At 44.6% G+C, this 138,278-nt stretch overlaps 9 protein-coding genes across 30 annotated transcripts in view; 5 read left to right on the top strand and 4 right to left on the bottom strand.

Moving 5' to 3' along the window:
• Positions 1 to 11,696, bottom strand: part of DGKA (diacylglycerol kinase alpha) — an 18,981-nt gene extending 7,285 nt beyond the window's left edge. The window contains exons 1-17 of one of the 4 annotated variants that reach the window (XM_081060522.1): positions 11,562 to 11,696; positions 5,927 to 6,074; positions 5,418 to 5,491; positions 4,954 to 5,086; positions 4,628 to 4,702; positions 4,120 to 4,169; positions 3,682 to 3,756; positions 3,376 to 3,495; positions 3,150 to 3,264; positions 2,544 to 2,632; positions 2,300 to 2,419; positions 1,993 to 2,091; positions 1,723 to 1,803; positions 1,412 to 1,485; positions 1,177 to 1,251; positions 697 to 782; positions 517 to 606 (exon numbers count right to left, since the gene is read on the bottom strand). In XM_081060522.1, coding sequence (XP_080916648.1) covers positions 517 to 606; positions 697 to 782; positions 1,177 to 1,251; positions 1,412 to 1,485; positions 1,723 to 1,803; positions 1,993 to 2,091; positions 2,300 to 2,419; positions 2,544 to 2,632; positions 3,150 to 3,264; positions 3,376 to 3,495; positions 3,682 to 3,756; positions 4,120 to 4,169; positions 4,628 to 4,702; positions 4,954 to 5,086; positions 5,418 to 5,491; positions 5,927 to 5,990 — 1,420 coding nt within the window. In that variant the 5' untranslated portion in view covers positions 5,991 to 6,074; positions 11,562 to 11,696. Of the gene's footprint in view, positions 1 to 516; positions 607 to 696; positions 783 to 1,176; positions 1,252 to 1,411; positions 1,486 to 1,722; positions 1,804 to 1,992; positions 2,092 to 2,299; positions 2,420 to 2,543; positions 2,633 to 3,149; positions 3,265 to 3,375; positions 3,496 to 3,681; positions 3,757 to 4,119; positions 4,170 to 4,627; positions 4,703 to 4,953; positions 5,087 to 5,417; positions 5,492 to 5,926; positions 6,075 to 10,761; positions 11,005 to 11,561 lie in introns of those variants that run through there. The other 3 variants (XM_081060521.1, XM_081060523.1, XM_081060524.1) reach the window with 3 other exon arrangements.
• A 2,059-nt stretch (positions 11,697 to 13,755) lies between these two features.
• On the top strand, positions 13,756 to 31,987 carry PYM1 (PYM homolog 1, exon junction complex associated factor). 7 transcript variants are annotated; one of them, XM_081060548.1, is made up of 5 exons: positions 14,023 to 14,189; positions 18,047 to 18,171; positions 19,020 to 19,410; positions 30,350 to 30,443; positions 30,825 to 31,962. In XM_081060548.1, exons 3-5 carry the CDS (start codon positions 19,380 to 19,382, stop codon positions 31,306 to 31,308), a joined length of 609 nt encoding a protein of 202 aa, XP_080916674.1. In that variant the 5' UTR covers positions 14,023 to 14,189; positions 18,047 to 18,171; positions 19,020 to 19,379; the 3' UTR covers positions 31,309 to 31,962. The 7 variants fall into 7 exon arrangements, with proteins under 7 accessions (XP_080916671.1, XP_080916673.1, XP_080916674.1 ...); XM_081060551.1 differs by having other exon boundaries at positions 14,032 to 14,189; positions 19,120 to 19,410; XM_081060549.1 differs by lacking the exon at positions 14,023 to 14,189 and adding an exon at positions 14,793 to 14,844 and having other exon boundaries at positions 19,120 to 19,410.
• An 18,055-nt stretch (positions 31,988 to 50,042) lies between these two features.
• MMP19 (matrix metallopeptidase 19) lies at positions 50,043 to 55,741 on the top strand. The gene is made up of 9 exons (XM_081060534.1): positions 50,043 to 50,271; positions 50,550 to 50,635; positions 51,513 to 51,643; positions 51,868 to 52,083; positions 52,573 to 52,818; positions 53,242 to 53,367; positions 53,961 to 54,125; positions 54,288 to 54,415; positions 54,591 to 55,741. The coding sequence occupies exons 1-9, from the start codon at positions 50,182 to 50,184 to the stop codon at positions 55,035 to 55,037; spliced, it is 1,635 nt and encodes a 544-aa protein (XP_080916660.1). The 5' UTR covers positions 50,043 to 50,181; the 3' UTR covers positions 55,038 to 55,741.
• A 1-nt stretch (position 55,742) lies between these two features.
• Positions 55,743 to 60,234, bottom strand: LOC308502602 (transmembrane protein 198-like). 2 transcript variants are annotated; one of them, XM_081060540.1, is made up of 5 exons: positions 60,055 to 60,234; positions 58,743 to 59,002; positions 57,580 to 58,161; positions 56,978 to 57,135; positions 55,743 to 56,859 (listed from the first exon to the last, which is right to left on the bottom strand). In XM_081060540.1, exons 2-5 carry the CDS (start codon positions 58,915 to 58,917, stop codon positions 56,722 to 56,724), a joined length of 1,053 nt encoding a protein of 350 aa, XP_080916666.1. In that variant the 5' UTR covers positions 58,918 to 59,002; positions 60,055 to 60,234; the 3' UTR covers positions 55,743 to 56,721. The 2 variants fall into 2 exon arrangements, with proteins under 2 accessions (XP_080916666.1, XP_080916667.1); XM_081060541.1 differs by lacking the exon at positions 60,055 to 60,234 and having other exon boundaries at positions 58,789 to 58,819.
• Positions 60,235 to 60,525: 291 nt separating this feature from the next.
• Positions 60,526 to 67,840, top strand: DNAJC14 (DnaJ heat shock protein family (Hsp40) member C14). 2 transcript variants are annotated; one of them, XM_081060552.1, is made up of 8 exons: positions 60,526 to 60,564; positions 61,114 to 61,626; positions 62,059 to 63,524; positions 65,518 to 65,624; positions 65,832 to 65,951; positions 66,294 to 66,454; positions 66,535 to 66,637; positions 66,868 to 67,840. In XM_081060552.1, the coding sequence occupies exons 3-8, from the start codon at positions 62,115 to 62,117 to the stop codon at positions 67,076 to 67,078; spliced, it is 2,112 nt and encodes a 703-aa protein (XP_080916678.1). In that variant the 5' UTR covers positions 60,526 to 60,564; positions 61,114 to 61,626; positions 62,059 to 62,114; the 3' UTR covers positions 67,079 to 67,840. The 2 variants fall into 2 exon arrangements, with proteins under 2 accessions (XP_080916678.1, XP_080916679.1); XM_081060553.1 differs by having other exon boundaries at positions 60,559 to 60,667.
• Positions 64,042 to 70,576, bottom strand: ORMDL2 (ORMDL sphingolipid biosynthesis regulator 2). Of its 4 annotated transcripts, XR_013994052.1 has the most exons (6): positions 70,479 to 70,576; positions 69,408 to 69,582; positions 69,091 to 69,242; positions 68,425 to 68,530; positions 66,896 to 67,123; positions 64,042 to 65,599 (listed from the first exon to the last, which is right to left on the bottom strand). XR_013994052.1 is itself a non-coding variant. In XM_081060576.1 (4 exons), exons 2-4 carry the CDS (start codon positions 69,579 to 69,581, stop codon positions 68,395 to 68,397), a joined length of 462 nt encoding a protein of 153 aa, XP_080916702.1. In that variant the 5' UTR covers position 69,582; positions 70,479 to 70,576; the 3' UTR covers positions 67,142 to 68,394. The 4 variants fall into 4 exon arrangements, 1 of the variants encoding a protein (XP_080916702.1); XR_013994054.1 differs by lacking the exon at positions 70,479 to 70,576 and having other exon boundaries at positions 66,896 to 68,051; positions 68,142 to 68,530; positions 69,408 to 70,022; XR_013994053.1 differs by lacking the exons at positions 64,042 to 65,599; positions 66,896 to 67,123 and adding an exon at positions 67,142 to 68,051 and having other exon boundaries at positions 68,142 to 68,530.
• A 278-nt stretch (positions 70,577 to 70,854) lies between these two features.
• Positions 70,855 to 119,474, top strand: SARNP (SAP domain containing ribonucleoprotein). 5 transcript variants are annotated; one of them, XR_013994050.1, is made up of 12 exons: positions 70,874 to 70,927; positions 80,206 to 80,305; positions 81,992 to 82,038; positions 82,268 to 82,335; positions 86,549 to 86,600; positions 87,442 to 87,515; positions 87,983 to 88,011; positions 90,287 to 90,312; positions 92,130 to 92,198; positions 110,351 to 110,440; positions 112,860 to 113,032; positions 117,182 to 119,474. XR_013994050.1 is itself a non-coding variant. In XM_081060566.1 (11 exons), the coding sequence occupies exons 1-11, from the start codon at positions 70,892 to 70,894 to the stop codon at positions 112,899 to 112,901; spliced, it is 633 nt and encodes a 210-aa protein (XP_080916692.1). In that variant the 5' UTR covers positions 70,855 to 70,891; the 3' UTR covers positions 112,902 to 115,996. The 5 variants fall into 5 exon arrangements, 3 of the variants coding, with proteins under 3 accessions (XP_080916692.1, XP_080916694.1, XP_080916693.1); XM_081060566.1 differs by lacking the exon at positions 117,182 to 119,474 and having other exon boundaries at positions 70,855 to 70,927; positions 112,860 to 115,996; XR_013994051.1 differs by lacking the exon at positions 81,992 to 82,038 and having other exon boundaries at positions 70,870 to 70,927; positions 117,182 to 118,752.
• GDF11 (growth differentiation factor 11) lies at positions 119,455 to 126,869 on the bottom strand. Its single transcript, XM_081060536.1, has 3 exons — positions 126,293 to 126,869; positions 120,957 to 121,354; positions 119,455 to 120,467 (listed from the first exon to the last, which is right to left on the bottom strand). Exons 1-3 carry the CDS (start codon positions 126,735 to 126,737, stop codon positions 120,087 to 120,089), a joined length of 1,224 nt encoding a protein of 407 aa, XP_080916662.1. The 5' UTR covers positions 126,738 to 126,869; the 3' UTR covers positions 119,455 to 120,086.
• Positions 126,870 to 135,851: 8,982 nt separating this feature from the next.
• Positions 135,852 to 138,278, top strand: part of CD63 (CD63 molecule) — a 3,525-nt gene continuing 1,098 nt past the window's right edge. Inside the window, exons 1-4 of one of the 4 annotated variants that reach the window (XM_081060204.1) lie at positions 135,852 to 136,110; positions 136,920 to 136,996; positions 137,816 to 137,992; positions 138,174 to 138,248. In XM_081060204.1, coding sequence (XP_080916330.1) covers positions 136,931 to 136,996; positions 137,816 to 137,992; positions 138,174 to 138,248 — 318 coding nt within the window. In that variant the 5' untranslated portion in view covers positions 135,852 to 136,110; positions 136,920 to 136,930. Of the gene's footprint in view, positions 136,142 to 136,271; positions 136,540 to 136,919; positions 136,997 to 137,815; positions 137,993 to 138,173; positions 138,249 to 138,278 lie in introns of those variants that run through there. The other 3 variants (XM_081060205.1, XM_081060202.1, XM_081060203.1) reach the window with 3 other exon arrangements.

The raw sequence follows: 138,278 nt of genomic DNA, 5'->3' as shown, positions 1-138,278 counted from the left end.
CATCCCTTGAACTCTTTCTCTTTGAAGGGAGCAAGAGACTAGAAATGCGAGTGCTGTCAGGAGAGTGTTGCAATAGATGGGAAGAAATGATCATGAATGAATGAATGCCCTTTGATTAGCTGGTTGAATGAATAAATCTCAGCAAGCTCACTGCTAGTGCCATCACTCAGCATCTGGCTTAGCTCTTATACAACCTTCCTCAATCCCACATTGTCTTTCCCCTAACCCCCATATTCCTTGATGCTCTGAGCCCTAGGAGTCGGTGGGGAGAAATAGGATATTTTTGGATTTACAGGAATAGGACTGCCATCCTTGACCCTTCTAGGTTCAGACTGTGGTCCTTGTTTCTTTCAAAGCTCTCTTCCTTTGGGACAATCCACTTTGGCACCCACACACCTGGGCCTCTACATCCTCAACCCTCTTTGTACACCAGATGCCTAGATGCCTTCTAGGGGTGCCTTTCCCTTCCAACCTAACTCTACCCATCTCCCAGGAAAACAATTTCTAATCACTTACCTCCTCCCCATCTTAAGCAACGAGCTAGATCATTTCCAGTGCCCAGGGGCAACACAGCGACAGGAGGTACAACAGGTAAGTTGGCTTTGTCTGGGGAGGTAGGTGAAGGGATGGATGGAGGGAATTAGCTCTGGAAGCCCACTGCCCAGTCCCCTGCCCAGAGCCTTTCCCTGCACTGACCAATAGTCTCTAGGATCCATCCTACTGTGCCATCTCCGCCACACACCAAAATCCGGCAATCAGGAACTTCTCTGAAAAATCTAAGCCTGAGACAAAAGGTGAGAGAGAAGATGAGGAAAGATAGCAAGACCAAGGCTACCAAACCCCTGGACAGGCAGATTACTTCTTTTCTGCACATATGATCTCCTTCCCCTTTGTCAAAAGACTTGTTTCCACTAAGGGCAGAGAAAAATTATAATGAGGAAAGTTATAGCCATTCCTCAGTGGTTAGGGAGAAACTGGTATCTCCATCCTTTGAGAATGGAACAAAGATGAAGCAGAGACCACAGAGGTGGGGATACCTAGTGACCCTAGTAAAAGCAACATTCTGAATTCTGGTTTCTTGGGATCCCCTAGCCCTCTGCTCCCAACATGCATTCTTTCCTGCTCTCTCCCAACACACACAAACACTGTGTGATACAACACCCAACTGAAACTCACCCTGGCTCAGGACCATCCTTTAGGAGGTTGAACACTTGTCGAGGGTTTAGTAGATACTGAAATTTCCAAAGCACCCTGTGGGAGGGAAAAAGGAAAGCTCATGGCGGTGGATGGAGATTCTGTACCCCACCCTCTTGATGTCCTCCTCAAGGTATGTTCTCTACATACACACAGATTCTCAACCTCTGTTGGTCCTCCCCCTCCATCTTAGAAGACCCAGTATAGCTCTTCTCACCTCTCCCCCTGCTTTCCACCACTCTTAGGGTTGACAAAGACCAAAAGTGGGTGGGTGTTAGCAACAGGATCAATCTGCATGGGGAAAGAAAACAAGGATAAGGAACGTAAGGTTTTGTTAGAGTGAAGATGGCCCTAGAGCCACATGGAAGGCTGTCATTACCCCCAAGATACTTTCCCCCTCCCCTACCAGGGTGGGGCTTCTGGAGAACAGGCACCCTTCCCCAAGTTTCCCACTTCATTCTCCGGAAGGGGGCTCCAGCAAAGAAAAACAAGCTCCCACCACGAAACCCAAGCCTCTCAGCCCTGTACCCGCAGAGCCTCAAAGGTGCTCAAATTTAAATCATCCACGATCTTCTGGCTTATTTTGCTTTTATGCTCCTGTCCAGAGGCCTAGGAAGGAAGAGAAGCAGAGGAAAGAAAGCTGGATTGTGTGTGAATCCCTAAACAGATGAGAGTCTGACTTGAGCACTAAAAGTATTCAAGACATAAATGCTATGTCTAAATGGCATTGTATGTATGTATGTTTTTAAATCGAGGAAGCACTTCTGTCCCCTCCCAGCTGCTGCCCACGGGTCTCACCAGGACGCTGGGATAGATGGAAGACGGGGGCAGGATGTGGTCCCGGAGCAGCCCACAGTCACACTCGTGGCCCATGGCTTGCAGGCAGTCATCGTGGATCTGAAAGACAAGGTGGGCATGGAGAAATCATGAAGGGAACCCGTCACCTCTCAACTTGGGGGTCTGGTACCGGAGAACCCTTGGGAGCACGGGCAACTGTGACTGTATGGCACATGCCATCGGGGAGGCAGCCGACTGGCAGGAGGAGAGAGGGCCGCTTAAGGAGAGGCCCCAAGGCAGAGGCTGGAGGCGTAGCTCCCGAACTCACCTCTAGGTGGCACCACACACAATGCAGCCCGACGAGGCCGTGGTATATCCGGATCTTCTTCTGACAGCGGTCGCAGCGCCCAGACACACAGCCTCCTCGTACCCACACATGTGATTGGACCTTGGGGAGAAAGGCAATCCCTTGTCTGAGAGGGTCTGAGCAAGGGCTGGAGAAAGGATGAGGGCAGCAATGCGCCAAGGGCCAGGGCCAGGGCCAGGGTATGGGTGGGCACGGGATCACTCACACCAATGTCCTTCCGAGACTTGGCATAGGTGCTGACTTCGCAGGGCAGGGCCTTCATAGCACACAGGTCATGAACGGTGTACTTACAGACTGGGCGAGAGGGAAGGTCAGAGCCTTAGCTGCAGCCCCTCCCCCTATTTCCTCCTCACTCACTGAAACAAGACTTATAACCCTTTGCGGTGAGGGTGTGGTACAGAATAGAAATTTAGGGTGGGGGCTTACCTCCAAGACCTATGCCCTTTCCTCACTCTTCCCCCAAAAGAGCAATTGCTACCACATGCCTATCCCCACTCCATCCATGTGCCAATAACCAGCTGGATAATGTAAAGGAGGTCCAGATATAAAAATAACAATAACATTGCTAATTTTTATTGCAGGCTTAAAGTAGGTACATGCACCGGGTGAAGCACTTTTCTTGCATCAACTTATTTCCTGCTCACAATCACCTCATTTTCAGCTGAGGAAACTAAGCTTTAACTAAGTCACATAACTAGTCAGTGGTAGAGCCCAGAATTCAAACCCAGGTCTTGCTAAGTTCAGAGCGCCATGCTCCCGCAGAGAGCTGGGCTGCCCCTCTGCTCCCATACTACCAGGCCCCATCACTCACGGTTACAGCGCAGCCCCTGTTTGCCAAGACCAATGCTCGACTCGCACAGGTTGCAGTAGACTGGTCGGGGGAACCTCTTGGGTCTCCACATGTGCTGCCCATTGTCCTTCAGGGTCTGGGAGGCACAGCAGATGCTAGGGAGTGTCTGAGCCCTTAGAGGGCCAACCTCTGGCAAACACAACCCCAGGCAGTTGCCTTACCCCTCCTCAAAGTCTTTCCTACTCACCATCTCCAGACCCAGCAGCACTAGCAGTGGCACGGTAGTGGCCCCAGCCCGGAGCCACTCAGCTAGGGAGACAGAGCCACTGCCATCATAGTCAATCTCTTTCATCATCTCCTGAAGAATCTGAGCAGAGAATAGGGTGGGGGGAACTTTTGGTGTGAGTCTGACACCTTTCCATGGCCCTCTAGGACACCCAGTCCAGCCATCCTAGCCAAGGGAACCGGGTTGCCTTTCAGAGATGGGGTAAAGTATATGCAGGACTCACCAAGGAGAGGTGTAAGAAGGGACAGGAAGGAAGAACTGCCTTACCGGCCTCAGCTCGGACACATCCCAATCCAGGTATTCAGCCACTCGCATCATCTGTATGATGATTTTGTCCACTTCCTGGGGGCCAAGAGGTAAGAGCCAAAGGCATATCCCACTTCTCTACCACTAACCAAACCATTCTCTAGAAATCAGGGTTCCTGGGTTCCACCCCCAAACCCACCTATCATTCTCAGGTGACTCTGCCAATTAAATGAGTGTCTATGTGTGTTCATATGTTTGCAAGGCAGCCCCCAATTCATGCCTCCAGCCTCCTCTTTTAGGAGTCAAGAGCTTTGAACCTACTCCCAAATTTAGTCCTAGAGGATTCAACTTCTCCCTTTAGCTTCCTCTGCTTCTTAAGATCCTAGAAGAGTTGGGACAGAGGAGCACAGACAAATGGACACAAACTCCCTTGCCCAGCATACAGGTCCCCCAACTCACTGAGCTGTCCAGGATCCCATTTCTGTCCATGTCGTACAGCTTGAAGGTGACTGTGGGGTGTTTTAGGGGGGCCAGGATCAGTTTGTGAGGATACCCAAAGAATTCATAACAGAATACAGGGGAAACAAAGAGATGGGGAGAAACCTTTTGGATGAAGAGCCCAAAGCTTGGGGCTGGGATTGAAAAGAAGACAAAAAGGGAGGGGAAACAGGCCTGGATTCCACCCTTAGTGAATGTGATAGGGGAGACAGTACACACCTTCCATAACCCCCAAACACCCCAGGCCAGCCACATGAAAATGTACAAGACATGGGAACTGGGGTTACTATGGTGCATGGCATTAGGTATAAGGAGTCTGGGGGAACAGAGGAAATGGGCCCATTCTCAAACACCACCTTTGTCTGACCCTGTCAGTGCTTAGGAATACTGAAAAAATGAGGGAAGGCTGGGGAACACCCTCTCTCCCTTCACTTTTCCTCCCCTCTCCCAATCCAGAATGACAACTCACATTCTAGTTTGTCTTCTGGTCGGCCACCCTCCAGAAGGGAAAAGTAGCAGGAGACATCACTGAGACATACCATATCTGGTTGCGAAAAGTACAGCAGATCTGAGGTTTGGGTGCCCGCCACTCTAGCTCTTCTCTTTTCTTTTGTTTGTTTCAACTCTTCTCTTTAATTTTCCTTCTTCTAGCTCCCAGACCAGCTTGGCCAACTTCCACCTCTTGCCCCCAACCCTGCCCTTAATATATGACTCAATTCAACTTTCACCCCAAAACACACACTAATTTGACTTCTCTTCTGGAGGCCCAGCCCAGTCCCATCTACATGACCATACCTTTTTTCACAGTCTCTTCTAAGGAGTAACTAGTCTGGAAGGATTGAAATAGTGCCAGGCTTAGGTGACTGGGAACATCATCCACTTCCAGATATATTTTCAGGAATTGCTGGAATCCCTCATACCCAATGGCCTATGATGAGAGCAAGCATTACCCTGGGGAATCTGCAGGATGGAAGTCGGGGAATGAAGAATTGGGAGTAGTGGGGACAGAGACAATAAATACAGATCTGAGAAGCATCCAAGACAGGAGTGTGGTTTCTTGGGCTGAGTCCTGAATTAATAGAATATCTTGCTTTGTCTGAAAGCAATAGCTGCCGTAACAATGGATGCTGGGGTATCTCAAGGAAGGAGAGCAAGGGGTGGGCCCAGAACAATCTTTGGAAGCTAGGGATCCCAATGGAGTAGCAAAAACAAAGATGGGAGGAATTGGTCAAGGAGAGGATTTCCTAGCTGCCACTCACATCTCCTTGGAGATAATCAGCCATTTCACCATCCTCAAAGAGCTTTAGGACATCACTGACCTTCTTGGTGGAGTCTAAGGTGTAAAGAGAGTGAAAGAAGAGCATTAGCCTGGTTCAGCTCTCCCTGCCCTCTGCCAGAGTCCCACCCAGACATCTAACAGGAAAAAAAGATTCAAGTGAGATGAAAAAAGAACAAATTTCAAAATACACAGACATACAGAGAGAAAAACATTTCAGATCCTCCAAAGTGGTACCCCTCTTTACTTCCTTCTCTGAAACTTGGAGCAGGCAGTCAAGGTTCAGAGAAGGTGAATGGAGAGCTGAGACCCCAGGCATTTCCCCATCTCCTTCTCCTCCCTTTCCTAATCATAAGCATATCGTAGGAGCTGACTGGCTCAAATCCACTGGGGAAACTGGGGGATGGGGGTCGCGGAGGCTGAATTAGAAGGAAGAAGAGGAATACTCTGGGGTAAGGTCTCCAGAACTGAAGGACTGAAAGGAAGACTCACATTCCATGTATTTTTGCAGCTGAGCAAAATCATTGGGGCTTATTAGGCCCCTCTCCTTGGCCATCTTTCTGTTTTTCTTAAGGATGGCCACAAAGGCAGCTGGGTAGTAGTACTTTTGGTACCTGGGCCTCCTCTTCCAAGGGTAGGTCTGGAGGAAGATGACAAGAGCATGTGGCTGAAAGAGCCAACAGAGTTTCTTTGGTTCTGTCTACTCCGTTAATTGTCCATTCCCACTTATTTCTGTCATTTTCTTGTCTCAGAATCTCTCCTTCAGTCTCTTCCTTTCCCTGTTTTCCTCTCCATTTGTCTCTATCTCTCCGGGACAGTGCCTGTCCTCTGCCTGTTTCTCTGACTCATCTCTTTCTCTCTTCATTTCTGGATCTTTCTCAAGCTCTTTGATTTCTCCCCGCCCCCATCTGTCTTAATTCATCTCCGACCACCCTCACCTTCCTGTCCCCAACCCCATTTTCCCAGTGTGTATGTCTCCGTGAGCTTGTCTCTCGCTTGCTTCTACCGATTCTCCCGCTACCCCCAGTCTCTGCAGTCTCTCCCATCACGGATCCCGCAATCCCGACCCTCCAGGTGGTTCTCACTGCATTGCCGACACACCTCCCGGGCCACGACCCCATCTTGCTCCGCCTCCAGCCTCGGTCCTCAGCGGGGCTCTGTCACCTACTTCCCCAGCCACCCACGTCCCGCAACGACCTCTAGCGCTTCTGACGCGCGACACAGAACCAGCTCTGGCCGGGACCCCAGCCCGGGTCCCGCCTCGCTTGTGTCCCGCGGAGCTGGCTCGGGAAGGGCGGGGACCGAGGAGCGCGAGATTAGGAGGAGGTAAGGGAAGACAGCATCTGCCTGACTTCCCAGTTCCAGGAGGGTTGAGCTGAGGGGGTGAGTCTCGGATTCTGGGGTCTTCCTTCTACCCTGCTAGGTTAGCCAGCAGTATTTGAGGAGCACCACCTTTCAGCTATGAGACCCAGAGACCCAGGAGGAGCCATCACGTGCATCATGTTGACCACTGGCCTGGGGACCAAGTAGCAGAGGGCAACTTGCCTTGAGGATTCAACAACAGCTATAACAATATCTCACGTTACTACAGTAAAGCACCGTTTTGGAGTTAAACCAAACTAGGGTTAGTCATATCTGGGTTCCATTTTTAGCTCTGATACCACTGTGTGACTTGGGCAAATTACATTTGTAAAATGGGCAGAATGATACCTATCTTTCACAGCTGTGGGGAGTAAGTCAAATAATGTATTGAAAGTACCTGTGGTGTTTCCCCGAAAATGAAACCCAGCCGGACAATCAGCTCTCATATGTCTTTTGGAGCAAAAATTAATATAAGACCCAGTATTATGTTATATTACATTATATTATCTTAATTATATCATATTACATAAGACCCAGTCTTATAGTAAAAAAGACCAGGTCTTATATTAATTTTTGCTCCAAAAGTCACATTAGAGCTGATTGTCCGACTAGGTCTTGTTTTTGGGGAAACACGGTAGTATAATGCCTGGCATATAGAAGGCCTACAAAAAATGATAGTTATTATTGTATTATCAATTAAAATCGAATCCTATGAGACAGAAAATTATTGGCATAGTCATTCTGGAGATGAAGAAACTGGAGCTCAAAGAGGCTGGGACTTCCCAAGGCAGGAGACAAATGGAGGAGCCAAAGCTCAAACCCAAGAACGGCATGGCAGAGCCCCTGGTTGTCTCTCTGTCCTCCTCTTGTTCCACTCTCCCCTTTACACACTGCCCTTTAGTCTCACAGCCCTCCTTTCTGTTCTGTTCCGAAGCACACTAAGTCCTTTCCTGCTCAGGGCCATCAGACTTACTGCTGTCTGCCAGGAGTACCCTTCCCCACTCTTGGCAGAGCTGACTTCTTGCCTAAGCTGAGAAGTCAGCTCCTCAAAGAGACCGTCCCTGATCATTCCCTTGTAAAGTAGCCCCCTTTTTTGCACAACACCCTCCTTTGTTTCCTTCATACAACTTATCACAAGTGGAAATTATCTTGCTAATTTATTTTCTTCCTTGTTTACTGTTTGTCTTCTACCAAAATGTAAGTTCCACAAGGGCAGGAATTTGTCAGTCTTCTTCACTACTGTCTCCCCAATACCTAAAACAGTGCCCAGCATGTTATAAGTGCTCCATGTTGGTTGTACAAATAGTTGTGCAAAGTTACGGAGTCACGTTTTGGAAATATTAACACAAATATGGTTAAATGAGATGCCAAAGTGTCCATCTTGCTACTAAGGATGAGGAAGTTTGGGCACATACAGTAGGTGTTAAACACGTTTGTTAAATGAATGAGTGACGCTACAAAGCACTTATATTGTACTCCATCCAAGACTGTGACCTTCTTCCTCCTCTCTGCCCACTTGCTTAGGGCTTGTTGGGTCAAGCTCAAGCAAGCAGTCAGGACCTACAAGAATTTCCTTTCTGACAGCGCAAGAATCTTCTCTGTAGCCTCTGTCCTTGAGCCATCTCTGCTGCCTACCTCTATGTAGCACACCATTCCTTTTCTGGGGACTCTGGAAACACTCAGAAAAGGGTTCTGGGACATTGACATTCTGGAGAAAGGACTCCACCCATCCGGCCCTTTTCAATGACTATAATCTCTAGTGACAATAGATGTAGTGAATACATAATAGTCTTATGGCTAATGGGGCCTGTATGGCTTAATTAGCTGCTCTGATTACTCCTGGGGATTCTTAGATAGCTCCAAGATTCTAGGAAATGGAATCTGAGAGAAAGTAACAGGGAGAGAGAAAACAAGGGATGGCAGGACAGAATACTTCTCTCTTGTCTCTGTTTTCAAAATGACCCTTCCTATCCCCCAGGTCTGAAATGTAGTATAAAGGTTAAGAGAATGGACTTTTAAATTAGGTAGGCATGTTAGAATCCTAGCTAATTGAATGAGTTATTTCATCTTCCTGAACCTGTTTTCTCATTGGTAAAATGGGTACCTAGAGAAATCAGTCACAATGTGGGGATTAAATAATACATGCAACATGCTTAGCAACTGCATGGCACAGAACTCTATAAATGTCAGTTGTTGTTGTTATCATTATACAAGGGTGGTACCTAAAGAAAACACATCTGGAGATCAGGAAAAACGATGTCTTTGACCCAGGAATAAATTCTAGGAACTCTGAGCATGAGTGAAGCCCCATTGTACACCTTCCCCCCATCATATCTCAGGCACAGACATGTAGTATCAGGATCCTGCACTTTGCCTGTGGGTGAGGAGGTGGCTAGAAAGTAGGTTATCAGCATGTAAGGACAGCCCAGGGCTAAGACCTTGGACATAAGGCTCCTGGGATTTTTTTCAGTTGTCCTCCTTACTTCTCTCGAAAGTTTAGCTGCCCCTGTTGTTGAAATGCAGCTAACTGCAAGATCCTGGGACCTTTAAGACTTGGAACAAGTCCAGTTTTGTCCTCCCTGCTCCATCCCAACCCTGAGGCTATAACCTGGGCTAGTCCAGACGACTGCCAGGGCTGGGAGGGTGGGGTTTGCTGCCTGCCAGCCAGCTATTTGTGACTCACCCTTCCCTTCCCTCCTCTGGTTTCCCTGCCAGCCCCTTCCAACTTGGGGTGAGAAACTTAGAAGTTGACTTGGAGACAGAATCCTAGAACATCCTCAGACCTGGGAGGCACCAACTCTCATATTTTACAGAGGAGAAAAACTGAGGCCCAGAGAGAGCACAACTCTCTCAGGGTCATGCCCAGAATCTACGTATCCTGTCCTTAGTCCACTCCATTGAATCTTAGTGTCTCTGGTTTTCTAGATCTTATTTTAAACATCAAATACTACAATTGCTGGTAACCAAGCGATAAATATGATTTTCAAAGCCAGTGCTAAAATTTAGTTTTCTTTTTCACTTCAACATTCGTTGCTCACGTTCCAAGTCCCCCATGTTTACTGTTAGTCAAGAATCAGCTATGCCCCCAGAACATTCGGGCTGACCCAGCAAGGAACCCCAAGGGGCAGGCACTCCTTCTTGGGCTCACGTTTGATTACCTGGACTTCCGAATCCCTTAACAACACCAGCGCCTGAATCCTCCTCTCCTTTTCTGGGACCCAGGGAGGGTCTGTTCGTCCCTGCCCATCCCTGCTACTAGTTCAGTTAGTGGCCCCTGAGAGGGAGTCATTTGGCTTGAAGCCTCAAAATTCGTTAAGCCTCCACAAACCTCACAGATGGTAGTGTTGCCTGATTAAGGGGATGGTGTTTGTGTGTGTGGTGGGGGTGTCATTGTGTAATACAGGAGGAAGTTCCCATGTTGGCACAGTTGGGGCATGTGGGCTCGCTCATTCGCTGTGAAGCTGAGGAGATGCCCAGTAATATTTGCATTTCTTCTTCAGTAAAGCTCATTTCCCCCATTTAAAGGTGAAAAGCGTATTCAGACCCAGGCAGTTTCAGAAACTTTTCGGTGACAGGTGTGGAAAGGAGAGTGGTGGGAAGTTGGGGACCAGGAGGCCAAACAAGAACCCTTCTCCACTGCTGCAGCGCTGTGGAGGTTCCAAAACGGACTTTCCTTGGACTCGGGTCACTGGGAGCCTAGCTGCACCATCCCTCCGAGAGAGCGGGAGGGATGGAGGGGAAGGTTTGCGGGGAACGCTGCCTACCGGGTTCTGGCCCAGTCCTCCCGCTGCCCCCGCGTCCTGGCGCAAACCCTGCTAGGTATCTACCCTCTCCAGCTGTCACGCTTCCTCCTTCTCCGCCCAGCAGCCCTACCCCAGCCCGCGGGGAGTCCCCTCCTGCGACCCCCGCCCCTCCTGCTCGTGTGGGTAGGGCTGGCGGCCGCCGGGGGCTCGCGGGGTCTCTACCTTGCCTGCCGAGGGCGCGCGATCCGAGCTGAAGCACGACGCGTGAGCTGAAGCCCGAGCAGGGCTGGAGGGGACGGGCCAGGCAGACGCCGCCGCCGCCGGGCCGCCCCGCTCCTGACGACACAGCTGCCCGCCCCTCACCCCCGCCCGCCCGCCGGCGCCAGGCACCCCCAACTCTGGGAACTGCCAGTCTGGAGAAGCCTCAGTTTCTATTTCACCAAACCTCATCCTCCACCCCCTCCCACGACTACTCCAGGGCTCTGGTCTGTGCCACTTTCTCCACATCCTGAGCTTCTCATTTTCTTCCCGCCCCAGGACCAGCTCTGTTTCTATTCTCTCTTCATTCCAATCACTCACAGCTTCTTCCTTCATTCCGACACTGGAGTCCAAGACAGGAGGCAGGGCTGTTGATGGGATAGCTTGGCCGCTGCCCACCCAGCCAAGGTCTCATCCTCTCCTAATTGCTGCCATCTGGGGACTTACCTTTCCAATTGCTTTCCATCCACCATTGACTTTTAAATTCATACTCAGGAGATTTCACAGCGGCAAGGCCAGAGTTCCAGACTCCACATCCTGAGACCTGAACAGCCCCCCCCCCCCATGTGCTCCACACTGTTTGACACTACTTGTGAGAATCTGCCCACTTCCAGGTTCTTCACCTCAAGAAAATGTCTCAGACTTGTTTTCCCAAGTCTAAGGACATCTTCTTCTCTCAAGACTGAGATCTTTCCCTTAATTCCTGGGGTGGAGGTTTAGGTACAAAGAACACCCTTTCTTTATGCCCAACCGTCCCATTTTACCTGCTGGCCTTGGCGGGTGGTGTAGCAGGCCCTGGCCAAAAGAGAAGGTGAAGGAAGATCCTTCCAGCTTCTCCAGTCTGGAATCTGTTTCGGAGTTAAGGCTCTGGTGGCAGCATGGATGGTGGTGAAGTTTGGTAGAGCAAGGTAGAGAGACAGAGGCCTAGGGACTTACTGGTAGGAACTGGGGACCCAGGCATCCTGCTCCCTGGCCCCGCCCCAACCCTGTCTAACCCCTTCCTACCCTTCATTGAAGTAGGGCAAGTAACAAAGTCTAGAGTTCCTGGAATCTTCCCTTTTACACCTGGTGGTGGAAGAAAGGGGGAGGGGAGAGCTCTGACAGGAAGGATATATGTGTGTGTGTGTTGTATACGTGGTGTGTGCACACACACAAATACACACACAGCCTTTGGTGGAGGAGAAGGAATGAATTCATGAGGACCTCTAGTGGAAACAGAGTTTAAGCAGTTCTTGATTGTTTCAAGACAAGCTTGTTAGAAGAGACTCCTCCATTTTTATCAGAAATACAGCTGCTGAGTAAATAGGGTTTGAGGGTATTGTTGCGTCTGAACTGGAGATCTGAGGCATGGGTTGGAGAAGGTCTGTCTCTCTGCTCCTGTGTCCCCTCCAACCGTAAAAAGACAAGGGCACTGCCACTCCCCATCCTTCATCTCCCCGTCCTATATGACCTCCTTAGTCATAAGGAATCATAAAAACTTTTGAAGTTCTATTTTACACCAGGTCCTGTACTTAGTTCTGCAGGACAGCCAAAGACATAGTCTAGTTTAGGGGCTGCACCAAAGAGTGGCTTGGGGTGTGTGTGTGTGTGTGTGTGTGTGTGTGTGTAGTGTCTCCCCACTCTAGGCCATCCTAAACAAACATACAATATAAGTTAAGAACAAGACCCCTAGCACCTCTTCCAATCCCAACCTCTCATCTAGCAATCCTGGAATGATACTAATTCTTAAGGCATCAAGCTTTCCTAGCAATTAACACTCACAGTGACACCACCCTATATGTATGATCTGTGTTTTTCATTCCATCATCCTCAGATATGTTCCAACATGAAGTTAAAGAGGTTCCTTTTAAGACATTTTTGAAACTTCAAAGTGGGACATGAGGTGATCTCTGTAATAAGGAATAAGACAGAATCAGTCATATTCTTTGTGTCTTCTTTAGGATCTGTGCTCTCCATCACACACCAAGTGAGTTGTTGTTGGGGGTGGGGGGAAGAAAGGCCAAGAAACACCTCAGAAAGAGGCGTCTAATGCCTACAGTTCCAGGTGCTCATTTCTTTAATCAACCACATCATAAAAAATCAGAAAGAAAGAAACCACAACGAACAAAGGGAAAGGAAAAAACAACAGCCTTCTTCTCCCCAGCCTCTTCTTTCCCCTCTTCCTCCTCAGGTGGGGGTCACATCCGGGCCCAGGGCTGGGTCCCAGGCAGATCTGCCAGGCAGGCAATTGAGTTTCACTTCCTGTCAACCCCCCCCCCCCAGCTGAGGCAGGATGTCTGGGGGCGCAGTGGAGGGCCTAGTGTTGGGTAGTGAACAAGGGCCACTTTAGGATGCTCCCTTGCAGAAAGGTCCATAGAGCAGCCCACTAGTACTAATGCTCCTCAGGTAGAACAGTCAAGACCGATTGTATCACTCTAGTTTTCAGGGGTTTCATCCCACACTCTCACTTCTAATCCTTGGTAACAGGGCTAAGGACAAGATGCTAGCCAGACCTGGCAGGGATGTAGCACAACTGATGAGAACAGGGGTTAAGGATGGCAGTGTTAGAACACTTACAATAACTGTGTATTGAATGCAATCAGTTGTTTTTTTTTTAGTCTTTTGAGACATTCTGAGTTGGGCCTCTGGTGGAAGTCAGGGAAGAGGAGCATAGGAAAGCAAGCCGTGACCCCAGAAAACTTCTGAAGCTTAATTTTAAAGTCCCTAGTCAGCCACTGCTCTCAATTTTTGTTTTTTAAACTGGGGCACGCAGCCTCCTGTTGGAGATAGTCACTAATACTCACTTTCATCTTCCTCCCTGGTTTCAGAGGTACAGTTGGGAATTAACCTAAACCAATGAAAGGGATTTGGGGAAGGTAAACGGGTTGATAAGGAAAAAGCAACATGGGTGGGGAAGGGCAGAGGTGACACCTGAGGAAAGGAACCTGCAGCTGGCCCCTCCCAGGCTGCAGGGGAAACGAGTTCAGCAGGATTTAGCCCTGAAGGAACAACAGCCATTGAGAAGAACCGGGGAGGGAGCACCTTCGGGTTGGTCTAACGAATGAGGAGGCGCAGGGCAGGGCAGGGCAGGGCAGTAAAGGGAGTGACAATGTGGGCCCGGATTATTGGCGAGCGCCCCGCTTCGGATCCCCATCGCCCCGAGACTTGGACGAGGTTAATTAGAATACTAACTGGGTCCGCCCATAAGCCTTCACGCTGCCCTCTGACCCTGGGGCCCAGCCCGGAGAGGCTCCTGGGGCCGAAGGCCAGAGCAAACTTAAGCAGTCGTCACTTCGCCGCCCGAATCCCCGGGGCCGCCCCAGGGGCAGGGCCAGGCCCAGGCTTCCTGCCCAGCCCGACCCACCACCTCCGCGGCATGGAAGCTGTCGGCACCCCTGAGACTGCGGGGACAGGTGACAAACCGGCAGCGCCCTCCGCCTTCTCTCGCGGCTCTCAGTCCGGAGGGTTGAGCTGGGCGGCCGAGGGCAGTCCGCACGCGGTTTCGACCTGCCCACCTTCTAAAGGAGTAGTGAGGATCTTTTATTAGCCCCCAACAACACTAGTGCGCCCCAGTGCGATCCCGGAGTTTGCCCGCGCTGCTCCATGCCCTCAAGCCGTTTTAGGACCTGAGTGCGGGCCAGAGCCTGAATATTCTTCCTTTTCTCATCTATCAGCCCCCCTTTCCGGTGCAGGTGGGCCTTGCCCCCTTTTCCCTCGCAGGTCCTGGTCGGATGAAGAGTGCATGTGAGGAGAGGGGCTGTGCTTAGGAACTTCTCTCGGCGCCCGGAGGACTGCTTTACACGCAGCAGACGCTCAATAATGGTATCAGTGGCAGTAAAAGAGCCCATGGCTTTTATTTTACTAACGTCTTCAGCTACTCTTCCTCCCTTCCTTCTTCTCCACCTCCGGTCATGAAATGGTGTACTCTCCCTTTAAGACTAAAATGGTGGCTTGCTACGATCAGAACTCCACTTCCGGTGGGGAGGGGGCGGGACCCCAGCCCGCTCACGCCGGAAGTGGTTTGCGTTTTCAAGATGGCGACTCCCTATGTAACTGACGAGACCGGCGGTGAGTGCTGGAGGCGCGGAGCCGCTTCTCTCCGGGCTCTCGGGGCAGGGGTTCGGACTTGGAAAGGGGTCTGTGCCCCTCCCATCCCGGGGCCCCTCCTTTGCCCCGCCCTCCGAACCGCCTTTCCCATTCATTCTCTCCTACGGGGTGTCACCTGCGCCCCCTTCTGGTTTCGAGTTTAGGGGTCTCTGCTTCCGGTCACCCAAACCCTGGGGTCCTTCAATGCTGGTCCCTGCTCCAGGACCCTTTCGGGCTCTTAGCTTTTCTCCAGCAGTTGAAGCTTCAGTATTTCTTTTGGGTTCTCCAGTCTTGGGGGCTCCTACACTCTCAGTTCCCTCCAATTCCTGCCCTTCCCCTCCCCCCATCTCAGGTATACCTGCTTTCTGTCCTACCACAGCAACGTTTTAATTCTTTTACTCGAAACTATATCTGTAGAAGGTCTCATTGCTACATAGTGGTTTTTCCACTTTCTCCCTCATCTTTATTGTTGGGTCACTGAGATACAGAGGTGTGAAGGGAAGAGGCACCTAATGCAACTTTCAGCTGAGTTCTCTCCTTGATGGCCCCACCCTTCTCTACTTTCTTTGGTGATGGTGATAGAAGTTGAGGGATCTAAGGTGCAAGAAGGCAAACCAGCAAAGGTGTCTAGTGGCCTCAAGTCCTTTGATAAGTTGATAGAACCTACTGTTCCTTATCGCTAGTGAAGAATTTCCAGCCTGGCTGATTGAGATGCTGAAGTGTCTGATGTGTATGTGAGGTTTATGTGTTGAAAACTGAAAAAGCAGGGTTTTCATTGTCGTTTTGTCCTATCTGAATTTCCTCCTTTTTAGAAAAATGTGCATAGTGCTATCTATCCATTGGCGATCAAATAGGGTGGCATATGTGAAGGCAACTTATAAAATGCTGTGCAAGGCAAGGTGTTACTCTTAAGTGTGTTTTTCCAGGACCCATCAGCTCCAAGTCAAGTAGTTGTTTCAATCTAGTTGTGGAGGGCGCAGCTCACAGTGGCCCATGTGGTGATCGAACCTGCAACTTTGTTGTTAAGAGCACCATGCTTTAACCAACTGAGCTAAGTGGCCACCCCCACTTTTTTCTTGTTTGCAGCCCTCATTGTGTGTATATAGTCTTCTCTGGAAGTGACACTATGTCTGTACTGTGGTACATACAGTCTGTTTTAAAATATGCCATTTATGCTTCTTGCTTTGTGTCTTTTCATGTTCCTTAACATCCCAAACCACTTCTCTTATGATATCTAATGACAACCCAGGTCTCTGTTTCCTTTCTCCAACCTCATATTTCAAAGTGGTACAACCTCTCCTCTCTACTCAGTAGGTCCTTCTTCAACTAGCTCCTTTTAATGTGTGCTTTGAAAATTTTACTTAATTTCCAGTACACTTCTCTTTACTCTTACCTGTTTCCTTAATTTGATATAATGAAAATCCAGATGTCACATCCCATCCTACCCTCCCAACAAGGGGTGTCTTCTGTTTTCCGTGACCCATGTGGAAGAGGAGAAGGAATCACACTGCTTTTTTGCTTTCCCTTACTCTTTCCAGATCATTGATCTACCACTATCACTCTAATACTTAACGGACGGTATTGCCATACAATTACAACATTTTCTCTAATACCCTAGGGCCATCTACTGCCCACAAGGACCCAGACCTATCACATCATTGTTTTTTTTTTTTTTTAAATAGTTTCAGGTGTACAAAACAATGTAATAGACATTTCACCCCTCACAAAGTGATAAACCCTCTCTCCCAATGTATTGCCCCTCTGACATTGTATATATCTATTACAATTCCATTGACTCTATTCCCTATGCTGTACTCCATACCCATGACTATATATATATTAAATTATGGTTGACATACAATATTATTCAGTTTCAGCTTCAGGTGTACAGTGCAGTAATCAGGCATCACATATTTTTTTCTCCACTCTGTTTCTGGCTCTCATTTCAGTATCTCCAGCACAGCACCTTTGGGACACTCTGATCTTAAAGTTCTTCAGCATGAGACTATTGACCTTCCTTTGTATTTTCAAACCAGCCACACATCACAGTCAGTATAACTTGGATCTCATCTATGACACTGCTTCCCCTCTGTGTACTTCTCATCACTTATTTTAGCTTCCTTCCCAGTCACCCTTTTCACTACCTCACACCCACAGAATCAGCATTTTGCCCTCCTTACGGTTCTCTGATTCTTACCCTTTTCCACTTCATTCAGTCTACCAGAACCTTCATGACTACCCTTGATGTTGCCCTGGTAGACGTCTGTGACCAGCTAGTTTGATACCATCCTCATTGTTTTCTTTATTCGTTTTGATCTTCTATACTAAGCAAGCACTTTTGTCATCGTGAATCATACCCATCAATTGTTTTCTGGGCTTCTGCTTCTAGGCCACAGCATATGACTAGAGAACAGGCACAGAAGCTAGCAGGGTCTCTATAACTTAATGTTTGCCAAGATCATAGCTTCTTTCCAATTCTTTTTTTCGTGGTTTGCTTACATTCTGCCATGGCTATTTCTCCAACCTTTCCCCGAGCTCTCTGTGACCCTTTTAATTCTACCTCTTGTGGCAGATGACCTCACTTTCTATTTAATTGAAAAATCAAGGCCCTTCATTTCTGTTACTTTCCTGTCCACCACTTAATTTCTTGAATATCAGAACTATGCATACTATTTCCATTTCCTCACTGCTTATTGGTTCTTTAACTTTTTACAGTTTTTATTTCTACCACCAGCCTCTCTCCTGAGTTGCCAATTCCTTTTTCTAATCGTGTGGTGAATAGACTTCATTCTTGGATATACAATCCCACCTCAAATACAGTCTGACCAAAATCAGTATCAGTTTTTCCTTCCTTATTTCCTTCCAGTTGTTGAAGGCAACAATTATTCTAGCCAATCCAAGACCAACGTTTTTGCATCGTTTCTCTCCCTCTTTCTCTTTCTTCTTAAAATTTTAAATAGACTTTATTTTTAAGAACATTTTTAGATTTATATTAACAGAAAATTTGAAAAGATGGTAAAATTCCCATATACCTTATACTCAGTTTTCCCTATTATTAACCTCTTACATTAGTATGGTATTGTTATTGCAATTAATGAACCAATATTGATACATTATGAGCAACTAAAATCTGTACATTATTCAAATTTCCTTAGTTTTTACCTAATTTTTTTTTCTGTTCCAGGATCCCATCCAGGACACCACATTACATTTAGTTGTCATGTCTCCTTAAGCTCCTATTGGCTGTGACAGTTTCTCAGACTTTCCTTGTTTTTGATGACCTTGACAGTTTTGAGGAGTACTGGTCAGGTATTTTGTAGGATGCCCCTCTATTGGAATTTGTCTGGTGTTTTTCTCATGATTAGACTGGGGTTATGTTTTTGGGGAATCGACCATAAAGGTAACGTGGCATGTTCATTATGTCATGTCAGGGGTAAATAATATCACGATGATTTTTTACTGTTGATGCTGACCATGATCACCTGGCTGAGGTGGTGTTTATAAGGTTTTTCTACTGTAAGTTGCTCTTTTCCCCTCTCTTTTCATACTGTACTCTTTAGAAGAAAGTCACTATTCATAGCCCATATTTTTTTTCCTTTTTAAAAAAAGTAAAAACATTTTTCAGTTACAGTTGACATTAAATATATTAGTTTCAGGTGTACAGCATAGTGGTTAGACATTTATATAACTTACAAAGTGATCCCCATAAGTCTTGTACCCACCTGACACCATATGCGCATATAGTTATTACAATATTATTGGCTATATTCCTTAAGCTGTACTTTACCTCTCAGTGACTCTTTTGTAACTGCCAATTTGTACTTCTCAATCCATTTACCTTTTTCACCTTGCCCTGCAAGCCCCCTTCTATGTGGCAACCATCAGTTTGCTCTCCATCTGAGTTTGTTTGTTTTGTTTATTTTGTTCTTTAGATTCCACATATAAGTGAAATCATATGGTATTTGTCTTTCTCTGTCTGATTTCACTTCGCATTTCACTTAGCATAATATCCTCTAGGTCCATCCATGTTGTCACAAATGGTGTCACAAATGGTAAGATTTTATTTTTTATGGCTGAGTAATATTTATTGTATACATGTACCAAATATTCTTTTTTTTTCTTTCAATTTTTCCTTTTTTCTTTCAATTGGGGAACAGTGTGCTTCTCCAGGACCCATCAGCTCTAAGTCGTTATCCTTCAATGCAGTTGTGGAGGGCGCAGCTCAGCTCCAAGTCCAGTTGCTGTTTTCAATCTTAGTTGCAGGGGGCGCAGCCCACCATCCCATGCGGGAATTGAACCGAAGTTGTTGAGAGCCTGTGCTCTAGCCAACTGAGCCATCTGGCCGCCCCTCCGGAAGCTCAGCGTTCTTTAATCTAGTAATGGAGGGCGCAGCTCGCTGGCCTATGTGGGAATCCAACCGGCAACCCTGCTGTTCAGAGCTCGCGCTCTAACCAACTGAGCCATCCGACTGGCCCCCAAATATTCTTTATCCATTCGTCTTTTGATTGGAGCATTCAATGCATTTACATTTAAAGCAATTATTGATAGGTATGTAGTTATTTTATTGTTTTCTGATTTGTTTCTGTAGTTCTTTGTTGTTTTCTTACTCTTTTGCTCTCTTATACGTTGGTGACTTTCTGTAGTGTTGTGTTCGGATTCCTTTATCTTTATTTCTTATATATCTCTTGTCAATTTTTGGTTCGTGGTTACCAATGTGCTTCATATATACCAAGCTATGTTTATAGAAGTCTATTTTAAGTTGGTTGTTTAAAGTCAAACACATTCTAAAATCACTTACCATTTTTACTTACCACCTCCAGGTTTATGTTTTTGTCATTGTTTTTTTACTTTTTACTTTTTTATTTATTTGTGTGTGTTTGTGTGTATCCCTTAATTTAATGTTGCAATTACACGTGATCTTCCTATTTTTGCCTTTTAACCTTTGTACTACTAGCTTTAGTGTTGGTTGACTCTCTGCTTTTATTATGTGTTTGCCTTTGTCAGTGAGAATTTTTCTTTGTGATATTTTCTTATTAATATTTTTTATTTTTTTCTTAAAGAAGTCCCTTTAACATTTCTTGTAATACTGGTTTGGTGGTGATGAATGCCTTCATGTTTTTCTTGTCTGGGATCATAGCGCACACTTTAAGAGTGGAAAGTTATGCTCCCTTCCTTAAGGAGGGAATATTTTTATACATTATTTGGAATTTTTCTGCACAGGAGATTTGTCTTTTCTCTCCCGTGTATTTATTCAATCGTTTATTTATATCAGGATAGACTTTGGGTTATAATCCAATAATATTTCTTTTATTCCTCACATGTTCCCACTTTGGACATTGGGAGCTCTTTCAGTTGGCCCTGTCTCCCTCTGGCATGCCCCATCAGTGTAGGTTTGTGCTGTTGTTTTTTTTGGCTCTTTACTTTCTGGCACTAGAAGATGCTCCAAGTTCATTGTATATTTCTACCCCATTCCTAGAACCAGTCATTTCTCCAAGGAGCCGTTGTTCCTTTTCTTGGGGAATAATATACGAAACCAAAATCAGAGCACTAAGTGAATTTGCTGCTATTGGGGTGTTGTTTTTCATCATTTACTCCTCTCTCGCTTCCCATCCCACACACAGAGCAGTTATCAAAATACCATTCTTTTATTTCTACTACCATTACCCTTATCCCAGCTTCAATACTTGTTAGGTGTATGACCTTGGGATTTTTTTTTTTAACTTATTTAAGTGTGTTTTTCCAGGACCCATCAGCTCTAAGTCAAGTAGTTGTTTCAGTCTAGTTGTGGAGGGCGCAGCTCACAGTGGCCCATGTGGGGATCGAACCGGCAACCTTGTTATTAAGAGCACCATGCTTTAACCAACTGAGCTAACCGGCTGCCAAGGCCTTGGGAATTTCAAGCCTTGGGACTCTAAGCCTTGGTTTTCTCATCAGTGAAATAGGAATAATAAACTCCTAAACATAGGATTGCTCTGATAATTAAAATTTAAATGAGATCATTTACATATCCGGCACATAGTGCCAACAAATGGTTCTGTAAGTACTCCTGTTGTGTAAGGATTATTATATGGATTCGAAGAGATTATATCTGCAAAGCATCAGGCATAATACTTGAGTCATTCTAAGTACCTGATAAAATTCTAGTTTCATTTATTCTGCAAATATTGCTGTGACCTCCTATGGAATTATCTTAGCTCCAGTCTCTATTCCAGTTCATTTGGCACTGTTATTAGATTATTGCCCCTTAAATGCAAATTTAGTTACATAATTTTTGTTCAATATAATTCATCCACCCTGAGTCCGCTGTTAAGTTTGGCATATATCCTCTGATCTTTATTTTTTCTGTTAATTTCTAAAACATTTTTAAATCAGATAGTACATACATTTTTATATCTTGTTATTTAACTTTATGACATAAATACTTTTTTTTTTTCTGTTAGAAACTCTTTGTAAACATCTTTTAAAGTATTGGCAGAGTGTTTTAGTGTTCGGGCACATACCCTCTTTTACCTTTCTTCGTTGTTGGACTTTTAGATTGTTTCCAGAATTTTTATGATAAGAACTCTATGGATGTTTTTGTGCATAAATCTTTGCCTGCATTTAGGGTTATTTTCTTAGGATAGATTTCCCAAAAGTAGAATTATTGGTTTGAATGGTACAAACATTTATTTATTATAAAATTAATTCATGTTGATTATAGAAAACTTGGAAAATATTTTCAAAAGTAGCATAAAATGTAAGGCACCCATGTTTGGTAATTCCAGAACCCAAAGATAACTACAGTTACATTTCCTTTTGGTTTTTCTCTCTATACACACATATAACATATCTATATTTAACACAGTTGGGAGCATACTGAATGACTGTATTACCCCAAATCCTCAGAACACTCACTAGTTCCGTGAGATGTGCTACAACGCAACTGAAATAAAAATATGGTTCCTGGGGTCAAATACATCTGGGAAACCCTGTAAACCATATTCCTGTCTTGGATTTTCACACGAATAAGATGAACTCAAGTCTTGCCGATAAAAACAAAGTATTTTTCGTGTTTAACCTAGAATTTCCCAAATTTATTTAACAGTTTTTTAGGTAACCCTTGTTAATGTCTTATGGAAGTAGTGTTTTATATAACAAAAGCATTGGGAAAGGCTGAAAAATGATAGGACTCTCTTATATTCTCTTGCTATGTTAGCCAAATTGCTTTCTAAAGGATTTTACCACCTACAACATATGAATATCCTGGTTTCTTCACTTCTTTGGCTGCACTGATATTCTCATCTTTAAAACTTCTACTGCTTTGACAGATGGAAATATTTTAGTGTTTTAATTTATACATATTTTTATTATTAGTGAGATTGAACTTTTTTTTCTCATTTATAACACAATATACAATAGTGGTATAAAAAGTACTTTAGAACCCACAGCCTAGGTTTGAATATGCTGCTTTTTACTGCCTTTTTAACTTTGGGCAAGTTATTAAATTTCTCATCATCTTTAAAACTGGAATAATCCTGCATAGAGTTGTGAAAATGAAGTAATATATATGAGCACTTTCTTTGGCATGAAGCAGGCACTCAGTAAAGGGTAGCTGCTACTATCTTTTCAGAATTGACTATAAAATTTCCATATGGACCATTCACTTGTACACTCAAGATACTACTCACTAGTATGAGCACAAACCACTTTTCAATATAATATCATCAGATACTACGTTTCTGCCTATACCCTCCAGTGAAACTGGACAATATAGTATAAGACAGGTGCAACAGTAGTGTGCAGCGTGTCAATTTTGGCATCAGAACTGAGTTCAGATTGCAGGTACATGCTGCCTTTGTGATCTTGGACGTGCCTTTAACCTCTTGAAGACTTTCCTCAGCTGTAGATGATAATATCTACCCATTTTCTAGAATCAATAAGATAATGTATGTAAAGTTCTTGTACCTACTTATTAACGTAGCTACTTATTAATAAATGTTCTTTCCTAATAGTTCTTACTAACATACTGTAAGTTTTCCACTGCTATGGTTTTGTTTGTTGTTATTCCTCTTAGAGTGCCCTTTCCCTTCTTTTCGCTTCCTGCAGAAATATCAGCCACTCATTTGTTGTTGTTATTGTGACTACTACTACCTGGTCTTTAAGGTCAAGAGTTTCACGATTTCCTGTCACATTCCCTCATCAAACATTTATTCTCTTGAAATCTCTTACCAGTATGTATTAGTTTCTCCTCGGCTACTTAAGACATTTATATTTTTGCCTTATCCTTTATTTGCCTAACTTGCCCATCCTTACTTAGACTGTAAAAGCCTTAAAAGTAGGGACCATTTTATTTATCTTGACAAACCCTGTAGCACTTTGTATAGTACTTTTATCGTAGGAAGCTTTCAATAGTTTATTGCATTTAAATAATTTGTAGTCTGGCTTCTAACCACTCTATTTTTCTGAGGCAATATTCTTGGATATAACTAGAGATTTCCAAATTGCCAAAATCTCCTTTTCCTTAATCTCTCTGCAGTATTTAATATTATTAATTGCCTGCCTTTACTTAAAACTCTTTGGTCTCCATGGCATAGCACTGTCCTGGTTCTTCTTTCCTAGAATCATTTTCTTTTGTTGCTGGCACCTTTTCTTCCTTGATGAAAATGAACATGACCATTTTTCTAGGTCATTCCTCTAAATTGGATCTTTTTATATTTTCCGTTATAAACCACATCTAGATCTTATTATTGTTGGCCTTGAGAGCATCCTCAGGCTCAGATCTGTGACTCAGATCTCCTTTCTTACATGAAGTAGGTCCCAGGGATTCAACACAACTGTAACAGTCATTTCCACCTATAACCCCTTGGAGTTCTTCGAAGCTGTGCTGTGTTGTCTGTTCACTGTCTTTCTGCCACCTCTGAAAACAAGGCCTTTTCTTCCTACCTCTTCCCCTCCCCTCCCCCCCCTCCCCTCCCCCTCCCCTCCCCCTCCCCTTCCCCCCCTCCCCTCCCCCTCCCCTTCCCCCTCCCCCTCCCCTCCCCCTCCCCTTCCCCCTCCCCCTCCCCCTCCCCCCTCCCCCTCCCCCTCCCCCTCCCCCCTCCCCCTCCCCCTCCCCCTCCCCCCTCCCCCTCCCCTATCCCTGCCCCGTTTCCCCTACTCCCTTCCCTACTCCCCTTCCCCCACCTCCCTTCTACCCTCTTCTTTCCCCCTTTCTCCCCCTTTCCCCCATTCTTCCCCCCCCACACTCCAGTTCAAGCCTTTGTTTCTCAGTCTAGTTGGGTTAGGACACAGCTCCCTGGCCGGTGCTGGTATTATGAGCCTTGCGCTCCCCCTCTCTGAGGCAGTCAGTCACTGGTTGGCCACTCCCAGCAGCTCTTGCTGGCTACCAGCCACTCACAATGGCTGCCGGCCACTCACAATGGCTGCCGGCCACTCACAATGGCTGCCGGCCACTCACGGCAGCACATGACCTCTGGCTGCTCATGGCAACCTGGCTCTAGAGAGAGCCGTTGTTCACAGTCTTAGCTGTAGAGGGTGCAGCTCACTGGCCCATGTGGGAATTGAACCAGCGACCTCAGCGTTGGGAGCACAGCGGTCCAACCACCTGAGCCACCAGGTCGGCCCCCTGGGCCCTTTCAATTTATGGAAACAGATCGAAGATTACAAAACAGCATAAAACAGCATATGTGGGGAAATAACAAAGCTTGCAAAATTGTTATAGTGGCAGTCTCTAATCTTTAGTTTCTGACTCTTTCAAAGATGTTACCTGAAAATTCTGATATTCTACCCTTGGTTTTTATTTCTAGCGTAGGAATCACTACACCTCTTCTCTTTGACTTCACCTTTTGATACCATCAAGGCCAGAGAATGGAACCAAGATAATGTAAAATAGGTGCTCCTTTGTGATAGTGGGCTATTTGTATCTCTGAGGGCTTCTAATTAGGATGGTCATTCAGGAAGCTTCTGCCTTGTGTTTTCTCACATTCATCTTTACTAGTCTTAAGGCTTTGACTATAATCTCTGAAGTTTACTTAAGTATGTTTCTTAGCATTGTCCCTTTCTCCTTAATTCCATGTAAAACACTATCTGTCTAGAACTGAATTAGTTATTTTCACAGAGTTTTCTTCTCCTTTGCACTTTCTCTATATCGGTGGTATTTATTCTCCAAATTTTCCACATTAAAAAGTGATGTTGTAATTTGTTTGTGTTCTGATTTATTACCTTTCTTCCTCATTAGAATGCGTGCTACAAGAAGGCTAGACCCGTGATTGCCTTATTCATTGTTGTATCCCTAGGTCCTGTTACAGTGCAAGTGCTAAATAAACATTTGAAATCCATGTGTGAATAAATGTTATTACCATATGCCCTACCTACCTACCCATAGATATATTGTGAAAAATAAAGAAAATACACGTGAAAAGCACCAGCTTAAATCCACTGTAGCACTGTTTCAATTATTTCCTCTTTAATTCAAATCTTGGCAGTCTTCAGATCCTATTGATGTACTCTTTCTGACAAATTTTTCTTTCATTACCCATACATTACCCATCTAACTCAAGTCTTCTCATATTGTGGCTATTGCTTTCATTTCTCTCTACCTTTAGTTTATGTTACACATTTTCAGGTAAATCTTAAAGCATTGCTTTGAGAAGAGCATCTGTACTCCCTTATTGGCCTTCACTGTTCTCCCACAGTCTGAAGCTGGAGTCCAAGCTCAAGACGAGGTTGGATACCTTTCATCTTCTGACTAATTTACCTCTAGTCTCTTTTCCCATTACGTATGTTTTTTGCCCAAAATATTCTGGATTCTTGCTTAAGTTTATTCATTAATTTGAATTAATTACAATCTTCTGTGGACCAAGGCCTTTGCTTCAAATATCAAAGTCTCTGCTCTCAAGCAAGCAGTTATGTTAAATATTAAGCATGATAAAAGCCAAAACAGGTGCTGTGAGTGCACAAAGGGCAACTTCTAACCTAGGATGGGGTGGGTATGTCAAGGAGGATTTCAATGAGTAGTTTATACTTGAACTTTTTTTATTTTTTAAAAATCTTTTAGGTATTTTAAGTGTGTTTTTCCAGGACCCATCAGCTCCAAGTCAAGTAGTTTCAATCTAATTGTGGAGGGCGCAGCTCCCAGTGGCCCATGTGGGGATTGAACCGGCAACCTTGTTAAGAGCACCACGCTCTAACCAACTGAGTTAACCAGCTGCCCTATGCTTGAACTTGACCTTTAAAGACCAATAGGAATTAATATATGAATCAAGGAAAGTCTATTCCAGGCCAAAGGAAACAAAAGCAAAAAGGCATAGAGAATAGGTACTTTTGGGTGAGATGTGTGAATATCTGGAGCAGAGTGAGTGACTCACTGGAGCAGAGTGAGTGACTAAGTGCTAAGAGGCTGGAAACTAGCACCATCTGGGTCAAAGCAGCCTTTTGTGTGATTCCATTTTCCATGTACATAGTCTGAGGACAACAGGAATCCAGGAAGAACTTTTAAGTAGGGGCATGACTAGTCCACTTTGTCCCTTTGATTATGTTGTCCCATATGCCTGAAAGACTCCCTTTCTCCTCTTTCCTCATAACCACGACCCATGCCTCCACCTGTGTAAATCCTGCTCATCTTCCAAAGGTCACAACAGGTGCTGTGTCTTCCATAAAAGCCTTTTAAATCACCTGGTCAAAAGCAATTTTACTCTCCTTTGTGTACCCCTTCTCCAAGCCATTTACATTTGAAACCTAAAATGAGATATTTTTAAAACCCACAGTATCACAACAACAATGGGAATTTTAAAAAAGTAATATCTAATCACCCCAACATAACTTTTCATATTGCATATTGTTTTCTCAACTTACAAATATGTATAGCATATATAATTGAAATAATGGTATATACATAAAATTTTATGTTTTACATTGTGTCAAATTACGGTCTTTAAATTTTTTTTATCTTTTTTATTATTGAGGGAAAGGGAAGAGGACTTTATTGGGGAACAGTGTGTACTTCCAGGACTTTTATCCAAGTCAAGTTGTCCTTTCAGTCTTAGTTATGGAGGGCGCAGCTCAGCTCCAGGTCCAGTTACTAGTTGCAGGGGGCGCAGCCCACCATCCCTTGGGGGAGTCGAACCGGCAACCTTGTGGTTGAGAGGATGCGCTCCAACCAACCGAGCCATCTGGGAGCTCAGCGGCACCTCAGCTCAAGGTGCCCTGTTCAATCTTAGTTGCAGGGGGCAGGGCCCACCATCCCTTTCGGGACTGGAGTTGAACCGGCAACCTTGTGGTTGAGCCCACTGGCCCATGTGGGAATTGAACCGGCAGCCTTCGAAGTTAGGAACATGGAACTCTAACTGCCTGAGTCACCGGGCCGGCCCTAAAAATTTTTTATCATTTTTAATGGATGTGTTATAAACCATTCCTGTATAACGATGTGAAATTTGGTTTTTTTTAGCTGTTTATAGATAATGCTATGATTTTCATGTGATTGTCTCCCTTTTTTCTATTTTTGTTTTTTTCCTGTTGGAACTATTTCCTTATGTTAAATTTTCAAGATTGGGATTTCTAAAAGTATTGTGAATTATCTTTGACTTTGACTTTAATACTTTACCTTTACCCCTCCCCCAATCAATGAATTACCAAATGTTGATTCTTTGACAGTGTACCTGGCATCAGTCTCTTCCTTTCCATTCTCACTGTTACAGCCAATTCTGTCCCTCATGCCAGGATTATTGCAATCTGTTTTTCCTCACTGATATCCCCAGTCTCCAGTGTTTTCCCTTTCCAATTTTCCTTCTCTTTATGCCAGGTTAATTGACCTAAAGCACTGCTTTGGATAAAAGATTCATTCGTTTGACAGATATTTATTGAATGCATATCTTGTGCCAGATAACTGACATTTCAAGGTATGAACAGCCTCCCCTCATTTACTTTAACACCAGCCCTCTGACTCAGCCAGACTGATCTATTCACCGCCTCCGGAACATGCCATCTACATTCCTATGTCTGAAATTTTGTTTTAGAATGAGCTTCTGTTGAGAATCCATTCTGCTTCCCTTTTCTCATTTATTTTAGTTTGTATCTTCAAAGCCTAGCTCTAGTCTCAGTCCTCCCTCCTTGAAGCCTCTTGTCTCTAAACTAGTAGCTGAGCAAACAATATCTTCATTCTCTTTTGTTCACCAGATAAACTCCAAATTTTTTGACCTGGTTTTGAATGCTTTCTAAGATCTGGCCCCATTTTTTATTTCCAAGCTGGCTTCCTATTATTCCTTAACACTTTAACTGTCTGATTTGCCTGGACTCCTCTAACTTTCTGTTCTTTAAATACCCGATGCCCATTCCCACACCCATGCCTTTCTTTGCTCATGTTTGTTCTTTCTCCCATCTCTAGATCTCAATCTTACCCATTTTATTTAACACAATTTTTTTAGTTTTAATTAATGATATTTGCATTTTGAACCAAAAACCCAACTCATGTAACTAATCCATGTGGAGACCCATATACTTAAAAAAGTAATACAAGATCTATACTATATAGATGGGTATGTAAATTGTTAATGATTTCTACCACCTCTTCTAGGTTCTCTCTCTTAAGGTAACAGCATTAAAATCTTGGTACCTTGGTATATGTCCTTCCACACCTTTCTCCTTGCCCCAAACACTGACTCTGTGGCCCTTTTACGTGCTGCTCCTTGCCCTAACAAGAATGGGAGCATACTCTACACCAGTGACCTCAACATATTGTCTAGGACCCTTGGGAGTTCCTTAAGACCCTTTTAGGAGCTCTGCAAGCATAACCATTTTTATAATATATAAGATGTTATTTGCCTTTTTGCTGGGTTGACACTTGCACTGATACAGAAAAGCAGAAGTGGGTAAAACTGCCGGTCCCTTAGCACTCATGAAGGTGGTGGCACCAACTGTACTAGCCATTGTATTCTTCACTGCCACATGCATACAGTAGTAAATAATGCCAGTTTCAATTAACATTCTTGATGATGTAATAAAAATTGTTACTTTTATTAAACCCTGGCCCTTGAATACGTTTTTATTTTTTCCTAGTTTTATTGATATATAATTGATATATAACATTGTGTAAGCTTAAGGTGTACAATGTGATGATTTGATACATATACATGTGTATATACAAGTATATGCACACACATACGTGTGCAAGTGCATATATATATATATATATATACAGTGAAACGTTTACCACCATAAAGTTGGTTAACATCCTTCACCTCACATGGTTACCATTTTGTTGCTATGGGGAGAACATTAAAGCTCTACTCAGCAAATTTCAAATATGCAATACAGTTTTCTTAACTATAATCACCATGCTGTACCTTAGATCCCTGGAACTTATTCATCCTGTGTCTGGAAGTTACACATATTTTTAATGTTCTCGGTGGACTAAATGGAAAGTAAGCATGACATACTCTGTTGCACACTGAAGACGGTGTCTCAAGGAAAAGCAATGGTGTAGTTGTCCGAGTTGCAAGCTAAATAAGCTTTCTTTTCATAGAACACCATTTTTACTTGAAAAAAACCACTGATAACTTGGTAATTCAGACTTGGGTATCTGATAGGCATTTTCCTGAAAATGAAGGAAGTGAGCCTGTCATTTGAGGGAAAACAACTTGACAGCGTTTGTTGCAAATGATAAAATTCAAGCCTTCAAGTGAACATTAGAATTTGGAAAACTTGTATCTGCCACTAGGAGCTTAACAGCTTCCTAATACAGACTTCTCTGATGAGATTAACAAATACGATTTTTTATATTGCATAGTTAAATGTAATATGGCAAAATAAGAGTGTAAGGGGAGAATCCTGAAATAAAAACAAAGATCACTACCCATTGTCTTGCAACTTGCTTTTTCACTTAGTATGTCCCAAACACCATTCAAGGTCAGTGAATTTATACCTAAATTCATTTCGTAACAGCATGGTGTTCTCACGTGTGAATGATAACACATCTATTCAATCATTCATCTGTTGATGGCCATTCAAGTTGCTTTTATCATTTTGCTAATTTAAATAATGCAGCAACAAACATTCTTTATATATATCCCTATGTACCGATGTTTTTATATCTATAGTATAGATTCCTAAAAGTTGACTTGTTTTTCATGATCCATCTTATTAAAACTTTCCCTTACAACATCTCTGGTCATTTTCCTTGTTTCCTTGCCCCTTTTTAAAGCCTCTTATTCATTTACTGTCTTTTGATGTCCCCATGCTATTGTCTTTTAAAAATTCTTCCTCTGTGTCTGTCTTGTCTTGCCAACCAGATTATAAAAATAGAAATTCCCTGAGGGCAGGGATGGTGTATTATACAGTGAATAGGCACTCAGTAAATAATGAGAGGGGTGGAGGGTTGATATGAGAAAATGCCTTAATGGCAGCATTTTGTGGCCAGAAGGGTGCTGAGGGAAATTGTGCATTCATGCATTCTTTCATCTTAGGAACTATTTGATAATTAGAGTAACTCTCCAACTTAATTCTCTCATTTCAGGCAAGTACATCGCCTCAACACAGCGACCTGACGGGACCTGGCGCAAGCAGAGGAGGGTGAAAGAAGGCTATGTGCCCCAGGAGGAGGTCCCAGTGTGCGTGGTTAGGCTGAGAAGGGGGTGTTGAGTAGGGTCCCTACAGAAAGAACATGTATGCCTATGAGTTCATGGAAGAATCTCCTGATCCCCAAATTCCAGAAATGGAAGGAGGGGACAACTGTCTGAGAAAGGAGAGGAGGAGGTTGGGGTTCAGGGATGAGTGACGATTAGAAGTGATAAGTCCGGTTCCTATGGCCAAATAGCATTCAGAGCTCTGAGACCTAGGGACCCTCCTACAATCTGCAAAGCAGGGAAAAGATGGAGCGGTTCCAGAGGGGAGGAAGGAAGCAGAGAAGTGAAAAGGGTGGAGTGAATTGGAAGGTTAAGAAAAGGGCTGGAAAAGTCAGTGATTCTTTAAAACTTGACATCTCCTTGCAGGTATGAGAACAAGTATGTGAAGTTTTTCAAGAGTAAACCAGAACTGCCCCCAGGGCTGAGCCCCGAGGCCACTGCACCTGTCACCTCAACAAGGTCTGAAGGTGGTGAACCAGGCCTCTCTAAGACAGCCAAACGCAATCTGAAGCGGAAGGAGAAAAGGCGGCAGCAGCAAGAGAAAGGGGAGGCAGAGGCCTTGAGCCGGACTCTCGATAAGGTGTCCCTGGGAGAGACAGCCCAACTCCCCAGTGCTCCACAGGGTTCCCGGGCAGCCCCTCCAGCTGCCTCTGACCAGCCTGACTCAGTTGCCAGCACTGAGAAGGCCAAGAAGATAAAGAACCTAAAGAAGAAGCTTCGGCAGGTAGAAGAGCTGCAGCAACGAATCCAGGCTGGGGAAATCAGCCAGCCCAGCAAAGAGCAGCTGGAGAAGCTAGCAAGGAGGAGGGCGCTGCAGGAGGAGCTAGAGGACTTGGAGCTAGGCCTGTGAGGCCTTTGGGGATTAGGGATGGACTGCAGAACAAACCATGGGCCTCTCGGGTTGCGGGGAAAGTGGGCAGCAGCAGTCAGGAGGGGTACCCCCCATACTGGCTCACATCCACCTCTCATGGCCCAACTCGGCCCTCCAGAACTTAGCCTCTCCCTCATTCCTTCCCTTTTCATCCGAACTCCTATTTTTTGGACTTTTCCCCCTCCCATTCCCAGTGTTCAAAAATCTCAGTAACTACCCTAGGTTCCTTTGCTGCTGATTTGGGTGTCTTGTTCAAAAGAAAATTGGGTGGGTGGGAATCTTGGAGAACTGAGGTTGAGGGTAGGGGGCGTATGCCCAAGTCTTGGAGTCTTGGTTCCTGTTCAGTGTTTATGGGTTATTCCCCTCTCCCATTCTTGACCTTTTTTTAAGAACAGAATAAACAAGTAGACAAGTTGTCTAGCTTTGCCTCTTTCTTTTCAGCTGCTAGTAGGTATTTTGTTTTATCTCACCTAGTAGGTGTTTGGCCCAGAAAGACAAGTTTTGGGAGTAATACTCTTTAATTTTTAAAAGTTTCAAGTGTATGACAATTTTAAGTTACAAGTGTATGACCAAACTAACAACACTGATTTCTGTATGTTTGCTCAGACTTCAGAGAACAGAAATTAGTGTTACAATAAAATGAAACAGAACAAATTTCATTTGATATGTTTCATGTGTTATCATCGTGCTGCATAGCAGTGAGCCCTTTAATGCCCTGTTTCTTTCTGAAGATAATAGACCTGTTTCACTGGGGCAGCTCATCCGAAACTTTACCTTATCAGATGCCACTCCAAGATGGCATTGTGCGTCAACTAATGATACAGGAAGAGGAATTTACAGCCAAATAGAGCTGTCACTTAATTTTTTCATATCCTCTTGATCTCCACACCCTCAACTATCACAATCTTTGTTTTTAGCCAGCCTCTAGTGTAGAAATCAATGGATGGGGAAGTCAGCTGTAATGAACTGTCTCAGGAGTTCAGAGTTCTTAACCTGATTCAGTCCCACACAATCTGGCCTTTTTTCTTGCCATTCCTCAGCTCTGGTCAAACTCTGCTCCAACTATACTGAACTATTTTCAGTTCATCAAATGAGCCATTCTCTGAGTCTGTCATTTGCCATAGCTGGTTCCTTTGCCTAGATTCTCTTCCTGACCCCCTCTCCCTAATCAACTCTTTCTTAATCTTTGACTCTCAGATTTAAGGTTATCCTCTCTGGAAAGACTTCCGTTACCCTCTAATACTAATTTAGATGCCTCTCTTTATTTTTTAATTTAAAAAATTTTTTATTTTTCAATTACAGTTCACATACAATATATTAGTTTCAGGTGTACAACATAGTGATTAGACATTTATATAATTTATGATAAGTCTAGTACCCATCTGACACCATACATAGTTTTTACAATATTATTGACTATATTCCCCGTGACTTGTTAACAACCAATTCTTAATCCCTTCCATTTTTTCACCCCCCAACGCCCTCCCATCTGGCAACCATCAAAATGTTCTGGTGCCTCTCTTCCTTATCACGGCTCACTTAACGTTTGTAGTGGCATGTATTACGTTATGTCGTCATGCTTGTTTACTTGTTAGCCCTTCTCCCCTTCATTAGATCATGCGTGCCTCGAGCCCTAGATCATGCGGGACTGTGTTTATCATCATTTTGTCCAGTGCCCAACATAGTAAATTCTCAAATACTTCACTAATTGAATGAGGCCATGAGCCACAAGGAGAAACAGAAGAGGAGGGATAATTTGTGCCTTGCACAAATGAGCAGTTAATGAGGACTTGATTGGGCACCTCAGGGTGAGACCAAAAGCCCTAGTTCCCTTGTGTAGGACCCGTACGCAATTACAAAGATTTTATACGTAAGATTTAATTGGCTTATACGTAGGTGTTTGATGCTCTCTAAGTTCAGAGATTTTAGAGGAATCTATACTTAAAGACCACTATTAAGGAGACATTATTTGCTTTGCAAAAGAATTTACCTCAGTAAGCCTTTAAATTTCCTGGGTCTTTAGTGGTTTGATTAAAGTTTATTTTGATATTTGTTGGGCTCTGTCAGTCATTGTGCTAGTTTGGAGCAATGCAATTATGAATACATTGTAGAACCTTCATTTAAGGAAGCTATGAAGTCATGCAAATCACGAATTAAGTACTAGGTAGATTTAATTAAGTTCTATGTAGAAGCATCAGCAATGTGTTGAGGGAGAGTTAAGAAAGAAACAATTTATTCTGACTGGAGGGATGGAGAGGCTTAATGGTGAGGTTGGATTTTGAAGAAGGTGGTGACTTACATTTAAGAAAGGCAGGGAGGGGAGAGCAAGTATGTCAAAGGCTTGGCAGCGTGAAAGGTTTTTGGTGAATTTGCTTTCAGTTTTGCAGGGTTACATTTCCTTACATAAAATCAATGAATAGGATGAAAATTTGCACATAAGGTAGGGTTTCTAAATGTGGGTCATGAAATCAATTTAGAAAGTGGTGACCAGTGTAGTTTCTTAAATAGAAAATAGCAGAGACTGATGCTTGATAAGGGTAAATATGTTTCAGAATAATTTTGTTTTAAAATGTGCATGTATGTATGTAGTGGGCTAGAATGTAAGAAATATTCTTTACCTGAAGAAAAATAAATTTGAAAGCCAATAAAATCAAAACTGAGGGGCTAAGGCTTCACACACTCTCCTTCTGGTCTCTATTTTTGGGATCGGTGGGGTAGAAGGATATTAATTTAGTTATTTCCCCAATGAATCCTTGTGGCTTATGGCAAAGTAAATTAGCCCCTGGCTTTCTTTTTATTCCTGAGGTGTATTACTATTTATTTGGCACGTCTTTTCTCCTCGCAGATGATTCCCTTCTAATGTGTAAATAGTAAAGATTCTTGTGATCCACGAGTGCTTATTCTGGGACTGGCCAATTACCTTCAAGGGCTCACAGCCCATGTGTTAGTTTCTTATTCTCCACTAGATGGTACTGTGAGGGGTCAATATTTGCAAGTTACCTTGACTGTCAACTCCAGCTTGTTTTGAGATTAGCAGATAGGTTTACTCAGCTAGAAAATCTTTTCAAGCTCCCATCAACCATCAAAATGTTCTGGTGCCTCTCTTCCTTATCACGGCACACTTAACGTTTAACATTCCAAGAGAAGGTATCTAGAGCTCCCTCTTCTTCCTAACTATAACCTAGTCCTACAAACGGAGGAGGCTAGAGAATGTGGGAAAGAGAGGCTACAATTTTTGGTCAGTATTGCCATCTCTCAAAAGAGATCAGGAATGCTTTGTGTTCTCTGTTGGAGAGCAAAGAAGATACTGAACTGCAATAAAAGTGATGGAGGTTATACCCCAAAATGAATAACTGACTGGGTTATAGAATTGGGTGAGAGGAAGAGAGAGGAAATATTAAAGGATCTTTTCCTTGGGAAAGCAACAAGTCACGGAATTTGACTAAATTCAGCAAACATTTTTTTCAAGAGCCTTCTATAGGCCAGGAGAATGCAAAGTTGAATACATTTTGGTACCTCCTTTCTAGAACCTCAAGAAAAATAAATAGGTAAACACTCAACAATAATAAAGTGTGATAAATTCTCTATTAGGGGCATACACAGGGTGCTATGGAAGCAGAAAAGGGATCCCAAAGTCAGCTGTGGGAGTGGGGGCAGAGATGTGGTGATTAGGGAAGTTTTCCAGAGGAGATGACCCCTAGGCCGAGACTGGGCCTGAAAGGATGAATAGGAGCCTTCCAACATCCTAGAAACGTACAAGGTTCTGCTGTATTCAAGTCTCCCCGGTGACTTCATTTACTCCTGTGATTTCAATAATTACCTCTCTGCTAATAACTTCCAATCTTTCTCTAGCCCAGTCATCTCTAAGACCTACCCATCCAGTATCTCCCATTTGAATCTGGTGCTTCAAATTCAATTTGTCTAAAACCAAACACCTTTGAAAGAGGCCTGAGGCTATTTATTTCTATGGTAACAATATAATTTTTATCATTATTATCCAGGTGGATGTCTTAGTCACTTCTGGTCTGAACTACTGCAAAAGCACACTAACTGGTCTCCAAGTTAGTTAGATAGTTTCCCAGCACCCACTTTCCTAGTCTGTCCTATATACTTGGATCTTCAACAAGATTTTTAAAAGGAATTTACCTCCCTTAAACCCAATGTTGATGGTATCATTTCATTAAATAACAACTTTAGTGTTTTCCTTTGGTCTACTCAATGGAGACCAAGCTCCTTTGTGAGGACTTTTATATAAGAGACCCACAAAGAGCTCCCTAGCCCCTTCCACTATGCGAGGATACAAGACATCTGCAACCTGGAAGAGGGCCCTCATCTGACCATGCTGGCACACTGATCTCAGACTTCCAGTCTCCAGAATTTTGAGCAAAAAATTTCTGTTGTTTATAAGCTACCTATTCTGTGGCATTTTGTTATAGCAGTCCAAATGGACTGAGACAGCCCTCTATGTTTTATTCCTAAATTACTCTCCTACCTTAAACTCTGTGATTCCCTTAAATGCCTTTTATAGCCAAACTCACTTAATATTTATGTCCTGAATATAAATTACGCTTTTCTACCTCAGTATCTAAGTTTACACTATTCTTCTTATCTTTTTTGTCAAAATGCTATCTATTTTAGGAAGGGAAAGTTTTCCTGAGCATAATATTAGTCTACCTTGAAATAATATGATATGGGCCGGCCTGGTGGCTCAGGTGGTTGGAGCACCGTGCTCCTAACGCCAAGGTCATTGGTTCGATTCCCACATGAGCCACTGAGCTGCACCCTCTACAGCTAAGATTGTGAACAACAGCTCTGCCTGGAGCTGGGCTGCCGTGAGCAGCTGGAGGTCAGCGTAGGCTGCTGTGTACTGCCATGGGATACTGTGAGAGGCTGTGAGCCACTGTGAGCAGACTACTGGTGACCAACTGCCTCAGCCGGGAGAAACGCAAGACTCATAACACCAGCATGGGCCAGGGAGCTGTGTCCTATACAACTAGACTGAGAAACAATGGCTTGAACTGGAGTGGGGGAGGGGGAGACAGAAGACGGGGGTGGGGAAATGGGGCGGGTAGGGGGGGTGGGGGTGTGGGGGAAGGTGCGAGGGGAATATATGACTTCAAATGCAACATTTAATTTGCCAAGTCCATACAATGGTGAATTTTAATTTTTTTATAGTTGCTAGTTCTTTCTTCATCGTATTTGTGGTTTTCTTTAAATATTTGAACTTACAATAGGTGTTTTAAAATCCTTATCTACTAATTCCATAATTTCTGTCATTTCTGGGTCTGTTTTTATTTAATTTTCTCCAGACTATAGATCACATTTTCCTTTTTAATTAAATTAATTAATTAATTTATTTGGTGATTGGAGGGAGCATGTCCAGTAATTCTTTATTAGATGCTAGACATTGTAATTGTTATATTGTTGAATTTCTGGATTTTACTGTCTTCCTTTAAAGAATATTGGGCTTTATCCTGGAAGGCAGCTAATTTACTTGAATATCAGATTGATACATTTGAGGCATGTTTTAAGTTTTATTAGGGTAGGTCCAAAGTAGCTTTACTATTAGGCTAGTAGGAGCCCTACTCCTAAGGCATGGCTTTTTGGTGTTCTCTACTGAATGCTCTGAGGATCCAACAAGATTTCTCTAGCCCAACCGGTTGAATCTCTAACTTTTCCATCCACGTGTAAAATCCAGTAATTGTTCACTTTATAATTCTCCAGCAATTGTTCTTTACCTGGTAGTTGATTTGGGGCTAGTTTCATGGAATCTCGCCTCTCACTTCTAGGCATGAGCCTATTATTCAGCAAAAGGCTCATAGGACTAATATGCATATTTGTGGAGCTCTTTCTTTGCATAGTTCCCTTATCCCCAGTATTCTCTCCCACAAAATCCAGCCTCCTCAGCCTCCCCCATATCTAACCTCTGTCCCCTCACCTCAGCAAAACTGATGTATTCTGCTTATATTTCCCGTTCCTGTGCTATAGTCTGGAAAGTATCTCTGGGCAGACAGTTGGGATAATTGAAAGGCTCATATAATTTATTTATTTTTCCTTTTTTTCTCAGGGATCGCAATTCTGCGCTGCCTTTGTCCAATATCTGAAAACAGTTATTTCATGTATTTTTGTACAGTTTCTATTTTTTTAATGGTGGGAGGGCTAATCTGATACCAGTTACATTGTTATAGTCAGAAATAAGCAGACATTTCAATTTTCACTGGATATAGAATTCTAGGTTGACATTTTTTCTTTTAGTATATCAAAGATGTCATTCTATTTTCTTCTGTCTTTCTTTGTTATCTTTGTTTCTCTATATGCAATGTGTATTTATCAGAATTTAAAAGTAAAACAACACTTTTACTATTATGTTGTTTAAAAAAGAGCTCAGTGTTGGTAAGTATCAGGGAAATGAGCACACATATTTCTGGTGGTGCAAATTGTCAAAGTCTTCCCGTAGAGACAATTTGTTAAAAATATTAGAGGCCTATAGCCAAAAAGGTGGAAAACCCCAATTTTCCATTAGCAGATGAATGAATAAAGAAAATATGGTATATACATATAATGGAATATTATTCAACCATAAATGGAATGAAATTCTGATACAAGCCACAACATGGATTATTAGCCTTGAAAACATTATACAGGTGAAAGAAGCCAGACATAAAGGGACAAATATTGTATGATTCCACTTTAATGAGATACCTAAAATAGGCAAATTCATAAAGATAATAAGTAGAACAGAGGTTACCAAGAGCTGGGAGAGGCAGAATGGGGAGTTATTGCTTTATGGGTACAGAATTTTAATTTGAGATGATGAAAAAATCTGGAAATAGATAGTGGTGATAATTATACAATATTGTAAATGCACTTAATGCCACTTCATTTTATACCTAAAAATGTTTAAAATGATACATTTCACACTATATATATTTTTATCACAATTTTAAAATTTTTATTGAGAAGCCTAAAAAGGTGCATCCAATGATACATCCAATAAGTGGTTAATATCCAAAAAATATAAAGAGCTCATACAACTTAACAGCAATAAAATAATCTGATTAAAAAATGGGCAGAGAACCTGAACAGACGTTTCTCCAAAAAAGACAATACAAATGACCAATGGACATATGAAAAGATGCTAAATGTCACTAATCATCAGAGAAATGCAAATTAAAACCACAATAAGCTATTACGTCACACCTGTCAGCATTTCTATCATCAATAAATCAATAAACAACAGTGTTGGCGAAAATGTAGAGAAAAAGGAATGAACCCTCATGCACTCTTGGTGAGATTGCAAATTAGTGCAGCCAATATGGAAAACAGTATGGAGGTTCCTAAAAAACTTAAAAATAGAGCAACCATATGACCCAGCAATCCCACTTCTGGGAATTTATCTGAAGAAATCCAAAATGCTAATGTGAAAATATATATGCATCATTTACAATAGCCAAGATATTGAAGTAACGTACGTGTCTGTCAACAGATGATTGGATAAAAAGGTATGATACGTGTATATATATATATATATACACACACACACACAATGGAATATTACTTGGCCATACAAAAGAATGATATCTTACCTTTTTTCCCCCTTTCTTCCACCTCTTCCCCCCACCTCCAGTTCAAGCTGTTGTTTCTCAGTCTAGTGTAGAACACAGCTCCCTGGCCCATGCTAGTGTTATGAGCCTTGTGCTCTCCCTAACTGAGGCAGTCTGTCACCAGTCGTCTGTCCATTGGCTGCTCATGGTAGCAGCCTAACGGCATCCCACGGCCACTCATGGAGGAACACAGTAGCCCAAGGCGGCACTCGTCAACCTCCGGCTGCTCAGGGCAGCCCAGCTCCAGGGAGAGCCGTTGTTCACAATCTTGGCTATAGAGGGTGCAGCTCACTGGCCCATGTAGGAATCCAGCCAGCGACCTCAGTGTTAGGAGCACAGCACTCCAAACACCTAAGCCACTGAGCTGGGCAGGCCCCAAAATCTTACCATTTGTGACATGGATGGATCTAGAGGGTAGATAATTGCTGAGTGAAATAAATCAGACAGATAAAGATAAATACCATATGATTTCACTTATATGTGGAATCTTAAAAAAAAATGAACAAACAAAACAGAAACAAACTCTTAGATTCCGAAAACAAACTGATGGGAGAGGGGTTGGGAGACGAGGTGAAATAGGTGAGGGATTAAGAAGTACAAATTGGCGGTTACAACATAGTCATGGGGATGTTAAGTACAGCATAGGGAATATAGTCAATAATATTTTAATAACTATGTATGGTTCCAGGTAGGTACTAGACTTACTGAGGGATCACTTTGTAAGGTATACACATGTCTAACCACTATGCTGCACACCTGAAACTAATATAATATTGAATGTTAACTATAATTGAAAAATTAAAAGAAAAAAGGAATTGTAAGGGAAAAGCAATATATGTAAAGATTCAGTCACAAAGATGTTTTGTTAAGAGTATTTTTATAAAAATAAAATAAGAAAAAACGCAATGAACACAAAGAATAAAATTTTAAAGAATTCATTGATGAAATGGAAATCCGTGGATGAAATGGATACTATGCTGTATGATAGACTGCCAGATAGGCATTAAAAAAAAGAACTATGTTGTAGAAGAATAACTATGTGGAATGACTAAAAGGAAATGCTCCAAAATGTTAGCAGTGGTTATATCTAGGTAGTAAAATTATAGATAATTTTTCTTTTCTTTCATACAATTTTTATATTCTAAATGTATTATAATAAATATGCATTATTTTTAATAAACCAAAAGAAAAGCACAATAAAGATTATTTTTAAATGCTTTAGTCATCCTTCATACCTCAGCTGAAAAGTTACTTCACCTGTGAACTGTTTTCAGAATCTTCCAGCTGAAAGTAGTTCTTTCTGTCTCCAAATTCTATAGCCCCTTATATGTCTCATCATGGTACTTATTACACAGTCCCTGTGTATCAAAGTTATTTATGAAACTGACTTACCTCTTCTGCTGCACATATGTGAGCTACCTTTAGGCACTACCTAAATCTGTGATATTGCCTGTTTCAGCACTACTTGATAAACAATCTGTATCACTGAGGCTGGCACACTCAGGCAAGGTCAAGTCAGACCCAGGTGCCAAACCTGGTCTAGAGGAAGGGTTGGCTTCCTCTTGAGTTCATGTATTTCTAAGGTTAGTGATACTTGGAAGGATTGCATAAACCAGGATTTTGAAACAAAAGAATTTTTTGGGAAGAACAACACTATGTAAATAACATATATTTATCAAGCAATTAACATAGACACAGGACATTAATTACAAGTATGGTTTTGTTTTAATGAAAATCCCTCTGCCTAGAGTTCTGCTCCTGGGACAAGGGTCTCGAGGTCTGGGTGGTTCTTACTAAATGCTATTCCTTTTTTTTTTTTTTTTTAAGATTTTTCTATTGGGGAAGGGGAAGAGGACTTTATTGGGGAACAGTGTGTACTTCCAGGACTTTTATCCAAGTCAAGTTGTTGTCCTTTCAGTCTTAGTTGTGGAGGGCACAGCTCAGCTCCACATCCAGTTGCTGTTGCTAGTTGCAGGGGGCGCAGCCCACCATCCCTTGTGGGAATCGAACCGGCAACCTTGTGGTTGAGAGGATGCGCTCCAACCAACTGAGCCATCCGATGGGTAGCTCAGCTGCTGCTCAGATCAAGGTGTCTTGTTCAATCTTAGTTGCAGGGGGCGGGGCCCACCATCCTTTTTGGGACTTGAGGAATTGAACTGGCAACCTTGTGGTTGAGAGCCCGCTGGCCCATGAGGAAATCAAACCGGCAGCCTTCGGAGTTAGAAGCATGGAGCTCTAACCGCCCAGCCACCAGGCCGGCCCGGCTAAATTCTGAATTTCCCTGAATGTAAACTCTGTAAACTCTTAAGTCCTATGCTAATGTTATTATTAACGAGGTTTTGAAATAGAGAACTGATCATAAGATCATGGAATAACTAGGAGAGACCAGATATATACCTCCCAAGAGACCTCTACAAGGTATTTATTTTCTTGGTTTGCTTGCCATGGCCAGGATCTTGCAAATATCCCTACAGGTACATATATCTGGTTTTGTCAACACAGAGAGTAGATCCTGGGGCCAGACTCATATCAGTCAACCTCACGGCTGATAAATAAATCAGAGTATATAAACTAGAATGTCAGCTTACCAATTTATACATACTATACCTGCCATGAAGGACAGAATAATTGCGTCAGCAAACCAGCACTCTAACTTTCCACAAATATTACTCCTAATTTGGTTCACCAAATTATGTCCAGGAGGTTGCCTGGTGAGCACAAGTGTTTCCATGACTGCTGTAACAAAGTATCACCAACATCACTGCTTAAAACAACAGAAATGTATTCCTTGTTCTGAACTCCAGAAGTCCAAAATCACTGGATCAAAATCAAGGTGTCAGCAAAGGTGCACCCCCTTCAGAGGCTCTAAGGGAGAATCTATTTCTGGCCTTTTCTGGTAGTTGCCAGCATTCCTTAGCATTCCTTAGCTTGTGACAGTATCACTCTGTATCACTCTGATCTCTGCCTCCATCTTCACATTGTATTCTCTGTGGGTGTGAAACTCACTTTCCCTCTGCTTTATAAGGATACATGTGATTGCATTTAGGGTCCACCCAGATAATCCAAAACAATCTTCTCATCTCAGAATCCTTAATTTAATCATATCTGCAAAGATTCCTCCCATGCTTTTTTTTTTTTTTTTGCCATATAAGGTAATATTTATAGGTTTCAGGGATTAGGCGATGGATATCTTTTTTTGGGCGGCACATTTTTCAGTGTACCACAGGATGCAAATTGGGACTAGAGAGTAAATTATACTACTAGACAGATCGAAAGCATAAGGCTACATTGTGTGATGCATTTACTTTCACAGTGGGGATGGCTTTGTCAAATGGCCTGAATACTTAAGCTCATTGCCAAGATTCATTTTCTCAATACAGGGATTGAATGGTCATTGCCAGTGTTTACTTCTATGACTGCTTTCGATGCTTCCATAGCTAACAAAACTCCTTTTGATTGGCCTGGTTTTCTCTCTCTCTCTCTCTCTCTCTCTCTCTCTCTCTCTCTCTCTCTCTCTCACTCCTTTCCCTTCCTCCCTCCCTTTCTTCCTTTTTTCATCTTTCTCTAGCCTGGAAGCTGTTCTATTTCTTTAATTAATGGGTTTGCATAGCTCTGTTATAATCCACTCTATGTTGATGTTTATATCTTAATTCTTAATGGACAATTTTTTTTTACTGATAAAATAACATGGTCTAGGGACTTCTCACAGAATAGTGAAGTAAAGTTCTAAGAGTCCTACATTTCTGCAGATAACAACTGTAATCTTAGGACACCATACAAAAAACATCTACCTGAGTGCTCTGGAGAATGAACCAAAGCAGGCATGTTTTAGAGGAGAGCCAGAACTTGGAGGAAGGGATTGGCGAAGAGTGAGTTCCCCATTTTTGCGATGTTACCTGAGGGCAGACCACATTCACAGTGAGGCATGGGACAGCTAACACTTTGACAGAAAACCCACCATCTATCTGGTCTGAAGAACCTGAGTTCAGTGCCCAGGGCACTCACAGCCATGGGAAAGTCAGAAGACAATGCAAGAAAAGAAAGAGCCAGAAAATGGGGCCCCCAAATCTGTTTATAAACACTGCCCAAGTCTCTGGACAATCTCTGCTTGTGGCAGACTCAAAGCAGCTTGCAGTTAAGGCTGAAATAATTTAACTGAGATCTGTGCTGCTACCCACCACATGTGAGATAAAATTTGCAGTTTGATTCCCACCCAGTTGTGGGGACAAAACCCCAAAAAACAGTTTCCAGGCTCTCGGCCTCACATAGAAAGGTGCTGGCTCGGGTAGTAAATGGCCATCAACTGTGATCAGATGGCCAGCAGCTGTGGCTAGTTGGCCGTCAGTTGTAACCCGTAGGCCATTGGCCTCTAATATAATGGCTGTGGCTACGCTAGCAGGAAAGGAATGGGGGCTAGCAAGAAGATGGTGGCTGGCAAGCGCAGACTGCTGTTAGGCAGATTATGTAGATCCTGCTTCCTGTGTCTCCAGCCCAGCCGCCAGCGAGAATATATTGGTTTGACTCCCCTATCTATGGCTCCGTGGGTGTTCCTTTTTGGCCTTACCGTGTCCTGCGTTCTTGGGCGGGGAGTGGGAGCTGAGACCCTGCCTGCCACCCTGCACGACACCAGTTAATCATCTACTCAGAAACAATTATACATTTCAGAGGAATATAACAGAAAACAGTCTCCACAACATAACATTCATAATGTCTAGGGTACAGTCTGTCGTGCGGGGCGGCCTGCGGGGTCTCTGCTCCCACTCCCCACATAAGAACGCAGGATATGGTGAGGCCAGAAAAGAACACCCACGGAGCCATAGGTGGGGGAGTCATGCCACTATATTCTTGCTGGCAGCTGGGTTGGAGACACAGGAAGCAGGAGCCACACTATCTGCAACCTGCTGTCCACTTCTCTGCAATCTGCAACCCGCACTCCCCCGTGCTAACTGTAATCCACGCTTGCCAGCCACCACCTTCTTGCTAGCCCCCATTTTTTTGCTAGTGAAGCCATGGCAGTTATATTAGTGGCCAATGGCTCATTGGTTACAGCTGACGGCCAACTAGACACAGCTGATGGCCATCCAATCACAGTTGATGGCCATTTACTACCTGAGCCAGCATCTTTCTATGTGAGGCCAAGAGCCTGGAAACTGCCTTCTGGGGCTCTGTCCCCAGACAGTCCAAAAGTCTTCAATGTACACACACACACACACACACACAAGTGTGACTAATTCTCAAGGGAAAGGACAATCAATAGAAATTAGCCCCAAGAAGACATTGCTAGTTATTGAGTTATTGCCTCTCTGCTCCAGATTCATCCTTTTTGCCTGCTCTATACAAATTGATGGGGCCCTTTGAATATTTTTTCCTTTGCCAGTGGGCACTGACGTTTTATCAGTAGAAGGTGCTAGAAAGACAATACAGGAAAAAAGCCTTTTGCTTCCAGGTTCTGATGTGCTCACTTAGCAGGCTCCTGCATTACACGTGGCTTCATCCAGTGTATGGTAGCCAGCAGCATCCAGAGGCCAGCTTTCCATTGTAAGCAACCCTTAGGAAGTTTTGTATTAAAAGGTCAGACATCTTCCTTTGAAGAGCCTTCCCTGACACCCTAGAGGTCAGACTTCAGCAAATCCTGTGGGCGTGGCACTGCAGCTTCTTGTCTGCCATTCAGCATATTAAACTTTCCTTTTTTAAATTACTGTGTGATTTCTCTTTCCTGGTTGGTCCCAGACTAATACAATGACTCATCAGAAAAGTTTAAGAAATACCGGTAGATTTAATTAGTGAAGCAATGAATGACGGATGAATACAACTTTTGCCAATATTCATTCCTTACATTTGCAAGGGTACACTCTGTGCAGTCATAAAAAGAAATAGATTTGCCCTCAATACACGACCTTAATTCAAGCTGGGTTGGGTTCCCCATGCTCCTTCAGCTCCCCAACCTGACTGCCTTTTTCACTTCTTTTTTTGCCGCTGGCCACTGCCATTGGCCTCGTAGGAGAGGGTTAACACCCTTGTTTATCAGTTCTTCCTGATTTCATTGATCACACTGGCTACTCTGGTCAGTGGTCAGCCTTGCTTTTTGGCCAGTGATCAACAATTCCACCTGTTCCCACTGTTGATTTTCAAAGATCTCTCAAATCTTTTCCAGCATGCTCCTATTTCATCAATATCTGGTCTCCTTTTTGAAAGCAGGCAAACCGTTATACATCATCTCAATTTTTTATAACACCCACACACCCACACACAGACATTAATGGGTCTTACAAAAATGGGCAAGAGGTAAGCACACACATGCTTAGGAATAGCTTCTAGATAAAAATGTCTGAGAATGAGAATACAGTCTTCCTTAGGATTAATGGTCTTCTCCTCAGCTATCTTCTCCTGTTTTCCATTTCAAAAACTTCTTTCGTAGCTGAGTAACAGCTTTTTGCCAAAGCTGCAAGCAGATCAAACTCAAACTGGAATTGTGCCCTGCTGGCACTTTAAAATCTTTGAGCTCTTTCTTCCTCACTTATGTGCTGGATATACTTGTACACAATGTCAACGCTTCCCCATTGTCAAATTAATGAATTCACTAAAAAACAAAACCACACTGATGAACACCCACTATCCTTCTTAAGTAAGTTAGAGGCTAACCAGGGGGTACAGAGGTGAACACTCTCCCTATACAGCTTCCCCCTTCAAGGGCAGCCTTCTCACCCAAACAGCTTTCTCTCTGCATTGCTGGCCTGGCAGAAACAGAACTGGGTTTTTTCCAGGTCTCCCTCCCCCATCTAGTTACTACCCTCTTCAAATAGGGAAGTCAGTGCTGAATTCCCTCCGTTGCCAACCCCCTATCAAAGCTTTTTGCCAACAAAAAAGTAGCCAAAGATGGACTTTCCAGGTCCGTGACAGTCCCCAAACATTAGGACAGATCTGTTTCCTGGGGTCACAGAGTGAGAACAGGAGACCAAAGTGCTCCCCCACATTCTACTTCCCTTGGGAAAAACAATAAAGATCAATTCAGTTTTTGTTAAGGAAAGGGCAGGCTGCCATTCGCAGAAGGAGCAAAAATCCTTTGTGTTAAACCGTTTCCCTATCATCCCAGATGCTAAAAGAACACTGAAGCTCCGATTCTTTTACTCCCATCCCATTCCCAGAGGCTAGCATTTATCCCTGCATGCATTCTTTTGGCACTCTGCCGGCTTATGGGACCACCAGCAGAAGTCTCCAGCAATCTCTAGGGGAGTCCGAGGGATAACATCTTTTTCTGTGAGTTGGAGAAGGGAAGCAGATCTTGGTCTCCCTCATACTTTGACAGGAACTGATGAACTTAAAAATTTGGGTCTGATGTCTTCCCTTGCCAAGCCCGTTCAAACCAAGGTCTGAGTAGGTGAGTGTTTGAGGGGCAGTGGGTAGTGGGGGGGATGCCAGGAAGTGGTCTTAATGGGGGTTGAGGAAGTTTGGGGCATCCTGGGAACAGAATGTGCTGGCCCAGGCCCTGAGCCATCCCCCACATCCCCACACCCCTCCCACTTCCCTGGTCACTAACCAGTTCCAGCTGTGGACAATCCTGGCCATCACTCCCCATCTGGCTTCTAGGAACTCATGACTAATTAAACAAGTGTGTGTGTGTGTGTGTGTGTGTGTGTGTGTGTGTGTGTGTGTGTGTGTAGGGGGTTCCTCTTAAAAATAGAAGTTTCCAGAGTAACAGCTTGGAGAGAACCCAATTCTATTCACCAGGGAAAGTTCCCGTTTTCCTGACCCCCTCAGGGCTCTGAGGGAAAAACCAGCCAGAGGCTAACATGTTTCGCCTACATGTCTCTAGATCACCAGCAGTGTCTGGGCTGGCACTGACTTGGTTACAACTTATGTTTTTTTTATCACCTCCTGTTTCCAGTTTTGGGCCCCACGCTTGCCCTTTATATACTAGGATGTCCAACCCTTCAGGCCACCCTTTAAGGGTGGCTGTCACAGCGGGTGGCTGATGGTTTAGAAATTGGCTTCTCCTGCACTTAGAGACCTCTATAAACCTTTGCCCTCCACCCATAGCCCCATAGCCTCTGATCATTAGAAAATACTCTCGGGGTCTAACCTTATCACTCCTGCGACAGTATAACACATTTTAATTAAAAATATTTATATACAAACTCTTTGCCTCAGTCTGTGGGCAGAGAGGGAAACCAGGTTGCAGGAAGGTGGCAAGCCAGTCAAAGAACTCAGGAGTTCTTTCTCTCAGAATCAAGTTCTCTTTGAGAGGCAGACAGACCACATATCCTAACCCTTCACACACATTCCCACAATTTCCACATTAAGACATGACAAATTCAAAGGGAAAAAGAGCTGGGTCAGCCTGGCTCAGAGGGTGGGGGCTGGTAGAAGGGGAGGTTATGACACCATTATGGGAACAGTTAGTCATGCAGTCCTTGCACTTATGCCCTGCCTGCAGCTTCTGGCTCTAGGGAATTTTGTTTGGGTGCCCGTGGAAACTCTTGGGAGGATGCAAAGATTATAGCGTAAGCCTGAGGTTCTGCTGCTTACAGCTGTGTGACTGGAAGCAACCTTTTGGAGACTCAGTTTCCTTTTCTGTAAAAAGGTGATAATACCTGCCCTCTGAGTTGTTGTTGAGATTTAAATGAGGTAAACTATTTGGCAGTTTTTACTGTTTTACTCTATTCTATCCTGGCTCCTTAGTATCTAGACTGTGGTCCTATCGCCCAGGGTGCCCGCTCTGTCACCTTTCATGATAACCACCATCTCTCTAAATAATACACACTCTTAAGCATTCCCACTGTCTCCCCTTTTATTTCTTTTATGAGGTGCCTAAGGGGAAGGAGTAATCTGCTATCACATTCATTTTACTTTACTCCTTTTCCACATATCCTCCTCTCCCAGCACTATCCTCAGGTCCTGTCCCTCCCCTGTCATCCTTACTGCTTCCTGTTGCTGCTTCTTCCATCCCAGAAGGTTTGCAGGGTGAGGCTGGGCAGGCAGAGCTGGAGCTGAACTCAGAGCCACAGACAGTTGCAAGTAAATGCATCAAAATGTTACTAGTGGTTCTCTCCTGGGTAGAATTTACTGGTGGTTTTCATTCTCTTCCTTGTTTATTTTGGTATTTTCCAAATTTACTACAAGGAATAATGAATAAATTTTATTCAAAAAAAAGAAAAGAAAACTTTAATCATAAAATATATAATTTTCAATTGGCCCATGTCCTCTTCTCAAAAGAAGAGGGATGAAGGAATGGGGTATGGAAAGAAGGAGAAAAGAACAGGGTGGAGAAAAAGCCCTGCAGGGGGCCGAGCATGAGCTGCTTCCCCAACTCCATCATTTCCTGGGAACATCAGCCTTGTGGTGACCTCAGTCTGAGCCTCTGTCACTCATCAGTCAGAGGCTCTCTGTCCTTTCTTGCCAGTCACTGACCATTGGGGACTTAGTCACCTGATTGTTACCCAGTTGAGTGTGGGGTGGATCATGGGGACCAGCACGATTAAGGGCAACATTATGAGTCAGGAATATCCCCCACCTCACTCCTGGGCTGTGAAAGGCTCCCCTGGAGCCTATCAGCCTTTCAGCCTGGGGTGTGGAGAAGGGCTCAAAATTGGAGTCCTACTGAGAACATGAGTTCAGTAACCCTTTCCCCCATGTGTACCGCTACTTCCCTGTGATTTGAGATGTATGCAAATGTTGTGCGGTGCATAAATGGTAGTGGAACCTTCTGTGGCTCCTAACCATCTAAAGAACAAAGCTCTGAGAATTAGTGTGCATGTAAAGAGCTTGGGTTATGGAGTCAGCTGAAGGATTTGAATATAGGCCGGACCAATCAGGAGCTCCAAGTTCTTAGTCAAGTTTCCCTCTCTGGGTCTCCATTTCCTCTTTTTTTTTTATTTAATTAAATTTATTGGGGTGACAATTGTTAGTAAATTCACATAGATTTCAGGTGTACAATTCTGTATTACATCATCTATAAATCCCATTGTGTGTTCACCACCCAGAGTCACTTCTCCTTCCATCACCATATATTTGTCCATTTTTTTCTTATAAAAAATGACCAGAATATTTCTTCCCTCATAGGAGGGTTGTGAGAATTAAATGAGATAATGTATACATCACCTAACACAAAGTAGGTTTTTTAAAATTTAAGTTTTTCTCCTTTTCCTTTAACAGCATTCAAGACCCTCTATACTCTGGTTCCCATCGGCTTTCCTACCCTGGTCATGTATTTGACAAAGGTTTGGTAAGCATTGAGTAAGCCTGGGGTAGGCGCTGGAGACTCAGGGGTGAACGAGGCAGCCCAGACACTCAGCAGTTACTGAGCACAGCTGGCTTTTCTCAACTCTGCACTTTTACTCAAGATCCGCTGTCCCTGTCCCTCAGCACTCTTTTACCTCATCCGGCTCCTAGCCAGCATCCAAAGCCCAGCTCAGTTTGCCTTCTCAGTGAACTGCCCCACAGTCCTATGACCTGTAGGATGGGTATCTTCTGCCTGGCATCCTGGTTTCCCTCGCTTCAGGTACTTGGGTTGGCCTCACCCTATTCGTAAGCTTCCTGCAGGCAGGCTTCAGCTTTTTACTTCTTTGTGCCCTTATTAACCCTGACCTCTATGCCAGGATCATTAACGCTTGAAATCATGACTTTTTATTAAAGCAGACACAAGTAGGTTTCAAGAGCATTTAAATTCCCAACTTGATCTTGGGTGCAAAAAAAAAGAAGATCTCATCCTTTATTCCTTCACCTAAAACCCAAACATCTAAGCTGCTTCCTATCTCAGCTTTTATAATTTTTTACTTATTCCAGAGTAGACAGGGAGACATAAAGGCTGAAGATGAGTTTGTTGCCCCAGGATCCCTGGGGCACAGAAATGTTCAGTTAGAGGGGATGGCCGTGGTCCTTATCTCTAGTGTGCCAAGATTCTGCTTCTCACCCTTCTAGGATGCCCACCCCTAGGACAGTATGATACGTCTTCCTATCTCCAGCAGAGGATTCTGGGGCATGGGTTGGGGGCTCTTCTTGACTTCTCCACTCTGGCAGGGCAGGGGTTAATGGTGAATTACAACATATCTCTGGGTTGAGTCATCTCCCACTGCCACTCCCCCCAATTTCCCTCCCCTGAAGTTTTATAAAGAGGACCAGAGACTAGAGAGAGAAAAGAACTGGAGGTAAGAGTCCCCCACCCATCCCACCTAGCCCTATTCCTCCAGGCTCCCAGAAATCTCAGGGCAGAGGCCACAGACAGCCTCTGGAACTCCTGCCTGGTGGGACCATGAACTGGCAGCCGCTGTGGCTGGGCTTCCTACTTCCCATGACAGTCTCAGGCCGGGCTCTGGGGCCTGCAGAGAAGGAGGCAGCAGTGGTGAGTCTCCCGGGTAAGAGGGACCCAGGCCGGTGTGGGGGGGATGGGGTGCTGCTCCACAGTCTCATCCAAGCCTCCCTCCTGACCTTCAACCTGTCTGCCTTTCCCTTCCTTCCTCTACTCCGTGATCACCCTCTGCCTGTCTCCCACTCCTTCCCCTTGATCTACCTGAGCCCATTCGCTCAGGTGCCTTTTTTTTAGTCCTTCTGTGTCTGTCCCCTTCCGTCCTCACGTTCCTGTTAAGTGACTTAGAAGCGTTAACCCCTACCCCCCTATAGGATTACCTTTTGCAATATGGGTACCTACAGAAGCCTCTGGAAGGACCTGATGACTTCAGGCCAGAAGATATCACAGAGGCTCTGAGGTGAGAGGTCATAAGGCACACGCCTTCAGGGGCGAGATCGCAAGGTCTTCTTTCCCTCTTCTCATCCTTTCCTCTCCTCAGGCCCACCTCTGCCTGACCCAAATCCATGTTTGGATTTTGGGAATTGGCAGCTATCACTGCTAGGGTGGGGGGCCTGAGGTGGGATGGGGCTTCAAAGAGGAGGAGCACAGTGATGGGATCTTCCAAGGCTTTAAGCACTCCTTTGCAGGCTATCGTATTCAAATACTGATATTGAGTCACTTCCCACATGAAGTATAATTTACAAGTAAAACTGTGAATTGAGTTGAGGTTGAGTTGTTGACACGATGTTGCATTTTGTAGACATTTAATTCATCATTTATTTATTTCTATTTTGAAGTTTTCTTTTTATAATATGGATCATTTTTCTTGTTGCTCTCACATACATTCACAGTCCCTTGAAAAGCCACAGTGCCTGCACTGCCTGATGGATGAAGTTGCATCAGAGCAGGCTGGGCTGGGTGGGAGGCCCAGGCAGGAGGGCAAAAGGCTGAGGGAGGACAGGCCCTCGGGTAGGAGACTCTCCAGAGCAGGGAGCAGGATACTTCCCAGAGCAGAAGGTTAGATTACAGTGGGGGAAGAAGGCTACACCTGGGGGAAACCTTACTTGAATAAGACTGAAGATGGGGAGGTAAAGTTGGAATATCGCCATTTCTGCAGAACAGAAGAGAAAGTCCCAATTATGAGGACTGGGTACTGAAGTAACTCCATCAGCTTCAGAGATTCTGTGCCTTCTCAGCTATCACCTTGGGCAGCAGGGAGCCAAAGAGCCATCCCTAGTTCCCCGTCATTCCAGATTCCCCTGCCTTGCTGAAACTATCCTTCTCCCTCTTTTCAGAGCTTTTCAGGAAGCATCTGAGTTGCCAGTCTCAGGTCAACTGGATGAATCCACAAGGGCCCGCATGAGGCAGCCTCGTTGTGGCCTGGAAGATCCCTTCAACCAGAAGACCCTTAAATACCTACTCCTGGGTAAGGACTGAGCCAGGGAGAAGAAGGGATAGGCATGGGTGGCATGGAATCGGGACAGTCTGGATTAGCACATTGCTGAATGATCACCTGGTGATTACCTGATCATCCCTTGGCTGCAGGGGTTGTTACATAGCTTTGTTGGGTGAATGCACAAACTCAGGGGAGTTTTCTGGGGTTGGCAGAAGGATCTGTATTTCTAACCTATTTTCTGGTCCAATAAACAGGCCGCTGGAGAAAGAAGCACCTGACCTTCCGCATCTCGAACATGCCCTCCACCCTTCCACCTCACACAGCCCGGGCAGCCCTGCTTCAAGCCTTCCAGTACTGGAGCAAAGTGGCCCCCCTGACCTTCCGGGAGGTGCAGGCTGGCTGGGCTGACATTCGCCTTTCCTTCCACGGTCGCCAAAGCCCGTATTGCTCCAATACCTTTGATGGGCCTGGTAGGCACCAGCTCTTGGCTCCTACCAAACAGACCTCTGAGATTATCTCTGTCCCCTTGAGCCAGGGACTCTGTAATCTTAATGTTCAGGCTGTCCCCTATGCCCAACTCCACCCTACACTCTCAACCATCTTCTAACATTCCCTTGGGGAGCAGTTGGTCACCTCCCTGGGAATTTACCAATCTTCCTCTTTGAAGGTTATGCTTTCTTCCTTGGCTTAAGTTCCCCTGCTCAGTGCATACTCCAGACAGGACTGGGCCAGAGTAGAGAGAGTGGTTGGGAGGTAAAGTGACAGAGTAATGGGCATCCCTGGGAGAACTGGGTGATGACAGGGGAATCTGAAAGGAACAAGAGAGTCATCCAAGAGACAGTGACTATAGATGGGGTATTTTAAGGGAATGGAGTAATTGGAATTTATAACAGGCAGGAGAGCTCCAGACTAGGAGACTCTGACCTCTTTCCTGTCTGACTACCTTTGCTTTTGTCCAGGGAGAGTCCTGGCACATGCCGACATTCCAGAGCTGGGCAGCGTGCACTTTGATGAAGATGAGCTTTGGACTGAGGGAACCTACCAGGGGGTAAACCTGCGCATCATTGCAGCCCATGAACTGGGCCACGCCCTGGGGCTTGGGCACTCCCGATATACCCGGGCCCTCATGGCCCCTGTCTACACTGGCTACCGGCCCCACTTCAAGCTGCACCCGGATGATGTGGCAGCGATCCAGGCTCTCTATGGTCAGTCCTTTCCCCTAGTGATCATGAGGGTCAGTCTGACCAGCATCTCTTCAGGCTGAAAGAGGCAGGTCTAACCTCTGTGGAGGGAAATGGCTTGGCTATTTTCTCTTCCTCCTGCCTAGTTATTCCGGCTTCTACATTCAGGAGCTGTTTTTCTGACACTTCCATGTCTAATTTTCCTTTAGGGCATCTCTCCCTTCACACCCATTCTTGGGGATAAGAATGAAGATTCCAGCAAACCTCCTTCCCCATTTCTGGTGCCTCTCAAGACGAAAACATGTCTCCTGCTGATATCAATATGATCGTGCCTCCCACTAAGGAAAACTCTATAGGATTCCCTTTTCCCCTCTCTATGGGACCTCTGAGCCAAGCTTACGGATGAATGGAGATATCAGGTGCTATGAGTTCTCTCTTTTCTTGCAGGCAAGAAGATCCCAGAAATAAAGGATGAGGAAGAGGAGACGGAACTCCCCACTATACCCCAAGTGCCCAGAGAACCCAGTCCCATGCCCGATCCTTGCAGTGTTGAACTGGATGCCATAATGCTGGGTGAGGCCCTTCCCCTCCAGGCTGTAGGCAAGCAGTGGGAGCAGCCTGTTAACCTTGAGACTTGGACAAATGGGAATGACATGGGACCTCAGCATGAGCAATGGAAGTTAGACACTAAGCAGGAGTTAGTATTATGGAAGGAGGCATGTGGCATGGGGAGGGGAGGGTTCAGAGCCAAATTAAAGATGAGCCAGGCAGGCATTGACCTTCGTTGCTACCCTATAAGGGCCACTAAAACACATCTGAAAATACAGCAAGATGGAGAAAACTATATTAATTGGAATGCCTATTAGAGAGGGACATTGCATGGAAGGACAACTTGGAAGCCACCTGGAGTGGAAAGTGAGGTCCTCAAAGGGGAAGCAGCTATCTGCAGGGCTTTTGTTTTGTTGAGTGTACCAGTACTGAATTAACCTGAACAACAAAGGAGAGGCTGAACACTGGTCCTCCTTCTCTGCACCCTTAATTTTCTTGACCGAATTTTTGAGGAATCAGCCTGTGAGAGGAGGGCAAATTATCATCCTGCCTGAGATACCTACAAGTCTTTATTTGACCCCTGTCTTTTGAACTTGTTGACATACCTTTGCTCTCAGGACCCCGCGGGAAGACCTATGCCTTCAAGGGGAGCTACGTGTGGACTGTGACAGATTCAGGGCTGGGTCCCTTGTTCCAAGTGTCTGCTCTTTGGGAGGGGCTTCCAGGAAACCTGGATGCTGCCGTCTACTCTCCTCGAACACAATGGATTCACTTCTTTAAGGGTAAGGGGACTAGTGTACAGTGTCTAACCTGAGGAGGACCTACCATCAAAGAAGCTATAAAAGTGAAGGAGAGATGAGAAGTTTCTGCAGGGGTGGAATGGAGGAATCAAAAGCTATCACCTGAGGGCAGAGGTGACTTGTTCTTTCTTTACGTGTTTTCAGGAGATAAGGTGTGGCGCTACATTAATTTCAAGATGTCTCCTGGCTTCCCCAAGAAGCTGAAGAGGGTAGAACCCAACCTGGATGCAGCTCTCTATTGGCCTGTCAACCAAAAGGTGTTCCTCTTCAAGGTATAAAGTTCAAAGCAAGGGCAAATCCCTTCTTAGGAGGGGCAGGCTACCTCACACCAAAAAAGCCAAGACTTGCTCTTGAAGGGAGATTTGCAGCTGCAGTGGGCTGAGGGTAGGTCTCTGGGGTCCCTAAACTCTCTTCTCACCCTCTTCTCCCTATCTATCCCACACCTAGGGCTCCGGGTACTGGCAGTGGGATGAGCTAGCCCGAACTGACTTCAGCCACTACCCCAAACCAATCAAGAAGTTATTTACAGGAGTGCCAGAGCAGCCCTCAGCTGCTATGAGTTGGCAGGATGGCCGCGTCTACTTCTTCAAGGGCAAACAGTACTGGCGTCTCAATCGGCAGCTTCTAGTAGAGAAAGGCTATCCCAGAGATACAGCCCACAACTGGATGCACTGTAATCCTCAGACCCAAGATACCACCCCATCAGGTGGGGACACCACTCCCTCAGCTACAGGCACTGACTATTCACCCACAAGAACAACCTTGGATCCCACCTCCTCAGCCTTAGATAGCACCTTAAACATTGACCAGTCACCCAGAGACACAATCTTAGACATGGTCCCCTCAGACTTTCATTCCTTGCTAATGTCACCCTCCAAGAGGCCTAAGACCTGAACCAAATGTCGGCTCACTAGACTGCAGGTGCTACAGCAGAGGCATAGACTCTAGACCTTAGGCCTCTACAATGTCCCATCTCTAGCCACCACTCCTTTGTGCTCATTTCTTTCTGGGCAGTGACTCCCTAACTCTGGGTCAGCCCCCATCCATTTCTTTCCTGTCTTAGGTAGCTCTTCCAACTGTGTTATCTACTCTCTGGAGGACACAGAGATCTCAATCAGGCCTTTAGCTGACAGGTGGCAGCAGCTGGGAAGCTGAATGCCTCGGTCCTGTTCTTCCCAAATAAAGTACAAGAACACAGCATGGCCAGTAAAACCAAGCGCTTTGGAATCCTTGAGAATCACATTTGCTTGTTTATGACCTGAGCAAGTTAATTAACCTTGTTGAGTGTCGGAGTCCACATCTACAAAATAAGGTTAATACCACTCCTGTAGGGTTGTTGCATTAAATGAAATACTGTATGTGAACTGCCTGGCACAGCGTCTGGAAAACTTGTGCTTAATAAAGGGTTAACTCCACGTTCATGAGGGAAGACTGAACAGCTCTTGCTCTGGCTATGTGTGTACAGCTCCTACAGTAGCCCAGTCTGTTAAGGGAACCCTTGTCAGATCTTTAGTGGACAGAGGACTTGTCAGTATGGCTAATTCTTTGTTTTGGGGTGTAAAAGAAAAGAGCAGCAACAATAGAGGCCAGACTCCCTGATTCAGTGTTCAATGCCATTTTATTCACATGCTCCCATGTTCTTCCTCCCGCCCATCATAGCCTTGCTGCCCAGGGGAGGGATATATCTTCCTTCATGCTGTCTGGGGAACCAGGGAACCGACTTTGGGCAGGAGAATCAGAGTGTGGAGAGTTAGAATGGGTTAGTGGCTGGGACAAAGTTCTAGTTAAGGAGGAGATTAGCATCACCTACAATGAAGAGTCAGAGAAGGCACTTGATCCCACTCAGCCCGAAAGACCAGGCTCTTTTGGGCAACAGGCAAGTCTCTGGCAGGTGGGCCAGTTGTCTCCTTAGAGCAAGAAGCCAACACCTGGGGGAGGTGGGGCTGAGCCAGGCTCTGCACCATGGTCTTCCCCACATCAAGGAGGGAAAGGGAAGCACCATGGAGGATAGTACCCCCAACTGAGGTAGGAAAAGGGAGCTTGAGTCTATGGGGTCAGGGAGGTAAGGCTAATCAGGAACCCAACTACCCCCTAATAAAGAGCCTGGGGATTGGGGGAATCCTGGAGCACCTCTGTGCCCTTCTCGCCATCAAAAAACTATCAAGTGATTTAGGAGGCTTCCTGATTTTTCTATAGCTCTTATAAAAATAAGACCCCTTATTTTACCATTGTGAGGCACACTGAGATGGGAATATAAAAGGCTACTTGGGTAAGGGCCCCCTTGGTTTGGAGGGAATTAGGGAATTAGTTACTTTAGGGACCGAGGCACCTCTATTATTAGGCAGAGGTAGCTAGTAGCTACTCATACTTACATTTCTCTCATCTTCCCACAAGATTCCTCTCTACCTGTCCCTGAAACCTATCCCTACAGGGCCAGTCTAGGTTGGAACACAGATTCTATCCCCAAGTCCAAGAGGTGGGGAAGTTTCTGTGTTGGTCCTGTGGGCTCAGGCCCTGCCCACCTCGTGTTCTCAGACCTTGTGTTGCTAGGGGTGGGGGCATGAGTGGAGGTTTAGACTCAGGTCTGGGTGGAACCAGAAGGTGTGGTGAGGGGTACAGTGGAACCACAGTCAGAATCCAAGTCCAGGACGGTGTGGGGGGCTGTGGCTTGGCTGCCTGGTCCCAGTTGGTGCTCTCGAAGGCTCTGGAGATAACTCTGGAGGGACACAGGGCAGAGGGTGCAAGGAAGGGCCTGGGTCAGAGTTCCCCTCCCATTCCGACCACCCCCATGTGCCCTCTGCCCCACCCCCGAGAGTGTCCTCTGCGCCACTCACTGGAGCCAGACCGTCAGCAGGGTTCCGGGTGTTGGGGGAAAGTTGGCGCCGGTAGCTGCCCTCGCAGAGCCCCACCCCAGGAGAGGTCCGATGCCACTTGGTCTCTTGCTGACGGATCCGAAGGAGTTGGAGATGCCTTCGCTGGTGGCTCAAGACTACTACTTGGGAGGAGGCAACACAGACTCAGGGAGGCCTCTTTAGAGCTCAAATCCCACCCCTAAACACACTCCCACTCTAGAGAAACCCATTTGATTTCCCTGTTTTGGCTCTATCAGACCTCATCTTCCCCCTAGTTCTTCTAAAAAAAACCCTCTTTGGAATCTTTCTAGTCTCTCTTCCTCGAGTTTCCTGAGATCTTCCTCTTCTTCCATAACAGTTCCCAATAACTCTTCTCTGCTCCTCCTGACAATTTCTCTTCTCATTCTTACCCAGACCTTTGGCTCCTCCAACTCTAACTTCCTTTCAGTACTGTGCCCCAGTCACCTTAGACACCTCTGCCTTCTTCCCTTAAGTGTATTTTCTCCCTTCTCCTCCTCAAGTCTGGGAACCAGGGATACGACAAGGCACAGACTAGCTGCTTCTGTACCATGGCACTAACTCACCATTGGCGTGGCCTCCATGTTCCTCATCCATGAGCTTCCACTGGGCCAGAGCCCCAAGAGCCCCCAGGGCTGGCCAGGTCCCCAGCAAGACCCAGCTATACCAGCAGAGAGGAGGTAAGGCTGGAAGTGCCTGCAAACGTTGGCCCAACCGACTGCCCAGTGCCAGCCCTTCCAGAAAGTAGTCAGCACAGGCCACCAGCACTGCAGCACCCAGCAGGGCTGTGCCCAGAACTGTGAATGGACGTGGCCACCGAAGAGTGAGCAGAGCTCCCAGCAGTGCCAGCCCCACCAGTCCCCCGGCCGGCACCCAGGCTGAAGGAGGTTGGTAGATGGGCTCGGTGCTCAGCAGGGCCCCAGCGCCCAGGGTTAGGCCTAACAGGAGACCAGTCAGGAAGAGCCCAACACTGCGAACCAGCATGGTGACCAGGCCACAGAGGAGTCCGATGCCTAGCGCAATGCCCGCGCTCACCTCCAGGCTCAGCTGTGTCTCTAGCACTCGCTCCTTGTGGCATAGCAGGAAGATCACCAGAGCTCCTGACAGTAGGCCCGAGAGAAACATCACTGCCTTGAAGCAGCGGTAGCCTGGGAAGGGAGGCAGGAGGCACTGAGAGACAGAAGAGGGGGTGGGTCTATAGGGATGGCGCTGATGAATTAGAAGGGAGAGAAATTGCTAAGCAGAGGAGCAGCACACCCAGGGACCTTCAGGCAAGGAGCAGAAAGTCATCATCTCAGGGAGGGCAGACTTTTCAGGAACGTGAGGGGATAGGGAGGAAAATCAGGATGTAAGATGGATACATTAAGGGAAGTAAGTATAGAAAGAAGGTTTAGTCCTTCCAGGGATGGAAGATGGGAAGAAATCAGCATACACTGCTTTAGGTTATTGGCGAAGGGTGAAGAAACCTTAAGCATAGATGATAATTTGGGAATAGAATTTTGAGGTAGGATGGAAGGGGAAGGCAAGTGAAAGTGCCAGGGGTCAGAGCTGGAGGGCAGCGGCATGGATGGACAAGACGAACTGGCAGGAGCAGCATGGGCCATACTGAAGGTAGGCATCCCCTGATAGAGGAGTAGAAGTGGCTCAAGAGCAAAAGAGAAAGTGAACATCATCCTTGAGGGTGACAGTCTTGGGCAGCTGCCCCCCAACACCCTGGCCCTGCCCTCACCGAAACAGCAGTAGATGATTCCAAAGCAGCAGCAAAGAGCACACACCAGGGCAGGTGCCAATTCAGGATTGTCCTGGGGTTCCAAGACACATCTTGGGTCTGGAGGCTCTGGGAGTTGTTGATTAAAGGGCCTGGGGTCAGAGGTCATGGCCAGGGGCAGCAAGGCTTCCTCCATGGCCGATGAGAAGGTGGTCACAGAGGGGAAGGTCAGTGTCAGCTCCTCTCATCCATCCACGAATGTCTTGAGGGGGTTGGGAAACCTGCAAGGGGGTAGGGGGCAGGAACTTAGGTGCCCATGAATCTTGAGGACTCTGTACCACTATTTTTTGTTTTTTTTTTTTTTGTGAAGAAAGGCCAATTTCAGGAGGGAGTATGGCCTTGCTGGGGTAACTCAAAAAATCTATGGGATTGGGTGAAGGGGAGTCAGCTGTCTCTTTACTACCCTCTGAAACAAGGACACTAAGTAAAACTTAAATGAAAATCTTAAAAGGTAAGGAGACTTTGTCTGTCCCCTAGCTTTCCATGGTGGGGTGGGAGGAGTAGGAAATCCTAGGTCTGTGGAGGGAGGGGTCCAGGGCACTAGTGGTACTGGGATCTAAGGGCCCAGCAGCCTGTTTCAGCTGAAAAGAAAGCTTCCTCTATCTTCAGCTGGGACCCAATACTACCCCAATGGACCGGGAAGGGTGGGGTTAATAGAGGGGGGCGAAGGAGGAGAAAGAGAAGAGAATGAGGAGAACGAGTCATGGTGGGGTCTCCTCACAGCAGCTCCATCCCCAGGGAAGGAAAGGGGGAAAGAAGACACCAAAAGAGTTTGAGACAAGGAATCAAGTAGGCACAGTCACCCACATTTGTCAGAGTTTTGAAGTCTTAGCTTCATGCGGGGATGGAGTTGTTGGGGGAAGGGGCATCAGCTACAGACCACAGACCTACTCCATTGATCCCTCATAATAAGCAGGCATCTTGCCCACAGACATCTCAGATCCTGGTAGCCTCTTGCTCCTCCCCTCGGGACACTGGTAGGACTTTTTCTACCCCGCCCTTTTCCCAGGGGTGTCAGGGCTGCCAGTGGAATTTGAATTCAGTTCCTGAAAGGAGGAGAACACCAAAGAGGGACTGGCATTGAGGGCACTGTGGGAGTGGGGTAGGGCGATGCAAGCAAGCACTTTCTTTCAGCTGTCTTCTTTTGGACATCGAGGTCCTAACAGGCTGGAAGGTTGGCTTGGAGAATCGCTGGGGCTCCTCTCCTCAATCCTCTTGGAAGTCTGGGGACCCTAAACAAGGGAAGGTTGGGAAGGGGGTGTTAACTACTCACCACCCTGCCAGGGCTGAGGAGAGGAAGGGGGTAGAAGTGCTTCCCTAGACCCCCAGCTGCATCCCTGCCCGGAGGTCCTAGGAGTCGGGGTGGCTGTCCAGCGTGGGCACCCCCAGGGCCACTCTGTACGTTGTCCCTAAACTCTTGCAAGTCGTAGCCCAAGCCCCGTGAGCTAAATGCAACCAGCTTGGGGGGTGGAGGAAGGGGACAGGGTGTGTGTGTGGGGGGTGACATCACGGGGCGGGCCCCTCCAACTCTTTCCCCTGTGTGTGGGGGACCCAGTTCTCCTACTGCTCTAAGCTGGGACCAGAGACCCCCTAACCATAGGAGGGAAGGGTCCTGGGGGCACCGCAAGAGGTTTGGAGAAAGCCTCTGAATTCTTAGGCAATGACTCGACAACTGGGAGGGAGCTCGCAAAGCTCCAACTGGGGTTCCGACGCCCCCCTAGGTCCGGCTTGGTTTCTTCCACTTCCCAGAGAATTGGAGTATTGTCTTCTGGAGAACCTGATGGTCGGAACTGGGGATTCGGGGAAGGGGCTCTTACTGCTCTGGGGGCGCCGGCGAGGGGTTCATGGGTGGACAAACTTGCGGAGCAAGACGGAATCTGGAAGGGGTACTAACGAGAGAGGCGTGTGCAGAGGAAGGGACCGACAGAGAGGGGGACCCGAGCCGGGTCTGCGTGGGGGCGGGGGCGCGTGTCGACGTCGACCGAACAGCTCGGTATGCAAATGAGATGTAAAGCAGCATGCAGATGAGTGCAGTGTGTGTGTTTTTTCGTCACACTGCTCAGGTCCTGATCCTAGTGGAGCTACGCTCCCAAATCCCGGGCCCGGCTAGGTGACCGGGCCTGGGAGCTGAGTCCAGAGGGGCGGATCCGGGCCGTGGGAGCTGCAGTTAGTTCTACGGGGCAGTTCGCCAGCTGGGTCAGGAGCTGGGGAGGCCGTGGGTTGCCGGGAAAGAAGGGTCTGCGTTAGGGGGGCCAGGGTGGGGGCTAGCCAGGGGCGTGCTCCCCTCGCTCCACCTCCGCATGATACAAAAGGGCCTCTGTTCTTGCTACAGACAGCAGGAAAGGGATCAGGGAGGTGGCCCTTCTACGCTCCCTGGTTTTGTCTGCAAGGAAAACAGACTGTGGCTCGGTGGCTGTCCTCCCAGTCTCGGCAAAGCCCAAGAATCCAGCCAGAGGAACCCTGAGAATCTGTCCCCAGTCCGCAGGCACTGGTGCCGTTGCCGTTTGCTTCACTTCCAGCGGTGCAAGAATCCCACTCCAGCAAACAGTGGGCGGCAGCAGAGGGCTCTTTAAGGGGCGGGGCCAGTGGTCTCCAGGACCGCCTCCTCTGATTTGACTCAGCGCTCGCTACACTGGCTCGCGCCTCCGCCAACCGCTTTTTTTTCCCTTCCTGTCTCTTCTCTGGTGACCCCGGAAGTGGAAGTGGGCGCAGGTCGGCGGCCGCAGCCGGGACGGAAGGCGGAAGCAGAGCGTGAGCGGGAGGCGGAGCCGGGGGAGCTGCTCTCGTAGCTCCCCCTGGCCCTGGGCCCAGCTGCTCAAGGGGGAGGAGTTACCGCCGCTCTTCGGTGCGTTACCTTCACCCCTTCTATCCAGCCCTGGGTGTCTGTCTTAGGGGCAACCCCAAGCTCCGCCCTAGGTTTTCCTTGAGGGCCGCACGGTCCCCACCCTTTTATGGCAGCGTGTGGCCCCCCTTTCCTGTCGTTTCTTCGTATTTCCAAGAGTGACCCCAGGACCACACGCTTTGCCGTACTTCCCTCTTCCTGATTCAGGGTTGTATCTTTCTGGGGAAGAAAACTTAAGGGGATTTGGAGGAGGGGGTAGGGAGCAATGTGGTTAGTGTAGTATTGGCTTATTGCTTATTGCTAGGGATAATGAATGCCCCGAAAGAACTTGGGAAAACAGGGGTGGATGCATTAAATATATCCCTAATTTAAGATTATTTAACCCTTTTCTTGGTCCCATCCTTGATCATCCCCACTTTGATATCTTTGTTACAGGCATCTGAACTTACCATGATGGCTGTGACCTAAAATCCTCAGGAAGATCCGGGGTCATGGCCCAGAAGCACCCCGGAGAAAGAGGGTTGTGTGGAGCCCACCACAGTGGTGGTTCCTCCCTCAGGACTTTAGGACCCTCTGTGGACCCTGAAATACTTTCATTCTCAGGACTCAGGGACTCAGCGGGGCCTGCTCCTAATGGAACCCGCTGCCTCACAGATCACTCTAGTCCTAAGTACACACAGCCCCCAAACCCAGCCCACTGGTCGGATCCAAGCCATGGTCCCCCAAGGGGTCCAGGACCCCCTAGAGTTGGAGAGGACCCTGATCAGAGTGAGGCGTCTTCAGAAGAAGAGTCAGGAGTGGACCAAGAACTCTTAAGAGAGAATGAGGCTGGGTACCAGGAGGATGGGAACCCTTCTTTTCTTTCCATTCCATCTGCTTGCAACTGCCAGGGAACCCCTGGAATCCCCGAAGGGCCTTACTCTGAGGGAGGTGATAGCTCTTCTAGCAACTTTTGTCACCATTGTACCTCTCCAGCTTTGGGGGAAGATGAGGAGTTGGAAGAGGAATATGATGATGAGGAACCCAAATTCCCCAGTGATTTTTCACGTGTGCCCAGTGGAAAGAAACCTCCACCCCGGAGACAGCGGCACCGCATTCCAGCCAAGGAGCAAACTCGGGAGGGTGGACGCAGAGATCCCAGGTCCCCTGGTCGACATCGGCTGGGCCGGAAACGAAGTCAGGCAGATAAGCGCAAAGGCCTAGGATTGTGGGGAGCTGAAGAACTGTGTCAGCTTGGACAGGCAGGCTTCTGGTGGCTGATTGAACTGCTGGTATTGGTGGGAGAGTACGTGGAAACTTGCGGCCATCTCATCTATGCATGCAGGCAGCTGAAAGGCAGTGATCTGGACCTTTTTCGAGTCTGGGTGGGAATCTGGGCAGGGCGGCTGGGGGGGTGGGCCCAAGTGGTGTTCCAATTTCTGAGCGAGCGATTTTGCTATGGGGCAGGGCTGTTCACCCGTTTTCTTAGGCTACTGGGTGCTTTGCTGCTCCTGGCTCTGGCCCTCTTGTTGGGCTGTCTGCAGTTGGGCTGGCGGTTTCTGGTGGGACTGGGCAACCGGTTAGGCTGGAGGGGTAAAGCTACCTGGCTCTTTTCTTGGCTGGATTCTCCCACCTTGCAGCGTTGCTTGATTCTACTGAGAGATAGTAGGCCATGGCAGCAGCTGGTAAGAATGGTCCAGTGGGGTTGGCTGGAATTGCCTTGGGTCAAACAGAGGACTAACAGGCAGGGTAATGCACCTGTAGCTAGTGGTCGCTACTGCCAGCCTGAAGAAGAAGTGGCTCGACTCTTGACCATGGCTGGGGTTCCTGAAGATGAGCTAAACCCTTTCCATGTGTTGGGGGTTGAAGCCACAGCATCAGATGTTGAACTGAAGAAGGCGTATAGGCAGCTGGCAGTGATGGTGAGTATCCTTGCCCTCTGTCCTGTCCCCCTTTTGTTCCCATATTTTATATTTTAATTTTTGGGAGAGTAGAATAAAGAGAAGGCAGAGAAGAAAGTCAACTTGAAGCTGAAGAGAACTTTAATTCTTAGGAAAAAGTGATAAAGACTTTCCCTTTGCTTTAAGTTGTCATGAAATTCTTTTTCTTAATGAAAAAAAATGAACCTGCTATACCAGGCAGTGTTGGACTTACCCCAAAATATCCTGATGAAGTCCCTCTGACTAGGGTGGAGAAGAGGCCTAGTCAGAAAACCTGTCAGTTGCTCTCCCTGAACAAATGAGGGTTGTTTGAACACGGGGAATTCCAACTATCTGCCCCACAAAGAAAAGTGTGGACCTAGTGTGCGAGGGTTCAGGTAGTGCATGTGAGTAATTATTCCAGGACAAGGTGAAAGAAAACAAGCTATTTGAAGACCAGAAACCTAGAGTGGGAAAGGGAAGGAGAATGGAACATAAATCACAGGGACACCAGTGCATATGTAAGTCATATATGAAAATAAGGTTTATTGATAAAAAGGGAGTTACAGGTAGGAGTTGTAACATACCACATGCTTAAGGGAAATGATTTAGTATAAGCGTGCAATCAAATTGCTATTGATATTAGGTTGCTATTTTTAGATGATTGTTACTGCTATTTCTGTACTCGTAAAACTATATTAGGAATGTAAGTAATGTGTGTAAATTGCACAGGAGGCCTGTTTGACTGAATACATGGAACTGGACTGGTAAACTGTCAGTGTGCAAATTACCTCAATGGTTGTATGACACCAAAGAGGAATGGGCAATCATGGTTCCCATTAACCATTCAAGGCACAATGAAGTACCAGGCCTGTAACTTTACCAGAGGACTGAATTACTTTGGTGGGAAATGCATGCCCCTTAGTAGATAGCCTGAGAGTGGGGAACAACTGCTTACACTCAAAATTGTTACTGATAGAGCCCTTTTCTCACCTTCATGTCTTTTAGCAGACATCCTCTCTCGGGGAATATCATTCTTACAAAAATTCTCATTTTCAACTTACTTAGAATAGAGATGATACGAAGTTCCCTGATGCTCAACACACCTGCCCCATACCCTGAAGTTCAAAATTCTCTCTTGTTCTGGGCCAGACTGTGGGATTCCTTTATAGAATCTCTCATTGTCCTTATTAGGCCCCAGAGAGACCATGACTAAAAGGCTGTTCTATAAGCTTGGGAATATGGGAGATTTAACATCATTGTGCTTATTTGGCATCAGACTAGCTTTATCTCTGTATTTTGGGGGAATGAGGATGGGAACAGTCAGGAAGCTGTAGGAAGATAGAGTATTGCTTGTCTTGGAAAGCGCTGAGTCCTGGCCACCAGACCACCAGGGAGCTACTTGCTTGGAGAAAAGGCTGAAAAATGGATAAAAAGCCTACGAGGATCATGATATGCTATTTAATTTCTGGATCAGAAAGGCAAACTATTGTAGAAAGTTTTGAGTAGATATAAGAATTTTCTAGTTAGAAAAGAAGGAATTTGAGGGTGTAGTATCTTTGGAACTCTTATTTTATGACTGACAATGAATGTGAGGGCTTAGTATGCATGTGCCAGATAGGGTGACCAAGCATCTCTGTGTGCCTGGGATTGAGGGGTATCCTGACACATGAACTTCAGTGATAAAACTGGGATAATCCGAGGTACACTGGGATGGTGGATCACTATGGTACCAGATCCTGTGCTAAATACTTCATATGTATTCTCATTTAATACTCCTGACAAACCTTGATAAAATTCTCCAGGTCATGTACCTAATAGTGACAGAACTGGGACTTGAACTGAGATCTGTCTGCAGAGCCGGAGCAAATTAATCATTAAGCTATATTCAATCTCCAAAAGGGTGGTGAAAGAGAACCCTTTGATATCAGGTTATTTTGACCCAAGATAGGGATAGGGTTGGAATGGATTTGTAATGACATCTTTGTCTTGGTAGGTTCATCCTGACAAAAATCATCATCCCAGGGCTGAGGAGGCCTTCAAGGTTTTGCGGGCCGCTTGGGACATTGTCAGCAACCCTGAAAGGCGGAAGGAATATGAGATGTAAGTTGGAAATGGGAATTTGTCAGGTGGGGTCAGTGAATAATCTCCAATAGCAGAGGTCCCTGGACTTATGGCTGGAGGCTTTCTGAGGTGAAGAGAACTGAGGTTGCTTCTCTTTATAGCTACTAGTGGCCTCAAGAGGCCAATACATCTGTCTCCCTTTGTCCCTTGCTCAATACCCTCTGATTTACTAAGCCTTTCTTTTAGGAAACGAATGGCTGAGAATGAGCTGAGCCGGTCAGTGAATGAGTTTCTGACCAAGCTGCAGGATGACCTCAAAGAGGCAATGAATACCATGATGTGCAGCCGATGCCAGGGAAAGCATAGGTATGAAATAGGACGGGAGTGGGACAGCTACAGCTTAGGGATCGGGTAACCAACGACCTTCATTGTGAGTATAGCTGGTAGTTGTGGGATTCAGGTGGTGAGAGAAAAGAGCCTTCGGTTTCCAATTCTGCTATATGGTCAAGAGATTGGGGATTTGAATTAGCATAAGAAAAAAAGATATTTTTAGCTTTAAGATAGAAGGTTGAGGTCAGGGTGTATGTAGGCATATATAAGAACTGAATGATTATTTTAGATGCTTCAGCCACATTTGTAATGATGAGACTACAGCAGTGCCATGGGCTTGACAAATTATTAAGGAATTGTCCTTTTGTTGGGTTGTAGGAGGTTTGAAATGGACCGGGAACCTAAGAGTGCCAGATACTGTGCTGAGTGTAATAGGCTGCATCCCGCTGAAGAAGGAGACTTTTGGGCAGAGTCTAGCATGTTGGGCCTGAAAATCACCTACTTTGCGCTGATGGATGGAAAGGTGTATGACATCACAGGTACACTTCTGTCCTCTAGAATTCCAGACTCATGTATGCTCAAAACTGATGTATTGGCTAATTATTTCTCATGCTTGCAGAGTGGGCTGGATGCCAGCGTGTGGGAATCTCCCCAGATACCCACAGAGTCCCCTATCACATCTCATTTGGTTCTCGGATCCCAGGCACCAGTGGGCGACAGAGGTGGGTGATATTTTCCAATAATTTATCCACTATTCTAGTTCTGAATATTGTTTCAGATGACATGCTGTTTCGGACACGCAGATGTCTCACCCTTTAAGAAGTTTGCTGACTGACTACTGTATATCTTTAACTGACTCAGTATATCTTTAACTTAGGTGTAACTAAGTAATATAGGCAACCATTTGACTCTTAATTTCTTTTGCCTCATTATTCTTTTGTTTTCCACCCAGAGCCACCCCAGATGCCCCTCCTGCTGACCTTCAGGATTTCTTGAGCCGGATCTTTCAAGTACCCCCAGGACAGATGTCCAATGGGAACTTCTTTGCAGCTCCTCAGCCGGGCCCTGGGGGCACCGCAGCCTCCAAGCCTAACAGCACAGTACCCAAGGGAGAAGCCAAACCGAAGAGGCGGAAGAAAGTGAGGAGGCCCTTCCAACGTTGACACCTTCTCTTCTCTCCTCAAATCAATGTCAGGGAGTCAAAAGGGCTGTGTACAGCACAGGATGGAGTTTGATTTGTTTATTTTTAAATATTTAAAAAGGAAAATTTTAAGCTCAAATTGTTCACTTAGTACTTGTAGGAAGCCCCGGAACCACTCTCCCTCCTCCACCAGCACCCAGGAACTGAATCTTGTCTTCTGACAATACCAAAGAAATAGGGGGTGGCTAGAGCAAAGAACCCAGGGCATGGACCTGGGCTGGACAAATAGCTCCCATAATAGTGTGGGAACTGAGTATTTCCTTGGGGTCTGTATGCCTTTGTTGTCTTTTGCTTCTACAGCAGATGACACGTTTCCCTCTCTTTTTAAACTATGAGTCTCTTATTTCTTGACCCATTTCAGGAGGGAGCCCCCTCCTTTACCCCAATATACTAGTTAAAAGACAGAAACAAGAAAGCATGTAGCCCTAATTATAGGCGATACAGAGTTCAGAGAGTGGGAACTCTGAAATTTTCCTCTGACTTTCACCTTGTGGGTAATTGCCCAACTTCATGCTTGTTGCTGCAGGGATGGCCAAAACTAATAATTTTTTAAAAGCAGACTCATGCCCTTTGCCCTTGAGTGAGGGGGAAGGATAAGGGGCTCCTGGCAGCCCCCTTATGATCCAAGGGTTTGTATTTTTTTAAGTTTGTTCATATTTGTATGTACATATCTATTTAAAGCCAGGGGATTATCTTTCTATAAATATATAACTGGCAACCTGTATCTTCCCTCTCTTCTTTGCCCATATAGCTGGAGTTCTTCTCATTTGAGAATCTTTCTTTACTAAGTGTTGGCTGAGAGTGAAGGGCACCTCCTGATGGACTGAGGGAGAGGGGATAAAAAATATCTTAGAGTAAGTCACTATTCCATCTTTTTTCCCCAGTCTTATGAGGACATCTCCCTACCCTTCCTGCTGACCAAATCGTAGCCATATCTGAAAAAAAAAAAATCTTTATTATAATGAAAGCACACAACAAAAAACTGGAAGGTGGTGGGGATGGAAGATATGGAAAAACGTAATCACCAAATAAGCTTCCCAAACATGGCTTCTTGCTGTGGAGGAGAGTGATTTGTCCTTTACCTCCCTGACTTCCTTGATTCAAAGAAGCCTGCTCGTAGCAGGCCTGGGCCCAGGGAGCCCCATTTCCCAACCTGTTCTCTTCTTGGGTGTTTGGGAAAAGTTGTATAGTTCTCAGGCTTTCAAGATAAAGAAGACAGTATGGAGAAGGGAAGGACGTTACAGCCTTTTGTTCCAAAGTCGTCCCCGGCCCCATCCCTCAGTATTTATTGATGCCAAAGAGACGAACCCCATGGAATTGGGGCAACTTAGGCAGCAGTACGCTGAGCAGTGAGGCTGTGTTGATAAGGAAGTGAGCAGCATCATACTTGGTGTAGAAGCTGGCTAGGAGGTAGCTGGGGAGAGAAGACATAGGTTGAGTGAAGTTGGTTTTCCCTGTCCATATTCATGCCTTTCCAGTGACTTCTATTTTAAATGACCAGTTTTATTGCATGTAGTCCTAGGATATCTGAAAATACTCCAGCTATATCAACAGTATTTACTTTGGGTTTGGGGAGATAATCAGATAGTGTGTTTTTTAATTGTTAATGACATGCAGCAAATGACAAGTGAAGCAGTTTCAGCCTGTATGACTGTTAAACAAGTCCTTTTTGCTTCCGCTCCCCAGTCAGTTTTCAGAGATTTACATCAGTTCTTGCTTGATTTGTTCACTTCAAGTGTAAAGTCATAGGATTTTACTTGGTTTTCTCAGTTCCTTCTCCATTCTCCAACCACCAAGGAGGAAGCAAGGAATGCCTGATTACTCCCTTTTACTTTTTACTGTACTCCCTAGATTTAGACCTACTATGCCATATAGTCAAAGGGTCTAAATGAGTAGTCTGCTTTTTTTAAAGCTTCCCCATGGGCCTTTGTACCTGACTCTTGGAGTATTTCCCATTTCTCCCCCTGGACTCACAGTACAATAGGAGAGATGCTGAGGAATTTGCGGGAAGAGGTAAATTGGAGCCCATAGTCCATCTGTTCCCAGTGTGTCAGTAGCCGAGCCTTTCCTTGGTCAGGGGTCTCAAAGGGTGTACCTTTCACCGTATGTAGGAAGACATACATAGCCTGGGAGGAAGGAAGGGGGCAGCGTGAAGGGGCAGAATATAGTTCTTTAGCCCAAGAATTTTCGCTAAGAACCCAAAAGGAAGACATGGCAAATAATTGGGGATTTTCTTTCGTTTTTGGTTGGGAAAGGCCTGGGGTGTGTATAAGATGTGGTGTAGTGCTCACCAAGTTATGGATGACGTTGGTCAGGGTCCAGACAACAGGAATGCTGAAGAAGGGGATGCTGAGTAGAGCCACATGCAGCAGTCCTACCAAGATGATGTAGGCCAGCCAGATGCCCCTGCTATTCATCACTCGAGTGTTGGGGTTTACTTCGCTGTGTGCCACCCCCACATTCATCCTATCATAGTGAGGGATCAGGCAGGAGTCCACCCCGATTTCCTCTTTAGCTTCTTTGAGTTTGTTCCCCCATACTGTCTCCTGAATAGCCCAAATCCCCTGAACTATATTGGGAATGAAAGAACATCCCCATCACGCACAAAGGAAAAACTGAAGACTTGGGAAAAAACCTTAAAAGGCAAGAGGACTCTACATCTTAAAGGCCTATTATGCTAATCTTTACTCTGATCCTTACACTCAACTGTAACTTGAAGGAGTAAGCCTAGGCTTGGGTTACCTCCTTCAAGGAATAAGAGCAACAGAAGTATCTCACTTTACTTTCCTGAAGGAGTTAGTAAGGAATCAAGAGGTTACATACACCCAGAATTCCAGAAGAGGGTCTTGGGAAACAATCAAGGAATCACTAAGGAGGGGTGAGGGGTAAAGCTACTTCTAATGCCCACTTTTTCTCTGGGGCTTCCCTGTCCTGTCTCTCATCCCCTTGGCATGTAAGCAGCCAGCATCCTAATTCCTTCTCTGAAGCACCGGGCCATGCAAGAATTTGTCCAGGGTTTTTGGATTGAGCTAGAAAGGGACCTGAGTTGTGCGCCTGGAGAGATGGAGCCCTAGCTCCGAGTCCAAGGGCAGCTCTGATTGTCGGAACTTGGCTCTATAAAATCGTGCTAGCTCTAAAGTTGATGATGCCTAATTAGGAAGCAGCTTTAGCCCACCCTTTCCTCAAATTCATTAAACCCTAATATTGAACCTGCCCCATGCTCCTCCCAGCTTCCCTCTCGTTCGTCGGCTCTCCACAGCGCTCCTCTCGGGATTTAAGTCGCCCCCGCTCCACCCCGTCTCCCCCTTCACCACCCACCATTTTTCCTCAACACCCCTTTCTAGTCTCTAAACAGCCCCTACCTGCCAGCTTCAGAAGCCCGTCGGCTAAGGGGGCTGGCGCTCGCTTCTACACCCGCGGTCTCCAGGAAGCAGCCGCCCTCGCCTACCTGCACTCTTCCTATTTGTGAAACAATTAGCGCTGCCGATACGCATTGGTTGGCGGTCTGCAATGGGGACGCACAATTGGTCGTCGTTTCTGTCGTTCAGAAGGTGCAGAACCCGCCCCTCTCACTGCCCCACCTTTTCAGAGAGGTGGGGAAAGCTGCCTAGAGGCGTGAGAAGGTCGCCAGCTATTGACTAATGGGAATAGTTGATGGTATGAGATGGTAGTAAGAGTGGCAGTGATTGGTCAGCCCTGGTTGTCTGCGCCGAGGCGGGAGCTACTGGAGGTGGAGGCAGCGGGTGGGGGCCTACTGGAGTGTAGGGGTAACAAGATGGCGGCGGAGACGGTGGAGCTCCATAAGCTGAAGGTACCATGAAGGGGGGAAAGGGCTGACTTGGACTGTTCTAGGGACTGAATTCTGCTGCGTGGCCTGTGCCTTTTCTTACGTGTTCTCCTTTCAGGATTTTCCACTTTTTTTTCGGCTTCCGGCGGAGTTCTTTTCTTTTGTGTCTCCCTTCTTCCCCACTACGCCTTCCCTAATTTCCCATGCTTCTCACAGCTTTACTGTATCTGTACTTGTTATTTCGGCTCCCTTCATTGTTGTGTGGTTCGTCACTTCTTCACTGGGTTGTGTAGAAGCCTTCAACCTGCTTTCCCTCCTCGTTTCTCGTCAAACCTGCATTACGTCAGTGGTCCCCTCCTCTTTCCCCATGCCGGACCCAGGACCCCTTTTTATTCCCTGGGTTGATGTTTTCCTATCTATTGTCCCAAGCTGAGATTCCCGTTAGCAGATGTTGGCACCTTTATGTATTGCTATCTTGGTCTCAAACATGATCCAGAAAATACTTTCACTCCCTTTCTTTAGCTGGGGTTACCCCCCCCCCCGGGGAAGGGGGGGCTTTGAAATCTAAGGAGAGGCCTCAGAAGATAGGCTTCCCCATAGAAACTTGGGGTTTAGGAAACCTTAAGAGTTAGTAAAGGCACAGTTAGCTCAGATGTAAGTTTTTCGAGTTCTCTCACGCGGTTCTCCGCCGGCCAGCTTCTACCCCCTGCCCCCACCGCCAGAGAGACAACTCATTTGTAACTAGTAGTATTTTGGAAAAACATTTCTAAGGTTTTTCTAGGATTATCTTTTCTAGGGTTACATTTGTAGGCCCATTTCCTATCGCGGATGGACCCTGTCTCTTGGTATCACCACGGGGTGACGCTCTCAATCACAAGCTGTTTTGTGTCTTTTGGGAATCTTGGTAGCTTTGAAAACCATTTAGATTGTTATTTTCCTGGCAGGAAAGAGTAATTTATTTTAGGGTGAATTAGGGGAATATCTTGATTAGTTGTCCATTTGTGGTTTCACAAGTAGTTTTTCCATTAAATGTTTTGGTCATGTCATCCTGGGAACCTTGGACAAACGAGGCTGATTTAAGTAGCTGACGCTGAAAACGGATTCTTTAAAGCTTCTTGAGTTTAAAAACAAACAAACAAGAAAAGTAAGGAGAGTAAGGGTAGGGAGAGGTCCTTTTAGTCACTTACTAGTTGACATCAATTAGCTTTTTTGTGAAAACTGATAGGTTTCTTACTCCTGGATTCTAAACTGTACTGGCGGGTTTTTGTGTTATCCTGGAGTTACTGTTAACTTGACGGTACTAAAATGCGTAGGTTTTATTAGTAGTCTCCTTTTATCGCACGTAAAAAAAAAATTAAACAACCACCTCCGTTGTATGTACACTTATATAAATTATGTACTACCATACTGTTGTGTATGCTATAAAACATACACGGAAAAGGAATTTTTGAATGAATTGAGATAAAAAAGAAATATGAATGGAGGATCAAATATTTTCTTTCTGTTAGTCCCATTTTTGAAACCCCTGGAGTAAGGCACCAGCCTTGTGATTTGCCTTTATGGATTTTGTATTGGTTTATGGAGTTCCACGTTCCATAAATCTGTATTTGTTGGGTCTATATTAAATTTTATTTTGATTGGATAACGTACCCTGACCTGATAGTCTAAGAGAACATGAGGCACTCCTGACAGCCTAAAAAGGATTCAGTCTTTTAATCATATTTGCTTGTCTTTGCTTTTTCTCTAGAGCACTTAACCTTTTGGAGGTCACAGATATCTTTGAAACTCTGATGAAAGGTATGGACCCTCTCCCCAGAAAAAGGCATGTACATGTACTTTGCATGCGATTTAAGGGGCTTCATAAAACTACCTTGTAGCCCTGAGGAGTCCGTGGACCTCTGGTTAAAAACCAATGCCTTTAATTCTGACTTCCAGGACAGTTAATGTTTGGTTCCACTGTTGATCTTGATGGAGTGATCCTGACTTTTGGGTTGACTTAGGGTTTTATCCTTTTTTAAAACCATCTTGTCATTTTTATAAAGAGATTTTGGACTTTTAGAATGGAATCTCAGCAGAAAAGAGCAAGCTTTGAAGTAGGAAGGAAAAATATTACCTGAATTGATACGTAAGTCCACACCAACTGCAAATTTCTCAAGATTTTGTAGAAATACCGTCATTCTAACACAGTTGTAAAGAGAGACGAAATTGTGGGTGAAAATGCTTTGAACTGTCATGGTACCAGATTTCTAATCAATGATGAGAAAAGGAGAAGAGAGAATGAGAAGGGGGGTACTAGTGCCACAGTGTTGAAAAGCAGAGAGACGTCTGTAGTACTGAAGCATAAAGTACTTATATGTTGGTGGTTGAAGATGGTTTGTAAAGGTAACTAGGTGAATTGTGTGACTATAAAGGTAGAGAGTGATTTTGAAAAGGACCTTTTAAGTTGTGTAAGTAAGGCATTTGTCATGAAGACAGAAAGTGGGGAGCCTTTGGAAATTTGAAAGGAGCTGATGTGATCCGTGTGTGTTCTCTTGGATGGGATCTGGAGAAGGAGAGATTTCACCAGTTACGTTTTTATTACAGTAGTCACTCACCTGGTTAAAACCTTTTAATCTTATACTTGCCAATCTCTCCAGCTTAACTTTTCACACACTCCAACCACAGAATGAATGCTCATTAATTGCTAACAACTTAAATACTATTTAGCATTTACTATGTGGCAAGCACTGGTCGAAGCTATTTATATACATTAACTGCTTTGATTCTCACAATCGCCCTGTAAAGTATAATAAATGCCTCTGTTATCCCCATTTCAAAATGAGAAAAACGGAAGCTCAGAGAGATTAACTGAATAACTTGCCCTGTGTCCCATTGCTAATAACTGGTAGATCAAGTCCAGGCAGTCTGTCCAAAACTGAAGTTCTTAATCACTGTGCACTACTTCCTCGCCTTACCTCAGAACCCAGAACCTTTACACATGCTTTTGCTGTAGTGCCCTCCCATTGTTCACATCTTCATCTAATTAACTACTAGTTGCCCTTCAGATATCATTTACCCAGGGAATCCTTAGGTAAGGTAGGTTTTCCCTATCCACATACATGGTCAGACAACTTTTTAAATGCTTTCATAGGACACTGTACTTTTTTTTTCATTAGCTAAGGATTATGTACTATATGATCTTTGATTGCCTTGTTTCCCTACCAGATCATAAGCTTCATGTGAGCAAGAACTCCTGTTTTACTTATAATTACTTATATCTAAGTTAATGCTTGACATGCAGGGACTACGCAATAACTATTTGTGAAGTGAATAAACTTAGAGCTGAAATAAGGGATGGCTGTTAGAAAGGGAATGAGTTTGAAAGAAATTTGGGATGTAGAATTGTAAGTATTTACTGATCAGTCATATGTAGGAAGAATGAAAGATGACTCCAATATTTGAGTAGTGATACCTTTAGTCTTGGTTGGGAAGAGAAGCCAGTTTTGTGCAGGGGAGAAGATAAGTTCAGTTTTGGGAGATATCTGGCAGTCAGTTGGAAATGTGGGTCTCCTGCTCAAGAGTTTAGAGCTGATAATAAAGGTGTGGAAGTTATTAAAAAATGGATTTATGAAGTGCCTACCGTGTGCTAGCTACCATAGGTGCTGGAGATATAGCAATAAACAAAGCAGACAAAATTCTTGCTGTTGTGGAGCTTGTTTTACTGGGGAAAGGCACAATAAAGAAAAATTTATAGTATGTCAAATAGTGATAAGGTCTGTAGAGAATACCTTCTTTCCGCGAAAATAAGACCTAGCCAGACAGTCAGCTCTAATGCGTCTTTTGGAGCAAAAATTAATATATAATTTTTATATAAGAATTTTTATATAATTTATATATAAATTGTAATTTATGTAATTTATATATCAATTATAATTTATATAATTTATATATAATTTTTTAATACCGGGTCTTATATAAGACCCGGTATTATATTATATTGTATTGTATTGCATTGTATTATACTATAATTATATTATACCCAGTCTTATATTAAGTTTTGCTCCAAAAGACACATTAGAACTGATTGTCCGGCTAGGTCTTATTTTCCAGAAGAAGTAGGAAAGCAGGATAGGGAGTGGGAAGAGGGTATTGTAATTTAAAATAGTGACTAGGGAAGGCCTAATTGAGAAGGTGATACTTAAGGCAGAGATTTGAAGGAGGTGAAGACATGAGCCTTGTGAGGATTTTGAGGATTTTGTAAATGATCGTTAGGACTCTAATTTTTACCCTTAATGAGATAGGAAACCAGTAGAGAATTTTTGATTAGAGGAATGACATATTCTGACTTAAATTTTCAAAAGATCACTCTGCCTACCAGGTTGAGAATAAACTATAATAAGGCGTGAGGACTACAGAGTTTTTACAATATGTACGAAAGAAAGACCAGAAAGGATTAGATTCTGGATCTATTTTGAAGGTATTGCTGACAGGATTTGTCAGTGATTTGATTCTGGGAATGAAAATGCCTTTGATATAGTGGAATGAGAAGGCCAAAGGTGGAATCTTAGTGAGTATAGTACTTATTGGGTTGAGTGGAAGAAGAGCTAGCAAGAATGTTGAGGAAGAAGAGGTAAGAAGAAAACGGAAAGAGAAAGAGTGGGAGATAGGGCATGCACATGAGAGCAGCGTCAGTATCTTGGTAGTTAAGATTAGGCTTAAATCAGAGAGACCTGAGTAAGTTCACTGGCTCCACTATTTTCTAGCTGTATGATTTTTAAGCAAATTATTAAATTTCTTTAAGCCTCATTCTTTTAATTTATAAAATGAGATCATAATACCAACTACATAGGTTTGTTGTAAGGATTAAGTGAGGAAATCATATTCTAAGTACTTTTCCTAGCATTAATTAGTACTTGAAAATAAATTTGCGTTCCGATTGTATGAGATATTATAAATTATGTGAAAAGTCTCTCCCCTCAGAGTTTACAAGCCATATCACGAGATGACAGATGAGAAAGATTTGAATCAAAATTCAAGATTAGTAATCAGAAGAAATCACAGGACAATAAATGATTAATGTTAAATGTATTGTGTGGTCCCTTGATTGGTCTTTTCTCTGTAGGTTGAATAAATAGAATGGAAAATGCCTTATTGATACTGAAAAATAAAGTGTTTAGAAACCAATTTACAAGTTCACAATTCTAAAGGTACAAAAGGACATATGGTAAAAAGCTTCCTTCCTATTCTCAATAAGAATTCTCAATAACTATTCCTCAATAAGTTTCTTCTTCCCAGATTTAACCAATGTTAACTTCTCTGTTTCCTGTCCAGGCATCTTGTGTATTTACATCATTTGTATTGTGTGTGTGTGTATGCTGGTGAACTAGTTTTTGCATTAACATTAAAGTTAGTATCCTGTATACAATGTTTTATACATTGGTTTTTAAAAGTAGCGTTATTGAGATAGTCACATACCATGCAATTCACTCAATATATCTTGCTCTTTAGGTATGTTCTTTTAAAATATTTTAAAGTCAAATGCATATAAAAATGGTAAGATTTGATATGATAAATTGTTATTATTTGAGTCTTTCAAGTGTTTTTGTTCTACTCACATAATTGTACTAAAATGAAATGTGCTTAAAGAAATGACTTTTTTCAGCTTGTATGTTTTTACTCATTTATATCCCTTTTGAAATAAAGTCCTGGTATATGAGCAGAACCCACAGTGTAATAACTAAAGTAATATAGTATGTAAAAACTATATGTAAATTCTTATTTGACCAGAGGGGACATGGAGGTGCTGAGAAGGCTGCTGAATGAGCCAGAGACCTGGGGTCAGGAACTGGGAGCGGTGGGGGGGCTGAGATTTCAGTGACCAAGGGCAGTGGCAAGGTCAGTGGTCAGCAGTGATGGATGGTATCCCTGTAAACACGCAGTTGTACCAATCTTTCAGCTTCAACTCTAGATCAGACCGTATCAGATCAGCATCGTGTGCAAAAACCATTGCTGACTGTTGGTTTCCCTGTCATCTGGAAGTTTTTGTAAACTGTTGCCTGTATCTAGGCACAATTTTAGGAAAGAAGGAGAAGGGGGGAACAACTCTATTAGAAAGCTGAACTTGGAGTTGCCTGAATATTTAACCAAAAGTTATTTAAACCAGGGGTGGAAGGAGTTGAGGCTTCTGAGGAAGATGAGGAGTTACAGGAAATAAAGAAGTTGTATTGCTTTGTAGGCAACCAACACCCTCCACACACACACACACACACACACACACACACACACACACACACACTCTCAGACACGATGATATATTTAAAATGTTAGGTGATCTCTAAGTACTGAGATTATGTAAGATTTATTTTCCTCTGTACTTTTCAGAATTTTCAAACATTAATGATATTTTCATATAATTTATAGCATTTCATACAATAGGATCTCAAATTTATTTTCAAGTACTATTCCATAGTGAACATCATACTTTTATAACAAACCCAAAATCTTTTAAAAGTGTAACTAAATTCAAAAGACTTGTTCTCCAGAATGCTGAAAGAAAATAAAGAAATAAAGTACCACGGTGGAAAAGGGCAAGATTCCTTGCTTAGGAAATAGGCTTTAGAGATCATTAGAGCCTAGATTGTAGATGTGATACTATCCAAGGTATGGCCCACAGGTCAGTACTGGTCCGTGAGCTGTTTGTTACTGGTCAGTGATGAGACAAGTTTAAAAAAAAGAAATGAGTAAGGTTTTAGAAATTTTTACAGTACTTTGATGTCACTTTTACTACATCCAAGTGTATGATCATTTTCCTAGTAATTGATTTCATTGCTCTTTACAAAAGTATCTGTCCACGACCTGGTTGGAATATTATAAAATGTTGGCAGCCCTTTCATTCTACCTATTTAAAAATATATTGATCTGTGAAATTCAGAAATCTGAGGAGCAATGATTCTGTCTAATCTTATCTATTAATAACACTTATAAAGTGTTTACTAGCTGCCAAGCACTATTCTGAATGTTTTACAAATTCTTTAACACAGTTTTTTTTTTTAAATTGGAGAAAAGGAACAGGGCTTTATTGGGGAACCGTGTGTACTTCCAGGACTTTTTCCAAGTCAAGTTGTTGTCCTTTCAATCTTAGTTCAGCTTCAAGTTGTCCTTTCAGTCTTAGTTGTGGAGGACGCAGCTCAGTTCCAGATCCCGTTGCTAGTTGCAATGGGCGCAGCCCACCATCCCTTGCGGGAGTTGAACAGGCAACCTTGTGGTTGAGAGGAGGCGCTCCAAACAACTGAGCCATCCGGGAGCTCAGCGGCAGCTCAGCTCAAGGTGCCGTGTTCAATCTTAGTTGCAGGGGGCGCTGCCCACTATCCGTTGAGGGACTCGAATCGAACTGGCAACCTTGTGGTTGAGAGCCCGCTGGCTCATGTGGGAATCGAACTGGCAGCCTTCGGAGTTAGGAGCATGGAGCTATAACCTCCTGAGCCACGGGCCGGCCCTACAAATCTTTACTGGCTTAATCTTCATAACAACCTTTCGGTATAGGTACTGTTGCATTTATCCCCATTTCACTGGACACAGGCACAGAGAGGTTAAGTTATTCACCCAAGTTTATACAGCTGTGAGTGGTAAAGCTGGAGTATGAACCCAGGTAATCTGACTTCAGAGGCCACGTTAGACTCCGCAGCCACTCCGAACTTTCAATAGGTGATTATCATGTTTCTCAATAGGGGGTGCTGTTGGCTTGTTGGGTAGGACAGTTCTCACATATTATCCCTGCCTGCCTGCCCCACTCAATTGAATGTTTCATCTGCCCAGTTAATGTGAGGGAGAAAGAGCTTCCCTTCTCCATTTCCAAATGCTCCTAGAGATGCCCGGCATACTGCCTTAGTTGTAAAGTTCTTTATTCTGGTCGAATTTGCTTTTAACTTTTGGTTGGTCTTAGATCTGTACTTCAAAACAAGTAAAGTCTTCTTTCAGACCAAGTGTCTCTTTGTGCACTGATCTGCATATAAGATTTCTGGAGCCTTCCTTTTCTTGTTCTCCTTGGATCAGTATATCATTATGCTTAAAATAAGAATCTAGAGCCCAGTAAGACTGTTGCATCATATAATATAGTCTGTTTTTCAGTTACTCATAACCTAGAATTACTTTGGTAGCAAATCATACTGTTAACCCTCTCTGCACTGATAATCTAAAACTCTTGAGTTCTTTATCCTTTGAGGTACTGTTGAGCTAAATCTTGCTCATCTGGTTTTTAAACAATTTATGTTTTAAATAGATGTGTAGTACTTTATAAGTAAATCTTATTCTTTCTAAATTTCTTTTTGGCTCATTCTCCCTGAAGCGTTCCCTGTTTCCCCAGCTTAATTCTGTTTGTAATGCATCAATCCTTTCTTCTTCTATTGTCTGCGGAATTGACAAGCTTACCTGTTATATGTGTAGTCAAGTTACCGATTTTAAAAATCTTCAACAGAACTCTGTGGCATGCCATTAGATATATTTTCCCCCCATTTTAATGTAGATCTTGCAATTGATTCATTGTTGACATTAAGCTGGCTAACACATTTATCTAACTCTGCAGTAGTCAGACTTGTATGCTTATATGTGGCACATTGTAGTAAGGATCTGGGATGAATAGTAAGAAGAATCTACTTATATATATTTAGATTTTTCTACTTAAAGATTAATTCCGTGCTAGCTGGTACAGTAATTTTGGGGGAGGGGAATAAATTTTTTCCCCCTCAGAAATGGCTAAAGATTTATAATGATAGGTAGTTGCACGGGTAGATCAGAATTTTATTGAAGTAGGATGTTTATTTTTCATCATCTGTTAGAAAAGTCCTCTTGCATATTGAATATTGTTAGAGGGAAGTGGATTTAGAGGCTCGGTGGGATTAAGAGCAATCATTTGAGATTGAACTTTCTTTTTCTTGTGAGAACTGCAGTTGACCCTTGAACAATGTGGGTTTAAACTGCAGGTTCACTTGTATTTGGATGTTTTTCAGTATATACATACAATACTGTAAATGTATTTTCCTTATGATTTTCTTAATAATATTGTCTTTTCTTTATTGTAAAGAGTACAATATATAATAGTATGACATACAAGTGTTAATCACCTGTTTATGTTATTGGTAAGGCTTCCAGTCAACAGTAGTTTATTAGTAAAGTTTTTGGGGAGTCAAAAGTTATACGTGAATTTTTGACTGCATGGGGTGTTGGCACGCCTAACCCCCATGTTGTTCAAGAGTTAACTATGCCTCTTTTTTCTCCCATCAGGTTCATTTTGTTAACTAAGAAAAAGCTTTATTCTTTTTTCTCAGCTTGCTGAACTAAAGCAGGAATGTCTTGCTCGTGGTTTGGAGACCAAGGGAATAAAACAAGATCTCATCAACAGGCTCCAGGCATATCTTGAAGAGCATGGTGAGTGCTTTGTGGAGGCAAAGCGTGATATGATTTGAGGGGGTTAATTTTTACTTTCTGCTATATGGAAGATTTCTTTTCCTTTAGGTTGTTGGTGATGTAAGCTCTTAGTTAACTATATCAAGAAAACTCTTGGTCATCCAGAACAGTGATTATAATGCAAAGAAATGCTCTCCCCTTTTTTTAAGGTGCAATTTTATTTCAGAAAATTATTTTAAAGGAAGTATGGTAAATCAAGTATCATTAGACTGAGAATTGGAATATTTGAATTCTAATTCCTCTTGTGCCAGAAATTTGCTAGGTAACTTTGGACAGTCACTATTTATATGGCTTACTGTTTACACTTGTCCGTTCTGATCTGTGAAATGAGACAAGTGTCTCCACCCTTGAAATCCATAAACTTAGGTAATCTCTGGTCTCCACTGTCTCTGACATTCTTCAATTCTGCCTTTTTAAAAACAAAACAACTTCATGGAAGGCATAGTATCATCCCAGATTGTATGAGTTCCATCTTTAATTTTTATTTATTTATTACTCTTTATTCCCGTTCCTTTCATCTCAACTCCCTTCAGCAAACGTTCTAATGTATTTGATGTATATTTTTTTTCTTTGTCCTTGTAAATCATGAAGTGTTGTTTGGTGTACAATTTTTTTATGCAATTGGCAATGAGGTCATAGCCTTGCTTTATTTCTCACTTTTTTCTCTAAGTACTGTGTGTTTTTAAAGATGTATTCGTGTGACCTGTGGCTGTGGGTTCATCTAGTCTATTAATTACAATTCCTTCTTAGTAAACTGTGATGTATGGAATCCACCACACTTTAATTCACCCAGTGACAGATATCCATATTGCCTCCTGAACTACTTTCATGTTCCCTTATTTTCCTGTGTGATCTTTCTGAGATATATACCCAGGAATAGGTTGCTAATTAATATCTATTCATAAATGTATACTTAATATATAGGAGGACTAAACACTGCCAAATTGCTTTCCAGATTTGCTGTATAAATCTATACTCTCATCAGTGCACAAGGGTTCTTGTATCTTTTCCACAAACCTAAACTTGACATTATCCTATCAAGTGGCCTAATTTTTGCTAGTCTGCTGGTTGTTTCAATTTACATTCCTCTAATTATTAAAAAGCTGAAACATTTCTTGTGCTCATGGTTCTCCGGGTTTCTCCTTTGCTCATTTTTCTTTTGAGGATCCCATCATTCACTTGTTAGTTTGCAGGCATTTCTTTTCTATTCTAGTAACTATTCCCTTGTTGGTTTTAAACACAAATATCTTCTTTGTCATTTGTTTCTTTTCCCGTGGTGTCCTTCCTTGGTTTTGAAAAATCTGCCATTTTTCTTGTATTACTTTTGCTTCTGGATTTTTTAAAGAAATCCTTCTCCACCACTAAATCTTAAATTTTTATTAATGTTATAGTTACTTTTTATTAATGTTACAGTTTGACCTCATCACATTTAGTTCTTCAGTCCAGCTGGAGTTCAACTTTGTGTTAATGTTAGGTGGAAAAAACAGTTTGATCTTCTCCATGTGGAGCAAAATTTATGAGCATCAGTTCTGCCTTCATTATTGTATTTTATTTTGGGAAAGCAAAATGATTACAATTTTAGCCTAAGTACAGTGATCAAGATGGTTTCGTAGCAGGGCTTGACCTGAATATTTTAATATTCTTTAGCTGAAGAGGAGGCAAATGAAGAAGATGTACTGGGAGATGAAACAGAGGTGAGTTGGAGAGAGTAAGGTTATCACTGGTCTGGCAGTGGGCCACTCACTATGTTGGCCACATTGCTTAACCTCAGTCATTAGAGAACTTAAATACTAACTGATCAGGGGAGCATAGAGGGGGAATGAAGATTCTGAAAGACTGGTTCATTTTGGAGTTCTTAATAGTCTTCTGTTGATGGGTATTTCTCTTGATTTATGTTAACCATCTTGTTTTGTTTGGTTTTAGGAAGAAGAACCAAAGCCCATAGAACTGCCTGTCAAAGAGGAAGAACCCCCTGAAAAAACTGTTGATGTGTAAGTATCCCTTTTTTTATAATCTGAATACAGAGCAGATAGTTCTGGGTTTTGGGGATTTAATGTTTCACTCTGTTTACCTTTTATGTGTTCCCATTGGCTTTTCTATTTCTCATTAGATCATACATTTTCAGAAGAGTCTCCTTCATTTCATGTACATGGTCTCAGTGAAGCAAAATAGTGTGTCTCTGGGTTTTGTAATAAATAATTAGGCCAGGAGACTTCAAGCCCAAAGTTTAGGTCTCTTAGCCTTTGTTGTATCACCATAATAGATGATTGTCTTTTTAAAATCATTTTATTCTGTTACTAGTTTCTCAGTCTAGTTGTGTGGGACACAGCTCCCTGGCCCATGCTGGTATTATGAACCTTGCGCTCCCCCAGCTTAGGCGGTCTATCACTGGTCGTTGGTCGACTGCTCACAGCAGCTCACCGCAGCTCTTGCTGGCTGCCAGCCCCTTATGCTGGTTGCCGGTCACTCACGCTGGCCATCGGCCGCTCCTGGCAGCACACGGTAGCACACAGCAGCCCGCAGCAGCATACAGCAGTCTGCAGCAGCTCACGCCGACCTCTGGCTGCTCGCAGCCCAGCTCCAGGGAGAGCCATTGTTCACAATCTTAGCTGTAGAGGGTGCAGCTCACTGGCCCATGTGGGAATCGAACTGGTGACCTCGTTGTTAGGCGCACGGCACTCTGAGCCACTGGGCCGGCCCTGATTGTCTTTCTATATACTGTGTTTCCCCGAAAATAAGACCTAGCTGGACAATCAGCTCTAATGCACCTTTTGGAGCAAAAATTAATATAAAACCCGGTCTTATTTTACTATAAGATCAGGTACTATAATATATGTAATTAATATAATATAATTAATATAATACTGGGTCTTATATTAATTCTTGCTCCAAAAGATGCATTAGAGCTGATTGCCCAGCTAGGTCTTATTTCGGGGAAACATGGTGGAGAATCATACAGATTCTCTGCATATAAGGAATTTTGTAAGGGAGGAGGGTACTGAGCAGAGATTATGTCTCTCAAAAAGCACTATTCTCTCTTCTTTTTTTGATTTTACAGTGGAGGAAAGGAGGACAAAGTACTAAAGTGAAAAGTAGATCTTGATTTATTTAAACTGTTCCAGAGTTATCAAAACATCTTTTATTTGGATCTCTTTCCATAAATGTCTGGCCATGCTGGCCATCTTATATTCTAGCACATTAAGAACAGTTGAGTCTGTTTTAACATTTTTGTTTCTTATAGTTCTATTAATGCATTTAATTATAAAAGGCAATATAGGGCCGGCCCGGTGGCTCAGACAGTTAGAGCTCCATGCTCCTAACTCCGAGGGCTGCTGGTTCCATTCCCACATGGGCCAGTGGGCTCTCAACCACAAGGTTGCCAGTTCGATTCCTCAAGTCCTGCAAGGGATGGTGGGCAGCGCCCCCTGCAACTAAGGTTGACCACGGCACCTTGAGCTGAGCTGCCGCGGAGCTCCTGGATGGTTCAGTTGGTTGGAGTGCATCCTCTCAACCACAAGGTTGCCAGTTCCACTTCCACAAAGGATGGTGGGCTGTGCCCCTGCAACTAGCAACGGCAACTAGACCTGGAGCTGAGCTGCTCCATCCACACCTAAGACTGAAAGGACAACTTGAAGCTGAACGGCACCCTCCACAACAAAGATTGAAAGGACAACAATTCGACTTGGAAAAAGGGCCTGGAAGTACACACTGTTCCCCAATAAAGTCCTGTTCCCCTTCCCCAATAAAAAAATAAAATAAATAAAAGGCAATATATAGATTAGTAAAAAGTCAAACAGTACATACTAGAGTATATAAATTGAAAATTAAATACCCCTTGCTTTCACCCCATCTGATTTCCTAGAAGTTTTCAATATATTCTTTTGGAATGTTTCATATGATACATGTACATGTGTACATACAGATACATATATACACACACTATGCATATTGTCGATTTTTTGATTATTTTTTTCACATCTGGAGATCTTTCTATATCATATGATAATGTCTTTATTTAAATGTTAGTTACATATTAGGTAAGATTCTAAGTGTTATATATCCATTTAGTCCTCATATCAACCTATGAAATAGGGATAATTATCCTAGTAAGTGGTAGGTCTCTTTTTCAGCTTATTATGGGAAATTGTAAGTATATGTAAAAGTTATGAGAATACTATAATAGACTCCCATGTAGCCATTACCCAGAGTTAGAGATTTAGTAGTTATCACCTTAGAACCTTTATTAGTAGCAGCTAATAGTACTCCCTTCTGTGGATGAACAGTAATTTCACTAGTTTCCTGTTGATGGACATTTAGATTTTTTATAATAGCCAAAAATGTAGTGGTACATGTCCTTATGCAACTATTTTTATACTTATGCAGTATGTCCATAGGATAAATTCCTAGCAATGGATTTGCCGCATTACAGGGGATGTGCATTTAATGTTTTGTAAGATTTTATTAAATATTACTGCTTTCTAAAGCCTTTTAGGTATCTTCCATCATAGGAGGTTTGTGTTTGGATATAATGCCTTGAGAAAATGGTTCTTGGGATAACTTTAAAAAAGAGATATTTTAGGGACTTCTGGGAAAAGAAGAAAGATCAGGTAAATACAGTGATAATTGGCTTGTGTGGATTAAAAATAATGAAGTTTGAAACTTGGTAGAAGTTCTTATTCTTAGAATATATGTAAAATGTGTAATTCTTTCATTTAGACGGCTTTGACTTCATTAATGAAGTTTCTAAACAGGGATAGTAATGGTAAGAGTAAAGTATATACAATAAAGATTCTGGGTCCCTGTAGTTTCGACAATGTTTTGTATGTGACTGTGGGTAGGAGAGAAATTTCTCAGTGAAGAGAAGAAATTTCCCATGAGTCCCAGAATGTGATATGTTTTTATTTATTGTTTTAGCTTAATTGTGCCTGAGGGAATTGGAACAGAGCAGAAAGAAGCTTCCTCTCTGGGGTTCCCTTTCTGCAATGAGGTGTACTGCAGTGATTATGCTTCAAGATGGGAATATGAAGGAAGTCATTAGTCTGGGGTTGGTAGAGAGGACTGCTTTCTTAATGGCATTGGACTTCAAGTAAAACATTAAACTTTAGTGTCCCTTTCTACCTGAACAAGACAGAACAGAACTTTAAAAGTCAGAATATTCAGGGATAGTTTAGGTTCTTTGAGCATTCATAAGGGAATCCCCTTGTTTTATCTTTGGTTTGAAGTTCTCCAAAAATATACCTGTTTCTAGTTGGATTTTTTTTTTCTTTTTTTCAGCTAAGGCAGTTAAATATCGTAGGACTTAGTTATGGTCAGCAGGGGGCACCCATTGCTTATCTGTCAGTCCAGGGACCTCCAACAAAAGGATGGAGGAGAGAGTAAGTTCCTGTTCCAGAATTGCTTCCTCTGAAAATGCCATTAAACCATTACTACCTTTCAGGGCATCAAATGGGAAAAGTTTCTGGGATATTGGAACAAAAGCCGCCCATGTCTCTAAATGAGGGACCTTAATGAGACTGGCTATGACCCACAGTTTTATGGGAGTTGTTTGGTGGAGGGTTAATGCTCTTCCATTTATCCTGGGTACTTCTGAACTTTGTCTCCCGCCCCTATGGTCCCCCCTCTTTTGTTTTCTCTTAAGCCTTTTGACTAGTAACTTACTGTTTTCCTAATTCAGACTCCCCTTAGCCTTTTTTCTTTCCACTCCCTTTGGCATTTTTATTTGTCCTACTTTGTTCCAGCTGGAGCTACAGTCCCCATGGGAGAAATAGGAGATTTGTACAAGAAGGAAACCAGAGCTTGTAGAGCATTCATTAATTGTTTTTGTGATGAAATTGAGAGCTGGTATTTAAATGAGGGTTAGAGAAATAGTCATTAGTCCAGAAGTAAATTTAAAGTTCCTAAAAGTAAATCAAATTTCTGGTATCCTTTGACTGTTTCCTTCAGCCCAATATATTCAACCTGACTTCTTTCCCAATAATTTTCTTGTACTAGAGCAAAGTAGCTGAGTCTGTTATTTGAATTCTTATCAATAGATGATAGTTCAAAGAACTGAAGTTCTAAGGAGCTTCATGGTTTCTTTGGATTAAGGGGTAGCAGAGAGATATGGGACAGAGGACATGATTCACATGAATTCTTATACAATTCTAAGGTTTTGATTTAGAATATTAGTTTTCTAATTTTAAAAATCTCTTTTCTCTTTTCCAGGGCAGCAGAAAAGAAAGTGGTAAAAATTACATCTGAAATACCACAGACTGAGGTAGGTATTCTGCTCCCTAGTAGAAGAGCAAGCTCTCGATATATCTGTTTCTTACCCTTTATTTTACCTGAATCATCACTTTAAAAAATATACTCATAGGCAGAAAAATCAGTATTGACACATTTTGATATTGATGTATATATTTCCACTAACTACACTTGCAAAAATATTTGGGCTAGCATAGTCACCTTTGTAGCCCTAGTCTTTTTGTATTAGTACTATGATCTTAGTGGTAACTCTCTTTAAGATATTTACAAACTAGGACTAGAGTTTGGGAGGATTGTACCTTGGAAGAGATGAAAGGTAACAAGGGAAGATGTCACCCTTAAGTTATAACTTGCTGGCTGGTGAGACTGAAATTTCCCTTGATTCTGTCTTAGGATCTCTGAAACTAGCTTCCAGTTGAGATCTGTGTTCTTTTTTGTACCTTTAAAGTAAAGGTGGCCTAGGAGAATGCTGCCTCATTTCTAACTGAAAAAGTACCATTAGTATTGGAACCAAGCTGTTCCTTTGATCCCTTTTCAAAGGTCAACCAAACATAGCTTTTGTCTTCTTGGCTTCATGCAGAATGTGGGTTTTATTTTATTCCTTCCCTTTTGTTTTTGAGGGCATGAATGTAATAATAGTCTTTTTGTGTTTGCTTTCTGGAAAGGGCTGTTGAGTTAAGCCCTAGGATGGATACAATCTGATATCTTCCAGGATTGTCAGTATTCTTGGTTTAGATTTTAAGAAATTACTTCTGATGTTCTAAAGACACAACCTCTAAACAGTTTTTCTCTTAGAAGAAGGAAACCATAAATTGAATTTTTCTTTTCCCCTTCTTTTGTCTGTTATCACGTAGAGAATGCAGAAGAGAGCTGAACGATTCAATGTACCTGTGAGCTTGGAGAGCAAGAAAGCTGCCCGGGCAGCTAGGTGAGTGTCCCCAGCCTTTTGGACCTCAGCTACTCGTAGTGATAGTATGGAGGTGAGGGGCTGTGATCCTAGGTTTTAAATATAATTGTTGGTTTTACATAGAATAGAAGGCTTACTGAAAAGAAACACTCTTTTGGTACTATTCAGAACATCTCTTTTGATCTGAATGTAGTAGTAACCATAGATAACTATTGTAGTAACTGTTATATTATCAAGCAGGGTTTGTGTAATAGGTGAAAATCAGGAACTGACTGCTACTCCCAGTTCTGATAAGGCTTCTTGTTAGCTTATTCTCTAGACTCTTGGTGAGAAAAAGAGTAAACGGAATTTCTTTTCATGGGGTTGTTAGAATTAGCTAATGATTGCAAGGCTTGAGATCACAAGCCTGAAGGGCCATATGTGCACTTGACACGGAGACCAGGAGTGTGAACAGCTTCCTAAAATTTAGCTTGTTTTTCTTTCTACAGATTTGGAATTTCTTCAGTTCCATCCAAAGGTAAGAAATACAGAGACTCTTCTGAGAAAGTTATCTTTATATTCTTATTTTTCTGGCACAACAGATTTCATTTCTCCAAATTAAGATAAACTTATTAGCTCTATAAGCCTTTAAGAGGTTATAACTTCTTTGCTTTAAGTAAAACTTTACTTAAACCTTCCTGGGCAATTTAGAGAAGGTACTGAAGTTTCTAGAATAGGGGGAAGTACCAGCATTTGTTTTCTTTTCTTGGACGTCTTCAGAAAAGTTTCTAGTACCTTGCTTCTTATTCTGGTGTATGAAATCAGCATGTAATCACTAAGTACCTGTCCAGTGTTATACTGCCTCGTGTAGTGGTAAAGAGAAAGAGTCTTCTTTACCTCAACAATCTTACTTCTAGGAATTCACAAGGAAATAATCTTGGATATGCTTAAAGACTTAGCCACAAGGATTATCACGCATTATTTATAGTGATCAGTAACTGGAAACGATGTAATATGCACTAGAGAATTCATTAAATAAATGTGTACCATAGTGTAGTGGAAAACCATGCAGAGTTAAAAATGATATTGAAGAATATTTGTCAGAAAGATACTAAGTGAAAAAAGCAAGTTATAAAATTAGCATTATGTTCCCATTTTAGTAATAAGAGTGGAAAAAAAGAGTAGAAGAATATATACTGAATTGTCGTTAATACTTATCTATCTGATTAGTAGAATTTTGAATAACTTCTCAGCTTGTCTGTGTTTTAAAAATTTCTGCAATGCATATGCATTTTATAATAAATTAGGAAAAAAAGTCCCTGTTCTTAGAGACTTAAAATTTAAATGTAGTCTCCTCATCCAATCTAGTTTTCCTAGTAACCTATCAGTAGTTTTGAATATGTTAAGAAAATGTCCTCCAAAGATCTTGTAGTGTTTTGCTGTGCTTTTTAAAAGGCCAGCAAAATTCTGGCCACTGTGACTGTGTTTTAGAAACAAGATATTTTCTGGCTTTTAGTTAGATATAATAGGATTGGTGATGGTACAACAAAAATTACTAAAGACATAAAATGGTGCTATTTTAAGAACAAATGTTTAAATTAATCTGAAAGGGAAACCTGATTAATAAAATAATGTATAGATAATATTTGCAGCTTTATTCATGTAATTCTGATACCCTGGAACTATAGAGTAGCTCTTAAAAGAATAGAACATTTAAAAGGAATTAAAATTTTATGAGTGAGAACATAAAAACACCCAACAGTTCCTCCTAGCACATGGGTTATGGTGAAAGTTGAATATATATGTGAATGTTTACAGTAGTGAGTTAGGGAAGCAATTACAAGATTGAGATTGCTTAAAATAAAATTCTGAAAAGTTTTAAGTAAATAATTATTGACTAGGTTAATACTTGTTTCTTAGTGGTAATTTCAGGACAGGACATTGCCTTTAAGAGGCCATTCATTTAAACTCTTTATAATAGCTCTGTTCTTTTGTCCAGATAAGGTGTCTTTCTCTCTTTTTTTAACAGCTTACAGATATAATTTATATACCATACAATTCATCCATTTAAAATACATAATTCAGTTTATTTTTTATATATTCACAGGGTTGTGCAGCCCTCATAGCTTTTTTCTTCTTTTAGACAATTTTTGTCTAATTTTAGGACATATTCATTACCACAAAAAGAAACCCTGTACTCATTAGCAGTTGTTCCCCAAGCAACCACTCTTTTTTTTCTGTGTATGTAAATTTGCCTTCTTATAAATGGAATCATACAATTCATGGTCTTTTGTGACTGGGTTCTTTCACTTAGCATAATGTATTTGGGGTTCATCCATGTTGTAGCATGTACCAGTACTTCATTTCTTTTTATTGTTGGATAATATTCCATTGTATAGATATGCCACATTTTATCTATCCATTCATCAGTTGATGGACATTTGGGTTGTTTTCACTTTTTGGCTACTATGGGTAATGCTGCTGTGAACATTCATATACAGGTTTTTGTATGGGTGTATGTTTTCATTTCTCTTGGGTATATACCTAGGTATGGAAGTACTAAGTCATATGGTAAACTCTATGTTTAACTTTTTGAGGAACTGCCAAACTGTGTTTCCAAAGCGTCTGCACCATTTTGTGTTCTCAATGAATGCAGATTTGATCTCTAGGTGCGATCTGCCTTTTCTTTCTCCTCATAGCATAAAGGACATTTGTCCTATATACTATTTCTATGCTGTCTAATTTTATTTGAAGACTGTCAGCTTCCTTTATGACTTTTAAAAATATTAAATGAAACTTTTTTGGTTTTTCAGGCCTGTCATCTGACACCAAGCCTATGGTAAGAAATCTTTTTTTTTATAACTCGAGAGCCAAAGCTTAACTCTATACAGTTAGTTTTAAAGTTAGAGACTCCTCCTTCTCCCCAGATCAGAGGAAACTAAGATCACATGAGCTTGGTGACTTTTTGTTTTCAACAGTGTTTTATATCCTGAATAAAAAGAATTGTTTGGGGTACTGAGAGGTCAGGAAAATTCCCACATCTTCAGAATCACTATAGACATCTTCCTTCCCCTCATCTTGAAAAAAAATGAATAGATTTTATTAGCTCGAGGACAATCATATAACTCTTTGTTTTGTGGTACTGGAGTTTTAGGCCTTGTCCTATAGCTTTTAATAATGTCTAGTTCTTAATTACTACGAGAGGATCTGTGGAAGCAACTTATGAGTTCTATTTATAGATACTGGTATTTTTCAGAACTACCTAATAAATGTAAAATCAGAGAATCAAGATTCGAATAAGATCCTTCTGGGTCATTGTGACTAATAGGCATTTTTAGAAAATGGAAACAAAATCTGTGGTGACCTATGTTCAGCTATATGAAATCCTGCTCTTGGGGTTACAGTTTATCATTAGTAGTAGTAGTAATGAGAGTCCCAAATAGCCTTATGATAATAAGTCTTGATATAACAAGGCTTTCAGGAAAAAGGAAGGAAGAAAATTGAATTGGGTACTGGTGGTAGATTTGTCTTCTGAAAAAAGGAGAGCTGCAGTGATAGTTTCTCTTTGCTAGGAGACAGACTTAAGAACTACTGCAGAGACTATGTATAGAAATTAATGATTTTGGACTGTGAATGGTAGACCTGTTTAGAGGTGATGATTTAGACATTTGTTTGCTCTTTCAAGCAGAGTTTGTCCTACTTTGATCCTAAACCCTCCTTAGGCTCTTGCCACCTTTGATGAATGAAGGAGGCAGGGCTGAATTTTTCACTGCATTCCAGAAGAGGCCTTTTAATAATTAATGGTATGAATGGGTGCTGCTTAGTTTCCTAGTTTGGCACATAGGGTATCATTTATATTGTAGGCTTATTTGAACACCTAGCTTTGGACCATAGTTTCTGCCTTGTGTATTTTTCTGTTTTGATTTTTTAGGTTTTCAAATTACATAGCTCATAGAATTTTCTGTATCCTGAAAACTTATCTAAATCTATGCCTGTAGTTTTAATCTGAAATGGTATAGTTTTAAATTTGAAAAAAGAAAAAGTTTTTTTTGTCATTTTTTATTGGGCCATAACTTATTTCATGAAACAATTGCTATTTTTATAAATACATTTCAATATTGTTTTCCTAGAATTAGCTTCAAAGAAAATCAGTTTCTCCTTTCAAGTTATTCCTGAGAGGAAAATTGTATGAAGTTTTTTTCAAAACAAGCAATTAATGCCTCCATTAATAGAAATGAGAGACAAATTGTATATTCACATTGAAAACTATGTTTTTAATCAGATACTTGACGGTAGCATGTATGTCATAGCATTCGGTGTGAAAATGGTGAACAATTACTAATTGTTCTTTTTCTCTCCTTTTTACCATTCAAAGGATGACAATGTCTCTCCGTTGTATAATATTATTAATTATAAAATTACTATTACATTCACAAGTTTAAATGATCTAGTTGGAAGAGGCTTTGGAGCATATCTAGTAATATCTTCTCTATAGCATGCTGACAATTGATTATCTAGCCTATTCTTGATCCCTTCTAATGACAGCAAGTTTATTACATTACAGCAGTGTCTTTTCACTTATGGACAACTCTAATTGCTAGGCTACTTTGATTTTTTTAAAATACAGGCTTGTTTTGTTTTCCTGTGTTTTTGTAGGTTAATCTGGACAAGCTAAAAGAAAGAGCTCAAAGATTTGGTTTGAATGTTTCTTCAATCTCCAGAAAGGTAAAGTACTGTTTTTGCAACATTAGAGCAGCTTAGGGGCTACACAGGCTGAGAATATAGTACTTTGTTTCTCATAGTCCTTTGACTATCATCTCCTTGCTGAGTATTGATTACATTAGAAGAATTGCTTCCAGAAGCAAATTTCTTCCCCCGCCCCCAGATTGTTTTCATAGCTTCTACTTAGGCTGTTAGAGCATGGTCTGTATTTCTCTTGGGTAAGATGTTGAATTCAGTGTTGTTAAAACTTGTTACATCTGCTTTAACTTCTAATATAGGCCTAATATAAATTAAAAAATCAGGATAAGATAGTCCTGTCTTTAGGTCAAAGGTACCTAGAAACAAAATTTGGAGGTTCTGTAGAACAGAAAAGAGAAAATTATTTTGTTCTTTCTCGGTCCCTCTGCTAACTGATACTATTTAGTTTATTAAGCAAGATGACTGTGGACACAATGCTGTGTGGGGTAATCAGTTCTACAGTGCGTCATTGTGTTTGGGGTTTTGCTAGGTACAGTGGAGAAAATGCTAAGAATTCTATTTGTCTAGAGCAGGTACTTTTTTTCTTTGTATTGTGAGAATGAGAGCATGTTTCTTGGTTGCTGACGTGGTGGCAGGGTTAAGGGAAGAGTATTTCAAACCAGAAAAACCATCATTTAAGAAAAGTCATTTCCCATTTGAGTACAGAAATATTTGACTTTCTGGAAATCCATTGGGAAATAAATTGACCTGACAGTGGTTATGTTTTTGCTCACAAAAAAAGTGAACACTGAAAAGTAAACACTATAGTGCCCTATGGGACTCATAACCTTGCATAGAACTGTGCTTTGTCTTCCTTTCCTTTAGGTTACATTTTTGATGTTTATCAGCAATATAACATCAGGTCTGTGCGCCCAGCTTTGTGCTGAAACCATAGGTGTTCAGTAGGAATATTTGCTGGTTTATGTGAAATTAAAATAGGAGTTGAGAGGTAGGCAAACTACTTGATTCTTAAACCACATGCAGCTTAATTGGGAAGAATTACAAACTCAAGAGTCATTCGTGTTTTTGCTAGATGGCCAAGGGAAAGGGTGCCTTGGATCTGTGGTCCTGGTTCTCATCTGTCTTCTTTTGTATATAAGGGCTAGGTATCTGAGAATTTCAGTAATAATTTCACTCCTCTAGGGAATTGTATGTGTTTGTGTGTTCCATCAAAATTAACAAAACTGAACATCCTATCTCCTACTACTTAGCTCATATGGACACATTCCTGAGAGGGATTTGTCCCTCTATACTGCCTGCCTGAGTTATTTTGATAGCATTTCATTACAGGGATATTATCCTTTCTCTTCCTTTCCCTAAAATCTTTCTCCATACTTGACCTGTTTTTATTTTTAGTCCGTAGGAGGCTGAGTAAAACACGAAGAGATCCCTTAATTTTGTGACTTTGAGCAAAGTATTATAAACTTCTTTGGTCCTCATCTATAAGAATGGAAGTAATACCTAAATGCCATGATTGTGAAGAGTAAATAATTGTATATTCAAAATTACCTTAACACAGTGACACTTTGACCTACAATAAATATTAGTTTTCTTCCTTTCTTAGTTCAGTTCTGTTGGCCAAATGGCTTTATGAGTTTAATTGAGTCAGTTAACTTCCTGTGTTTTAGTTGATCATAGATAAGATTTCAGTTCTCATTTTAAATCTCTAAAGGATTGCAATCAGGTAATGGTAATTGGCAGAATTCGGACTATATGAGTTCTGTTCTCTAATAGCATTCTTCATTGTCATACATTTGTTTTAGAATAGCGTTTCTCAAATTCAGTGGCAAAAGACTAGTTTTTTAAATTTCCAATTCACTGCAGAGTGGTACTTTTGTAAAATAAAAATATCCCAGTAGTGTTAAATTACTCTGGAAGTTTCTAAACACTCTTAATCAATCTCTGGACTTACTGCAGACTGGTAACAAAACAGTTTGGGCATCAGCACCAGGAGGCAGACCACATTTTGAGTAGCACTTTTCTAGAGTGTGTATGATTTCTTCCAGAGACCACTTTGATTGGAGGTTTGTGACTTTTTTGAGATGTCTTCCATAGGTTCCATATACATTGATCATAAATCCTGATTATCAGAATCATCCTAATTTTAACAGTTTGCTCTAATTTTCCCCATAAACCATTAAAATGTCCGAGAAATACTGTTATTTTGCTGTCTAAACCACCACTGTCCAATAGTGCTTTCTGTGATGGTGGAAATATTCTGTAGAATATCGTTCTATTGAATAATCTGTTATATAGTAGTAATTAGCTACATGTGGTTATGATCACTTGAAATACAACTAGTGTAACTGAGGAACAGAACTTTGAATAGCCACACGTGTACTGAACTACTCAAGTCTAACATATCTCCCACACAGCTTTTACACTTGTAGGAAGCATAGAAATCCTTTATCAGACTGCATAAATTGGACCGCTGTTTTAGTAGCCCAGAATTTTTTAGTACTCGCAGAATATAAGCAGTTTTAGACTGAATCTATAAAAGAGAAATTGGAGGAAAAGGAGTAAGAGATAAAAGTCAGTGTTCTTTTTTTCAAGTAACTTATTTTCTAGAACTTAGTGTTCTAGATCCAAAGCCTGAAATTGCAACTGGATACGCTCTCTGTGAGAGTTGCCTGGTTCACTTTTATGTTTAACTGTTCTTTATCACTGAGGATGATTTGTTACCTAGTAATTTGTTTGGATGGCCAAGGTTAGTGACATGATTAAGTTTGTATTTATGGAACAGCCAGGTCAGCACACTTCTGTCCACCTCATTTTGGGGTCCTGGGTTCTAGTATAGCATCCTCTTACATAATTTGGTCAACTGTCTTTAAGTTTTACAGTTCTCTAGGCACAAATCTCATTCAGATATCCAGTTGTGGAGGTTAGTCGGTAGTGCCTCTTCATCCTAGTGTTCTGAAAAGGGCAATGAGAAACCTCCCTCCTGTCATCTCCACCGCACAGGGTTTGTGTTTGCTTGATCCAGCTTAAGGCCCTGATGGCTTGCTGATTTCTCTTCAGTCGATTTTGCTGCAGACCAGTATACATGATAAAGAGAGAAAGTGTGTGAGAGGAAGTGAGCCATGGGTCACTAGTTTTTATGACTGATTTTTTTTTAACAGGTTGTGACCTGATCATCTTTTCATATTTTAGATTTATAGCTTGAGCATATTACAGATTTGAGAATACCAAATCTGTGCAATTCTTCCCAGGCTGACTTTTGTATTACTGCTTATATATTTCAATTTTTAGCTCCACCAGTGTACTATACACATTAGATAGTACACAGAAATCTGACTTCCCTCCCCACCTCAGTCATCTTCCCTCTTTCCCCCACCCAAGAAAGACCTGTCTGTTCATGTTTCTAGCTCAAGTCCCAGTGAATAGAATCCTGTTGATTTAGGATAATGGGAAGTGACAAAGCAAAGAATGGCACTGCCATTTATAGACATTTTTTACACAAGAGGCTGTAAATTATCCCCTCCAACTCTTTGGACTATTTGAGGATAGAATGGCATGCCTTTTCTCATATAAGCCTCATGGTGATTGTGGGCTGAGAAACCTCCCACCCCTCAAACAAAACAAAACTCAGATGAATAACCTCTGCTTGATTGGTTCTGATTGATCACCAGCTAGATTTTCAGTCTTGTGCTTGACTGGTTGTTGTGTTTTACTCTGTCAGTTAGTTCTCTATGCCTCCCAAGAGTAGTGTTTGGGTTAGTCCTGTTGGTGAAAGACAGGGCTTGGCCTGGCACATAAGAAACTCATCTTTAAGGGCGACCACTTTGCTCAGTTGGTTAGAGTGCAGTGCTCATAACACCAAGGTCGCCAGTTTGATTCCCACATGGGCCAGTGAGCTGTGCCCTCCACAACTAGATTGAAAACAATGACTTGACTTGGAGCTGATGGGTCCTGGAAAAACACTATTCTCCAGTATTCCCCAATAAAATTTAAAAAACAAAACAAAAACTCATCTCTGAAAGGAATGAGATTGATAGGAGGAATAGATGGGAAGCCAGATTGGTTAATATATAATGGTCACAGGACACCAGTTTTGGTAAAAACTTAGATCTAGACCTAGAGTTATAATGTTAAGTGATGTAGCTAATTTGACTTTATTGATTTATTTTGTTTTTAAATATTGGCATATTTGGCAAAGCGAAACTTGATACTTTAGGAAGTTATAGGAAATCCAGCTAGCTGAGTATAAAAAACAAAAAGAAACAAGCCCGGCACTAAGCAGAAAACTGGAGTGTGGTTTATATTCTTTTTCCTCCCTGGGAATGTGAGGGGTATGTATTACTGCTTCTTGATTCTTTATTAGTAGTAGAAAATGTAAGCATCTTGTATCCCTATTGATCTTAATACATCTTCTCTACTAGAATATTATTGGGTTTTCCCTACTTGTAGCTCTTCATGTAGGGAACTGTCCTAATGAGTTATCTTAAAGCCTATAAACCCTGAAGGCTGCTTTTCCCAGGTTTGTGATTATGGCCAGTTTTCTTCCCTGATAATTGTGGTCTTTGTTACTCAGTGTCAGAATTAAAAAAGGTTGAAAACAAACTATTTCTCCACTGACCATCATCTTTTTGAGGCTGGTAAGCTAGAAAATTCTTGGGTGGCTGCAGTGATTAGCTTCATGAGCCTTTCGTATAATTATATATTTTTGCTCACCATTGGTTGCAGATGAACCACCTCAGAGTGAGAGAGATACTAGAACTGCCTTGTTTTGAGGAGCTTGTTATTGTCACCAAAAAACGTGTTGAGATATCCAAAGAGGAAGCTGAGACAGAGTCATTTCTAAGCACAGGAGGGCACCAGTGTCTCCTAGCATACAGCTTTCATTGTGCTAACTGATGGCAGGCTGGTCTCCATTCACTCTCTTCTGGAAGGCCTATTTGATTGTATCTAGATTCATGTCCACTATCTGAAATAATGGAGAAATATTTGTTCGTTCCTTCCCTTCAGGGTTTTGGTATAGAAGTTAGTCCTTGGGATGTAGGGAGAAGGAAGTTCACACTATGGATTTAGACGTTGGTCACCAGCCTTCTCAGAGAGCCTATAGTTGGGATTTGTTAGAGATTTTAGGTATGTGTATGCGAACCTTTTCCAAAGGAAGAACCGTGGGGCCATGCAGAGGACATTGCCAACATGGCACTGTAAGAACCCAAGGAACCATAAGCTGTGAAGAGGTGTTTGGTAGAATACTTTTTAAAGGGTTAGTGGTAGAAGATTTAGATTTCAGGATAAGTTGGGAAAGTAGCCTGCTGAGTAGGTCTGGATTCTTTCACATCCAAATATACTTAAGCAGCAGTACCAAGGCCAAGTGCAACACTTAATTCTCTATTCCCATTTCTCACAGGACCCCCATGAGACCAAGAAAAATGCAGTTAGTAGGATTGTGGATGGAAAAACTTCAGTGCGATCCTCTTAGTCATTGTATTTCATCAATCAAAGGCTTTTGGGGAGGTTCTTCCCTCCCTTTCATCCTAGATTGTCATTTTTCCCAAAATGATCACTCCATTTGAAAATTTGTATTCTCTTAACTTATATTAACCAACAAGAAAAGAAGATAAGAATAGAATCTGTTATATACCGGGGAGTAAAATGTATATAACTGGACACTTTGGTCAGTGTTGCTCAAGCAGTAGTTCGCTGTAATCAGAAGTGTCTGGACACTGATGGTAACCACTTTGAGCACCTCTTGTAATTGCAGAAGTCAAATGTGACTTGTATTCATCTTTTGTTATCAATATATATTGAGCATTGCAATTTTAATACAGTTTTTTTCCTTTCTTAAAGTGTGCATACATTTTTTTGGCACCCTCTGTATATGGTAGATTGAGATAGCAATTGAGGGTGGCTATCAGAGAGGGTGAATTTCAGGAAAAAGCCAAGACCCAACCCCACATAGTCTTCAGCATTTCTTGCAACATTTTCAGGCCCAACCAAAATTTAACCAGTCCTTTAAATCCCCTTCTAATTCATAATAATTTGAAAATAAATATTTAGCATTTTTTTCTGACTCCTCTTCTCCGAGATAAAAATAAACATACTGCTGTTTCTTCACCCGCCCATTGGAACAAACCTTGAGGGAGTGGTAAAGGAGCTGTTTAAAGAGGAAACAATGGGTAAAACTCTCTGACCTCAGTTTATCCCCTCATCTGGTTCTTCATTTGTCCCCGCTGAGGAACAGAACTTGTCTTTTGTCTGTAACACAAATACATCTTCACCTCCCTCCTTTCCAACTTTCCCCCCACCCTCTCTTCTCACTCCCTTCTATTATGGTTCCAATCAATGATGTCATTATGTGTGCCATTCAATTGCTGTTGAACCACTTGGCTATAGGAATTTGGAAGAGCAAAGAGGCAGAATGGAATTTTTCTCTCTCTTACCCAGGGCTCTTGAAAATGTATTCTAATTTTAACTAGAGAAATAGGACGCAGGTTTTTCTTTGCTCAACAACTTCTGCTCTACCACTATGCCCTAACCTTCAGACACACACTTTAGCTGGATATGAGGGATAATTGGATATGAAATGTTAGGAATGTAAATTGAACACTTTAAGAGGAAAAGCTTTAAAAATTTGGGGAAGCAAGATGAAATTTTTGATGCTATGTCAGCATTTATGGCTGGTGTTGCCCTGTTTACTATAAATTAAATCTTCGAGAAGTTTCTGATAGAGGGTTATACTTCCCTAAGGTACATGGTTGAAACTACTAGGAACTTGTACCTTTTCATTTTATTTTTCTCTCTCTTGATTTCATTCACTGAGCTTGAACCCAAAGAACTAGAGGTAAGAAAGTTTGTAGTCAGAAAAAAAACTTTTCTGTCTCTCTTTCTTGATACACCACCCCCACTAATGCCTTTGCATTCCTTCTTCTAAAGTGTCAGAACTGATGACTTTGATAAAAAGCAAGGTTTATGTCTCTCTGTGGCCCCCGTATAGTCTTTGCTCCAAGAATAAACACAGCCTGGAAAAAGAGGGGGATGCTGGATTTTGTTGAGTTTGTTTTACTTTTAAATACCTTCAGCCAAGTTCTTGGGGTGAGATCATTCTTTGAGTGTCAGTTTTTTTGTTTTTTTTAAGTGCCAGTCTTTAGTACATAAGATGAGTTATTTCCCAAACCCACCTGTAAATCACATTATATATGATTGTTTGTCTAGTTATATGTCCAGTTTTGAGGTGACCAATAGCTGGCTTGGCTTTTTTAAGCAGAGTAGTACCATCTATCGGATCACTCCCAGATACGCTCCTTGGCTGTGGTGAAATGTGAGCTAACTATCTGAATTCAGGTCTATCCATCCTTGAAAATCTGTATGGGAAGAAAAAGTGTGGGCTTTTTTTTGGGGGGGGGTGGTTGTGATTACTTGGGGAAGGACCGGGAATTTTGGTGTTCAAAGGCTCCTCCGTGATGTGAGAGCTGTAGCAGTACAGAAATGTTTAAGATACATTTTAATACTTGAGAGACTAACGCTCAAGTAACACTGTTCTTTTGTTTGACATTGGTAAGGAGAGGTAATATTTTTTTTAAATGCATATGGGTTCAATTCCAGTGAGGTTAATGATAGTTCATTTTCTTATGTACTCACCAAAATAGCAGAGTTGCTCTTCATGCCTGATGGTTGAAGCTGGTCAGTAAAATGCTGTTGTGTTTTTGGAGAGGGAGGTGGGAATGTCGGGATGGGGATGAGGCAGGGCATCAGGTTGGGAAATCATTTATAAGTCGATTCTTGGTGGTGATGTTTTCAAACAAAGGCCCTCTTTTTATTAAAATCTGAGGTCCCTTGCTAAGATCTAGAAAATGTTACCTCCTTTCCTCCCTCCTCTTTCGTTTGCTTCTCTTTTCTCACTTTTCCCCCCCTTATTCCACCTGCCTCCACTTCCGGTTCAAGCCGTTGTTTCTCAGTCTAGTTGTGTAGGACATAGCTCCCTGGCCCATGCTGGTATTATGAGCCTTGCGCTGCCCCCCCGGCTGAGGTAGTCGGTCTCCAGTCGTCAGTTGGCCACTCACAGCAGCTCTTTCTGGCTTCCAGCAACTCATGGCAGCACACGATAGCCCACCCCAGCTCACGCCAACCTCCCGCTGTTCATGGCAGCCCAGCTCTAGGGAGAGCGTTGTTCACAACCTTAGGGGTAGAGGGCGCAGCTCACTGGCCCATGTGGGAATCGAATCCGCAACCTCAGGGGTAAGAGCACGGCACTCCAACCACCTGAGCCACTGGCCGGCCCCTCATTTCTCAGTTTTTAAAAAATATTTTAACCAAGTCTTACCCTCTCCTCTCCAGAGCAGATTCTTAGGACAGAAATAGAAATGTATTTTCAGGGTATTCCACATTTGGAATACATATCAGATACTGAATTTTTAAAATCCCTAGCAGTGAAGATGTGTTATTGAGAAGGAGATTGTGTTTGAAATGTTTGGTGTCTAGATATTAGTAAGTATTCATTGGGTGTGTTTATTGAGCTATGGAATAGAAGTGGCAGTTATAGAATTTTCACTGTCTTGTTCATGCTTAGGTGTGAGATGGCCGAGGAGGAAAAGAAACTGGAAATGAACAGAGCTATAACATGAGAGAGGCTTTGTATGATGGCCCTCTTTAGTACTCTAAATGAACAAGCGAAACACATGAGCCTTAAAACAAAACGTATCTGTTCTATCTGTTCTTTATTGATATCCTCTCTCTTCCTCTGTATTGGTTCTGTAAAAATACCTTTGTGTGCTTGACCATAGTTGCCTCCCTCTTTTTCCCACATACCTGAGGTGTTCCCTGATCTTGTTTTGGCATGTTTTTCCTTTATTGAACTTCTCCGGTTAAAAAGTCTTTCTGTTCCTCTATTTGAATTCTAGGAAAGCAGCAAGGCCACTGTGCTCCTTAGAGCCAGCTGTGATTCCTTCATAACTTTCTTTTTCCCTTTACATCCCTGCAGCTGAGAGAATCCTGTTTGTAGGAATTGTAAACTTTTGGGGAAGACCCCTAGTGCTTTGTGGGGGAAATTGGAATGGAGTAGCAAGCAGCCTTCTGTGGACTTGGTGAAAAGGATTTGTTTAAATTTTGGTCTGTACTTTCTCAAAGCTATTTGTAGTCGTTCACACCTGCACATTAGGGTCACCAGGGAACCCTTTAAAAAATAACAGCCCCCTAAGCTCTTCCTTTTGAGATTCAGATTTATTAGGTTGATCTGCATTTTAAAATATTATAAGTGAGTGACACTGGTTAACTCAGTTGGTTAGAGCTCAGTTGGTTAGAGCACGGTGCTGGTAGCACCAAGGTTGCCAGTTCGATCCCCGCATGGGCCACTGTGAGCTGCACCCTCCTTTAAAAAAATAAAAAATAAGATGCATTAAAAAATAAATAATATAGGTGAAAAGAATGTTTTCCTAGTGCTCATTTTAAATTTGTAAATGCTCCAGTAACTTGTCCTTCATTCTCTGTATATTTTACCTAAGACAGAATTTAACTTTCCTCAAAAGTTTTTAGCTTCCTTCTACTGACTTCTTGACATTTCTTCCAAGCTCTGCATTGCTTATTCTTAAAAGCATCAGCTTTCTGGCTTTTAAGTGAGAGAAGTGGGGACTTTTGATAGAAACCTGGTTTCCGGGGGTCTCAAGTGTGAAGCCTTCTTTTCCTTCACCTGCCTTGCTTTGTCCTACAGTCAGTTAGAGCAAGACCGAGACGACCTCCTCTGGGGTTGAAGAGGAGTGGGGGTTCGGGAAAGAGCTTGATTTGGACAAGAGAAAGAAAACATGATAGGAGCTAGTGACTCAGAAGTGTATTTGATTCTGAGCTGACTGGGTTTGGGGGCTTTAAATCCTGTGAAGATAGGAGGAGATACAGTTCCTGGTAGTCTCTAGTTCTGGTGTAGCTTTAAAATTCTTGGCACTCTTTTGGCTCTAGAAAGTTGGTTCTGATCTCACAGTTGAAAGGTTGTTGAGAATAGGTAATATGGTTGTTTTGGGAAGTGTATTATATGTATGTGTGTGGGAATGTTGGAGTGTCGCTATACTGTAAGTGCTAAGATGCCATACCCTTTGCTAGTCCAATCCTTCACCTTTAGTTCTGCTTTAGGCTCTGGACCTAAATGGTTTCTAGGACCACCCCATGTTCTATGGTCTGGCTGTCATAAGGCTCAGGAGTAAATCTGTACAGATGAATTTCAGAAACTGGGGCAGGGAGGTGACAGCTGTGTGTTTAAGCATTGAAGTGTTTTTGAGAGAAAAACCATCAGTTGCTGTCATTCACCCTGAGAGTATGAAATTGGAAGCCCACTTACCCTGGAGTGTTTCATAACCTTTACCTCTGGGAAGTCAAGGCCATGTCATTATTAATCTACCATCGCCTGAAAACCCCCAGGCTCTGCTTTTCATCTTGCCATCAGTCACGTGGCAGTTTTAAGAGTCAGGAAAGTGAGCATAAGGCTCCCTCTTTTCCTTTTTGCTTGACTCTTACCTTATATTCCCTTGGAAAATCAGATTGGCCTAAGAACTATTAACATCTTAGTACAGTAATTCATTTACAAAAGGGGACAATTGTCTTTTTTGCAAAATGTGACCATCTTAGCTCACTTTTAGCCTCTCTTCCATCACTTCAGGGAAAAGACTTCTGAGAAAATAACTGTTACAGTGGGATAAATAAAATGGCAGGTTTAGGTCCTGATAGGAATATATTACATGAGACTCTTACATTGAAATGTTGGTTGTGAACAGTAGCTCGGTCATTAAAATAGCTAATAGTAAAATGGCCAGCTCTACCTCATAGCAAGCAGTACCTGAGCTTCCCTGAAATGCCTCTTCCTACTTGTAAGGATATCTGACTGAATTCTTTAGATTGAAATTTTTACTTCTTACCTATAGTGTAAGGGGGTGGGGTGATAAGTGAGTGAGCTTGTTGCACTGTCCAGGAAAAATGCTGGCCTTGGTTAATTCTTTCGGTCACCTCTTAAGAATAGTGAGTATATTTCTTATTTGAATTCAGTAAATACTGTTGTTTTGTGTTTTGGGAATTACTGAGTTCAAATTCCCTAAATAAGCCTGGGTCACATTTGGGTCACTGTTTTGTTTCTTCTAGTTTCTCTTAATGATCCAGAGTGGTGCTCATAATAAGGTTGAAGAAGGTGAAAGCTTTGAAGAAACAGCCCGTGGGATGCTAATTAAATCAAAGTGAACTCCTTTTGGCAGAGCAAATAACCCTAGAACACTAAGCTTGGAGTAGTAGTATTTATTGTATTCAGGATAAAATTAGTTAAGTTTTGAAAAATGTTCTCTTGAATTTGAATCTTGAAGACACAAGTTTGGTTTGGAAGCTAACAAAGGTAGAACTCCATTTTGGGTAGAGAGCTTATCCTTGGTACTCTTTGCCATAAAAAGAGGCAGTCACTTTAGAAAGCATCTGTGATATTCAGGTGGCCAATTATTGCAGCTGATGTTCCATTTGAGATTTGATTCCTGGCTACAGTATATATATATTGACAAGAGCCTTTAATTTAAAAATTTTAGTTATAACCTGGTACCTCCTTCTCCTGTCTTTTTCCATTGGGGCATTGAAATATTTTTTAATAGGTCCCATTATATTTAGAGAGGAATAAGTTCTTAAGGGGACAGGAGCAACCCTATAACTACTGGACTTCATCTTGTCTTCTAAGCTTCTACTATTGGGATCTCGGTGTTGGGTCTCCATCACTGTATCTCAGGTCTCTCTTTCACCTCAATACTTCTGGCCTCTCATTTCTAACAGAAACATTTTCAAAACCACTTGCCAGAAAGAGGCCAGACATTTGGCTCCAAAGTTTATAGCCGTCAGTGGAAAGAGGAAAACAACAATTGTACTATTTACAGTTACTCACAGGGTTCAGAAGGTATAAAGTAACAAGTTACTCAGCAAAAGCATAATTATTTTGGATCTGGGAACCGGAAAGAAAATTTCCCCATGGTACTCATAAAGCAGTAATGTGATAAACAACGGCACACATCTTTATAGTAGCTCATTTGTGAATTCATACCCCATAAGGGTAAGGATCTTTGTCTTGTTCATCTCTCTGTTCCCATTGCCAGTACCGTGATCAAAAATAGACTCTGAGTGGCTATTTGAATGATTGGTGGATGAATGGATTAATTTTACAGTTTCAGTGTTATTGAAAAGGTTGCTAGAAACTGATGTCATGTAATTCAGTGAAAGCAATTCCTCGGGGGCCTTTAGAGTACTTGGGGTTGAGTCCACACAGTTAGAGATTGTATCCTTGCTCAATTCCCTCGGGTATTACCTTATATAGGTATCTTTTTTTTGTAATCATTAATTATTAGGGATAATGGAATCAGTACAGCCGGGCAGTGTAGATTTTTTTAGGGTTCCAGAAGAAAAAAGATGGTCAGTAGTACTTGATGGAGAGAGAAGACTGGTTTTGTCGGGTTACTCTTCTGCCACACTTGAACCCTAAATATAGTCATTTGTCCAAATACTCATTTGCCTTGCAGCTAAAGGGAATTTCCTTGTTGCCTTGGTAATGGGTCTGATTCCTACCAACTTTTGATGACTTTATATCTAATGTAGAAGGAGAATGAGTGGTGGTGTCAGCTTCAAAATTTTGTTGGTGGTCTCAGACTTTATTTCAAGGACCAGGAAGAATGTTGCAATAAAAACAATAGCTAATACTTATTGAACACCTATATGTAGTTCCTGTGTACTGAGCACTTTCACACATGTAATTTGTATTCTTGCCTTGAATTTCTCAGTCTTTTCCCTCAGCACGTATTATTTTCTTTATGTTGCTTGAGTATTTTGCTAATATGAAAGGGAAACAAGGAGAAAAGTGAATTTTGAAAAGTTGAAGATGTTGTCTGAAGAGCCCCGTTTGGAACTATCTTATTCTATGATGGAAAATATAGTGCTAGTGATTCATGGGGGTATTTGGCTTTATTAAATATACATCATGCTTTCTGTCCGGTGCTGCTTGTATAAGGGCTCTCTCCTCTTTTGCACAATTCTCTTTTTCATTCTTATCAATGAGCTTTATAAAGAAAGGCAGTTTTGTGGAGACATGAGGATTATTATGTATGCTGAAATTATTGGCACCCGTCAGTTGGCTTGCTGTTTCCATCTTGAGTGACAGGCTGGGAGAAGTGAAGTATGTGGATCAATCTGAACATCCAATGCCAGTGTTTAGTTGGTGAGGACAGGTTTCTCCTCTGATTTTGAATGCAAGTTGTATGTTTCATTTTCATTTGATAAGAAATAAGGGTGCTTCGGATTCCAGCACTATTCTTCCCACACAGGAGCATGCAGGGAAAGAAAAAAGATTTGTTTGTGGGAGGGAACTGGGGGAGGGATGAAGAAGGAAAGGAAAGGTTTGCAAATGGATCTGACACTAAGCTAAAGGGGTCAGTGCTGCCTGCAGATTCACAACCCCATTTGTGCACTTGAGCATGGCCTGGGGGAGCGTTGGCCTGATGAATGCAGAGAGAGATGCATTTTGATTGAGGTAATTTCCCTCAGATGGGTCTCGCTATCCCATGAATCAAAACCTGTCAGCAAGGAGCTAAAGATGGAGTGAAGTTTATTGTACGTTTGTTTCCATGCGACACCGTCATGCTAGAGGGGTCAAGTGAGAGAGATCATTAGAACTGTGTTGATTTACTGGGCCTGTTGTGCACTTTCCCTGCAGGGCCAGAAGGAAAGAGACTTTAGGAGGGGAGCTGAGGGGCACGGGGTGGGGAGGGAAGGGCAGGCACGCACAAGATAAATAAAACCCTCACAGGTCTCTGCGGGTGAGGGGTAGGCAGTCTGTTTGTAGGGAATAGGGGGGGCTGTATTGTCCCACCTCCCCCCTTCCTCCAGCCCCTGGTAGATTTGGAGCAGATGCTCTGCCTAGATCTTTAGGAGAAGCACCAAAGGTCTGACTCAAAAGGAAGCTCATGGGGAAAGCTCTGATATTATCCTTAGTGGCTAGAGAAGTATATCCTCCCCCTCATCCCATTCCTTTTCCTCACCTTTGAGCTCAAAAGGAAACACAGGAAATTTAATTTAGAAGTCAAAATTCCCATTTCAGGATACAGCAAAATAAGGAACCAGAGGAAAGACTGTCCTATACATTCCAAATGGACACAGGCTTTGTGATAAGATTTGTGAAGAGAGTGGCCCCTGGGTTTGTGCTAGAGAATAACTGGGTTTCAAAAGTAGCATCTCCCTGTCTGTGATTTGAACTTGCCGAACTACCCTTAGCACTGAATTGAATGAAAAAAAGTACATAGTGGTAGTTGAGCAAGATATGGCCTAGTTCTTACTCTCCCCAAGAAGGGTATGGGAACCTCCTTTTTATTCTTCCTAAAACTGTTTCCTGCTTGGCCTGAAGACTTAGTGAAATGGAGCTATTTTATCTGAATATTCTATAAAGGCTTTCATTTTGAAATTTTCACTTACATTCCTTTTTCACTTTTATCTTAGTGGTGCTTGACAAAATCAAGAAAACTTTTCCTAGAGACTTACGTAAGGAAAAATATAGAGAGGCCTGTGTTCATTGCAGACCCTCCTAATTCTTTTATTATAGTTCAACAGATGGAATAGCCAGTTAGTCAGAATTAGAAACAAATTTGGTTGATAAAATCTTTAGTGTAAGATACCTGGAGTCCTTTCCTTGGTCCCTAGTTGTAAAGTAGAGACATGTGACACGGTAGAAAGGGGTAGGATCCTAACATTAACCTAAATTATCTGAGTGATGGAAGTCGTTGAAGTAGTTCACAGCCACTTTTAGCTAAGGGTCCTAATGATCCTTATCCGCTGTGAATGAAATATTTCTTCCTTCTGCTACTATTGTTCCAAGGAAATGCTTATGTGAGGTACCTAAAGAGATGGTAAAGTTAGGAAAGTGGTTTTTTTTTTTGTTTGTTTTTTTAAAGCCGCAAGTTTGACATCTTTTTTTTGTTTTTTAAAGATTTTATTAGGGAAGGGGAACAGGACTTTATTGGGGAACAGTGTGTACTTCCAGGACTTTTTTCCAAGTCAAGTTGTTGTCCTTTCAGTCTTAGTTGTGGAGGGCGCAGCTCAGCTCCAGGTCCAGATGCCGTTGCTAGTTGCAGGGGGCACAGCCCACCATCCCTTGTGGGAGTCGAACTGGCAACCTTGTGGTTGAGAGGATGCGATCCAACCAACTGAGCCATCCGGAGCTCAGCGGCAGCTCAGCTCAAGGTGCCCCGTTCAGTTTTAGTTGCAGGGGGTGTAGCCCGCCATCCCTTGAGCGGGACTCGAGGAATCGAACTGGCAGCCTTGTGGTTGAGAGCCCACTGGCCCATGTGGGAATCGAACCGGCACCTTCGGAGTTAGGAGCACGGAGCTCTAACCGCCTGAGCCACTGGGCCGGTCCCTATTTGTTTTTTGTTTTGTTTTGTTTTTTTAAGGAAAGTGGATTCTTAAGTAAAGTGTCCTGGGTTCCATTCCTGGCTCTGCCACTTAGCATGTGAGACTATTCGTGAGACTTTGGGCAAGTTAGTTAGTCTCTCTAAGCCTCAGTTATTTTTTTTATCTGTAAAATGAATGTCATAATACTTATTATGTATGTCATAGGACCTACTATTTTTAAGATTGTTATAAGAAGTAAATGAGATAGTGTATGCAAAGAACATACAGTACCTGGCACATAGTAAGCACTCAGATGTGAGTGACTATAACATCATTATTTTAATTTATGATCGTTAAAGACGGGATGCTTCTTGAAACCTGGCTCAATGTTTTATAGTTTAGATCACATTAATTATACACCCACTGTGGATTTGTTGATGGTTATAAATGGGCAGTATTTTGGGCAGTATTCTAGTTATATGCTATAATTAATTAAGTGATAACTTGTGTAGGATTCTTTTTTTCCCTCTTTGTCCCCGTTCTTCCACCTGTCCACCCCCTACACTCCAGCTCAAGCTGTTGTTTCTCAGTGTAGTTGTGTAGACACAGCTCCCTGGCCCATGCTGGTGTTAGGAGACTCACCGGAGGTTGCCAGCCTCCTGTTGCTCACTGCAGCCCAGCTCCAGGGAGAGCCATTGTTCACAATCTTAGCTGTAGAGGGCGCTGCTCACTGACAGCTCACTGGCCTATGTGGGAATTGAACCGGCGACTTCAGCATTAGTTGTACCGTGCTCCAACCACCTGAGCCACCAGGCCACCGGGCTGGCCTTGTGTAGGATTCTTCAATCCTTCATAGCCACCAACCTTTCTTAGCTCCTTTTTTACTCACTAGAAGGCAGGTGCAGCAAAAGGGAGAAAAAATGAACAAGTTTCTCAGCTGAAAGACTCAAAGTAACACCTAGAAAGTACTCCTACCTAGTGTTCAGGGAGCGAGGCTGGTGAAACAAATTGAACACAGAAAGCTGTATAGCTGCCCTGTTTTTGACTGAAGAGGTGGCTTCTGTGATCATAGGAACAAAGGCAACCAATTCCTTGTTTGGGATTGACAGTAGAGGTATTAAACAATTCCTGTGCTTCTGTAAGTCTCTTGATTGCCTTTCCTTTTGACTCTGGCAGGAATGTAAACTCCTTGGGATTTTTTATTTTATTTTAAAGACTTTGTTGGGGAAGGGGAACAGGACTTTATTGGGGAACAGTGTGTACTTCCAGGCCCTTTTTCCAAGTCAGGTTGTTGTCCTTTCAATCTTAGTTGTGGAGGGTGCCATTCAGCTTCAAGTTGTTGTCCTTTCAGTCTTAGTTGTGGAGGGCGCAGCTCAGCTCCAGGTCCAATTGCCGTCGCTAGTTGCAGGGGGCACAGCCCACCATCCCTTGCGGGAGTCGAATCAGCAACCTTGTGGTTGAGAGGACGCGCTCCAACCAACTGAGCCATCCGGGAGCTCAGCGGCAGCTCAGCTCAAGGTGCCGTGTTCAATCTTAGTTGCAGGGGGTGCTGCCCACCATCCCTTGCAGGAGTCGAGGAGTTGAACCAGCAACCTTGTGGTTGAGAGCCCACTGGCCCATGTGGGAATCGAACCGGCAGCCTTCGGAGTCAGGAGCATGGACCTCTAACTGCCTGAGCCACCGGGCCGGCCCGGGATTTTTTTTTTTTTAAATTCAACTCCGGAGCACCACACAAAAGTGTGTTCAAAAGTTTGCTTGAATTCTTTTGACCTGACCTTATGTTGGTTACCAAAGAAACTGTCCTTGCCCATGGTGAGGGGGGGGGGTGGGTGGGTGTGTGTGTGTGTGTGTGTGTGTGTGTGTGTGTGTGTGTAGAGCGTCCCTTGAGGTGTATAAGAGGACAGCATCTTTGTCTAGATGTGCCAAGTTCTAGAAAATTATCCTGGGGTGGGAAACGCCCAGGGAGCCCACCTGAGTTTAGATGTTTCTAATCCTAGGGCTGGGCTTTTGATTACTGGTGACTGGGTGTGAGGGGCAGGTGGAAGAGGAGAAAATACCTGTTAAACTGGGATGAAGTGGTAGGGTTTAGATCCTGATGGGAATATACATAAGACTCTTACAGTGAACAGTAGTACATGTGAAGAGTTAGCTCAGTCTTTAAAACAGAAGGAGAATGGCCACCTTTAGTTCATAGTAAGCTGAAACATTCTCTCCAGTTACCGAGTAGGCATCATGAGTCTCTTGGATGCTTGAAAAAGGTCCAGAGCATTTCTCTCTTAGAGAGATGACTGCAGCTGTTTCCTTCACTCGCTTTATTTTAAAATTATTTCTAATTATTCAGAGCCTTCTGTGACTTTGCTGGGTGTTCGTAGCGCTTGGTGTTCTTTGTAAGCTCTTATCACTCTCACCCCCTTCTCCTTCCTTTCCTTGGTAAGTCAGTGGAACTTGTAAACAGTGTTTAACAAATAGTTTGGTTGCCTTCTTCCAACCTGCTCTCTGCAGTTGTTATTCAGAGAAGCCTCCATTTTCCTTGTCTCTGAACTACAAAAATGTCTTCAGCACAGAAATGTTTTCTTTACTTGTCTTATGAGTATTGAGGCCCTACTTAACATTTTTAAAATTGTTCTAGGGACAGGACAATATGCTAGCTTACTCAGTTTCCTATCTGTTTTTTCTGTTTGTGAGATGTAGTTCTTGTCACAAGGTTGGCTGACATATTGTGACTAGTAAGTTATAATTTCATTCCCATTTATTAATATCTTGTGAATGGAGGCTAGCTTGTTTCAACCCTTTTCTTTGTACCTGAACAGTCTGAAGATGACGAGAAGCTGAAAAAGAGAAAGGAACGTTTTGGAATTGTCACAAGTTCAGCTGGAACAGGAACCACAGAGGATACAGAGGTAAAATTTACCTAGAATGCTTCATAGAGCCCTTGAAGGGAAATGAGAGTGAACAATCTGAGTGGGGAAACACTATTATTTCCCCAGCCTACTTTTTCTTTTAATTTTTATTGGGGAATATTGGGGAACAGTGTTTTTTTCCAGGACCCATGAACTCCAAGTCACATCGTCATTTTCAATCTAGTTGCTCACTGGGCGCAGCTCAATGGCCCATGTAGGGATCGAACCGGTAACCTTGGTGTTACGAGCACTACGTTCTAACCACTGACCCAACCGGCCGCCCCCAGCCTACTTCTTAAGTGCCCACATGACAAGATCTTTTGTCCTTTGCTTGATTATCTGTTTTCTGGATTGAGGGAGTGGCCACACTGAATTCCATTGATATACTTAATTCAGTGTTAGAGCCGGTTAGCATAGTAAGAAAGAGCACAAGATTTGGAATCAGATAAGCTCAGATTTGAAAATTGGCTCTGCTACTTAGTATTACAGTATTATTTATAAGTTACGATATTTTTCTGAGCCTCAGTTTCATCATCTGGGAAGTAGAGATAATTCCTACTTTTAAGTGGTATTTTTAGCATGAATTGATTCTATGCAAAAAGAGATAATTCTATGTGGAATGCTTGACACAACACCTATCATTCTGTAAATATTCAGTAAGTTTCAATGTCTGATTATCTACCAGACTTATTTCTTTGATCATTTAATGAAGGCCATGTCTGACCCAGACACAAGTATAGTTGTGCCTAACTCCCCTCTGAAGTAGGACAATGGACTCGACTGAAATATCTCATTCTTATCACTTTATTCACAAATAGTTTCTCAAAATGAGAGAGTGGCTTTTTCTTAAGACTTGTGTTCATCTGTTTGGTGCAAAAGTAATTGCTGTTTAAATGGTTAAAACTAATTGCAAAAACTGCAGTTACTTTTGCAACCTATATATCCCAGCTTCCCTCATATTCACTGAGACTCTTGAGCATTGGAAGACTGCTCAGAACATTGATAGACAATATTGATTTGCTGATTTGAGAGTGTAATGGAGACCAAGTGTCACCCAAAGTGTACATAAAGAACAGTTGAAATAATTAGTTTAGAATTACAGAAATTTCTTGGGTGGTGAGGAATTTGGAATGTTCTTTCTCCCATTTAATCCAAATTAGTACTTCTTTCCATTACCTCTGGAGATAGCCTCTGAAAATCTGTTACCCCTCACACTCAAAATCTTACGTTTCTTTATGAATAATTATCAGTCATGTAAGTAAATTCTGAAAATTTTAGAATCTGATCAGTTTACATTCTCCACTAGGAAAAAAATAGAGGAGTTACAGTGTTCTTTGTGGTACTAATTCAGAATAAAGCATTACCTATTGAAAGTAAGTATCTGCTTGCTTACTGACTTGCCAGAAGGAACTAGAAGTAAACCTAGGCTTGTTTTAATTCTAGTTAAAATTACTCCCTCTTTGCCAAGGAAACTTAAACCAGGCATGCTCGCTAAGCTGGTACATTTGGCCTCTCCAAAATAAGGCAGATGAGGATTTTGTTGGGAGAGGCAGTATATGTAAGGAGGAAGTAACTTCTGAGGCTCATGGAGTTTACATGAACTAGATGACTTTTATTTGATTCCAAAGAATTGTGTCAGTAATCCAGGTGAAGCGAGCTGGGCTTGTATGTACTCGGCTTTTATTTTTAATCTAAATTAAACCTCCTTTGTGAATGGAATGAAAAAGCAGCCCTCTCTTTGCTGAAGGCAGAGGTTGGAGTGAGAGTGAAGGATTCAGCGCTGTTTTGTGAGCCACTCTTAGAATTAAAAGGGCTTTCTTTCCTTCTTCCCATTTTGTGCCCTCCCCAATGCTTCCTCCCTTAAGGAATCCATGTTGGGGACTCTCTCCTCTCCCCATTTATTATGTTGGCATTGAAGATTTATGTGCCTCTCTGTGGGTTTGGAGGCCTAAGGAATTGCTGTGTTGGCCTGACTGCCCAGGAGGGCACTTGTTCTCCTCACCTCCACAAAATAGCATTGGTCACCCCTTGTCTGCTGAACTCTCCTATCTCCCCACTGACTAGAGGACTTTCCCCAGCCTATTAAGCGTTCTTTGTTTCTAGGCTAACTGAACGAGTGGCCCTCTTTCCTTTAGGAATCTTTCCATTTTCTACCGTTTCCCTCCTCTTCTTCCCTCTGGCCCCAAACTCCCCAAATCTTTTCCCTTCTTCACCCTCCTTTTCCACCAAACCTCCCCAACTCTAACTGGATAACTAGAAAGATTCAGGAATGAAATCTTTGACTGCCAAGCTTAAGCCTGGGCCTTTCCTCCTTCTTGGACCTTGTGACAATCCATGTGAGCTTGGATTAAAGCAGCCAGTAACCCAGGCCACTATTGTCTTACAGTCTAATTTTTTTCTTCTTGATTCTTTCTTACAGGCAAAGAAGAGGAAAAGAGCAGAGCGCTTTGGGATTGCCTGATGAGAAACTCTTGATGCTTTTCTGTTATCCCGCGGTTTCCATCTCTGACTCTTCTTGGTCACATATATACCTAATGCACAGTGATGAATGTGCCTAGGTCCTGCCTCGCAATGAGGGAGCATGTACCCCAGGTACATCTGTGAACTCCAGCAGTAATTTGACTTATTGCTGTTCCAACTTTAAGATTGTTGTTGTTGTGTTGGTTTTTTAATTATTATTTTGCTTGTTAATAAAAAAATAGAAAAGAGAACAATGTGTTTTATTAGGTGCTCCTTTGAGTTCTTAGAACCAGATTAGACCATATACAGGGAGCTTCAGGGACAGACATTATAGGGAGTTAGCCCTATGCTTTTACCCTTTAGAAAATAGGATATGGAGAAGGATTGAGTCCATCCCTTTAAGCCTGTTTATTCCCTTCTCTCACAGGTGTCCTTTTAGCTCTTTATCCTCCATGAAAGTTTTACCCAGAGTCTGCGTCAGCAGGTTCACATGACCCATTGGGATAAAATAGGGAGAATACTGGGTTTTAGGAGGTGCAAAGGATGTAAATACAGGGCTAATGATTAGTAGGTAATCTGTTACGGAAAGGAGTCTAGAGTCCCTATTCTAGAGTCCAGAAGGGCCCTGTTTTCAGGAGTGATCTGGTGTGATACTGTCTGGTTTCAGCTAAAGCCAGTATGTGGGACCCTGTTGGTTATGCACTTCAGGAAAGGAGATGGACTGGGTACCCCTCAGCTAGGAGAAAGTGTAAGGATTCGAAGCATAATAGGATGTGGAGGTGTTAAGCATTGTAGGGAACACAGCAGTGGCCTGGAGGCTTCTACTTTCTAATCAAGACCTGTGCTGGTTTGTCTGTTGCAGAAATACACATTATTACAGTTTTGGTGGATTTAAGTTTCTTAAATCTTACTAAAATCTATTTTCCTTGTTGGGCCTCCTACTTAGAAAGGTTTGGCTCTCCCTAACCAGGATGCTTGTTTGCATTTAAAGCTTCACATAGATCTGAGACCTGCTACTTAATCTTTTTGGATGTTTTGGTGTAAGGTTCCTCCTCTTTAATCTTTATTTCTGGACATCTACATAAGGTTGGGTTTTGTTTGATAATAAAACTTAAGAGCCTGGCACATTTACCTGAAGACTGGTACCATAATCGATCCTGTGTTGCTGTAATGTAATTCCTTGTTCCCATTTCTGCTAAAACCTTCTACCTGGTTTTGTGATTAATACAAAGGTAATGGTTTGATCCCCTTCCTAACAAAAATCTCTTTCCGCTGTCTCTGGTTGCTGAGGAAGGCAGAGACTTAAGTTTAGATATTTTAGGAAGACTGCCTTTGAGAGCAGATCCAGAGATTGCCCATTTGTCGTGAATTTTGCTCCATTCTGAGACTTGGGAGAAATGAATAAAAGGGAGTGCTGGTTAAACTTTTCCTTCCCTCCAGCCTTTTCTATCTGCCTCCCTTTTCTCCAGGCCCTGATCTTGAGGCTAGCTTTTTCTCTCGCTACTGTCTCTATCTGTAAACAGAACCAGAGAGAATTCTGTTTTGTAACTTGAGATGGATTATAGATTCAGTAAGGGTTTTCTGCCCAAGGATGGCAAAAAATAAAAAATAAGTAAAGGAATAAAGCAGATGCTGATAATGGAATGGACCACTGGGTCCTTTAAGTTTTCTTCTTTTTGTCTCCTTATCCTCTGTAACCTTCCAGAAAAGTATTTTGCCTTCCCCCCAGGATTCTCGTCCTGAAGCCTAATAATCATTCCCCGGACTCAACTTTCCCCATATCCTTGATGCAGTGTTCTGAATTTGTGTGGATCTTTTACTAACCTTTTTCATCTCATTCCAGCAGCTGTTCTTATGTTGGTCAGAAGTCTCTCACCTCCAAGCCTCATCACCAGATCCTCTTCCTGTCTTGTAGTCATTCCACACATACTTTTTGAGTATGAGTAGTTCAGGATGCCTGTCTTTTTTTTTTTTTTTTTTTTAACTAATTCAATCTTAAAATAGTAAGCCCCTTTAAAGGCATTAACAAGCATCCAGCCTTCTAGTTCTTTATCTGGGATCCAAGTACCCTTCCTTCCTATCCCCCAGACTCCTTAGTGTAGCTGATTCAGGATCCACATGTGGTAGCTGTCTTTTTTGTCTTGAAGCTGTGACATTCTCTGCATACCTGGAAGCTCTTAATGAGGGTGTCTTTAAAAGATGTAGAGGGAACTAGCTTCCTCGGCTATAAATCTGTACCTTTTTTTATGGTTCTCTAGGATCACTCCTTTTCTCCATCACTCTAAGCGGCCCTCCCTCCCAACCCAACTCCTGGGAACTTCTGAAGATACAAGGCTAGAAGCTTCTGTGAGGGGGAGGGCCATAGGAAGGAAGATGTGAATAAGAACAAGACTTCTTGGTGTTGAGGCTTGCTGCCATGTCTGACATGAGAAATAGATGAAGGGGAAGGAATTTAACTGTTTTCCCCCTGTTCTCTTCTATGAGGGCCTCTGACAGGCAGCGTCACTCATCTCTGATTGTTGAAATCCTTCAAAAACTAACTTTACCCCCTTTCCTGCTACCTGTTCACACTTCTTGTTTTTAACCTCCAAAGGGATTAGAAAATAATGGCAGGGGTGGCCGGTTAACTCAGTTGGTTAGAGCGTGGTACTGATAACACCAAGGTTGCCGGTTCAATCCCCACATGGGCCACTGTGAGCTGTGCCATCTTTAACAAATAACAATAAATAAAAATAAAGCATCTTCTTAATCTTTAAAAAAATAATAATAATAATGGCAGTCTTCACACCTTTGCAGACCGTTTGAGCCCAAGGTGTTCCTCTCTCAGTTGTCCCTGCCTTTAGTTTTTCCACCTCTCAAATCACCGTTAATAGAATATATTAGAGTGGAATATTGTGTAGCAACTACTTCGGTATAATTCCTTGTTCTGCCATACTAGGTCTGAAACCCTGGGCAAATTATTCTGTGACTTTCCAGACTGTACCACTAGCAACCCTATTGTGAAGGTTGCCGTGAGAATTGATACTATATACTCAGCACAATTTGTTTACTATAGTTTGCATAGTAATTGTCCAATAAATATTAGTTCTTAATTTTATTAGGTGATTTACAGTGGATTTTTTTTTCCCTGAGTAGGTTCCAGCTAGAGGTTTAAGGGGCTAAGTGGATTAGTTTGAGCGTGTGTGTGTGTGTGTGTGTGTGTGTGTACAGCATATGCAGGTGCATTTGAGGGTTCAGAGAGTGGGAAGAGGTGGGAGGAATTCTAATTACTCCCTTAACCCCAGCTCACTGGCAGAAAAGCTGACATTGTGGCCTGGGCCATTGACTTCCCTGCTTCTGCCGTACTACAGACTGGAAGCTATAAATGCTACTGCCTGCTGGCGCTTAGCTTAGAGCCCCTGACATCCAAAAAAATGGGCAAAGATAGAGTACAGGATAGCTATCCATACATTGGTTTGGAGGATGTTTGGGGATAAAAGTCATTTTGTAGTCTCTTGTGGGTGTCCTCTCAAAGTAGGAAACAATGCAGTCAGGGGAGAAAACCTGTTTTTAGCTCAGGCCAAAAGCTAGGGGTAGGTGTGGCGAATATAGTTCCTTGGGAGGATACAATATGTAGCACTTTTGTCTTCTCTTATCCTCAGTCTTGTGGTTTGGTCAATCTATTGAAAGAATTGACAGGACAGGGAAAGCATGGTGGCATATTGAACCCTCAGTGGTCCTGTCCCTCTTTCTGGATCAGGTCAATGTCACAGGAGCTTCCTTTTTTTAAAATGTGAGGCAAGATTCCTTTGCTACACCCAACTCTTATGCCTTGGGAAGTGTGCCCTAGGTACATGAGACAATCACTCTTGGTATAATAGCAAGGTGGAATGGTTATGTTGGTTTGGTTTTGGGGTTTTGGTATAACTTTGTTGGACACCTAGGATCAGGGAACTGGATAGACAGACGTTAGCTGGATCATCTTGAGAACTTTCAAATCTGTTCTCTGGAGGCTAGAAGAGGTTTTGTAATCTTTGGGACTGTTCTGGATCAAGCTCTCCAGAGAAGAGTTGTTCTAGGTCCCCTCCCTTGGGCTGCAGGTCCCAACCCTCATTCCAGGTACCCCTAGTGTTTTTCCCTTGCTCCAAACCCCCATCTTCTTAATTCTTGAACAAGTTCTCATCCTCGCTCAGATTCTCTTCTGTTCCTGGTCTCCAAGGTGTAAATGTGGCGCTTGGTTAGGGAGAAGAGCTCATCACTGAATTCTAAACTCTTTGACTGCTTTTATTTTTCTTTTTTCAGGTTCAAGTGCTGGATTGTGTCATGTGACCATCCCAAAACTCAGAGCATCTTATGGCCATCTTTGCCCTCTGTCACATAACTTGAAAACTGCCTCATGGCCTGTTTGCAATAGTTCCCTCCTGGAATCCTTGATCTCAGTGAAGAAGTCCTTTCCCGGCATTCCAGTGCCCCTGTCAGCCCCATACTCCTCAGACACCCTTAACAAACAAAGGCAATCACGCACAGTGTAACAAATACACAAAGTAAATAATAATTACACTAATTATGATCGGAGGGCACTGGCGAGGTCCACACACATCTTAAGGTTGGAGAGGGGAGTGCTAGTGCCCACTAGGTCGCTGGGCTATGCCCCCATATCTCGGGGGGTGGGGAGGACCAGGGGAAGGAGACTTTAACTCATAGACTTAAGCTCATAAGAGAAAGACCCTCCCCCAGAGGTCTTTATTTGGTGATATTAAAGGGGCATATTCTACGTGTCCCCAACTCTAATGCCCCAGCTCTCTAGAATTTGTAGAAGGAAGTTACCTGATGCCTATTGCCCAATCCCCACCCTGTGCCAAGATCAAGAGACATGGCCATTTGACCTTGGAGAAGGCATCTTCTGTTCTTCACTTCTGTTCCTCTCCTTCCACCAAGAAAATTTGAATGGTGTTGACGGTTCTCCAAGATTGGGGCAGAAGGAAGGATGAAGAACAGGTCAGAGAGGAGAGGCTGGGGTTTAACATAGCTACTATATGGGAAGAGGCAAGTTGAAAGGCTTAATCGCCCCTGCCCATTCCTGTACCAAAATACCTTATCTCACTTTCTCACTGTGGCAACGGGAATAAGATGCTAAAGATAACCAACATCACCTTCCCAAGGGTGGTCACATACCTTTGCCCCTTCCACTGGCTGGGCCAGGCGGGAGAGTCATGCTCTTGGGAACAACAAGCCTTGCTGGTCAGCTCTCCGGCTCGGGCTTTAGTTCAGTACTGTTTGCATTAGACCCATAACTGCTGGCTTTACTTAGAGTAACAATTTTGCTGAAGGTTTTTTCCCCCTCTCCTCTCCTGACCCTCTGGGCTCTTGCCTGGAGCCAAGAGGTCTGGTGGTGAGGTATGGGTAGGGTGTGGGTCAGGAGATTCTCAGCTCCTGGGCTTCAGGCACTGTCCGGCAGGGAGGCAGAGGGAAACTTGTACTCTGAAGCCTGCAACTCCTCTAAGCCTCACATCTCTTCACCACTACTCTGGTGCCCTGGTTATGTGTCCCACAGCGAGAGGTATTTTATGTCCATAAAGTGCCCGTGGTAAGTGCTCAGAATTCGTCTCTTGGCTGTGGCGGGTGCTGCTATTTCTCATTCCATCGAGGGGAAGAAACTGAGGCACAGTGAGTCCAGAGGAGGGTGGGCCAGGATTGTGGGAGGAATGGATAGGCCCAGCTTGTGACTTGGAGTGGCAACCAGTCCCTGCCTACTTCCTAGCCTTCCAAACCAGGGAGTCTCCATCCTTCCCATCCTCTGCTCTAACTGGCCTTGTCAGATGCTTTTCCCCACTGTATTGTCCCCTCCTTGCTGCCAGGTACTGCTAGATTCCAAAAATAAAACATAAAAATAATTATAGACACTCTGCTCCCTTGTTCTCCCTGCTTCCACCCTGAGCTTTGGGGTTGGGGGACTAAAATGTTCCCCCTCCAGAATCCCTTCCACCTTGATCTGCTGGCTCTATTCCCTAGCCCAGAGCAGTCATTTGGATTCAAACGCCCTATAACCTTCAGCCTCCTTATTACTTGCTTGACCTCTCCTAACCCTTCCCAGACCAGGGACTCTGGGATCTCTATACTCTTTACTGACCTGAAGATAGAGGCTGGGAGCAGGGTCATTCCACAGGCTCTTTGGTCTCTTGGCTGGGTGAATTTGGGCATAAGCAGGCCACTCCCTCTTGCTAAACAACTCTACACTATGAGAATGGACCTGAGGGTTAGTTTAGTGGCTCACAGATCCTGGTTGTTGAGGGCTCTCCCCTCCACCACCACCCCCAGCTCCTAAACCCGAACTTCTTACTGTTTCTAAGACCACCGGAATTCAGTTCAACCCCTTTGGCTCAGGACGGTTAAGTAGGATGATTATGGATTGGAAAACCACCACATCAGCCCTCTTGCCCTCTACTCCCATTCCAACCCTAGAGGCTTTATACAAGTGCTTAAATAGGTGGGTATTGAGGGAGAACAGGGTTTGGGGAATGAGGGATAAATGGGGCACAGTGGGCAGGGGCCCTTCTATATCCGTAAAGCCAAATACCAAAAAATGAAAAGTCACAATAAATAAATAAATAAAATTCCAAAACCCTCACTTTGCCCCTGCCCTCACTGCCCTTCCCCCGGCCACTGCTGGAGAGAGAAAGGGAAGAAGCTAAGAATGGATTTTTAATTTCCTCTCCTACTGAGAATGGTAGTCGGGGTTTCCCCAAACCACACCAAGCCCCTCACCTTGCCAGTGGAAGGAGGCTTGGTGTAGGGCTTTCTTTTCCTACTCCATTTCGGTCTCTTTCTCATTGTTTATCTCTGCCTAGTCTCTTTGTCTCTTCTGCCTTTCTATCCTTTTGCCTTCTCACTGCAGCTCTTAGAGTTCCTGTCTCTAACCCTCTGCTCTACCTCTGTCTCTACACCTCTGTCTTCCTGCCAAACTTTCTCACCTGCAAACCTCAAACCCTCCCCACCTGACCATGAGCCCTTTGCCCCTTTTCCCCCAAACCCCTCACCCCTCAATCCCCACCTGCCTCCCTCTGTTGTATTGCACGCTGCTTGGGCAGGGAACAAGGTACGATGTTCATGGGAAGCGGTGGAGGGAGCTCCAGGGCCTGGGGGCTGGGGGCCAGGGCTGGGGGTCGAGGGATGGGGTCTGTGGGGGAGGTATCCTCAGACCCCCACCTTAGGAGCAGCCACAGCGATCCACCACCATGCCAGGGATCTTGCCGTAGATAATCTGCTGCTTGTCATTGAAGTAGAGCATGTTGATGGGGGACATCTTGGTGGGGGTACAGCAGGGCCCAGCAGAGCCTCTTGGGTTAGCCTGTTGCACCAAGTGGGTGTGTGGATACTTTTGCATGAACATGTACTCGCACTGGCCGGAGCAGTAGTTGGCCTTGTAGCGTTTAGGCGCGATGATCCAGTCCCAGCCGAAAGCCTCAAAGTCCACTGTGAGGGGGTATCGGCAGCAGCGGGACTCACTTGAGTGCTCATCGCAGTCCAGGCCCAGGTTCCGCCGGGACCGTTTTGTGTTCTCTAGGACTCGAAGCTCCATGAAAGGATGCTGGGATGGGAGAGGAGAAAAAGGTGTGACAGAGCCCTGAAGGGTTCCTACTCTCTGTTCCTTTCTCACTTGCCCCTCAACAGAGGCGTGAGAACAGAGACCACTGATTTCTCAGCTTGTCCGCTGCTCCCATCTGCAGCCCATATCTTCTGCCCACGTTTATTGCCAGCTAAGTCTCCTTCAGCTCACCTTCCCTAATTCCTTTCCTGGCAACCTGCCCCTGGACACCCCCTTGGCCCAAGGCCTCACCAACAAACAACCCATTTTTGTGTTCCCAGGGATCTCCCATTAACTCACACCTTCACCCGGAATACAGTTTTCAGCTGTTGCCTGGCTTGGAGCTCTGAAAAGTGATAGCTGCCACTCCCTTTCCCCCTCGAACTCCTCTGGAATCAGCTCCTGGCCCCAGAGAAATAATGCTGGTCCCCACCCCGCTTCACACTCCTGGAGGCTACACGTATCTGCCACCATGTCAGGCTCCCTGCTCACCAGCCCCTCAGCTCCGGGCCCCAGCGAGGTGACCGCCAGGTCTGTGCCACTGGGGTCGAAGGCGTTGATCTCCACACCCCAGTTGCTCTGTGGCTGGCGGAACCAGCTGTGCAGCACTTGCTTGAAGTCAATGCTCTGCCAGTGGCCTGAGCGTGAATGCAGCTCAATCTTGAGTGAACGGATGCGGATGTGACGCCGGCCTGCGCCCCCTCCCCCAGCAGTCCCTTCCCCAGTCAGGGGTTTCAGCCGCAAGATCTGCAGGTACACAGTGGCTGGGCGGGGCACAGGCCGTAGATACACCCACAGCTGGGCTTTCAGTACCTTTGTGAACATCACCTTGGGGCTGAAGTGGAAGTGGCAGCACAGAGGGCTGCCATCGGTCTGCACCGCAGGGTCCGCTGATAAAGAGACAAGGGGGTACAGCGTCAGCAAAGGGCGTTGGTGGAAGGGGTCAGCAGCACTGGGGGACCCTGGCAACCTGAACTCCTCAGCCTGAGTTTTCTTCACCCTTCTGCTGTGCCTGCCTGGTTGATGACCATGTCGCTGGTACCCAGAACAGTGCCTCCTCTCTTTCCCTGTAGGATGATGGCTCTATTGGGTCTCACTGATCTGCACCCATTCATTCGCTAATCCGTCTGCCCTAATGCATTGGTTCTTCTCTACCAGGTAACGTGTAATTCTTCCACCTGCAGCCTTCCCTTTCCCCAACTTACCCCAGTATGTAGGGCTCCAACTTTTTCTGAACCTTTGACGATCTCCATAGAAGCCAAACCTCATATCAGCAGGACCTGCGACCTGCTGTCCTCAGGTCACCTTGCTCTATACCTCCTGTTTTCTCTAGTGACCAGGTGGAGCCTGGCACAGCCACCCCCCCCAAAAAAAAATAAAAATAAAACAGATGGCCTCAGAAAGTGGATAGCCCAGGGTCCAGATAGGGAGCATGAACTATATTCCATGAAGTAAACCAGAATTCAGATCTAGGCTACTTGCATCGTTCTCATTAGAAATAATCCCCAGAAGAATGGAACTATTCCTTCCGCGCATTTGACTCCCTAGTCCATTGACCTGAGTACCAGTTTCCTCAGCTGCTTCCTCCTCATCCCCATTGCTGCCTCAGCTTTTGAGGAAAGGAAAAACGACCTCCATGTTGTTTCTTCCTACTTGCCCAAAGCCTCAGAAATAATATTCAATACCTCAGGTCAACTGTAATCAGTCTTCTTTCCCCCCCTGAGCTTCCTATGGTTTCTCAGCCCAGTGCCAGTAAGTCTTTACAAATGTTTAACATCCCAACCTTACATTTTGGCCTATTTCCCCTGGTTCTGGACCATAAATTGACCCTTCTTAGGTCTAAAGGATGATTCTCATGCGCCTCTGCCTCCATTGCAGCTCCTCTCAGTTCCCCTTTCTAATCTCTTACATCAGTTAGGGATGCCTTAAATCATGTTTCCATTGGACAGGAATATCCATTTTCACTCTAAATGGACTGAGAGAAGAAGAATCAAGAATGAACTGCCAGAGCTATGTGAATGTGATCAGGAAGTCCAAGTCCTTGTGCATCATGCCCAGGTGTCCGAGTTCTGTATAATCATGGAGGACACAGCATCTGTGGTCTCCCATCGGCACTTCCCACCCACACTCCAGAAGGAGGATCCTCTGAGTGAGATGGGGAGGAAAGTGCTTAATGATCTTCGTATATTCAGGACATGAGACACAAAATTCCTCAGCAGCTTCCTTTCCCTTGGTTCTTCTCTGAGATCCCAGGGCACTGGTCATCCAGTTATCCTCCTGCTGGAGCTGCAGTGATGGTGCGATGGGGTAGGGTTCATGGAGTGGAGATTCAGAGATCAGGAGAGTAGCTGGGGCAGGGACGCTGCTGGTGAGATGGGGAGTGACAAACAACAATCCAAATAGCATACTATGCCTAATTTCAGCATAGGGATTGTCTTATTTTCCTGCCTGTCTTTCCTATTAGGTACTAATCTCCACAACTGTGGACACTGTTGACACTGTGTGTTTTGTCACCGTTGTAGCTTTAGTGCCTCCCATAGTACCAGGCACTGCTCAATAAATGCATGCTAAATGAACTTCCCTAAACTCCCAATCTTAAATTGTACAGCCCAGTTCTTGAAAGTTCTTCCTGGCGTATCAACTCTGTTCTTTGACTACAATTGAAATGGGTTTAATCACTGCCTGACTCCTCATGAATCAGCAATCTGACCTTACCCACCAAACTTAATGAAACAGATAATAATCCTTGCTTCGTAGGAGTGCTGAGCATTAAATAAAGAATGAAAATTGTAGTAGCTTCTCAAACGTTGGTTTATTGTTAGTTTTCTAAACTCTAAACATACTCCCCTCCCTAAGCTGACCCAAGACTTAGAAATGGGGGACTGGGCACCAGGGCCCCATCCCTCTAAGTCTTTGTTTCCTTTAGGTAAAGTCCCCCATGCCCACCCCAGGGAATCCCCATACACTTCTCCCCCAGTGGGTGTGGGGACAGTCAGGTACTACAAGGGGACAGGACAAAGACAATATATGGAGAAAGAAAAGGGAAAAGGGAGAAGACGGAAAGACTGGAGATGGTGAGGGAGATAACAGAAAAGAGACTGTTCGGGATGAAGGCAGGTTAGAAGAGATAGGCAGGGAAATGAAGAGAAGGAAGAGGGGAAGATCATGGTAGGGGGAGAAGGAATACGTTTGGAATTTGGAGAATACTGGGAGAGAAGGGAGGATTCAAAAGGAGTTGGGTGGAAGTTAAGCAAAAGGAGGGTGGTAGCTAAGCCTAGTGGGATGAAGAGAAAGGACAGAAGGATACAGAGGGAGGAACAAAGGAGAAGCAGGTAGAGGCACAGAGGGAAACAAGGGGCTTGAAAGAGTCCCCAACACACACATAGGCCCAGCTCCCAAGGGGAGGGGAAGAAGCCACATCTGTGTTGGATTGATTGGGTTGGTGGCAGGCAGCAGGTCAGGTTTAGTAGGCGGCGCTGGTCTGGAGAGAGGTCATTGCACTATTTTCAGCAAAAGCCCAACCCCCTCCCTGCTCACTGCCTCCCCCTCCCCCCCCACCCCATGCACACTCTCCATACCCTGGCTGGAAGGCCTAGGGGCAGGAGGTTGGGCTGAGAGGACAGGGGCCTCTTGGTGTAGGGAGGAGAGAGAAACTGAGGGGCTGGGCTTGGCTCCCAGAAGGGCAAGGGGGCTGGGTTCCCAGGATGAAGGCTGGGGTGGGAGAGCCTGAGAGGGTGGAGGGAACTAGGGCAGGCACAGCAGCCTAGAAGAGGTGGGGGCTGGGGTCCAGGGTTGAGGGCTGGGGGGAAGGGAGGAAGGGGGAGGGGAGCGGAGGCCATCTCTGCTGACAAACACCTCCCCCGATTAGCAGAGCACAAGTCTCTTATTAAAGCGGGTCCCTGGGGATTAGACTATAAAAGTCTCTTTTTCCTTTTCCCCTCTCTCCCTCCCCTCCCCTCCTCTCCCCCTCCCTCTCTTAAGAGCTCAGCTTGGCTCTTAAAGGGGACGTACAATACCTGGCCAGAGACCCAGTCCCTAGTTAGCCAAGTCCTAGGGTGGCATGAGGGAGAAGTTGGGGCAGAACCCCACCTGCTGGTGTCCTTCCCCTGGCCCCCCCTCCAGCCTAACTTGCACTTCCCAATCCAGGCATGCAGAGTCTGTTCGCTTCCCTCATCCCCATTACCAGGGCTAACTCTGGGCTCATGCCCATTCGGTAAGGGATGCTGGGGCTAGAAAGGGGCAAGAGGAAGCCCATAGCTCTATCACTCAACTGGAAATCCTCATGCACACTACACCACATAGGCCACAGGATCTTTTCCCACTCTACCCTTCATCTTCTTCCAGCAAACTCTTCTTCAGAATTCCTCTACAACTGTTTCACAAATCCCCACCTCATCCCTGCCTTCAGTCAATCTCAGACTGACCCTAACTTCTCTAAAGCAGAAGCCTTAAGAACAGGAGGGAGACTGAGGAACCCAAGACCAGATCCTAGGCTTTCACCCCCAAATTAGTTTCCTAGTTCTTTGAGTTTTCTTTTTTTTTCAGCCCTGACCAAGTACTGTCGAGTTAAGGTCCACAGAAAAACTGGAGGCAGTATGAGGCATTCGCCTCCCAGATACACACCTGGGTTCCTGTGCCTCTCCCTGGGGGGTGGGCCACGAGGACTCCCCTCAGCCCCCAGCTTTTTATGACCCATCTGCCAATAAACCAGTTTCCCCCCCTCTTCTGTTCAGAGTCATAAAACCAAACAGTTGTGTGTGTTTGTGGGGGGGGGGGTGACTTTGCCAAACCACTAGGGAATGAGAGGTTTGGTTTCCTGAAGTTGCAGGGGGGGAGACCTCAGTGGGGGAGGGGAAATGGGAGTCATCTGACCCTTGGGAGAGCTGGGGAGTTTGGGGGAGTTGGGGGGGAGTGTTGGCCTGGATTTTCCAGGCCATAAAATTTCAAAGCAGCTCAAGTCTATTAACATGTTCATCTTCCGTTTGGCCAGGGGCTTGGATGCCTGGGTTCCTCCTCCCTCCAGCTCTTTCTTTATTTTTTTCCCTAGGTCTTCCTCTGTCTCCTCAAGTCCGGGTGAGGATAGGGGCGGGAGAATAAGGGATGGAACACTAAGGTTTGAGCAGCCAAACGGGTGCCCTTAGCCCCAGCGCATTGGAGTTGAGTTCTCTGAGCTCGGTCTGGACCGAGAAGGCACAGCTTTTCGGGCCCTTAGGGAGACCAGGTGTCAGAAGGGCTCCGGGTGAAATGGGTGCCAGCTGGGCTGCCTGCCGGGAGAGAAACAGGGCTCTGAGACCTCATTCCTAGGAGAGAGAGAGGGGCTCTCTGCAGCCCGGTGGGTGCGTTGCGGAGCCCAGGGTGGAAGTGGTGGAGAACTGGTGCCACGAGTATTGGGAGGCAGAGAGCACTGCAGCCTGCCGGGACTGCGGGGGTCCCGAAGCCTCCCGATTCTGTTTTCCAGCCTCTCCTCCACTGCCCTTCAGGACTCAGTTGCTGCCCCTGCCCCTCCACCAATGGCGGGTTCCAGCTTCTCCAGACTCCCTCTAACAGGGGTCTTTTTCGAACACCCGGGGTGGGAGGAGGCATTTCTCAACCCTCTCTGTTTGCCCCACCACCACCTCCCGGGACGGGTCTTGCACACAACTCCGCAGCCCATCTCCACCGCTCGAAAAACTTCCAGGGATCAGCCCCCGCCCCTCAATCCGTCAAGTTTTCGCAGTAAAGGCTTCCGGGCCAGAGCATCCGGGAGCGCTCGGCTTCCGAGCGGGAGGCGCTCACTTTCCCGGAGCCCGAGCCAGCATCCCACCGCTCGCGCCCAGCGGTCCACTTACTCTCCTGGGCCATGCTAATGACAGTTTCGGTGGTGGCGTGGTACTCGTCCTCCTCCAGGAAGTCCTCGGGCTGCAGCGCATCGCCCTGGAAGTCGTGCAGGTCCAGGATCTGCTGCAGCGGCGGCGCCTTGGGCAGCAGCTGCTTCACCACCTCGCGGCTAATGTTGGGCGCCTCCTTGAGCCTCAGTTTGCTCAGGATCTGCGACTTGATGCTCTCCAGGCGCAGCTCGCGGCTGTGCTGCCGCCACACGCACACTGGGCAGCCGTCGGGCTCGGGCACCACGGACGGGGCCGGCCGGCTCGAGCGCTCCCCCCCGGCCCCCGCTGCCGCCGCCGCCGCCGCCGCCGCCGCCGCCGCCGCGGGGCCCTCGGCCGCCTCCCCCCGGGGCCGCAGCTCCAGGGCGAGGAGCAGGAAGCCCAGCAGCAGCGGGGCCGCGAGCACCATGCTGGAGGGGAGGGGAGGGAGGACTGGGGGGCGGGGACGCCGGAGTCCCGCGGGGAGGGGGCGGAGGGAGGAGGGAGGGAAGAGGAGGGGGTCCCGGCGGCGCGGGATTGGGGGCTGCCCGGCCGAGGGGGGGTCGGGGGGGTCGGGGGCGGCGGGCGCGCGGGCGGGGCGGGCGGGCGGCCGGGGCGGGCGGCTGGGGGGGCCCGAGCCCGGGCCAGGCCCTTTATAGCCCCGGCCCCCGTGTCGTCAGCGGCCGCGATTGGCTGCGGAGCCAACAAAAGAGGCAGCGCTGTCATCCGAGGCGAGAGAGGGAGCCGGAGAGAGCCGAGGAAAAGAGAGAGGGAGGGAGCGAGGGCCCAGAGAGAGATGGAGAGACAGAGATATTGGGGTGGGGGAGAGGTGGGGGAAGAGAGCGAGAGCGAGAGTCAGAGAGACCAAGGATAGACAGATAGAAAGAGCGAAGAGACAGATCAGAGACAGATTGAAAGAGCAGAAGGAAAAGGAGAGACAAAGGGGGGTAAGATAAGGGAAAGTGAGGTGGGGGAGAAGACGCAGGGAGGAGAGATTTAGCTAGAGAGACAGAGATAGAGAAGGAAAGAGACAGGCACAACTAGTGGGGGAGTTAGAGTGGGGAGAGCCAGCGATAAAGATTAGGGGAGAGAGACTAACGGGAAAAGTATGGTTAGACAAGGTGAGAGATGGAGGTCTACAGAGCCAGACCAGGAGAGGTCAGGCGTGCAGAGAGATGGGAGCAGGGGCAGAGGGACTGATGGGACAGAGACCAGAACCTTGGGAAAGAGAGCGGGGGAGAAGGGAGAGGAGCAGAAACGGAGATCCCTGGGAGCCCCTGAGTGGGCCAACACAGAGGATGGGGGAAAGCAGAGGTGGGAAGACTGACTCCTGAGGGAAAGAGACAGCACAGTACCAGGAGTCAACCTTAATGGGAACACGCAGAGCCTGAGAGGAGGAGGTGGAGAATTTGAGTCCAAGGGAGCCCTAGCTACCAGAGGCAGCCGGAAGAAAATGTTTCAAGAAGCCATAGAGGAGAGCCTCGGGCTGGGCTCATCAGGGGGACCAGGGAGGGCGAGATGGAAGGATTGAACGTGGGGGTTAGCCAGGGAGACTAGGAGCAAAGAAGCCAGAGACAATCTGAGAAGGTGGAGAGGTGGTTGGGAAGCCAAGACAAGAGGAAGACTTAGAGCTGAAAAGAGTTTGTGAGCTTGCAATTGAGGCTTGAAAGGGATAAGGTAATCAGCAGGCTGGAAAAGGCAGGAACTTGGGGCCACTGGCAGAGGGATGGGAGGAAGCAAAGGCGAAGTCCACTATGCTTATGCTTACAGAGGAGTCTGGATCTGTGGGTTTCGCCATACTTTTGGATCTGCAGAGTCTTAGAAGTATGGGAAGGGTCTACTAGTTTTAGGGGTGTGGATGAGAGAGAGGTCTGCCCTCAGATGACTGAGTTGGAGACCGCAAGTTGCAAAGGGAGAAACCCAGATAAGGGACCAGCCCTAGTCTTCAGGTGTGACACTGGGTACAGCCAGAGGGCAGAGGAGAAGAGTGCCAAGGTATTAAAATGCTCCTGAAGTGCTTAACTTCTGTCCCTGGAAACCTCTTCCCAGATCTCAGTTTCTCCAGGCTTATTTCTTGAGTCTAAAACCTTGGAGGTCAACAGACAAATAACTAATAGATTGAAAATGTTTGAGGGGCACACAATGTTTATTGAATCAGTGGAAGAACATTATTAGTCTTCTCAGGCAGAAGAGAGGGGCATTGGTTTCCTCTCTGGATTAGAGCCCAAAGAATGTCTTAAAGTTAGCTTGATGGAGCACTCGGTGTAAGGGCAGAGTGGGGCTGGGCAGCTGGAATGGAATGAGGGAAGAACAGGGTCCAGGTGTGAGGAAGGAAGATTGGGTAGGTATTAGGACCATACTGGGGAGCTTTGAAGAAATGATCCATTTCTGTGGAGGATAGGAACTAAGACCGGAGGAGAATGGACTGCTCAAACATCGTAGGTTGAATAGGATAAATAGAGAACTTCTCTCCCCCTAAAATGTGCCCCCATCCTGATGTTTTTCATTTTAGTGAAAGACACTCAATCATCCCGGCCAGAAACTTAGACGTAGCCTTCATTCTCTTTCTCTTGATTATCTCTGAGTCTTCGTATAAGTTGTTTCCTCTTCCTAGAACAACTCCTCCTCCTACTTCCACTCCCCCCACCCCAGTATCTTGGCCAAATTTACTCTTCATTCAGTTCTCAGTATAGATGAAATTTTAGACATGTTTCTCAGGAGTCCAGTCTTGACTCCCAAGTCTACAGTAGATGCTTTTTCTACCTCTATCTGCACCATTCTGTGTGGTATGGAGGTTAATCACATAGCTTCAAGACTAGAACTAGGCTGGTGTCAAGTCGCTGCTGTTTCCCTTTTCTGTGTGAACTTGGCTCTATTCCTCCGATTCCTCAACTGTAAGATGGGGGATAACAACATCATACCTATTCCATAAGGTTATGAGGATGAACTGCCTGACACACAGTTCTAAATGAATTAATTAGTCATTACTATTATTCTAATTTACCACACTCACACACTGTGAGACCCAAGAAAACAGGAATCTTTTTCACCAAAGTATTCTTTAGCTGCTTTGAATAAAGAATGAATGAACCCTGCTGACTGGATCTGGTCAGAGCTGGGTTGGGAAGAGAAAACTGTATGTATGACGCTGAGGAGTTACCTGTATCTACCAAATACCAGAGAGCAAGAGTCAGGTACGACTTCTAAGACAGAAAGGATGTCCACCTCCTGGTTTCCTCCCCTCTGAGGAACTTAATCCAATGAGTAGGCAAGACTGCCATCTCGTGGTAGAATCTGAAATTTTCGCTTTTTGGCGGTGGGACTAAACCCACCTTTTTTGTTTTCTTTTGTTTTACATCGCATATTTTCACTTTAGCTTTCTAGTCCAAGAAGTTCTATATCATAATGCATTAAGCCTTGTTCCTCTCTCCAACCTCTCCTAGATCTTGCCTCTGTCCTAGAGTTCCCTCAGGCTTGGAAACTGTTGGGTTTCCCTGAGTTGCAGGAACTAACCCCTGGGAGGTCTCAGGAACTTCAGACATCCAGTTGCCCTAGACCCAGTCCCGAGGAGGGGGCCCCGCTCGCTTTATGAAAAAGGAGTTGGGAGAGGTCCTAGCATGTAGATCTTTCCTCATCCCCATTCACGCTAACCAGGGTTTGGGGCCCCGCCCACTGTCCTGGTCTCCCTGGCAACTTCTTGCCGGGCTGCCCCTCTCCCTGAGTTACCCAAGCAACCTTCAGGTCCGCCTCCTTCAAGGTCCTGACTGATTCACAGCAAATGTGGGTCGGCGCCTAAGCGAGGCATTGAGGTTTGAAGGGCGTGAGCTGCCGGGAAGAGAAGCAGGAGGGTTTCAGCGGGAGGAAATGAAGTTTCAGGAGCTGCTGGAGGAAAGAGTGGCTTGTGTAGTCTCCGGTAAAGGGTCCGTACCATCCTCAGGAAGAGGAACTGCAGGTCCTGCGAGCCAGTCACCAGGGTTCAGGCCAGAGACGCCTGGGCCACTCTTAGAGCTGACCGCAGAACGGGGAACCCCTGTGAGGAGAAGCGACTCCTGCGGTCCTGCACCCCTACCACACAGGTCACTCCCTACACCCAAACTGCTTTGTTCATCAGACCTCGGCTCAATGGGGAGTAACTCAGTATCCCTACTTCTATCTCTTCTCGATTTTTCCTCCTAAAGTCCCCATTTTTAGGGTCTGTGGACTCATTCTCAGACAGGGCAGGAAGGGATGGGCTGGGTCACTGAGAAGCAGCTGAGGGGAGGGGGCCTTCCCTACAAGGCTTGCTTCTCCCTGCTAGCATGAACCTCTGGGAATGTGGTGTGTGGGGAGGCTATTCTGGGCTGGAGGTGGTCTGTTGGTGGATGGACCCCTCCCAGATCTCTGCCCACAAACCCTGACACCCCCTCTCCCTGAGAGGACCTCACTGTGTAATTACCATCCTCTCCCACACCAAGTTCTAAACCCTATAATCATCCTGCCTGGATCCACCCTGTTTAACCTCTTTAACCCCAAGGCCCGCTAAGAGAAGTTGGAGGTTTGGAGGAGAGAGCCAGTTTGTGTTTGGTGGAGACGGTGTAGAGTGGGGAACTCTGACAGTTGTTTGGAGTCACACCTTTCTTTGCCTCTGATCATCTGGAAGACACTCCCCACCCCATCACTTTCCCCTTATCCTCTTAGGGCAGGCCCAGCCCTCCAACTCTTTCCCAGCTTCACTCTCCATCTCCCCAGGCCTCCCCACCTCTACCTGTCTTTCTCACCTATTACTCCCTCTCCAGGCCCCTGCTGGGTGCTGAGGGCAGCTGGTCAAAGCTGTCCCCATTGCCCAGCTACGTTGGCAGGAGGCACCACTATTCCATCTGCTGGTCAAGAAAGGGAGGGTTGTGAGAGCCTTGTCCGCTTCTGCAGGGACTTCAAAATGCTGTCAGATGCGCTGACCCCACAGGTGAAAAAGCATGACCTAGGCTGCCAGGTGAGGGGAGCTGGTGGATAGCAGAGGGGAACTGGAGGCAGGAATGTTCAGAGGGAATCTAATCTCCAGGAGACAGCACAGGGCAGTGAAGGTCAAGGTTGTTGTCAGATGAGGGTATGTGTGTGTGTGTGTGTGTGTAGCAATGGTGTGTGAACAAACCAGAATATCTGGCTGGGGTCTGGGAATGGGAATGGGAACCAGAAATTAGAAATGCAAGGGCAGGACAATCTGGTCTGTGCTCTGCCTGGGGGTGCCAGTGACCCCCCCCCATTCAAACCCTGCTTCATCTCTTTACCCCTAGTTTCCTGAGCTGCAAGATCAAGTTCATGGGGAGGAGTCCAACGAGCTGAGAAGAGCTTGAGTGAATGCCCCCAAGGCAATGCCCTGCTGCACACCCTCCCCCCAGTCTGTTCTGGACGGCTCCCAGCATCCAGGGCTTCTCTGTGTCATAGCCCTCACCACACTGCATTTTTTTGTCTGTGCCTACAGGTTGTAATCACTTCAAAGGCAGGGCCATGTCTTCCTCATCTCCATATATAGTCCTGGTAGCTGGCATGGTTAGGCTTTCGGTAAATGGATGGATGGATGAATGAATGAATGAATGAACAAGTGAATGAATTCTTCTTCAGCCCCTGCCTAGGACTGTTGGCCTCTCAGTCCCAAGGGACAGAAACCCGAGGTAATTACCCTGCCCCAGCGTTGCCTCTCTCATTTCTCCCATGTTCATCTGTGCTCCATCTCAGGAGAAACCTTAGATGTGCGGGTCTGGGGCTCTCAGTGGAGACCGTTGCTCTCATCAACCAACCACTCCTGGACCAGAACCGCACAACCAGCTCCTGGTGCAGGTGGCACACTAGGATGCCACAGGCTGCAGATGCCCGCCCTGCCCTCCCACCAGCTGGGCATCTGGATTGACCCCACTGGTAATTAGTGACACTGGCTGGGAGAATAGGAGCCAGACAAGGGTCGTGAGAAAGAGTGGCCAGAAGTCAATGGCTGGAGGCACAAGGAGTAGAGAAAGGAACAGGGCAAGAAGGGAGGCGGAGCACTGAGGATGGAGCCTGGCAGTGGGGGGCGGGACGGGGTGGGGCTGGAATAGGAGCTCAGCCTTGGGGTTGAACTGGGACTCTCAACTCAGGCAGAGGTGGGGAGCAGAGGCCAAAGGAGGCTGGATTGTCCTTCTCAACCCTTTTCTTGGCCACCTTTAGTGGGGTGGAATCCAGGTTTTTCTCAAAGCAAAGTCACTTTAACTTCCAAAGATTTAAAAACAGGATATGAGAAAGCCTTGATTATTTTCAAGGTAACAAAACTGATCCCCTTCATTTCTTCTGTTGTCTTCACAACCGTCGTGTGAGGTGAGGAAAGGAGTAGCTTTCCTCCTGCCTGCCTGCCTGCCTGGGAGGCAGCTGAGGCTCAGGGACAGTGAGAGGTTAGTAAAGTCACCCCACTTACACGTGTGTGCATGAGGAGCAGAGCCTGTCTTGCACCAGGGCTTCTGTCGTCAGGGTGCTTCTTGCTGGTGGTGGGTAAGGTGCACCCAGCACAAAAGTTTGTGTATCAAGACCCTGGTTCTTACCTGCAGGTTGCCCCTGAGTGAGTGGCTTCATTTTTTCAATTCTGACTTTCTTTGAAGCAAGGATGTAAGGTGACTTTGGCAATGCTGATGTTCTCTTGGGTACATGGTGCAGTGACGTAGCCTTGCCCCGACAGCTGGGGGAATCAGAGCTGCCATTACAGTGACTCCATCAACCATTAGCTCAGTGCTGCTGTCTCCACAGAGCCAATGTGGGGTATCTTCTTGGGGCTGTGCTCAGCCCTGTTCCTCATCAGGTCTATCACTGACTTGTCTGAGGAGCCCATGCTGGGGTGGTCCCTGAGCCTTTCTACCAGTAGGACCCATAGAACCACAGATTTTGATCTAACCCTGCAGTCTGGGGGCTACTATCAAGCACCCATGTTCCCTCATATCCAAAACGGGATCTAGATTTAAATTTCAGGCCCCCAATTCAGACCCAACTTTTTGACATTAAGTTCCAGCCACCACCCTTCCTCCCTTCCCCAGTGAGACTGCCACAATGCTGATGCAGCCTTCGTTTCCTTTCTCCCATCCCCGTCTCTTCTTCTTCCTTCTTCCCACCCCTCTCCCTCATATCTATTTTCCCCTCTCATATCCCCCAACCTTTTCCCTTTATTGCACCCTCCTTTATTCTCTCCTCTACCTCCTCACATCTCTCCCAACTTTCCTCAACCCCCCTCTTTCTTTCTCTTTCCTCCTCTGCGTCTCCATGTCTTACTTCTTTTCCATGCTCTTGCCTCTGCAGGTGGCAGTTCTGAGTTCCCCTGGGCCTCTCCTACCAGGGCATCTGCTTCTCATCTCTGAGTTGGCCTCCTCCCAGTGGGACCCAGGCAGAGGACCCAGGGGCCCTGCTGAGTGGAGGGGAGAAGGTGTCTGGGCTCCCTGTATGGTTGTGGGCTTTGGAGGTCTCGGGCACTGGTTGCAAGCTGCTGTGCATTGCATTGGGTCAGGCCGATGCCTATGTGCTCTCAGATGGCACTACCTCACCACTTTCACTTGGGACACCAGTGGCCACCATGCCCTGCTTCTGGCCCTGGGTGAAGTTATGGTGGAGCTGGGGCAGCCTGGCTTTGCTTTGTGGGGAGGGGCGAGGGTACCCCTCTGTGTCTTCTGGGTCTCTTCCCACTTCCTCTCCTCCTCCCACAGGTAAGCAGTCACCGGTCAGTCCTTTGATTTGCCTCTGAAATGCCGCTCAGAGTTCTCTCCTTTCAGTGGTTCCAGCCTTCACTAGCTCTTTGATGGACCTCGGCAGTGATGTCCCAGCTATTTTCCTTTCCAGGACACCTGACACCCATTCCTACTCGTTTCTTTTTTTTCTTTTCTTTTTTCTTTTTTCACATCAGATGGGTAATGTGCCCATGTCCTAACAAGGTTTGAGGGAGGCACATCTCACACAAAAGCGTGAACACTCAATCATCACACTTATGAACTACTAAAGGTTCCTACTCATTTCAAAGTAGGCCCAGTACTACTTCCGAGAGAGAGAATTCACTCTCTCAAAACTTCCCAACACTCCCATTGCCTTTAGAACATTCCTAACACAGACTTCTACATTCCCAACAGTTCTGTCCCCTAAACTGTCTTTCTTGTGTTTTCATCTAATGTTTTGTGAAGCAACATTTTAGTATGAATCATTTAAAAATAGAGTAATTTTCTTACATATTCATACCGTCATCATAGCTAACAAAAATATTTTCTCATGTCTAATTCTCAGTCCATATTCAAATTTGCCCAGTTGTTCCCAAAATATCTTTCAGTTGGTTTGATTGATTCAAAGACCAAGCATTATACTTGGTTGTTATGTGTCTAAAGTTTCTTCATCTTGACTTTCGACCACCTTGCCTGCCGTCTATCTTTTACCACCACATCCTTCCTGAGCCTTTTGAGCCACCCACTCCTATCCTGCCATGGACTTTAAAACTATTCCTTTTTTACACTTGGCCTTTTCCTTGTCCCTGGAACTGAGAGTCCCTTTATTCTCTAAAGTCACCTCAGAGAGCACCACCCACTTCTGTGAAGTCCTTTCTTTTCTTTTTTTCTCCGGGGCTGAGGTACCACTTGTCCCTCCCTCTGGGTTCATCCAGCTGCCACCAGATGTTTCTGTCTGTTCAGTGTGGACTTGGTTCTGCCTGCTGGCAGAGCGTAGGGCCACTGACTTCCCTGCCTTGCTGCCCCCTGCCCTGTGCCTACCACACGCCTGGTATCTAGAGGCAATACAATAAAGAAACCTTTGAATACTCCTTTCTTCAGCGTCTTCCTTCGTCCTCCACAGCCTGCCTCCTATAATGACTGGGAAGCAAGGTCCAGAATGGGCTTGGTGTGTCTTGCTGGAAGGGTGTGATCCTGGAAATTGGTGCTCAGCACAGCCCAGATCTCCTTCCTTTTGCTCATACAGTTTCTTTCCTTCTTTGTGTACACACACTGAGACTCAGGAAGTGATTCTTGAGGCAGGAGTGTAGGAACCTAAGGGGTGGGGCCCAGGCTGGGGAAGGGAAAATGTGCTGGCTGCTTCTGTCCTTGGACTATTCACACAGCAACTTCTGGGGACCACCACCGCACACAAGGGAGGGAGGCAGTTTGAGCGTCCCACCTCCCCTTCCAGCCCTCGCCTGGCTTTGCACTCTGGGATGAGAAGGGCTGTCTGCTAGGATGGGGTGGAGAAATCCAGGGGGTATATGCCATGTCTCTCTTAGTGCCCACCCACAACAGGCTGATCAAGGAGTGGTGGGAGCACAGACCTTGTCAATCTTCCCACAGAGGGAGGGACCTGACTCTGCTGGATCATAATTGACTGGATGGGATGGCCTGGTGAAGGGTTTTCTCCCCTTCTCAGCCCGCTACTCAGAAGCCCTAGAAAATGGAGAAGAGACTTAACAGAGGGGGACAGAACAGCCCTGTAGAATGTTGGGGGACTCCCAGGGTATGAGGCTGGGAACTTTCTCTACGTGTTTATTCCGGCCCCACCCGATCCCAGGGAGCCAACAGCGCCCTCTGCTGTCGGGGAAGGAGAGGGCCTTGAATAGAGAAGGAGCCCGAGGAAGGGAGCGGGCTCTGGTGGAGGACTTGGAGGTCTCTGGCCGACCATCTTGTCACCTTGCCTCAGCTCCGCCGCCCGGCTCGGACACTCATCCCTGCTTTGGCTCTCACACGCCTCCTCCGCTTCCCTGCACCCGAGAGAACCCAGCAGCGCTCCGTCCCACTCTTCTACCCTAGTTGGCACAGGATTGGAGGCGCCAGAAGAGACTCAGGCACCCAGAGGTCCTGCTCCTAGTGCTCTTACTCGGCCGGGGTGGGTGCTGTCTCCCGGGTCGGGGCCACGTGGCCCTAAGCCAGCGGGGGTTCGGCCCTCCCCTCCGCGCCCGGTGACTCAGGCCGCAGCTGTTCCCGCGTCACATGAGGGAGGCCGGCGGCCACTCGGCGGGGGAGGGGGCTGGAGGCCTGGGCGGGGCCGCGCGGCGGGCGGGGTCGGAGCCGGGGGGCGCAGCTAGAGAACCCCTGACCGGCGGCGGGAGAGGAGCGCACAGCCTCGAGGAGCCCAGGTGAGGCGGAGGGTTAGGTCCGCGGCGGCGGCGGCGTCGTCGGATCGCCGGCAGCCCCCTCCTCCAGGCTCGCCCCGGCCTCCGAAGACGCGCGGCGCTCCGGGCAGCTCCGAGGCCCTCGCAACTTTGAAAAGTTCCAGAGGCCCGAGTGGGTTGGGGTGCCGGCCGCACCTATTTTTTGGGGGTGGTCAGAGCGCAGGGGAAAGTGACGGGCGGTCGGGCGTGGGCTGAGGACCGTTTTCGGGACTGGTCTGGCGGGGAGGGGTGCTTAACTCTTGGGGCTGGCGGCCGCGAGTCCGCGCCCTCCGATCCGTCCCGGGCCGCGGGGCCGACGGGCTGGCGCGGGCTGCTCGGCGGCCGCCCCCACCCCTTTCGGCCGAGCAGCAGAGGGGGCTGGGAGACGTAGATCCGGGTGGGCGGGGCCGGGAGTGGGGGCCGCGCAGGGAAGGCCTCGAGGGCCGGCAGGGAGCCCGGAAACCGAGGGCCCCCTCGGCGAGTTCTAATCCCCCTCCCCGCCCCTCTGCCCAGGCCCGTCAGCCATGGCGGTGGAAGGAGGAATGAAATGTGTCAAGATCTTGCACTACGTTTTTCTGCTGGCCTTTTGCGTGAGTGGGGAGTGGGGACGATGGGGGCGTGCTGGCAGGGTGTGGGAAGACTTGGCTTCCGAGAGCTGAGGGCTGAGGGACCTAGAATGAAGGCAGCTGGAGACCAGATGTGGAAGGAAACCCCGGGGAACGCAGAAAACAGCACGGCCACCCCCTCCTCCAGCCTCTGGGACCTCTAGGCTGATTTGGATGAGAATGGTCAGCCTGAGTGCGCAGCACCCTCACTCCAACCCCTCCTGGCCCTTCCTGTCTGGTGACCCAATCACTTGTGATAGGGGCAGTGGGGCAACCAGCCAACGGCTGATGTTATCTCCAGGCTACAGGGCTACTCTGCCCTCCCCAGCCTCCTTCCTCCTTTCTGGCTCTCCACCTCCTCATTCCTCTTCATTCAATCATCCCTCTTCTTGTGGGTGGGGAAGGGCTCTGCACACCTCAGTTTGCTCCTGCCCTGAGAGGCTACCATTCGTCCAGGGAGGGGCACACTATGCTTGTCCCTTTTCCCCTGGCCTAACTGGCTGGAGGAACCCTAATCACAGCTGCTGGGGATGGGTTGGGCATGGAAGATGATGAGAGGGCAGTTCTGGGAACCCATGAGGCCCACAGGAAGCACTACTCTTGGTTAGGAATATGTGCCCTGGGGTCAAGGCGTTATGGGAACTTCTCTTGGGCAAGGATGGGTCATCCTCCTCCCCCACAGTCAAAAGTTTCCGGGAGGGGTGAGAATCTGTCCTTCCAGGATGGGGTTAAGTTTGTGTCCTGGATGCTCCCGAGGGTTGTGGATTGTGGGTCTGGGCTAACCCCGACCTGCCACTCTTGCAGGCCTGTGCAGTGGGACTGATCGCTGTGGGTATAGGGGCCCAGCTCCTCCTGAGTCAGACCATCAACCAGGGGGTCATGTTGCCTGTGGTCATCATCGCAGTGGGTGCCTTCCTCTTCCTGGTAGCCATTGTGGGCTTCTGTGGGGCCTGCAAGGAGAACTACTGTCTTATGATCACGGTGAGTAGGGTGTGGGGCCAGTGTGGGTGCTTGGGACTTCTGGAAGGTCACTTCTGTGGGGGGCTGACGAGGGTGGGTGAAGTGAGGAAAATCTGTGTGAGTGTTCCAGAGACTGGCGGGGCCACAGCTGGCCCCCCCTTACCCAGACTCCAAACCTGACTCCTGTCCTTTGCTCCTGCAGTTTGTCATATTCCTATCTCTTATTGTGCTGGTGGAGGTGGCTGCAGCCATTGCTGGCTATGTGTTTAGAGACAAGGTAAGCAGGGAATAAGGGGAGGGCCCTGTG

This window comes from Rhinolophus hipposideros, assembly GCF_964194185.1.
Source record: "Rhinolophus hipposideros genome assembly, chromosome: 9".
In the NCBI taxonomy this organism is placed as follows: domain Eukaryota; kingdom Metazoa; phylum Chordata; class Mammalia; order Chiroptera; family Rhinolophidae; genus Rhinolophus; species Rhinolophus hipposideros.
This window is presented reverse-complemented; position numbering and strand designations above follow the sequence as displayed.

Coding starts and splice junctions, on each gene's coding strand:
- GDF11 (XM_081060536.1), bottom strand. CDS start 126,737: ATGGTGCTCGCGGCCCCGCTGCTGCTGGGCTTCCTGCTCCTCGCCCTG. Junction 121,355..126,292: donor CATTAGCATGGCCCAGGAGA/GTAAGTGGACCG, acceptor TCTCTTTATCAG/CGGACCCTGCGGTGCAGACC. Junction 120,468..120,956: donor GGCCCGGAGCTGAGGGGCTG/GTGAGCAGGGAG, acceptor CTCCCATCCCAG/CATCCTTTCATGGAGCTTCG.
- SARNP (XM_081060566.1), top strand. CDS start 70,892: ATGGCGGCGGAGACGGTGGAGCTCCATAAGCTGAAG. Junction 80,306..81,991: donor GGCATATCTTGAAGAGCATG/GTGAGTGCTTTG, acceptor AATATTCTTTAG/CTGAAGAGGAGGCAAATGAA. Junction 87,516..87,982: donor AAAGCTGCCCGGGCAGCTAG/GTGAGTGTCCCC, acceptor TTCTTTCTACAG/ATTTGGAATTTCTTCAGTTC.
- ORMDL2 (XM_081060576.1), bottom strand. CDS start 69,581: ATGAATGTGGGGGTGGCACACAGCGAAGTAAACCCCAACACTCGAGTG. Junction 69,243..69,407: donor CCAACGTCATCCATAACTTG/GTGAGCACTACA, acceptor CCTTCCTCCCAG/GCTATGTATGTCTTCCTACA. Junction 68,531..69,090: donor AGCATCTCTCCTATTGTACT/GTGAGTCCAGGG, acceptor TTCTCTCCCCAG/CTACCTCCTAGCCAGCTTCT.
- MMP19 (XM_081060534.1), top strand. CDS start 50,182: ATGAACTGGCAGCCGCTGTGGCTGGGCTTCCTACTTCCCATGACAGTC. Junction 50,272..50,549: donor CAGAGAAGGAGGCAGCAGTG/GTGAGTCTCCCG, acceptor ACCCCCCTATAG/GATTACCTTTTGCAATATGG. Junction 50,636..51,512: donor GATATCACAGAGGCTCTGAG/GTGAGAGGTCAT, acceptor CCCTCTTTTCAG/AGCTTTTCAGGAAGCATCTG.
- PYM1 (XM_081060545.1), top strand. CDS start 13,838: ATGAGGAGGCGCAGGGCAGGGCAGGGCAGGGCAGTAAAGGGAGTGACA. Junction 14,190..30,349: donor CCCTGAGACTGCGGGGACAG/GTGACAAACCGG, acceptor CTCTCATTTCAG/GCAAGTACATCGCCTCAACA. Junction 30,444..30,824: donor CCCCAGGAGGAGGTCCCAGT/GTGCGTGGTTAG, acceptor ATCTCCTTGCAG/GTATGAGAACAAGTATGTGA.
- LOC308502602 (XM_081060540.1), bottom strand. CDS start 58,917: ATGGAGGAAGCCTTGCTGCCCCTGGCCATGACCTCTGACCCCAGGCCC. Junction 58,162..58,742: donor AATCATCTACTGCTGTTTCG/GTGAGGGCAGGG, acceptor CTCCCTTCCCAG/GCTACCGCTGCTTCAAGGCA. Junction 56,860..56,977: donor CTGCTGACGGTCTGGCTCCA/GTGAGTGGCGCA, acceptor GTGTCCCTCCAG/AGTTATCTCCAGAGCCTTCG.
- DNAJC14 (XM_081060552.1), top strand. CDS start 62,115: ATGGCCCAGAAGCACCCCGGAGAAAGAGGGTTGTGTGGAGCCCACCAC. Junction 65,625..65,831: donor AGGCGGAAGGAATATGAGAT/GTAAGTTGGAAA, acceptor CCTTTCTTTTAG/GAAACGAATGGCTGAGAATG. Junction 65,952..66,293: donor CGATGCCAGGGAAAGCATAG/GTATGAAATAGG, acceptor GTTGGGTTGTAG/GAGGTTTGAAATGGACCGGG.